Raw genomic sequence first — 136,254 nt, forward strand, 5'->3', positions numbered from 1 at the left:
TTCACTGTGATTGTTGGACAGAAAACACAGACTTGAAGAGAACCATTATGAACACAGTCTTTTTCAAGTGGTCCATTCAAAGCTGTTGGGAAGCTGAGACATGTCAGCTTCGGTTGCCATTTGGCTGCTTTCCATCAGCTGTGCTGCCAGAAAATAAACACATAACACATGCATCAGGGAAGTGGACATAATGTACATTTTGATACTGATGCCAGTTTCTGAAAATCACTCCGATGCACCGGTGCACACATTACTACTTTTACTTTTAAGCTTAAAATGATACTTTCTCTTAACTTGCAGTGTTGGACGTTGACGTGCCAGAACATGAAATCCACTTCAGATAAACTTGATGTAAATGTTTCCTGTGTCACAATACAAATATCACTTCCTGGTCGGAAGTGTATTTTGATCGCAGAGACTTCATAACACACTGTGTGGGAAAAGGGAAAGTGCTCTAACGTTTGGGTGGGTGGGTGAAAACAACATATCCTGCTGGAGGAGAAAAAACGCCGACCGCACTGTCGGTGTATTCAGAGCTGATGCCTCCACAGTCTCAACTGACTCCATCAGCTTCAACACTTACTGTAAAGTAATGAGATCATGTCCCATCAATCTTCAAAACAGCTCCCACTTCAACACCAAATTGTTTTTTAACAGAAGCAGACGAAGTAGATTAAATTCATTGGTGAGCTGTGCAATATTTCATATTTAAGCAGCTGTTTCCATGTTATTACTACGGCAGTGAACGACATCTGCAAGCCGTTCATGTGTGAGAAGGACTGTAAAGTTCCCGGCTCATTAATCAGTTCCCTTTAATTGTGTTTGAGAGTTGAGTAGAGTGACGCAGCGGCAGCAGCTGTATTATTTTTTCTTCATTATATCCCACACGGTAACTCCAACCAAAACCGGTGAAGAAGTCTCTGCTTTGCAAAGAAATATAGCGACACACAAAGCAGTAAGGATAAAATGTTGGCACGTAACGTTTCTGCAAACCGCACGAAAACCAGGTGCTTGGCCTACAAAACCTGGATATTTTTGATCTGAAGTCGGGAAATCTCCAGCATTGTTGGTGGTGCAACCCAGGTGTTTTCTGATGAGACCTCGGGAAAACTTCCAGCTGTGTTTGTTGTGACCAAAACATATATTTTAAGCCAAAACATGATCTTATCCTAAACCTAACCAGAGCATAACATTTAAAGTTGAACCTAAAGAAATGTAAAGTTGCAACATGTTAGTGGTTTTGCAGAAACGCATATTGTCGATATTTATTCTGGCACTGGTAATTATCATGCATAGGTGCCGTTTCAGGACAGCTGAAGATATTTAAGTGACTTCTTGTGACTGTAATGTTAATCCTGGTACAATGACATCATCCTCTGCTGTTTATCACACACGTCCATGTAATCTCAAGTGAAATCTGGAGCAGAACAATTGGATTACATCATTAAAATAAAGGGTAGTTTTGTTTTTGATTTTTCCAATAAGCTCTTTTTTTCCACCATTGTTGTAGTCGTGCCTCTATTATAGAAAAAAGCCAAAGGTAACAGGGTTCAGTGTCACTGACTCAGCGTCGAGGCTATATCGGGTGGATAAGCAATATGATTACCTCGGTCAGCTAATAGCCTCTGTGCACCCGCTGATGTTATTAAGCATCGTGATAAATACAAACAACAGCGGTTCGGTCATCAGCTTTGCTCTGTAACTTCACTTCCTGTTGCACAAGCCAAAATGGACTGAAATTAAAGCAAACGCTAAATCGCTCTGACAGGGAAAATGGAGCTCGAGCATTCTGATATAACACAACCTGTCTCCATTACTGCAGCCGAGGACGTAGGAGGCACGTCTGACCTTTCTGAGGAGGCTGGACGACAGAGCCACAGAGCGTTAAACACTCTTTGTTATGCAGTTTAAACATGTCTGACGATCCCGGCTAACGACCTGCGTCTTCCTCTCCCGTGATCTGTTTGAAACTGGCTTCTCACTGAGAACACACTATGAATTTTTCCTCATCGTCCTCGTTATCATTAGCAGTCACAGCAGCGGGCAGCAGCCCTTTGTTTCGCTCTCTCTTCCTTACTGGCCTCTGACTCCGAGTCTGCTCTGTAATTTTCGCTGTCGGATGGAAAGAGCTCATTAGCTGCACTTCCCAATCAGAGAAACCACTGATTCAAAGATAATACAAAGAGATAAATGCACAATTTAATGTCTTTTGTTTGTAAATCAGCTAATTTATAGATTAGTGTTCGAATCTACACACGCAGCAGTAACGTACACACACGCTGCGCTCAGATTTGTATGATGCCGATCCGCAGCAGGACAGAATTAATCAAGCTGGGAAGTTAATGATATGTTTTTGCTTGCTTGGTTCTGGCCCACGGATGTTCTGGTTTTGCCAGTCACAACACTCACTATCTACTTTATATAACGTCTTGGTGACATCCACCCACTTGGCTTCGGTTCCTGTTTGTGCTGAAGATAACTGTTCTGGCTGGCTGCTGGAGAAGAGAGAGGGGAGGAACGTAGGCTCAGATCCACAGTCAGACCTCGAGAGGAAAAACCTGGCACCCGCTCGCCATCCCACAAACTTTTCCATAATGCGAAACCATCGCTCATTCTCTCAACTGTGCCACCGTTCCAAACCAGAGAGACCAGCACTTTTACCGCCCAGCGAGAAACAGGCAAGCAAATAGGAAGAGAGGCATTTTACTGTCGTCAGGTCAAAACCCGAGAACTGCAGTTTTCGGTTATTTTTCTGTTTGAATGTAATTTCACAGATTTATGACTCCTCTGTTGCACGCATTTGGTATCACGAAGCCCATTTAAGACTCTTGTGGAAAGCGGTGTGGCAGCAGTTTGTGAAGATGTCCCAGGAGCTGTGACAGGTGGTGCTATGACCGAAGCTCTAGCACACTTAGGAAATCGTGCAGAAACGGAGATTAAAAGAGCACCGAGAGGGATTCGTGAATGGAAACCGGTCCAGTCCTGCACCTTAGCTGACATCTCTATGGTTGTTTCTGCCTGTCAAGCCTTCCTGTCTCACACCAGATGGACTAAACAGTATACAATCCCTTATGCAATGGAAATATTTTCACATATATGTTTACATAACACATTAACATTCTCGTTTTTTTCATTATTTGTGTCAATTTAACAGCGTGTGATAATATTTTCACCTTGTAATTACATATTACACTGATATGAAGAGTTGACACAGGCTTACGTTTGAAATAAGTGTCATATACAGATGTATTAATATATGTATTTAATAATGTGCTCGCACTGTGCTATTGAATATCAAATGATGTATTCAATCCTAGTATTCCCATTTATACCATACATTTTCCCCCCAAAAAAAGATTATCTAGCAATATCTGCAATATATACAGTACTTTAAGATGCATATGAGTAGGCTATATTACCAATGTATTATCAAAAACTCCATATATATATTATAATATAATATATATAATATAATATATAATATTCCATATATTCGCATACTTTATTTAAACTTCAGTGCCAGCACTTACAGGCCTGTTTTGCCTCGTTATGGCTGCTTAGCTATAATTGAACAATCAGGCGGTTGGCGGCGGCGGCGGCGCCACTTTTCCCCTCGCCAGCGTCTGACATCATGAGGAATGTTGATGCTCCGGGATTTAAAGGTCCAGTGCGAAGGGATTTACAGGGATTTTGAAGGGATGTAATATAATATTCATAATTATTTTTTCAGTGGTGTATAATCATCTGAAACTAAGAACAAATGTGTTTTTGTGACGTCAGAATAAGTCTAACATCGACAGAGGGAGTGAGTCTTTCAATGAGTCAATTCATCGTTGCATCACCATGTTTTTAGCCCACAACAGACATACTTAATACTTTTTTTCGACACTTTTGATGTTTTGAGACGATGGATATGTTTCATTGGTTGTTCTCTGCAACCTCACCACAAAAACCTACACACTGGACCTTTAAGAGGTCAAACACTTAGACGTGGTGGCCCTGATGATCCTGCAGCTGGTCCAGCGTTACCTTCAGAGGTGCAGAAGGAAGCAAAGATCAGCAATCTTGCCTGAAAACAGCGTCTGTACTGAGCCACTCTGTGTTTGCAGTGAATTTAGACGTCGCAGGCAAACATTGTTCCACTTCAAAATGCAATTACATCACTCTGTATCGGATTCAATTGTTAACAGGTGCATGCCGACGGTGCTGGTATGAATTTATCAAACCAGAGCTGAGGCGAAAAATATAAAATCACATCCTGCTCGTTAGTTTTACAACACCGAGGTGACCGAGGAAGTTTGGAGGCAAATTACTGCCGTCGTGTGTTTCACTTTTAAGGGCCAACGAAAGGTCTGAAGAGGTTAACTTTCTCAGCAGGCTCTATAATTCTTTTAAGATGTGTCGAACTAAATAAAGAAAGGCTTTATTCATTTATAAAAGTCATAAATCATTTATATGACAAGCTTGCAGGTTCAGTTTAGCTTTAAATATAATAAACCTGATCCAGATTTGAGTAGAAGCATTAAAATAAGCACCATAAACTACAAAACCATACAGTGTACAGGACACAGCTCAGAGGGTATTTTGGTGTTGACTCTCCCATTAAGAGGCAAACATCCCGACAGTGTTTACTATTCCAGCAGTGGAACAGAAACCTTGTTAATGCCATGAAATTGAATGCCTGTCCTTCGCATGTTTCTCATCCAACAGCTGTCAGCGACACTCTCTCCCGTCTTGCATTTGCACAGGCCGTGTTTCTCCGTGAGAGAGGAATGCGTTGTGTTTGATAAGACCTTCACAGCGACTGACGGATATTCAGACGACTCAAAGGGAAGTGGCTGGCATGACATAAAGAAAAAAGCCAGAAAGCGAGATTTGTACAACCGATCAGGTAGGAAATCACAGCTGAGGATAATTTCCTCCTTGCGTTGGGAATCAAACATCTGGTACAACTATAACCAGCAGTTTTTTCTGTTGTCATGGCTTTTTTCAAAACACTCACTTCTCAGCTTCGAAACCAGAAAGTTTGACATGTCTTTCTAATTTCTTCCAGAAATGAAGATGGAGCGAGGAAGAAGAAGAAGGGGGAAGATGGTATGCTTCAGTGTGTGTGTGTTTGCGTCATTAACTGCATCCTCAATGGATGTTTTCCAGCTCAGTGGTCGGTCTGTATTCTGTCAGCGATAGAGTGCCTGATAAACTACAAACACGCGTCTGTGGCTTTGCAGAGTGAAGCAGGAGCTACGCTGGAACAGAAGGAGACAGAGCCTGACGTACGGACCTTCACACGCCGCATTATGTGTCATTACCGACCTACTGTATGTCATCATGCTGCTCTTTCAGAGAGCTCCATGACAACCAGGGACGATTACTGTCTCGCCATTAGATGAGTTTTTGCACAGTTTTCCACGGGCTTATGTAACCTATCCATTAGAGCACGGCAGTATAAAGTCCTCCCTATGAATATTCATCTCTTGTTGATACCTGTCACTCAACAGGCACGGTGAGAAAGCGTATCCGTCTCTTTTCTTTACTTTTACATCGCAGAAAGAAGAATCGAAAGTTGAGCTGTCATGAGTTTGACCCCGAAGACAACTATCATCACTCAAACGCCGACATCGATATGAGCAAAAAGTAAACTGTGGGACGTGGAAACATATCAGGTGTCCTTTAAAGTTGAACATGATGGATTGTGCATCTCAGTAAAAAGGTGAAAATAATACCTGGAACAATATGAAATATTAAGAAAGAGCCACAAACCCACATTTACTGCTGCTGAACCAAGACTCACAACCCTTTTCTGAGAATTTCAGAGTCAGAAAAGTATCTTCAGATGGAGCCGAGCCCGCCGGTTTGAAGCGCTGCTGATTGTCTGCATGAAAGCACAGTCGCGTTGTATGAAAGTTTAAACCTGCAAGGTCCTGTTCAAGAGAGAGGGAGACCTGACAGACGCTGAGTAACGAGACAAATCAGCATCGAGGCTCACGAGCAGACAAGAAACGTTTGTTTTAATTAATATAATTAAATCAGTTACAGCATTTTTCCTCGGTGCACGGATCAGAAATGGATTTTAGAAGTGACCAGAGTCATCTGGACAAAGACAGAAAATGTGAAAACGATGCCCTCGAGCACATATTTGAAAACACTTGAAAAAAAAAACCTGTCACTGGCACAGAAATGCTCACATCTGCATGATCACAAACATTATAAATTATAAACACTGTTCAGTGTAACACCCAGAGGGCACAGAAGGTCTAGTGTTAGCAGATTCATCCAGCTCAGGTACCTGTGCACAAATAAAATCACTTCAGACTTTCAAACTGTGTTCAGTGAAGTTCAACCAGGGTGCTGCTGCTGGATTCACACAGGGGTTCACCCAAAGTTTTCACATTTAACAGACGTAACTTATTTAACTTGTGTTACCGAACACACTTATTTCTAACTGGGGCCGGACGATATATCGTCTCAGCATCGACATCACAACGTGCACATGTACAATAGTCAACATCGCAGGAGGTGTGATGTCAGGTAAGGACAATAAACTCAGCTCTTTCACATTTTGGATGTGATTTTTGTTTTCTGGCTGCATTCAAGCTGAATGGTCAGATCTTTGATAAATACCTTCACTCAGTCGTCTTTCTGCCGCACACTGGTTGTAACCATGGTGACTCTCAGCTCCGGTGACATCACACGCGTAGCCCCGACCGAGCTATTCAAGTTATCTGGTGAAAATTCCTGTATTTCTTTATGTCCCAGAAAACCAAAGATCACAATGTTTTTGTTTGTTTGTTGTTTTCCAATCTTGTGAAGCCTGACTTTTAAAAGGGACACTGTGTAGTTTTGGAGAAGAAGTTCAAACTCCGTAACTGAATAAACAAGCTGTCCTCAGAGGAAAGTAAGGTCCCCAGAACACTGTTTGAAGCTAGAAAGGTGGCAGGGTCCGCCAAATATAAACAACGTGAAACAGTATGAAATTGAGTTGTCCTTTAAGGTCAGCTTGTTTATTCAGTCGTGAAAAACAAAGGTTTGATTTCTTTCTGCCCCAAAACTACATAATGCTTTAACTGGAAGCATGGATTCAGTCTAATCCTGAGCAAACTGTGACTGATTACACTGTTAAACAAAGGATGACGACAGAAGTCATGGATCTGCTCTCCATTACACTTAATTGAAAGCATCGTCACATCCCTGGAAGCATAAATTGGACTATTCACTGCTCACATTTGAAAGTGTAAAGTTATTACCAGCCATGACAGCCACTTCATGCCCCTGGCACACATTCCTGGCCGTCGCGATGCCTGTTGTGGGGGGACGTACCACAAGAGCATTTTGAGTACTTTGCCGGTTGTTTATTCGTCTCTCCGTCTGTCTGTCCGTTGACAGATTTTGTCAACACGAGAGCGACACAAGCACGCAAAATGCAGTCATGACTAGGCCGAGTAAGTAGCTGGATGTGGTCTCGTGTTGTAGTGATGATCGCTGAGTACTCGAGGGTCAGTGGAGTCGCGGCTGGGGTGATCCATCACAAGATGGTCTTTAGTTTGTTCAAAGATTAATGAGACTGAGCTTATTCAGTTTAGTTTAGACTAACTTTTACAACCTTTATGTCTGATTTATAGTACAGTACAGTTCACAGGGAGCAGGCCACTAAAGCCATCCGATCATTCAAGTCATCTGTTTGTAATGCTGTGGGAGACACAGTGAATGAACAGGTGTTATGGGTAGTTCTTGGCCGGTTCTTGTTATTAGTGGTGTTTGGTGGACTCCTGCTGAAAATAGCATCAACGAATGAAGCTGTCCAACATGGAAATCCACTGAAGTTGAGGGAAACCTCGAGGAATCACTTCCTTCCTCTCAGCAGACGACCACCGCGCCGAAGTGCTGCCTCAGTTGTTCGAGGAACATGAAGGTGAGGACCGTGTGAGGGATGAGACGGATAGCGGCGGGAACAAGACCCTGTAGACGAATCATATCATTATTTCAGCAGGTTAAAACAGAGCAGCAGTCATGCTTTGGGTGGAAGGAGCAGTGTTAAACATCACGTCTTGAAGGTGACACCTTGTAAAATGCCTTCGGGCCCAGATTTGCAGTTTCCGTTAGACAGTGAAACACACCCTGCAACAAGGACACACAAAACAAAGACATGTCAGACAGTGTGATTCTCCACGGTGCATGAATAAAACATACATGTCCGAGGGACGAGAGGGAGACCGAGGGAGATGCCCAAATCCCAACCATCATGTCCAGCAACATTTAAATCACATGACAACATGTACGACAAACTCACCCCGTACTCCAGTTTTGAATTCATTAGTCTGGTTTTAACAACATCGAGTGGTTGGCACAGGATTGTGGCACAGCCGCCCTGCGGAGAAAAGACGTCTCAAAGATGTTGTTGATCTTATATAAACAACGGCAGAGGTGAGTAACTCACTGCAAACACACTGGCCAGGAAGTGTGTGAGGATGTTGTCAGTCAGGTAACCAGTGGACAGAAACAGCTGCTTGGACTGGTCGTAACAGGAGAGCTGCAGGGTGAAACGCACACAGACTGCAACAACAGCAGAGCGGCATTGTTGTGATGTAACAGTTGTGTAACGCAGAGGTGTCTTTACCTGTCCGATAGAGACCAGCGCACCTCTGGTAGACGCTAGTGTGCCACCAGAGAACAGTTTCTTCACTCCCTCTACAGATTAAACAGCAGAATGGAGAAAATGTGAAGGAGGAAAATGAAAAGTGTCAACAGAGATGTAGATTTTTGCAGACGAGGAGCCTTTTCAGCCTGATTGCCTGAATAAAATCAGCATTTGGACAGTATTTGCCTCCAAAAGGTAGTGAAGTGGAGGTATAAAGTAGCCAAGAATGGAAATACTCCAAGTATAAGTACCTCAACATTATATATTAAGTACAGTACTTTATTCGATCCCCCCAATGTTTGAAAAAATGCCACAAAAGTGCCTTCTTAGATGCCCCCTTGAGGATGTCATTTCAGTGCCATTTCTGCATAAAGGGGCCACACCGACTACAGTTGGTGTCCTTTTTTTGCCCACCCTTTCCCCTCAAACCTCCTGAGTCCGCCACTGGCACCATTTCAACAGTTACATGAGCTGACTTTCATGTTGGGAGGTGGAAGGTGTGGTGGTTTCGTGACCAGTGAATCTTACCCTCCTTCCAAACACGCCATAGTCCGTCTAGCGCATGAGCGTAACTGGTAAAGAGAAACAAATCTCACAATGTGGTTTATTTGAATGCGACTACGCACATAAAAACGATCAGTACACGATGCATTTCCTTTTTCCGATTTTCACTTACTTTCTCCTGAGCTCGACCGGCAGCTTGACATCATTCTGCATTCTGCACAGACGACAGATTAACAATTATAAAAACCAGTTAACAGTCGGGATGAAAACCCTTCACGGTGATTATCTTTGAATACGGTGGAAATTAGCCTGTCAAACTTTGAATAGTGAGAACAAAATGGTGAAGCATTTTTTGGTTGATGACGTTAAATCCAAATCTCACTCGCATCACATCCTGATTTTCAAATCGCAGTACTTGGTTTTTGCTCTACATGATTTAAAAGAGAGGGAATTTCAGCAGTCTTGTTGGTTTAATTATTCTTTTCTGTTTCATCTCTCCGCAGAGTTTTGTGCAGAACAGGTACTGCTTTGAATTCATCTTTCCATAAAACTCACCGAACATTCACCAGGTCTGCTGGAGTCCCAATGAAACCGCCTGCAAACCCTGTTGGGGAACACATATTAAAAAATCTGAGACTGTTCAATGCATGCGTCAAACAAATAAAGGCACAGTTTATCCCCAGAGTGACGACTAACTGCTGCTAATTGTAGCTGTCTTTAGCGCAGTTAGCTGTGCAGCTAGCGGTCGGGACTGGGAGCTCAGAGCACCAGGAGAGTGTTGGTGTTGTTAGCTAGCACAGGAGCTCTGAACCACCGAGAGGAGGAGGCTTTTAGGCCCAAGACGGGCAGGACCCCAAGCAGAGAATACTGGCGAGGAGCTGTGCCAGAACCAGAGCCGAACGAGTGGGCAAGGGAACCGGGTTTACCAGTCTCTCAGTGGACACTGTCGGACTGGGAGTGAACACAACCCCTGAGATTGATGGAGGCCAGTTTGACGACAGGGATACAGTACTGAGGTGATTTAGTCCGGGGACGACTGAGACATGGAGGGTTCTGACAGGGACAGAAGAGGCAGGAAGTGGGAGAGGAGCGAGACGGAGGTCGGGCATCAGTCAATGCCAACATCCGACAGTATGGCCGGTACTATCGGACTATTGCCTCCAGTACAAAGTGGTATTACAAGCCAAGATGGGACAGGGGTAGCTGGTTAGCATGCCAACTATTTATCTCAGCAAAACATAGATGCAGGTATCTTTGACAAAAAGTTCTCAAATATTTCACTGTTAAAAAAACAAACCCAAACGTATGGACAAATATACCAGATACTGTCAGGACACATACCTCCAAAGGTACCCAGCAGGACCTTCTGGTAGAAAGGCATCAGCCCTTTGTTCTCTCTGGTTATCTTGTCTCTGACGGTCTCATAAATGGCAAACCGTGTCAAAGAATATGTCATCTAGAAAGAAAGAAAGAAAGAAAGAAATCCATCTAAATGTGAGCAGCATGGACACGAACAGTGAGCGAATGATTTAATATGTGTGTGTGTGTTTTTCCACCTGCCGACAGAGCGACGCACTGAGGCCACTGTAGAGAGCCAGATAACCTTCTCTCCTCACCACGTTAACAGTCATCCCAATCATCCTCACCCTCACCTCCTGCTGCGTCTGTAAGTGCACCTGGGAATGACCACAGGGGAGCAGCGACGAGGGTCAGTCACACATTTAATGATAGCAGCAACTACCTGCCGAGTGAAGTGAAACTACCTGTACAAGTGTGAAGTGACAGTAGTCAGTCAGCACAACTCATGTCTGATGCTGTCCAAAGTAGTGACATCAAGCCAACAGGATGAATTCTTAAATTAAGGTGATAATCAACTGATTCTGAACATCACAACAAAATATTCAATCAGCGTGTTGAATGACGGAAAATCCATTCAAAAGGAAGATAATAGGTGTTGGAAATGGAATCAGCACGATTCAAAGCATCCAAACAAGCCGATTGATTGTCATAATCAAGGTTATTTAGGAAATTAAGTAAACTGAATTATCACCATGAAACAGCAATCTATTCAGAAAGTAAGTGTTCAGCAGGAAAAGAGAGGAAAATAAACCTTCACAGGATGTAATCTTATTAACATTTCAGCCCAGACAGAACAATGAGGCCTAACTGGATAATTTTCTTAACTTCTTTTAGGAAAGAGACTTGTGCTACAATCAAAAATCAATGCACTTTTTTTTTTTATTTTACCTTAATTAAATCCAGCGGGTGTGTTAAACAGGCAGCTGCGCTGGAGGAGACCCCACCGAAATACCAACGAGACACACGAGTTTCCTGCATGTTGTTGGTGAAACAAAGTCCAAATAGGAAGAAGGCGAGGTGTCGGCTCCTCAGAGGCTGCTGGGACGACTCTGTCCGAGCGTGCTCGCTTCATCCTCTCCTCTCAACGCTGCTGGTGATGTTTGTACGCTGTTCATGTTGAATCCACAATAGATAAACTCAGTGCAAGTGTCCTTCACGCTAATCTCCATTTTGTCCTGAGAAAGAGCCGGTCACTTTGGATCGACATATGGCTGAACTTGTCCTGAGTGTGAGTGCAGAGCCGTCGAACTTACTCCATCTTACCGTGCCAAGAAAAGGGGTGCAGCTGGTTAGTGGGAGGAAGTGTACGTGACTAATGTAAAAATAGTAAGTGGCTTGACTCGCCACTGTAGTTTTGTGAATGTGGTATGGCAACATCCGAGGTCTCAGCTATCACAGATCAAAGGTCCTGAAGTTAAAAAAAATATTTGTCAAGAATAGACGTCGTCATTCCCGTCGTACAATTCAGCCTCAGGGTCACACGAAGGGTCACAAGGTCAAAAATATACAACATGTGTTCCCTCTGCAACACCCTCAGCAACAGTCTCTGCTTCTGTTAATAAGTAATTAGTATGTTTTAATCAGCGTTTCTAAAAGCCGGAGTGTCTGTTTGGGCTCTTAAATGTGACATGATTTTAAATGAGTGTTGCAGCAGTGGTATGAATGGGCAGCCTGGCACCGCTCCGTGTGTGCTGACTCAGAGGGAGGGGGGTTCATGACAGATGACAGAAACAGTAACCGGATACCAACTCCAAGTCAGAGCCAAGGCGAGACGTGCTCGCTCCTGCAGTATGAGAGGCCGTCCAGGCCACAATTTGGCAACAACTTGGCCCTCTTACATGCAGACATACGTTCTTCTTTCACATATTTATATTTTCAATCTCACATTGATTTATTTTTATTTTATATACTAACAGCGTACTGTGAAAACTAAGGGTGAAAAAGCACCATCAGGAGGCTAATCTCAGCGCATCAGGACAGTTTTCTATGACTCACACCAGGATTACAGTCCATATAATTTTCTCACCCCCGGCACATTGAATGATGATGCGTAGCCAGTTGTGTGTTGTGCGTCTTCCTCGTGTTACATCCCTACACATCACTCTGTTCTGTCTCTTCTCTATTGTAATTCAGCGGACATTTTGACACTTCACAGGTCTAAATAATGAAATGAATGATGGCTTTATTCCATTTAGCTGCTTCAGTTTCAGGGTCCTGGACACTGTCATGGTTTACAGGGAGACACACACTTAAAGAGAGACATTGTTCATCTTTTGAGTTAACACTTTTCCTGCTATGACAAGCAAAATGTCTGCCATGGACACACACATGTTGCTCGCTAGTTCACAGCTAAATGTACAGTAAAGTAATCTGGCTCTTTGGGGAAAATACACACTTTAAGTGAGTAATAATGATAATAAACACAAAATAAGTGAAAATTTGCTCACATGAACGAGGACGAGGTGATGTTTTAGTTTTGTTTCCGTTACGTTTAGTCTCATTTGAGGACTTCCCTCCTCAATCTTGGTTTGAATATTGTTGGAAACATCTGGAAAAATGTAAGTCAACAACAAAATTTATAACAAAGGTCTAAATGGTTTTAGAAATTTTAATGCAGAACTCTTCCAGCTTTACTCCTCTGATGTTGATGCCCACACTGTACTTCTCCTCTCAGGCTTCAGGCTAAACGTCCTCATTTACATACATTTGAAATGCCAAAATGCAAAATTGAAGGAAAAAAGCCCCAAAAATGTCACTTTAACTTTAAGATGCTTTAATTTTTCCATTGGTATTTTTAAAAAACCTTTTGATTTTAACATTTGAGGATTCCCATTTGCATTTTTTTGTGATTCACATTTTGCTTTTAACCTTTTGAATTCACACCTTTTCCATCTGCGTTGTCCATTTTCATGAGAGGATATTGTGTTTTCTCTGTCGGTGTTCAGGGAGTCGGCTCATCTGCGGTCATTTTGATATCAGAACTCATTTTATTTTTCCTCTTTCAATGATACATTCGTGCTGCTTACTGCGCCATAGTGTCGAGTTAATGTATGTTCCCTCTTCCATTTTCAACATTATTGCTTTTTGGAGGCAAATCATCCTCCGTGCATGATAACTTTTTGGAAAGGGCACTTCAACAGACTCTGCACTATGGTTTCCAGTGCTTCTGTAAAAGGAAAGTAATTCAACATCATTCTGAAATTTCTCCTGTTTTCAGCCGTCACAGTCTTGAGGGAGTTACGTAAATGAGTGAATCACATATCAACCCCTCGGTCTCTATTCAGCCTGAGAGTTTTTACTGCTTGTTATCTCCTCACTCCTCTCCGCCTGTCGTTCTTTCTCATCTACCCTGCAATAAAGCCTCAGAAAGGTAACAGTTTTACATATAAACAGGATGCAGAAGGCGGTTTGCTGCTTTTTTAAAGTCTCTGAGTCGTCTTCTAACTTTTTCTTTTCCCAGGCACAGAACCTCTAACAAAAAATGAACATTTTAGGATTTACATTTACTGACATCTAAAATACAATGTCAGAATTATCAAAGCACAATAAACAATAATCTAAAGAGAAAACTAAAAAGTATGTAGAATAATCTGATCCCATCATTGTCATATTCTGATTCTCGTGACATGTGGGTTATAGATTAAACCCAAATTCAACCTGCGTCATCTATTATGACATATATATTATCTTCTAAGCTACTTAAAAAATGGGAAATGCAGATTAATACCTCCCTACAGATAAAATAATGCTGCAGCAAAAGCAAAGAAAAAACCCACAAGGCTCTGTGTCTCCATTGACCAATAAATACACCTGAGGTCACAGACTCTTATCACCTGAACTCCCTGAAATCATGTGTTATCTGACAGATTCACACTAGAAATTTGGTCCTGGTTGGAGAACTGCACACTAACATTTTTTTTCACAGTTTATCTACACTCTTTTCTTATTCAAGGCAAATTTTAAACCAAGCACAGCCTTCATACACCACCTGGTGGAAGTCTACTGTCAGTGACATCATAAAGTCAAAAGGTAACTACACAGAGGTCGTCACAATATACCTTAATCACCTGTATGAATTTTAAATTACTTGGAAACATTACCCCTTAGTACAAGTGTTCATGTCTCAATAACTCCGGGGCCTTGCACACCCACAGAGGTGTTTTCATTATCGTATCAGACCCCTGGCTAATTTAAATACACGCACTACTAGAGATGATAAAGGTGAAGTGTCAATCAAGCACACAAAGTCCTGAAATGAGGTCTGATTATTCAAAATATGTGTCATAACTTGCTGAATGTTTTTAAATTACTAATGGGGCTTTCCTCATAAAGGACATTTCTGAGTGGGACCGGTGTAGTAATTCTAACCTGATGACGTCACTGACCACATGGTAAAACATTACTGTAAAGTAAAACTTCTGGAAATTAATCTACAGCCATCCTGTATTAAAAAATATTAACCAAACTGGCTCCAAGTGTATAGTTTTGGGGTTTGAGTCACTGCAAATGTTCTGTACACTTGTCAAACTGTTGGTTTATACCAGTGGACCGCTGTCCTGCATCTGTCTGCTTTCCTTTCTTACAGGAGAGCAATTTGTTTCTGTCCATTTTAAAATTACATTCAGCTTATTTTTTAATCAACAAGGACAAAGTGAGCTTCAAGCATCAACTCTCATCCTGTCTGAGGTCATTAAAAGGGAGCTTCTGACCCCTAGTGGTCAGCAGCAGAAAAGCAGGACACACTTCACTGTAGGTCAAATTATTCTCTTCTTTAAACATTTATAATATAAAATACTGATTTTCAGTCTCACTTCTGCATGTTTAAGGCAACGCAACACATTCATTCTCATCATCCACACCACAAGAACACATGAGAAGGAAACATCTTTGTATTTCGACTTTAATCACATTATCAACGACTCTACGATCAACACGAGGGGCCGAGCCCTGCCATCCCCTGAACCGGATACAGTATCTGTTGTTCTTCAACGTAGGGAGTGGTGACCGTGTCCCTACACCATGATCTTTCCTTCTGTGACAAGTTTAACATACACACACTGAGAAATGATCAACTGACTTACTTGGCACCCAGGCCAGTGTTTGTGTAGCTTATTTTGCTACACAAGTTATCAGACAGAACCATGAGCAGACAAACGGATGAGGAAACAGCGAGGCGGCCATTTGTGCAGGCTATGTGCCTGGAAAGTTCAGTCTGAGTTGGACCGCCCCCACCTGACGCTGTTAAGAGACAGTATGAATGTCAGAAGGCATTTGTTTCCTTTATTCCCAGGGAACTCCTCTTTGTCATGTAAAAAAAAAAAAATCAATAACAGGATGAACGATGAAGTGCACAAGCAGCAAAAAGGTGTAGACGGGCGGACACAGATCTACTCCAGCACCACGGTGCCGCCTGCTGCCTCCAGAGCTGCTTTCAGTTTCTCCGCCTCTTCTTTGGATACATTGGCCCGGATCTCCTGAGGGAGGGACTCCACTAGTTTCTTAGCCTGGTGAAGGAAAGACAGAAAACAAAACAAGATGTGGTGAGGTCACAACATCTGGCACAAGACGATATGCAACACTGGTACGACGTGCAGCTCGTCACTACAACACACTGGAACTGATCAAAGTCTGAGTATGCAAGAACCCCCATATACCAGACGTAGACTTAATTATGAGGACTCGACGCTGATGATGACACTCACCTGCACCAGATTCAGGCCCTGCATGCAGTTCTTCACTTCCTTTATGAGTTTTACTTTTTCAGCCGCCTTTAATTCTGTCAGTTTGACTATGAAGTGAGTCTGCTCCTTCTTCACCGGCGCCTCCTCCACTTCCGCTGCCTGGTTTCACACAGGGAAATAAATAGTGAGTCTACTTATTCAGCCATGCAATACGTAGATAATGTGTCAGAAAAGTGTCAAACTGATGAAGTTTGTGGTGTTGAAGCAGATTAAATTATATTATATATATAAAAATGAGTCACCTGAGCAGCAGGAGCAGCTGCAGCCATCGACATCATCCCAACATCCTGAATGTTCAGAGTTTTCTGCGAAACACAAAAACACAGATGGATCATTTTATCTGACGAGGCAGACTGTGGCTCAGCTTTGATATTTCACAAGTATTTCACAAGTTTTCCACAAACCTTGAGGAGCTCGTTGAGGTCCGACACTTCTAATAAAGTGAGGCTGGCTATGTCGTTGACGAGCTGTTGGATTTTGGGGGAATACTGTTTCGGCGCTCCGTCTAATGGAGGGGTGGCGATGGCATCTGAGTGGGTGGCTGGACTGGTCTTCAGAAGTCTGAGAGCACACAAGGCGGGAGCCTGTCGCGGCAGCTGTTGCCTGGAAAATATCAATGGGTTAGATAAAGGACGTCTGGTCTTCAGAGCTCAAGATACAAGACACTTAGCATCCAGATGTATACAGATTCATTTGAGAGCATCTGCAGCTCACATCTGGCACCAGAAAGCAAATGTAAACATGTTCTGCAAGACTTCAGAGAAGATCCATCTCTGCACACTATCTTGGCCTCTCTTACCATAAATTGTGCATAAACAACAGTTAGGAACATCTTTTTAAAATGGAAACGTGAAATTATCAGTCATTGTGTTTGGTATTGGCTGAAAGAAATCCACATGGTGCATCCCTGATACTTTACTTAACTTTTAGGAGACTGGACTGGTAAAATGATGCAATGATGTCACATTTTTGTATTTTAAAAAGAGGTTCACAACCTGCACTCTTGGGGGTAAGAAAGGCTAAGATGTGGTGAGCAAAGACAGATGATTTAATATCCAAAGCTATTAAAAAGATTTCCCCTCCTCTCAGAAGCCTTGTGGAACATGTTTTGCAAACTGCAGTCATGATATCTTCCTTTGAAACGGTAAACATTAAAAAACAAACCGACTTTCACAACGCAAACAGCCGTAAACTGAATCTGGAGTTTAAAAATGCTGCACCTGTTAAGTCCATAAAAGCCATTTGACTTCATATGATCACCACCAATATATATCACGTGTTCCTCATAAGTTAAAAAAAAAATACAAAGAAAAAACAACATGTCCTCGGATCATTTTTCATGCAAATATGCCAAACATTCCCTTATTCCAGCCCTTCAATTGTGAGGATGTGTTGCTGTTCTGTGTCTCATGTGCACTTTTTGTTTTAGGAAATGAAGGAAATAATCAGCAGCTTACATGATAATAAATGTAATTAATCTTCAGTTGAAGTCCTCCACCTCCACCATGCATGTTCTGCTCTCCTAACCTTGTGACACACAGTCCAGTCTTTATGACTGTGGCTGGGGGTTATCATACACCAGGATGAGGAGCCACTGCTCTGGGATGAATGGTTTGTTGTGCATACAGTCCATTTTGATGGAGCCTGGTGATTTATTAACATATAACCTGCAGTCCATATTACTGGTCTCAGGGGTAATAATTACACTCACACGAGCTACAATTAAGAGATGCAGCTTGCGGTTAGTTGTGCAGCACAAACCCGAGTGTGACCTTGGCTGTCGCAAACACACAAAATGCCGAACAGCTTCCACATGAAGTCATTAAATCCGAGCTGGGAACGAGGACAAAGTGTCTCATGGGAATATATTCAGAGATAATCGAGTCATTGTCAAGTTACAGCCTGTAAAAGGTCCAGTTACTGCTAGCTAAAGGTACCAAAGCTAACAGTGAGCTAACGTCACTGAGCGGCTCTCACACAGCCGTTAGACATTAAACTCTCTCGGACCGCGGCTGAAACTGGACTCACACAACCCACAGAGGCACCAGCAGGTCTGATGACCACCGTGACCCACCAGCAGTCACCGGCTGTCTGCCCTTGAAGAAGCGGGCAGACGGACGCTGCCGCACCGTTAACGCTCTCCCGGTGTTACGTGACTGCCCGGTGCCCGCTCGGCTCACGTTACGTACCGGTGCGTGTTCGCTGCGGCCCGCAGCGCGGTCCGGAGGCAGTGTCTGGTGCAGTACATGGTCACGACGACTGGAGCCGTTTATCCCCGGTGTCCCTCTGGAAAAAAAACTACAAGACGGGTCTGTCACAGCCACGGGAGTCCCTCTGCATCAAAAGCACATGGCGTCCTCTCGGCTTCTGACCTACCCACAATGCACAGCGCGAAGACGTGAACTGTTACGGAAAGCTACGGAAGCCGATAAGCGACATGGAGCAACTACAAATAGATACAGTGGAGAAACACTGATGATGGTTACACAAGTTATACATGTATTAACAAGGATTTTCTTTCATTAAAAATATATCATGTATAATACTGATTAAAAGTGGTGGAATGTAACAAAGTACTGAAAAAGATTGTTTCTTCTGATCCACCAAAAAGTATAAAGTACTTGAAATGATCTCAACCTTGAACTACAGCTGTAAAATGCAACATTCACATTAATGCAGCAGTAATATTAATCTAAAACATCAAATATAATAGTAAACCATGACAGGGACCATTTTAAAGCACAATGAGTAACTTCACTTTCATACTTAAAGTGCATTTTGCTGAGAATATCCTAATACTTTTACTTGCATTGGAATATTTTTAAGTAAATAATCTGAATATTTCTTCCTCCACTGCTGATAAAAACTATCTAATAATTTGAATTGTATGTTTTGTTGCAGTTTTTCACTATGACCTGAAGATGGCAGTACACATCCATGATTATAAACACTTAATTATACAATCCCTACAACATGACACCACACTGTATAATGTTGTAATTATTGTTGATTGTATTATTACTTTTTATGACAGTAATTGCTGTGTAATATTCAGACATATTGCATGAATTGGTTTGAACACCTGCACTTTATCAGTTCTGAACACTTGTGGAGGAACACACAGGGAATCCTCTTAACCGGGTAATCTCTGCACCCATCTGCTGCCACAGTCATCCACCACATCCAGCCTCCAGCAATATGCTACTGAACCAGCACCAGTGAAGGTAAGAGGGCTCCTCTGAGAGAGAAAATCAATGTTTGGACTGTAAATACAAGCTGGCATGTGAACATGTCCTTCTGCTTATCTCCTTCAGACCATGCTGCTGTCTCCTCAAGCGGAGAGGAACTGGGAGGACCTGTGTGTAGTGCTTGAAGATGTGCTGGAGGACCAGTCCCACAGGCAGCTGTTTGCCTTGGAGCTGGGCTCTGGGACTGGGCAGCATGTCATACGCTTTGCCCAGAAGATGCCCTTTGTGACCTGGCAGCCATCAGACATCCAACAAGAGTGTCTGGACAGGTTTGTGTCTCATAGAAAAAGGTCTTTTTATACATTCTTGTTTCTGAGAGTCCGATTCTGAAAGTTACAGGATTAAATGTGTCTACTTATTTCCAGCATTAAGGCGTACGTTGCTGCGACCCATGCAAAGACTGTGCTGCCACCTGTCCACCTGGACGCCAGTGAACCGTGGGAGAAGTGGGCAGATCTTTCTCGCAGCTCTTGTGATGTTATTGTTGCCATTAACCTACTGCAGTACAGCTCCTTTAAAACAGCACAGGTAGGCCTGCTTATCTGAATACAACTGTTTATTTGTGAATCGTTCGAATATATTATAGATATATCAATGATCAAACTATGCCAGAACCTGTTTCATATCATTTCTTTTAAAAAAAATTAATTTCCCCAAGGGTGTTTTCAACGGAGCAGGGCAGATCCTCAGGCAAAATGGCCTTTTGATAACATATGGGGTATGTACCAACAGCTGTTGAGTTTATTATCCACTCATGTGCGTATGAAGTGGCACAACAGACTTTAACAATTTACACCTTACATAATATTAATCACATTGCAGGTGTATGCTATTAACGGCACCATCACACCAAGTTCTAACGAAGACCTGGATGCAGAGATTCGAAAAATGTGAGTATGCGCTTATTTTCTCTGCTAACGTGACAACTTGTGTCTGGTGCAGCTCCTCTCGTAGAGTGGAAATAGACTTATTCAACTATTTTCCACAGGAATCCAGAGTGGGGTCTCCCAGACATCGACGTGTTGAGACAGCTGGCCTACGGGAACGGGATGCGTCTGGAGAGGATGGTGAGTGACGTGCTGCAGCTCGGGATCACTGCTTGTTCATAACTACAGTATACTGCAGCTTTTATACCTGTATTGTTTTTCCATTTCCAGATTGAGATGGAGGAATACTTCAAATGCCTCATCTTCAGGAAACTTTAAAGAAGCCAAAGTGCAAGAAGAAGAAATGACTTTTTTTATATACTCGTAGTTCAGTTGTATGTTAAAAGGTAACTCGTAAGGTAACGTTGTTTTCTCAGACATTTAAAAGCTTCACAGTCGCAATAGTCAGAATACAACTGTTTTCACAGGTCTTATGAGTAACGGAACGTTATGTGTAATATTGGTGAAGTGTCCCTTTAAATCACATTTTATCATATCACTCATCAATGTAATGTCATGGCCTTTACACTTGTACAATAAAGTTGAAACAAATATGACTATAAACACTGTAATTACATAAATAAAGTTGTCGTGCTGTACGTCTCTTTCTTTTGATCCACATGCAGGGTTATAGAAGAAAAAAAACAAGATGAAGCAAGTGGACAATAAGAACCAGATATTTATTAAATATAATTTCAAAATTACTTTTAAAGTCAGACAGATCAGTTCGATGGAATAAAGAAGTTCACAGATAGCAACTGAAGGGTTACAGAAATCACTGATTTGGGTGTGTGATACATACATGCGCCGCGTCATGTTCGCTCTGCAAGCAATTCAACGTTTCCGGAGAGCAAAGTACACTTTAGAAAAGCCCGCTCAGCCGTACTTACAATGTTTTTACCTTTATATGTGACAGTAAGAACCAAAAGCACACAGGGTGTAACGCCTGGAGGCTGCTTGCAGTTGATTATATGTTAAGGTTTTATGCTTCTGTCAGTCTTGTCTTGTGATCGGCAACACAATCATCTTAATAAAAGAAATGCAGGATGCTTTTAGAGTTGTTGTACTGCTTCAGTATGTATGTTTCATGGTTACCAGTTCTGTAATGTCCAATGATTTAAACTATAAAAGTATATTAAGTGAGGATTTAAAAACCACCCTGCTAATTTCTTAACACTCCTCCCACAATGTACAATCCCTGCGATGCGTTTCATCATGTAAGAAACTACATTAAAAGACACGCTATACTCCGAGCAGTGCACAACGAATAAATGCCAAAACAAGACGCCCTAGTTTGTGTGTGCATGAGAGGGGATGGAACTGAAAACTACAGCAGGCCGTGAACCTGACGGAGATGTGAGTTTGGTGGAGTTTATTTCAGGCCTTCGACTACACTTTGTCTCCATTCTTTATCCCCACACCGTTTCTTTAACAGCACCAGCACGTACAGATGATAGGTTGCAATAATTCACTTCCGTTTCAGGAAAATAATTAGAATTTAACATGCAAATTTTGCTTTAGAAAAATAACAGACAAAGGATGGTTATGTCTTGTCCTTTTTTTTTTCTCCTCAATTATTGTATTTTCTTATTCATTTGTAACTTTAATACCACTGACTATTTCTGAGCTTCAGTTATTCATTTAATAAGGAAATACTACATACATATCAGCTGGAAAGAGGGAGAAGGAGGAGAACGAGGAGGTGCAGGAGGAGGAGGAGGAGGAAGGTGTGGGTTATGGTGCTCTCTCTTGCAGCATCCTCCCGTTCTTCAGTGAGGGGAGCGGCAAGGAGAGCAACAGTTCTGCAACATCATCACAATATTTTACATTGCCACAACATCACAGCGAGGTGGGAGGTGTGTGTGTTTGTGTGTGTGTGTTTCCAGAGGGTGTCCTCAGAGTCCAGAGAGTGAGGGGGAGAGACCAAAAAGGAGGAGAGAGAGAGAGAGAGAGGGTGTAGTGTGTCAGACGCTGCAGCGCGTTGGCGTTCAGTCGAAGGAGATGAGCTGTGCCTCTGCGCTGCCGGGCACAACCTGAGGGGCCTGCTGCTGCTGCTGTTGCTGCTGCTGCCCTCCAGGAGGAGCCACCTAACAAGAGAGGAACACGGTTAAAGTAAAAACAGGAAGATAAGGGAGGACTGAAATAGACTGAATGAGGTTAAGATACCAATAAACAAGCAAATGCTTGGCAGCAAAGGAAGAAGGAAGAAGCAGCTGACCTGTTGGTACATGGGCTGCTGGCCTTGCATGTAGGGCTGCTGTGGGGGCATATTGGGGTCCTGTCCTGGCAATGCCGAAATCATATTCTGCATGTTGTACGGCTGGTAGCCCATGTAACCCATACCGTTAGTGGGGGCAGGCTGGGACATGGGGGGCATACTCTGGGCCTGAGAGACCACGTTCTGCACAGAACAAAACAACAGTTAGTGGGATCATTATTTGAAAAGCTGCATTGGTTAAAAAAAAAATGAAGTCCAGCATTATTTGTCTTTAAATAGTTTGCTGGTAGTTCATTAGTTTGTAGGGATTAGAAAATTAAAGTGGGAGTCAGTCAGACCTGGTAGCCCTGTGTGGGTGTAGGCTGATAGTTGGAGTAGGGTGGACTAGTAGTGGGCGGAGCCTGACCAGGAGGCGGAGCAGGCTGCCCATTGGTGCCTGCAGGCTGGTACATGTACGCATTGACCATATTTGGATCTGAAAGAAGAGTGTTTCATGTCAAACATTTCCTGAAAGTTACCCAGAAGTAAAAAACTATTGAATCCTCTCCACGTTTCTTCTTGTTGACCTCCTCACCTGTGGCAGCACCGGGCATGGCCTGGTACTGTGGTGGTGCCGACTGCCCAGGCTGGTTCATATAGATGTTGTGCATAGGCGAACCCTCCACAGAACCAGCAGGGCTGAAGGTGCCCGGGTAGCTGGGTGGAGCTCCAGGCTGGTACACCACCCCTCCTGCCACATTTGGCGGCAAAGACTGCATCTGCATGACGGCACGTACACAAATTAGCCATCCATTTTATTTCAATGGCAAAACACCCACATTTGAATTTGGTAGTTTAGACAGCAGGTGATGGAGTGTGTGTGGTGTACCTGGGCGTAGGGCAGAGAGAAAGCAGGCATTTGGGCTCTCATCTGAATCGTGTGCTTCTGCTGCTCCAGACGCATCTGCCTCTCCTTCTCCTGCTCCTGGAGGCGCTGGATGGCCAGCTGTCTTTGCATCTCCAGGTACTCCTGCAGTTCAAAGACAAAGGCTTGTGAGCACAGTGATAAATTGTGTATCGATATCTACACTTTTTTTCAAAAATGCCTCGTTTTATGACCTGCTTCTTCTGCCTCATGATCTCCAGTTTCTGTGCCAGCTGGATCTGCCTCTGTCTCTCTGCTTCCTCTGCAGCACGACGCAGCTTCTCTCTGTGTTCATCCCGGAGGGCGTTGAGGGCGGCCCGAGCATCGCGGACCTGAGCCAACTTGTCCTGTAGCCCCTCGTAGTACACTGCCGACAACACAAACGACATGATGTGATCAGCCCAGTTGCCAGAATACAATACTGGTGTTGTAACAGCGTTTTAACATTTGTTAGCGACAGACCAAAAAGACATTGGGACATTTTCCAGCCATGTTATCGGCAACAAAACCAGATATTTTTGTCGAGACGTTGGGACAATTTACAGCCTAAAAACCAAGTCCATTTAAGGACATGTCAGTACAATTTCCAGCCACATTTGTGGCGAGTGAACCAGTTATTTTAAGCCAGAACACAATCTCTTCCTAACCCAACATCTATTCTGGTGATTGAATGTGATAGTTTGGAGACTTGACACGCAGAATGAGACTTACATCGCTTCTCATCTAGCTGGTTGAGGATGTCCAACAGCTGTGGATGCATGTTGTTGATGGACTGGAAGAGTGAGAGCACGGCGCTGTCATTGGTGATGCTGCGCCCACGCATGTGGTTGCTCTTCATGCGGTTGAGGAAGGTGGTGACGGCATTCTGCAGAGCCTTCAGGAACTGCTCGTGGTTCTCCTCTGACTCCCCGTTCTGGTACTGCTGCTGGAGGTGGATATGAGAGGGAAGCAAAGCACAGAACGTCATTTGAGGTCTACCCACACTAAAAAAAATACGACTACCAACGTCTTCTCTCAACACTAACTTCAACATACCTCCACTATGTTGACTGGCTGAACCGGGACGTGAGTTTCTACAGGCTGACTGATCGCCGGAAGAGGCTCAGCCAATGGCACTGGAGCAGGGGCTGAGGGGGTGGGACTCTTGCGAGCCTCTTCCTGTTTCTTCTCCCAGTATGTTCTGTTCAGGTAACGAGCCAGCTGGAAGAATATGACATAACAATGAGCATCATAAGTATAATGTCAGATTTCCATTAGTCTGGCTTAATGCTGGTGTAGGAGAGGAGAGGGATGCCACATGTACCTCAGGGTCGACATCTTCAGCTGATGGAGCAGAGGAGTTCTGCAGAGAGTAAAAATAAGGATATTTAATCAACTTGGTATAAAAGAAGCAGACCTTAGGATCTTGTTTTAATCATGTTTAGTTGTGTAAATAATTCAGACTTACCACAGGGGAGGTGTAGAGGGTGCTGACAGGTGGTGCTGAGGAAGTCACCGGAGTGGGATCAGCTTTGGGATACATTGAGTAGGAGTTCTTATGCCTCTGTAAGTAGACACACAGGTACGATGGGTCAGTTTGTCTCTATGAACAGGCAGTTAAGATAAAGATGGAGTAAGATTTCAGCTGTGCGACCCACCATCCTCTCCTTCTCCTCGGCCTCGCTTTGGGAAAGAGCGATGGCCAGCTGAAGCTCCTCCTCCTCTTGAAGTGCTGCCTCGTCTCTCTTTGGGGGCATCTGGTGAGAATGGGTTGGTGAACTATCACCTTTCTTCTTTAAGAAATTTATTTACACTGTGACCAGTTTGCCCCTCAGCTACAGCAAATACATTTCCATTGATAGTTTCTCAATGCTTACCTGAGACTGTTGGGACAGCGGGCTGGTCAGGTACTCAGGAGGCAGCTCGGCGGGGCCCGAAGCAGGGGCTTTACCTTCAGCTTTCCTAAGGGGAGGAGACAGGGAGGGGTGGCTGGTGAGGAAAAGGGATCAGGGAGGACAAACAATCTTTTTAATTAGAGGAGAACATGCTGCTTGAAACAACAAAATCCAAACATGCAGCAGTTAATACATCTGTTTATGGACAAAATCAAACATCACAATATTTTTTTACAAAATACCTCAATAACGATACTGCGACCATAGTGTAGGGATGACTGTCAGACATTTTTGATAAACATTTATCATCAGTATCGTGGATATAATAACTAAGTGGGTAAAGACAAGTGTTAAAACAAGTCTGGTATGTTCAGAAAATGACGTCACTTTACTGTAATGTATCCTTTAAAAACAGGAAAAGACAACACTTATCATAACGTGAAATAAAGATATCCAAAACCTAAGATGATGTATAGTCTCCTGTCACCGTAACGATGTAATAGCTGTGTTGCTCAGCCGTACGTCTGTCAAAGCTGAAATATCTTCTACATTTGTTAATCTAATTATATGAAATGTTATCAAGGGTTTGATCTACATTCAAATTTGGATCTGCATCAAAACAAACATACTCATGCAGAGTTTCATAGTCAGTCAGAGTCAATACGACTGAATAATGGCATCTACATTTTTAATGTAGCATAAAATCACATATAGACCAAATGCAATTCGATTTAGCTGCACTGCTCAGAGTCTATATATGCTTACATCATTTCAAGTGCACAATGTTGTTAAATAAAAGCCATTTTTGACATACAAACTATTGTCAGATTAAAAGTACTGAAAAATAACAAATTCAGGCATCAGTTTTCTCAACTTCCAACCAGATTTCAGTAAACTGTTTTTGCAATAAATAACTAAAGCACAAACTTGGCAAAGAACACACAACATCTGCCAACAAAATCAAGAGCACAAATAAGGGCGAGGGAAGATTCTACACAAGGCATCACATTAAATGTTTGTAAACCTTTTGCCGTAATCCAAAACACAATCGAGGCCGACAGTGATTAAAAACAGATAATAACAATCCCAGAGGTCTACGATTCAAAAATAAAACAATTATCAATGCATCATGAGACACCAACATTTCTGAATTCTGATTCCACTGTGTGATACTTTTTAAACACAGCGTATTTGTAACGATTCATGAAAACAATAAAGCTAAGAATGTACTTCCTGTTATATTTGCTCACACTCGGCCATCCTCACTTAAACTTATGAAGAAGCCAAACATGACACAAACGTTCAGCCATGTTTTACACATTTTTTGCATGAGATCATAATGTAGAGAATTTGGTTTTTAATTTCCAATTATTAACTTTTCTGCATTGAAACATAATCTTTCATGAGACAATAAGCACTGCATACTTAGGTTAGACAACAAACTGTACAGCAGAACTTGAGCAAGAGATTAACTTACAATGCCAGCGTCACATCACAGCTGATAAAGTAGTTCTCTACAATTTATGGAGGCAAATATAGACACACTATCCACAGACACCACACTTCACACTCAATCTGGCGGTTCAGGTCGGGGGGACTCACTTGTTAAGCAGCTCAAAGCACGGCTCGCACACACGCACTTCCTTCTCTATGCCAAACTTGGGAATGGTCGAGTACTTAGACGAACACTTCCCACAGAAAATCTGGCCACAGGCTCGACAATGGTGCTGGAAAAGCAAAGAAGACAAATCGAGGTCAACTTCCGCACATGCGCTGTAAAAACATACACTCCCCCCACACCAACACACACACACACACACTGCTGTAAATGAATGAAGGAAACCATAAAATCTCCAGCTGCCCTAGTTTCAAGAAAGTCCAGCCTACCTTTCTGGTCATCACTCCAAACTGGACTCTGCATCGGTGGCACTCCTCAGCATCAACCCAGTCTGGAGCCTGGACAAAGCAGACAGACATCCCATGTGAATACAGATACGGTGGAGCAACTAAACCACTGGAGCTTACTGAACAGTCATCCTCTCCTCTAAATATAAATCATCCGCTTTATAAAACCTAACTCTGCCTCAGTGAATCAAGCAAAAACAAGATATCTCACTCTCTCAGCTGCAAACATCGCATCACTCTCCTTAAACTCGGGGAACACATGACCTAAAGAGAAAAAGAAAGAAAAACAAACCCATTACACAAACAGTGTGACACCAGCAGCACATTAACAATGAAAGTAAATGTCTGAATAAAGGTCAAAACAAAGTTTGTGTTTTTCTTAAATCTAATTCTAGCTAAGTCAGGGTTACAAAACATTTATCTTGGTTATTAAACTTTCAGAGATTTGAAGGAACAAATTAAAGTAAAATCCAGCTTATGTGTCTTCTTACCTTCCACTTTCATGATCTGATAGGTGTCCTGAACCACCTTATATTTGGGTTCGTTGCGGAAGGCGTGAGCCCAGGCCTGGATCAGGTAAAGGATCTTGTTTCTGACGTTTGGTTCCGTCTGTTTCTGGTGGTAAAGGAACCACAGAGGGTAAAATATCTCTCCTGACAGCTTTAAGTCCTTCTTGTGCTTATACTCTAAACTTCTGTTTGCATGACTGAGCTTTTCAAATACAAACTGAATCAAACCACAGTGTTTGGCCACATGAACTGAGGTGGTAAGTCCCGTTCTTTGGTCTGAAAAAAAAAACCCTCCTGTCACAAGGTTATGACATCATCAGGAAGTGGAAACCAGCATGGGCTGCCGGAGCTTGTGTCACATGACACGGTGAGATCCAATCAAATACTGCTAGCTCATGCAATCAGCTGCCTGACTGCAGTGAGCAGTTATCGTGGTGAGAGAGAGGGTGATAAGACTTTGTGCCAAAATAGTCAGACAAGTCACCTCGTCTGTGTGGAACAGGGTGAAAACACTATGTCCACATTTTTAACTGCTTGTTTACATGATATTTTGATGGAGGCGAGCAGGGGATGAATATAAACCACTTCTACATGATTAGAGGTGAAACAATTATCAAAAAATGCTTCCAGCATCTTGAAAGGGACAGTTCACCCTCAAATCAAAGATAAAACGTTTTCCTCTTTCCTGCAGTGCTATTTATACATCTCGATGTTTTTGTTGTGAGTTGGAGTGAGTTGGACTGAACTACACCTGCCAGCTGTATCACTGCATAGAAGGAAACATGCACCTACTCATGGACAAGAGGTTCCTGCTCCTGACAACAGGGGATGTAAACATTCACATCATCCTCCTCGGCCAAGCTGTAACGTTAGTTAGCACAAGCCTTTCATCCATGAGTATCTGAGGATAACTATCCTTTTAAACAACTTTCTTTTATATCATTGTATATTTGTAACATATGTTTGGGTTGTGGACTGATGGTTGGACAAAACAAGACATCTGAAGATGTTACCCAGGGCTTTCATTGCAGTTCTCACCATTTTTGGATGTGTCATAGGCTAAATATTAAGCAGATTAATTTAAAGAAGACAAACAATTTGATCATAATCATAAACTTGAGCTGCAGCTCTGAACCAAAATCTATAAATGCTGCAACTTCTCCACCTTCGTCCACAAATTCAGCCTCACACTGAAAGGACAGTACTGACTGCAGCTGAGGTCAAAACTCAAGCGACTGCATGTTTGTAACTTATGTTGGGACTTTGAAAGTTGTATTTAGAAATCAAACAGAGCAGGTTTATGGAGTTAAGCATATTAACGGAACAAATTTCACCTTGAGTAAATCCTTCAGCTCCTCCATAGTTTGTTTACTCGCCACCTCATCGTGGACCGTCTGGCCACAGTTCTTCACCACCGACTCCAGGACCTGAAGGATGAGGCCATGTAATGTTACACACGTTTTACCGAAGCAGCCTTCTCCAAAAAAACAAAAACAGGTGACAAAACTGTTTCCAGTTAATTACCTCAAGTGCATAGAGGGCCACATGTGGGTTTTTGTCATTCAGCTTCTTCTTAATGGCCCCGATGGCATATTTAGCTCTGCAAGGACAAAAACAAATGTTGCTCGAAAGGAATAATCGAGTCAGCAAAGCACACACTTAACCTGAGCTATTTTCAACTTCAACAGCTCGGGATATAAATTACATTACATAAATCAGAGGGAAGTGGGCAGAATCACTCACTGAGCGTCTCCTTGTCGGATGAGATCACAGATCTGCAGAATGGATTCCCAGTCGGTCTCCAGCAGCAGCTGACTGGTGGCTTTATCTGCAATTAGTACAGATGTTTAAAGCTTTAACAAATGTATTGTCTGCCTAATGTCTACCACACAATATCTGCTTCATCATAGTACATATGTCAAAACTATAGGCCTGCTCCTCTCCTCGCTACAGTTACAGATCTGCCTTATGGGAAGTATTTATTCCCAAAATATTCTCTTATTTCGTCTTAGGTGTACCTCAAAGGCCTGACTTTGACTGGAAACTGGTTTGTGGTAATAATCTAATTTACTGTATATTCAGGAATATGAACATATGTGCATCGATGTCACAATACCAACTGACATACAGGGCTTACGGTGGGTTTTGCGTTGTGGTCTTGTTGTGTCAACATCTAGTTTTGGGGAACTTTGTTACGTAAGCCGACAGTGTTCTTGTGAATGGTGTCTATTTCTAAATCTCTGTGGTTCAAATTACATCACCACACAACGATCTCACAAAAAGTACTGTAGAGGAGTTTCTCAGCTGGGGTTTAAAGGGTGCAGAGGCTGATTTTTTACTCCCCAAAAAAGGTTAATCTGGCCCTTAATGTCAACTGAAACTCAAGTAAGAGGTTTAATACACAACTGCCTTTTACATTTTCATGACTCATGAAACCAGTTAACCACTAACCACTGAGACTACATGGTAAGAAGAGGTTGCTTTATTTCCTGGGTTAGCTCTTAAGTTAGATAAACTAATTAGCCATCTTGTGTTACCTTTGTCACCTGTGATGCAAAGGTGTCTAATTCAGTGTAACGTTGATCTATTAAAACAATGGATAAGGCAGCTAGTTATAACGTTAGCCGTCTAGCAGCTAACCCTCCTAATCAACCTGTTGTGGCCTTAAAAAAAACTTAAGACATCAATAACAACAACAATAAAACAATAAGACAACAATAAAAGTCATTAGTATCTCACAGCTGACAGTGCTGTGCTTGGTCAGTTAGCTTTTTCAGTTACATTATCAATGTTGACAAGCTAACGTTAATGTATTGTCGTCTGTGAGGCTGATATGAACCTCAAGGCATCAACAACCTGGTTTAGCCTAGCTAATAGCACAGAGATAACACAGGGATAAGCTAACGTAGCGTCGATAAGACAGCGAAGACAGATAAAAGGACGAACAAGACATTATTCGCTGTTTAGTTGCTAAACCTAGTGAGCCTCTCTCTGGGCCTCCGAACAATAGCAGCGAAATTGTTAGCAGGCTAATATTAGCTAGCTGGCCCGAGAGAGCCACAGCCCCAGCGTCTGTCAAAACAATACGCTGGAAAAACATCGCACTTTGACTCACAGTTGGCCGACAAACGACCAACTTCACGAACGAGCCGACAACTCACCCAGCAGCCTCTCAAATGTACCGCCACCTTTCCCCATGTTAGATTGAGCGTCTCGGAGCAGCAGCGGCGGAGTCTTGTTTAGTCAACGCGTCCTGCTATTTTTCACCGCTGAGGTTAGCCTGTTAGCTTCTCTGCTAGCCGCGGAGCACAGCTGTACGGCTCTTCCTACTTCCCACTTCCGCCGTGAAACAACAACAACACACGGATTTTCTCCCTCTAGCGACCGATGACGCGCCGACAGGTAGATTTAACGAGTAATAGCCAGGTAAATGTTATCACAGCTCCGTCAACACAGGCGGAGTGATGTTTACACAGGCTACAGTTACAGCGCTGCACATTTGTGAGGCAAGCTAACGGCTAATGCTACATGAGTATTCATATCTTCCACTACATTTAACTTTTTACTCCATTACATCGCCCTGACAGTTACATCCAGTGTTAGAAGTACATTTACTCAAGTACTTTTGTACTCCATTACATCTACATGACCAAACAGTGGGTGGTGGAATGTAGAAAAGTACATTTACTCAGCTATAGTACAACTTTACTTAAGTATTTCCACATTTCAGAGGGAAATATTGTACTTTTTACTCCATTACTATCTATAAAACAGAGTACGAGTGAAATGTAACAAAGTACATTTACTCAGGCACTGTACTGAAGTACAACTCTGAGGTACTTGAACTTTACTTAAGTATTTCCATTAGTTAGTACTTTATACTTCTAGGTTACTCCACCACATTTTATAGGGAAATATTGTACTTTTTACTCCATTACTATCTATAAAACAGAGTACATTTACTCAGGTACTGTACAAAAATAAAATTTTCAGGTACTTGAACTTAATTTGTGTATTTTCATGTTATTCTACTTGATACCTTTATGTTATTCTACTACATTTCAGAGAAAAACAGCATACGTTTCACTCCATTACATTTACTTAGTTACTAGTTACTTTGCCGATTCAGATTATTTACACAAACACAATAAACTAATACATTCTGATGTATTATTATATATTACTGTAACATACCAGCAATATATATTAATGGGCTACTCTGCATAATGAGTACTTTTACTTTTGATACTTTTAATACAGTTTGATGTTTTAATACCATTCATAGTGTTATTTTTACACTATGGTGATGTGTGGTACTTGTGGTACTTTAAGTCAAATAAAAAGTACTTTATCCACTAGTTAAGGAGCAGATTCAGATTATATAAATCTATAATGACCATTTACATATATATTGATGTATTGTTATACAGTAAATTGAAAGATATATAGACAAAATGAGCCCAATCTTGATCACACGGTAACTTAACTCTCTGGTTTTTCTTGACCTCCACTGGTTTTTATTTCCACACCTTGCTGCAGTGATGTACAGTTGTACTCCAGGACACTGTGACACCACTGTTAGGTGTGGTTACAGGTGTAACCAAGCACACCTCCGTCCACACCCAGTCAGTGTCACCAGAGCTGAAACAGGCTTTCAACCAGAGAGGCCAGCAGGACGCTGTCATGTAGCTTCTTTTTAATAATCTGCTGTTATGTTGGACCCTTTAATAATTCAAGACTTTAACTTTTAAGATCGTGTCTGGTTGTGTAGTTGAACCTGTGAATGATTTCACCACTTAGTCATTAGTACACCTTTAATCTGTATTCTTCATTGTTACCTTGAGAGCCACTTTGAGACACTGCGCTGATTATTTACAACATAAATAGTTCACTTGTGTCACTCTATGTTCTTCCTGTTACAGTTGTACAGTAAAAAAAAGCCTTACTGTACTCACAGCATTGTTACCAACATTGGTATAGGGCTACTTAGGTCATGTATGAGTCACTACCTGGCACTCGGGACACTGGTGCCCATTGTTGTTGTGGTGCTGTAATGCTCTATAAAGTGGCATTGTGCTGCTCCGTCCTCTGCTGCTACGGACAGAAAGAAAAACAAAACTGACGGATCGACACATCCCTTCACCACTGTGACCACATTAATGCTTATGAGCTAAATGCTTTTCACCTAGTTTAAAGACATTTAGCTTGGAAAATTCACTGACAACTTTGTTTTAATTTACTTCAGAGTAAAGGAGCACAGAATCTGAGGGATCCGAACAATGTCTCATGAATAAAGATTTTTTCCTCTGTGGCTTGTTACATCCCACATTACATGCTTACACACAGAGACACTGACAGATAAGGCTGGCAGCGCACATTCAGAGAGCTGATCTGTTTTATTTTTTCATGTAATTATCAGTTTGGACATCCAACACAGCTGATGGGATGGAAAATCTAGTCAGCGTAGGACGTTGTGAGAGATCCTACTTGTTGCTAGTTGAAGGAAATCCAGGATTTTTAGGTTGTAAATAGAAAGATGATGTATTTGTCTTTGTCCCTGGTACCGGTTAGCCGAGACACAGCAGAGGAGATGGAAGATACGAGATGGTAGACCACAAACACACACACACACAAACACACACTCTTCACAACAATATGGCACCACACGCAAATGTACACACAACCCCATTGTTCTATTGTTCTTCTCCACTCGGCAGAGGCCATAGTAGTGTTTACATAAATGAGCAAAACAAAGATTTTCATTTGAAATCTACTGTACACAAACGTGAACACACACCACGTCCCTCAGAAGAGGGTTTTGGATTTGGACGACACTTTATTGTATTTGACACTGACAGACAGAGGAAACAGGTTATTGAAGGAGATCAGGTATGAAATAATGAAATGAGTTCAGTTTTCCCCAAACAGCCTCCTGCGGCTTTTCAGAGGAAAAAAGCAAACTGAAATAACATTAAATATAAAATAATTACAAGAAGCAAAAATCAAAAGGAGAGGACTCGGGTTTGTCATCGTCGGGGGTGTATTTGTGGGACTAGAAGGCTTTCAGACATTTTGGAAACTTAAACATAACCTTTGACTTGTGTGGCGGGTGCCCTGCGAGGACTGCTCTCTCCACTGCTGAAGGTGGGAGAGCCGGGCATGCCCGGGGGACTCGACCCAGCGTAGAGCAGCGATCCCCCGATGAGCAGCAAGGCTGATGCCCCCCAGCCGATGTACAGGGCCGGGCCGAGCTCACGCTTGTGTGGGGCCGCCACATGTGGATCGTAGAAATCCCTGATGATGGAGTGGGCAGTCCAGCAGATGGGCACAAGGTAGAGGAACCCTGCGATGGCAAAAAGGGCGCCGGATATGCGAGCGATGCGGGCCTTCACGCTGTTCACGCCGATGCACTTGGTGCACTTGACTCCGAGGACACCCAGAGCCAGAGCCATGCCACAGATCAGGATGGAGAGCACGGTGAGGCCTCGGGCAGCCTGCATGTCACTGGGCAGAGCCAGCAAGCTGTCGTACACCTTACACTGGATCTGACCCGTGCTCTGCACGATGCAATTCATCCAAAGACCTTCCCAGATGATCTGAGCCGTCACGATGTTGTTACCGATGAAGGCAGTGACTCGCCACAGGGGGATGATACAGACTATCGCCCCGCTCACCCAGCCCACTATGGACATGATCAGGCCCAGCAACTGCATACCCGTGGTTGCCATGGTGACAGGTGTTGTTTGACTCAGATGGATTTGTCTTGGTTTTTATTTCAGTCTCTGTTTGTTGCAGAGGGCCCACTTATAGTCCCACAGAGAAATGTGACCGTCTACAGTACTGGAAGTATTGTTCTCCACTCTACTGGATCTTCAGTCTGTGGGTGATGATGCCGTCGAGTTCAGCTCGGCTCAGACAAGAACAGGTGATCCTGAAATACAGAACACGACCAATTTAAATGTTATTCATCGTACGAGTAGAGCAGCGACAATCACAGATACAGAAACATTGTCTTACTACGTACAGCGTTGAGCATAAGTCCTGATGAAAAGACTAATGGAGAATATTTATCATAAATATTTGGGATCGGGCCGGGAGGCCCATGTTTAGTGGATTCCAGTGAGAAGCGCAGAGAATAGCCGTCTTTGACACAGCTGTGGGTGTCGAGCTACGCCTTGCCGGGTGAGTGGATTATCTCAGAAAAACATGAGGAGATTCTGAACACAAGCATCTTTCATGAAGGCTTGTAGAGTGGGCCAGGAGGACCTATGTCATCTATTATCACAGCTCTCAGTATCCACATATTAATACTTCTGTGAATCACAGACTCTCCCTGAACAGCTGATCCAGGGGTTCCTCCAGAGGGTTTACCTTTTAGTCAAACATGTAGCCAGTCGACCCATCTGAGAGGATTATTATTATATTTGATGAGATGAGTCTGTTTTGTAAGTGGGCAGCTAACTATGCATCATATACACCCTGCAGCCACTCACTACTTTTATTTTACGTACTTTTCTTGTTGTACAGTTATACTATTTTTATGTTTTTATACTGACTGTGTGTACTGTTTAATCTTTAATCTGTGAAAGGGAACCAAAATAATCGTCTGACAGGTCGATATTCCCCCGGCGTTACAGAATATTGTGCCTGGATTTATAGAAATAAATAGTCGTCCCTGAAAGTCCCTGAAGGCCTCCGGACTCCAATTCAAGAATCTGTGTCTCATCATTTTGGTACAAATCATGATTCTGCCTGCTGCTTAATGAGACGAGAGCAATTTAAAGCACCTGCTTCTGACGCTGAGACGACTTTTATCACATTAAAATGATCACATTTCACACAAATGTGTCAGTTTTTCAAATAACTTTTCACTGATGATATTATTGAGGATATTTACCTCAGACGGATGCTCTCACTGCTCCCCTCAGTCCACAGGTTGCTCCTCTGCTCGCGTAGCTCAGCTGGGATGGAGCCTGGAGTCGACAACGTCGGGCCTGAGAATTCGGTTCGGTCCGCAGGACGGCTGGAGAACAGGTGGAGGCTCTATCTTCGCGGGTCAGGTCAACTGAAGCAGAGAGCGTCGATCAGGCTCGACACCCAGGACTGGACTGGAGATGGGGCTGCCCTCCGAGATGCCAGCGCGAGTCTGTGCGGCAGTGGGCAGAAGCATGCGCTTGTGTGCACGGCCGTGTCAGTGTGTGAATGAGTGAATGTGTTCGAGTGTGTCTCCCAGTGCCTGGTGTACGAGCACAATGCCCTGCTGTTTTCGCTGTGCCCTCCCTCCCTGCTCCTCGTCAACCTCTGTCCCAACCCTGCAGCCCCTTGCGTCCATCCAACTCAGCAACCTATTTTTCTTTTTTCTTCTTCTCCAGCTCACTTGTTCATTTATGAGAGCCTTCTCTTTTCTTCTGCCCTCCTCTTTCCCTTTCAATCTGTTTATGGGTTTCATTGAAGTTGTTCGAGTGTAGGGAGTCAGTCCTTAGGCCACCTCTTGTTCACTGTTCTGACAGGGGAAAGTGTGGTTCATTGTAGTTTTTCATACGGATTTGTAACTAAATAAATATATTTGACACTAACGAAAAGGTGTTTATAGTGGAGATGTAGAAATTGTGTAGTAAATGACGATAAATGATTCAGATGCTGCAGAAACTGGAAGAGATGAGCAGGGGAGCAGCATTTTTGCCGCCATGCAGACGACCAGGACTGACGAATGGATTGAGCCTGTCAGTGAACGTGTCTGTGAAGGTGTAAATGTGGACTCCAGATTCTGCGCAGTAGAAGGACGCACGGCCCTCGGTGTAGTCCACAAACACGCCCACCCTCCTGGGCCTCTGCTCCAGAGCCAACAGCGTGACAGGAGAGGTGTTGGCAATGAACTGTCCTCCAGCCTTCAGGCTCAAAGTCCAGAAACCGTTTGCAGGGCAGACGGTAAACCTGCCCTTCCTGTTTATGGACTGTCTGACAACACCCAGGCTCCACTCGATCTTCTCCCCGACCTCCACCTCCCAGTAGCACCTCCCGCTGCTGAAGCTCTCCTTGCCCAGTACGTTCGCCACGCGGTCGAACCGCTTCGGGTGATCTGGGACCTCCTGGAGCTTGTCCGTGTGTCTCACCTGTTTTCTGTCATCTGAGACGGACAGGTAGGGGTGGGCTGTCTTAGCGCTCAGGTTGACATCCACTAAGAGAGAGGGAGGAGAAAGGATCAAGAGTGGGTCGAACAGCGGGGAGATCATTAGATCATTAGATCACTGGATACTTTTTGGGCGAGAGACCACTGTTAGAGACAGTGTTTCAACCTTAGTGAGCGTGAAACCACTGGATGTTTTTATTAACATTCACCAGACCAAAAGTGAAAAAGCAAATCAAAAGAAAACGATGATAAAACCTTACCTGTGTACTTCTCGATCCTCTTTAGTTCTGTCAAAGAGTCACAGGGAGAAGAAACGTGACTGTCCCTGAATTTCTTGTCGAATGCTGATTTAAAACATTTTAAAAAGATGCTTTACTCACCAGACTTGGAGAGCCTGTTGACTTCCACCTTTATCTTTTCCATCATGTCTGACAGCGCTCGCCTGGCGACCCCGACACAGGGGTCGGTTTCTACGGTGATCTTGGACCAGTCCTTCATCTCAGAGGGACACATCGTGGAGACAATGCTCTGCGTGACATAAAGACATTTTACTGATGGTAGCCAGTCAGCGCCATCATCGTTATATTACCTGCAGTAGAAATAAAGGTGCTTACCACGGTGACTTGCTTCATTTCGTCACTCTGATCACTGTTCACATGAATCTGAGGATCAGACTCAGTCGTCTCCTTCCTCAGCGCCTGGATCTCCTGTTCCAGCTCCTCCATCAGTGTCTCCACTCTCCTCTCCTCCTCTCTCTGTCTCTCCTCTATCGCTGCAACAACCGCTTTGTGACTCTTCTCCATGGCGTTTACGAGGGTGGAGAAAACCTTCTGGCTCTCTCGCACCTCCCTGAGGTAGGAGCTCTGTTTGGACATCGTCACGTGTCATCATTCGACCCTAAAGACGCAAAGATCTTAACGATATGTAAAAGTTTTACTCACCTTTTGGAGCTCAAGGGAATATTTCAACCTTTCTTTCTTCTGCAGCCTTTCCTGAATCATTTGTTCGACATCTATAATCTGCAACGGAGACACAAGCATACAGAAAAATGTAAAATGTATTGTCAGATCAGAACGCCTATGATGAGATAAGAGATGATAAAGTACCATTTCTTCATCAGGTGGTTTCTGCGGTCGAGTCTTCCTGTAGTTGTCTGAAACGTCTGCCAGGATACGGTTGACACTGAGGTCAGGCCTGTCAGAAAACACTCTCTTACAGTGGGGGCAGTATTTGGACTGGTGTCGTCCCCAGTAGCGGCAGAGACAGGACAAGCAGAAGCTGTGTCCACACGGTATGGTCACCGGGCTGGTGAAGATGTCTCTACACAGAGAGCACAAGAAGTGCTTCTCTGGGAGGAGGCTGATCGTGGAGGCCATACTCTGAGAACAACAATGTCGACAAAGTATGTTTTTATTTCATTCAAAGACGAAGCTTTTACTTGGTGACAGACGGAAAGAAAACTTGATTTGAGATGTGCCCATTAGAAATCATTTGACAAACAAAAGGAGGACATCTTTGTATTTTATGCAACGAGTTTCTAAAGTGGATTCCTGTTTTTTTTAGGAAATTCGGTCGGAGCTTTAATTTCAGTAAAGCTCCGACCTCATTCCTCTATAACGGATTTAAATTGTATGTGTCCAGCTATATCTTCAATTACAAAGGCCTTTATTCATTCTAGCAGCTGGCTAGGCTAGCTGACAAGCTAACCTGGCTAGTTAAAAACACCTACATGATCATCTAAATTATCAAAAATGATAAAAACTGTAAACTATTCACAATATACACAAATCAAACTGTGAAAAGTATGGCAACATTTACAGATAAAGAAAAAAAGCACTGAGATAACTAGTTGAACTGATGACTGATGTATTTATTATTATTATTATTATTATTATTATTATTATTATTATTATTATTATTATTGTATTTGAGTAAATAGCATTTTCTTGTTGGCGCTGGTCAGGATGGAGCTCGTTTCATCTTCTTTAAATATAGTTTAGTAGTTTAGTCCAGTCGTCACAACCTTTGACTGACTAATTGGAGGAGATGGTTAATTAGTTTATTAGTTTATCACCATCAGCTAACGCCATGACATCAGAGCACGATGATTAATGTAGTGATTTTAGAGGAAACTGCCAACAACTCCTACTGTTGGTAACTTCACAAGGGTCATCAGTCGTTTTTAATCTGGGAATTAAAGCCAAATGGTTGTAAACCACGTGTTTTATCTTTAACAACACGTAGTATTTTATAATTGAGGCAGTTTTTTTAATCTATATTTGCCTCTGAAATGTAGAAGAGAACGATAAAATGTAAAATTCTTAAGGAAAGTTCAAATCCAAGTACAGCACATGTGTCTTATCGAGCTACAAGTTCTCAGTTGTTGAGTTGTTTTTTCTTATTGTTTCATAAAATCAAATGAAATATTTAAAACTGAAACTGCCTCGGACCAGTTAAAGCTTTACACTGGGTGTGGGACCACACACATATTTGAAGGTCAGCCGTGCTGCGTTCAGGATCTCAGGAACGTCATGTTCTTCAGAGGTAGAAACATTCCTCTCATATTATGTAATGATACACAAAGGAGCGGATATGCACATATATCTTTAATCCCCTGTAGCAGCATTCATTTCAAACAGTGAAGCCCAGCCCCTCGGGGTTATTTCACACTCTTCACTGTCATTGTCACAGACGTTTGCCTTAAAAAGAGTTTCTTTGTGATCGAGGACAGATAATGCTGAGGACAGAGGCGGCCATGTAGACGATGTGATGTGAAGTATGCAGTCAAACAGGTAGCAGCCAAACAATTAGTTACATCACCCGGCAGCTGAAGCACAATACAAGCCAACACATAACAGCAGCTACTGAAGCCCTGATGTTAGTTTTCATGTGATTCCTGAGTTTTATCTTTCTGACAGTCACGTAGGAAACACACTCAGGTTATATCACAGGATCATAAATGATTCACAGGTCTGATTTCTGTCTATAAGCAGCTTTTTGAACGGTGAAACAGAAGGTAACTGAGCCCAGCGTGGTCTTACCTGTTGGAGGATCTTGTCCAGAAAACCAAAGCAGTCGGTCGGCACAGCTTCTGTTCACAGTTTCAGGTGTTAATACATAGATACTGCAGTCGGTGTACACTCAACAGGTGCACTTACTGTAGGTGAGTGTGTGTTATCTAGGAAAGAGGCAGTGCTTCACACAAAGGCACTCTCAGTCCAGACTCCACCCTGAATGTTATCTGAGCTACACTTTAACTAAACCTACAGCAAGACACCAGGAAGTGTAGGACAAGTGTGTTTATTCAAAAGATTTACAGTTCAAACCGGCCATGAGATTTATGAACATCCTGTGACACGACAGCATCAAAGTAGAGAACAAGTCAAGTTTGTGTTTCAGCACATTGAATGTAGAAAATATGAACAGATTCTCAGACTGTGTGAAGCCAGTAGACAATATTCACAGGACATTTTCTTCTTACGTCACGCTCGGGGTGGGAAGCTCAAATGCTGTTAAAGAGGGTTTAATGTCGTACTGCTGTGCTCCTGGTTGCAATTAAGTCATATAAACATAATGCATCTGACCAATCATTGTCTTTTCACAGCCTCCTGGTTGATCAGCAGCTGACAAGACAACAGATAGTGACATCCAGAGGAACATCAGGCCGCATGTCAACACAAAACTACATATTTTTTGACAAGACAATGAAAAATACCAGTTGAGTTAGTTGGAAAGATGATGAGACAATTTCCAGCCATGTTAGTGGAAAGAAAACCAAATATTTTGACGAAACATTGGGACACTTTCCAGCCATGTTTGTGGCGACAGAACCAGGTAAACGTGATCGTTTCCTAACCCTAACCGGGTGATTTTTGTGCCTACACCTAACCAAACTAGCACAAATGACCTGAACCTAAAGAGATGTGAAGTTTCAACATATCTGTGGTTTGCAGAAATGTACGTCGCCAACATTTATTTTGGTAGTCAGCTTGTTGTATTCCTGAAAAACAGGTCACGGGTCAATACGTCGCTGTCACTGACGCGGACCTGCAAAGAAGCGATTGATGAAGATCGAGTTAAAGTTGAGTCTGGCTGGAGGAGCCACTCTGTCCTCCATGTGCTTTATCGCCACCTGGGCTGTTCCTCCTGCTGATCCACCTACAGCACCGCCTATGATCCCATACAGAACCATCCCACCTGGACCCTCTATAGCCCCAAACAGTGCACCCACGACAGCTCCCACAACAAACCCCGTCCCCAGTCCTCTGGCCAGGGAAGTCCTGACCCATCCATTGTCCATCTCCGCCTTGGCTCTGATCTCTGCTCCGACGCTGGTGGTGTAGGCGTCCTGCTGCTGATACAACTCCTCCGCTATGTACTGCTTCTCCATCTCAGTCCAGGCCTTCTTTATCTCTGCTGCCCTCTGCTTCCTCAGCCTCTTCTCCTCCTTCTTCACGCAGTCCTCGGCCTTCTGGAAAGTTCTGCTGGAGAAGAAGCCCCCTCCTAAGGAGGCTGTCATCCTCTCTATCTTCTGCAGCAGCTCTCGGTCCCGGCTGCGATCTCTCCAGTTCTTGCTGAAAACGTGGAAGCGCCCGCCGTACTTCTCGATCAGTTCTCTCAGGTGCCAGTCGGTCTTCTGCACCCTGTTTTCCAGCGTCGCTGCCTCCACGTTTCCTTCGTAGGCCAGGAGGATGATGCAGTGCCTCAGACAGTGTCTTCCAAAGCGTTCCCTCATCAGTTTCGGGGCTCTCATTTCATTCGGGGAGATGGTCTCCATGTCGAAGGCAATAAGGAAGGCGTGGGGACCAGGAATGCATAAGCACTTCTGCCTCCTCAGCTCCATCTTCCTCTTGGGCCGAGAAATATCCTTGTCGTAGATGTTCGGGCCGTTGATCACAGCCACTCGTCTGCCAGCCAGCTCTCCGGTGTTCTTCCTGCTGTCAGAGATGCTGCTGATGTCTTTAGAAAACACCTCCCTCCCCAGTATGGCATTTGTTAGGAGGAACTGAGTAGGTCCACTGCTGCCGACCACCATGAGCCTTAATTCTGTGGGAGATCCTGTGAAACAAGGAGGTGCAGTTGATTTTGAGAAAGAAAGCAACACCATGTAAATCTGAAGAGACAGAAGGAATTTCAATTAATCAATTTAAACAGGACAATACAAGTAAACACTTAATCTGATCCGTTCTCTCTGGTAGGAACACACTTTTTTTCCCTGCACATGTTTGCCTCAGGTGGGAGTAACAGTAAGTCACGTGAACACGGCATTGGTCGTCAGGTTTTATTCAAATTTTTTCTTAATATTTCAAATCATTTGGGGTTTTTTTCTGACAACGCACTTTTTGTATAAGAAAAAAAGTTATTTGCTTTTATTTTAATTAGCATTTTCTCTTGTAGCTTCACCAAGACTACAAGCACAACAGCACTGTGACTCTGCTAAATGCTAATGTTTGCATGCTAACGTGCTCACAGTGAAAATGTTAAGCAGGTATAGTTTAGCATGCCAACCTTAAAAGCACACAACTCAAAGTTCAGCTGAGGCTGATGGGACGGCCACTAGTTTTGCAGCTTTTCGGTGAGGAGTTCAGTGATGACTGAATAGATTATGTTACATGGACATTTTACTCAAAGACACAAATATTAAGATCATGATGGTGATAAAGAGAATTAACGAGGTCAGCAGGGTTTACAAATCAGTTATCATCTGTGCACCCTGTGGTGGTGCACTGACAAAACAATTGATCCAGAGTAAAAGTACATTTAAAGCAGTTGTTTCTATGTCATGTCTTCATATACTGTAGATACAGTGTGAAATCAGCGCTCTTACCTTTCTTCCTCTTCTCCATCAGGCAGATCTACAGCTCAGATTCCCTGTTTTGTTTCGGATGATCACAAACTTCTCCGGCTTCACCCTCAACTGAACTCATCACCATAACTGCTGTGTGTGTTCAATGACAACACATGGCCATCCCCTCTTCTCTCTCTATGTCTCACCCACCCGCTCGCTCTGACTGCTGATTAGATAATTGGTTAGCAGGTTTAATATTAAGTGGAAAATGTCCTCAGGGCTGGAAGCTGGCAGCGAGCACAGTCACATTTATTGACATTTACAGTGAAATACCTTAATTACTTCATAAACGACTGTGTTTTGTATGTTCATTTCTGTGTTCACACATAGAAACACATCATGTTATACAACAGTCACCATCACAACAACCTCTCCAGTCTTATTCAGTGCTGGTCAGAGGTTATTACATGAATATGACAACATTAACTGGAGTGTTGTTTGTCTGCTAACAGAGCCGAAATGGTTCTTACATCAAAACGAGAAAGAGGTTTAATGAACAGTGACCCTGAAGAGTAAATGCTTTAATAAACAAACAGTGATGTGTTTCAGTTCCTCTGTTTTAAAGGTGATGACCCGACAAGGTTATGTCACAGCCAGCTCACCAGACTGTTTATTTCCCCGTGATGCGGGAAATCAATAGCTCATTAAATTAGTTTGATCGTGTGTGGGTGGAGCACAAAATTATCATCCAAATACAGACTGATGTCTTCATGTGCTGTCACTGCAACAACAAATGACGGTGTTTACAAGGACCTGCCGATAATTTATCAGCCTGTAGTCTTCTCATTAAGCACCGAACAAAACAAATACTGTCCGCTTGGATTTATAATACAGTTGGTCCGACAAACATTAGGAGTTCAACACAGCAGCAGACACAAAAAAGCCAGAACTCTTATCACGGTCTTATCATACAGTGTACATTTGGTTATCTATGGTATTTAATTCTACTGTATAAGTGTTATTTGTTTAATCAAGTTAAAACCAAGTTTCATTTCTGTCAGGACAGAATATTTTTTTAAAATAAAGCATTTGTTTACTCAAAAAATATTTATTATTACTTATAAATTACTTTTGATACTTAAGTACACTTAATATTAGACTTTATTTTAACTCAGTATCTTTACTTTTATTCAACTATGACCTTTGGGTAAGTTTTCAACACTTATTTCCATTGTGGTCATTTGGGTCAGAAGTGTTTATTTAAATCATGGGAATTAATAAAGACGACAGTTTATGTTTATGCATTTAATGATACAAGTGTCTTCGTGAATTTAAGCCATTGACCATGATCCTGTGATGTTTACATCAGAAGTTATAAAGGATTATGTCATATCGTATATCCATTATTATTATTATTATTATTATTATTATTATTGATAAAGATATCTTATAAAATATAAAATTACACAAAGTGAACTGATGAAGAAAAGACCTTTACAGACTGGTGAAACAGCGCCCCTCTGCGGTCAAACCTGGCAACACACGCAACCGACGTCACATTTATGGATTTCCTGTTTCGCGTGACGTCACAGCAACCAGGAAGCGACCTACATCGATGTAAACAGACAGAAAAAGGCCTTATTATTGACTTTTTACTTTATTATTTCGCCTTCATACACTCATGCTTTGCATTAATGTGTAGGTATGTTGCCATGGAAACAATGACACGGTTTATTTTATGTTTATAACGCAGTCGGGCGCGCGTGGCTGCTCTGACGGGACCGTGTGTCCCAGTGAAGGTCGGTCCAGGACTCAGACTCGCAGTTAAAACCTGTCACAGCGTCGAGAGATGATCACACACACGCTGCACGCGCTCAGACGGGCCCTGTCTCCCGGCCTGCACCGCTTCTCTCACGTTTCCGGCGCAGGACTGATCGAAGATGGACCATCTGACTCTGCTCAGCTCACCGAGCACGCGTCCCTCTACGTGCACGTGAGCAGGCTTTGGTCAATTGTACTGATTGGGATATGTCCATGCAGAGATGGACGCGTGCACACTGTTAGATGCAAATGCTGTGTCATGCACAAATTCTGTCAAAGTGACCTTCCTCCTCCTCCTCCTCCTCCTCCTCCTCCTCTAGTGGCCCTACTGTCTCAGAAGATGCTCCTACTGCAACTTCAACAAGTACATATCCAGAGAGGACAATGACGTCATCATGACTGAGTGCCTCCAGAGGGAGACGGACACCCTGCTGCAGCTCAGTCAGGTGTCCTGGTAGGCTGATCTGTTCAAACCTCCTACATGAAGTCCTCCGTCCTCTCACCCACCTTCACTTCTGACTTCTCCACACAGTGTAATCCAAGTCTGTGTCTTTAAATCATCGCTTTAAACTTTCTTACTATTATTACAGTGTTACATCAGTGTTTTTCGGTGGAGGGACTCCGAGCCTGGCTCACCCTTCGACCATCGTTGCCGTCCTGGAGACTGTTGCCAGGCGGGCGAGTCTCTCGGATGAGGCCGAGGTCACGCTGGAGGTCAACCCCACTCCTGTGGGAAAGTCCAGGTTAGAGGAGTTCTGCCGTGCCGGGGTGAACCGTTTCTCCATCGGGGTCCAGGTGAATGTAAAATCTACTCAACTGTTGATAAATGTAGTGTTTTTTTAACTTTCATTTTTGGATAATTTCGCTGTATTAATGCATATTACAGACAGACAGCTCCAACTGTTGCACATATTATGAACCATTAAAACCCATTACACTATTTTTTTTTTCACCCAACTGTCATTACAGCATGAAATCATTCATCCCGTGTTATCAGACTTTCATTCTGTGGTCCTGGATGAGTTTTTGTCATTTTCTACTTGTATTTTTGGCTCATAGGCCAAATACATGCTATTTCCCTTGTGTCCTATTGGGGGCTTTGCCTCATAATAAAACTTAACCCTCATGTAACTGATAAAAGACCACATTTAGTGCCCAAAACTGCCATAAAAATACCATAAATTAAATTAAAAACAGGTGCATCCTGTAAACAAACTGGTATTTAAAGGGTTAAAATCCTGAAAATGAATGAATATTTGGTATTTATTATCAGGACTGATGATGGTTGAAAAATGAAACCTAGTGAAAGTTTAAATTGATATAAATATATCATATTTTATGGCAGATTTTGACATGTAATTTTTTTCTTTCATCCTTCAGTCTTTGCTGGACGAGGACTTAAAGCTCCTGGGCAGAGACCACAGCTCCCATCAGGCGCTGCAGACCATCGAAGAGGCCAGGAGGCTGTGCCCCGGGAGGGTGTCGGTGGACGTGATGTTCGGACGTCCCAAACAGAGCGTTGAATCCTGGGAGAACGAGCTGTCCGAGCTGCTGAAGGTGTGCGACGACCACGTGTCTCTGTACCAGCTGACGCTGGAGCGAGGCACGCAGCTGTTCAAACAGGTTCAGGGAGGAGAAGTGACCGTGCCGGCTGAAGACGTGACAGCAGAGATGTACCAGTGTGTCAGGAGGACGCTCCACCAGAACCACTTCCTGCAGTACGAGGTGTCCAACTTTGCAAGACATGTGAGTCTTTTTTCTTCAGGAGCCACTTTTCTATCATTGAGTTAACTGACGACACCTGATTAAATTACATATTTTAGTAACTTTTTATTCAAATCTCTGTCTTTTTATTTGTATATTTAAAACTTTTAACAATCGAACATACTTCATAGGTTTCTCTTATGACCCGGTAAGTATTTTGCTGCTAATCTCTGTGGATGTTCCCTTGTCGATGCTCCTGAAGTTCACAAATCTCTCGCTATTTAAAGATATTCGCTACTTGCGCAGCAGTAAATCTCTCAGTTACTGTTGTTGGGTGTACAGGAAGCTGCTGGGCCTCGTCTCTAATAAATAAATGATGTGGTATTGGATCAGCGCATCGACTCGTGTACTCACTGATACCTGATCCAGCATTTTTTAAGAGAATCATTTCCGACGCTGGTTTTGTTTTCGGAACAAGCAAATTACAGAGCGACCGTTTCGAGAGAGATTGCAAAAAGATTGTTTCAGCTGTTTGTGATTCTGCGACATCTGACCGTTACTCAGCTTTCCTGTTGTTTGTTTTCGATGAAATGTCTTCACAAACAGTCCATCAACGAGGCAGATGTCTGCTCTGTTTGGCCCCGTATGGCCTTCATGACACTTCAGTTAGAAAACAGTCACGACGACACAATAATGCTCCTCTTTGTTTTGCAGAACGCGGTGAGTCATCACAATATGAGCTACTGGAGGGGACGACAGTACATCGGCGTCGGCCCAGGTGACCTATTATCTAGATTGCGAGCGGTGATTGATGAATTATAACATATTGCGGAGAGAAGCTGAACATTTCTATGTGTGGCAGGAGCACATGGTCGGTTTGTCCCTCTGGGGGAGGGAGGTGTCGCTCGGGAGGCCAGGACCCAGACTCTGGAGCCTGACGTGTGGATCCGTGAAGTCCAGCAGAGGGGACATGGGACACGGAGGCGGATTCGGCTCGGCCATCTTGAACTGTGAGAGGCTGCACTCACAGGGTTGATAATGAGTGTAAATATAGAGATGACACAAGGGGGCAGCTGCCTTTACCACATTTTCTGAGCCCATGTGAGATGTATCAGTGAGAAACACAGTGTTAGAGGTCGCTGCTCGTTCTTTCAGACATTCTGTCCTTGTGAATCTATTATTAACTCGCTCCATCACGTCCTTGTCAGCATCAAACTCTCAGAATTGTGTAATAAAAGATGTTTGTCGGCAGATTGGAGGAGGTGTTGGTGATGGGGATGAGAATGACCGAGGGCATTAATCACAAGGTGAGCGCTTTGTACCCACCATAATGGAAAACATTCTGCTCAGCACACTTGTGTAATCTTCAGGTGATGCTCAGTAGAAATGAGATAACGTTTGTTTGTGGGTGTGTATTCTGCAGCACTGGCAGATGTTCAGCCCTCAGCTGGGCCTCCGCGAAGTGTTCGGTACGTCCAACGAGGTCCGAGAGTTTCTACAGAGCGGACGTCTCGTTCTGGATGACAGGTGACTCATGTGACGATCGTTTGACGGTGTCTGAATGCAGAAGTTTGACATTTTCACTGCCGAGAAAGAGATTATTCACGTGTCAGGAAACAAAAGGCAAAGATTCATGAACAACTGACTGCAGAAAGTTGACGTGGAGCACCAAAATAAGATGTGAACAATCATAAATACATCTCCTCTCTATGTATAGAGAACAATCGACAGAAAATGGGGGGAAAATGCCTGTTTTAACTTCACAGAGACCAAAGTGATGTTTTCAAATAGCTTGTTTCACCTGAACATTCAGTTATTGTTAAGAGAAGCATCAGATTCTCACATTAGAGAAGCAGGAACCAGGAAATGTTTGTTATTTTTGCTTCAAATATCGATTAATCTATCAGAATAATTGCAGATTAAGTTTCTTAATCTCTGGTCTGTTGTTTTTTTCTTCTTCTTATCATCAGAGGTCTGCGCTGCTCCTGGGATGGACTGGCCGTACTGGACAGCATGCTGCCGGCTCTACTGGTGGAGCTGGAGAGAGAAATCAGTCAGAGGCTCCAGAGGGACGAACAGACTGATGGACACATGAAGAAGAGCTCCAACCCACAATGACAGGAAGGTGAACGGAGATGATAACGTCAGAGGAAGTTTGTATGTGGCGAACAGGACGTTAAACACAAAGAGACCACAAACAGTCTCTTCTCTTGTCCCAGTCACAGGGACATGAAACAGACTCTGTATGACACTGTGAGAAGTGTCATCAGTCTGGTCTGGATGAGACATTAGATGTTAATATATTTTTAAAAGCCTCCAGGTGCCGTCATGTAATTACTGCTGAATCATTTCTCATTAAAGAGTCACTGCAGTTTTTCCTCCTGCTTCCTATTTCTACATAATGTAGTTTCTATGTGACTGAAAACTTTCAACCTTCAGCGACCAGGTTAGTTTGGATTGGAGATGCACGATGTGGATTTTTTCAGCTGATACAATGACCGATTATTATCTGACTCTCGTTTCCGATACCGATAATAGAAACCAACATTTTAATGCTTTTGTTCTGCTCACCTGAGTGCAAGAAAGGCTACGATGTCGTGAGCAAAGATGGGTTACTTGATATTTCATAGCTGTCATAAGATTTAATGGTTAAACTTGAAGACTTTTGTGTTTTGTTGTTCTTCTTCTCTGTGTTTATTGGCTGCTCACAAAACAACTTTAAAGGTGCATACCACCACTTCTGCACAACTCGTGTAGATGCTGCACAGTTCAGTCAACAAAAGCAGCTATAATTTACATTATCTGCCGATAACTGATAATGTATATTTTCCATTGCTGGGCCAATAATATATCGTGCATCCCTAGTTTGGATCCCAACTTGTTAAAATAAAACAAACTAACCGATTGAGGCACAACAGATCAGTGACTCCTGTGTTCAGCGGGGTAAAATGACTGTTTTTGTGAGTGGAGTCTGGTGACTTTGAACAGAGCGATTTAACACCTTTTCCTGGTTAAACGTAATTATTCTCTCCCAGTTTGCAGGAAATTGTTGTGAATGCCTTCTCAGTGTGTGTGTGTGTGTGTATTAAGAAAACATGGGGATTTTTCTGCTCTTGTACATGAAATGAATGTAACTCCATGTTTAAACAGACGCCATTTCAGCAAGACAAGCAGACAGCAGTTATTAAAATCTCAGACTTAATTAAATGTGACCCTCTGCAGTAGCTGTGTGACCTTTTCATTATCTCTCTTATTATTCTGATAAGAAGGTTCAACTTTATTTAATAGTTTCACATTTATAGAGAAAACAACTCTGGCAGCGCTTTGTTTTACACGTCTTAACTACTAATTATTTCTTATGATGCAGTGCTAATTACAGAGAAAATAGAGACAATACTCAGCTGAGACTTTTACTCATTAAACACCGTAATAATGCAACTTAACATGTATGAAGAATATATGTAGAAAAGTCTTGTCTCTCGAGGGACAGACGAGAGTTTCACACCAATTTTCCCTCCCTCACTGTCAGTATGTGGCAGTTTACTGTCATAAAGAGATTCACTGACTCATTCAACGACAGTGCAGGTAAACACACTCCACACACCAGAGTAATGGATCTCACAGGGCAGGTTGTGATAAACATTTGCACGTACGTCCTGTCTGCTGAGGACTGTTACGTCTGACTGACCGATGCCGTCAAATCAGAAATGCACATATGAATGAGGCATCGCTCTGGAGTATTTACTAGTGACAGAACAGGTGGTCCCTGTCTCATTATGGACAAACAGATGAATGAACCGATGGTCCGTTCAGATCGCTGCCCAATTCCCCGTCGTCATGGATACGGGAGGTGTGAAGTGTGAGCTCTAATTAACTGCCTTCGTTCTCTTCTCTCAGGATACAGTAATTCATTTGTTCGGTCTGCTTCTTTCACTGCGTGCGTTCACATAAGCACCGCACAGTGTTTCCCACACGCCTACACAGCTTTTACATTTAGGATTTTACTGATGTGGCCGCTGTGTGAACATTACCAGCATACACAACCCCCCCATTTATATTACAGCAGCGATCACGATGTACTCGTCACAGTAAAGCTGGAGAAACGGCTCACTCCGATGAGTTGCCTGCTGCACCGTATGCGTCAGCACCTGCGATCTGATTTCATTTCCCTCTCTGTAAAGACATCGGCAGACTATTTTGATAATCAACAGTGTTTAAGTACTTGAGATCAGTGTTGTTTCATCTCGGACAAAAAGGACTGCAGGGATATCACTGTGTTACATTATTGTTTGATACCTTCTGTACTTAACGACGGTTTCTATGAGACAAGAGTCACGTAGAGAAACCTGAAGCTTGTACCGAAAACTGTACTGTGTAAGGAGGATGGTCTAAAAGTACACATATACAGTACATGTACACAATGCCGATACGCAGAAATATCAGAAAACATAAACAGATATCAAAGCGGACATATCTGTGACAGGCCAAAATCAGGCTCTGATGTAAACAGCAATAAAAGAAGTGGCTGATGATGGATTGTCTTTGTTTCTCTGGGTGTTTCCACGTGTGTGTGGATCTTTCATGTGAGTTTATGTTTTGTAGGTTTTTATTATGTGTCATGCTGTTGTGGGAGTCGCTCTGGTCTTGGTCATGACTCGGTCTCGCTTTAGGAGTTCTTCACTACAACACTGATAATCAGGAGAAACCCATGTTGAGTCATTTTTTACTGATTCCAGCTTCTGGGGGTTGTGGACAAATCAAAACATTCGAGGACGTGAGTGAACAACTCTAACTTACTTTTTTGAGTTTGGGAAATCTACAATGTTGAGTCGGCATCACTCCAACTTTAACGTTTTACTAAATAAGAAAGGTAAATTATCAGAACACAATTTAATTAGATGGCAAAACTGTTTCAAAGCATCATTTTGAGTTCGTATCTAACTCAACTCTAACCTTCAAAGAAGAAAATGAAATTATGTGAACAAAAGTTATTTAGTTGGGGTCAAAGCTCAAAGATTTATTGCAGTAAGTTGCCTTGAGTTTTCTCAACTTTTTCATTTTTACAGTGTGAAACATCACAAAATGAGCATAAATCACTTCTTTATGGGGAAGAACAGTCGTGTAGAAGAACCCAAAAGTCAAACTTGAGTAAAAGTGAGTCTTTCATGTAAATAAAAGTATTACAGAGTATTTTAATAAATATAAACATAGAATATAGATATTAAATTTACTTAAGTACCTAAAGTAATTTTCTGGCAATAAGTATACGACATTTCTACGTATATTTAAACATAATCAGTGTTTTTTTTTATCTGATTCATTTAAAAATAAACCACTTTGGCTGTAGGAGTATAAATCAGCAGAAAATTGAAATGTTCAATTAGAAATACAAGTACTTCAGCACAGTACTCGAGTACATGTACATGATTACGTTCACCTGCATCAGTAAAATCTGATGTTATAAGAGTGAAGGTTGCGCTTCTGAAAGCTGAAAGAAATAACTTGAATCAGCTGGAACAGACTGAATAACTGTCCTCCATCGACCCAAGGCCACCCTGCAGGGACAGCTCACACCTTCCTGGAGACCTGAGTGGGCTGGAGAGAGTTTATATACAGAGGATATAAATAGATCTTCTTCTCAGCAGCAGCAGAGCTGAGTGTCCAAAGTGGACTCTCTCCATGGTGCTGATTTCATTCAGTTCAATATCTCCTCTCTCCTCCTCTCCTCCGCCTCTTTTGTTTCCTCTCAATGCCCTGATGACACATGAGTGTAGACTGTCGCTGCTGCTGATGAAGCAGCCTCTTGTCACACCTCGGGCCCTCCGAGCCCTTCACTCCTCGCCGTGGGAGGACCGGAGATGTGAACAATCTCAACAAGTGTCTGACAACATGAGGAGACGTTTAAGGTCTCTGACTGACTCATCTCTTCCCACGTCATCACGTTTTGCATCACAATGAACTGACATGAATCTGTTTCTTATGAATACATTGAAAAGAGCAGATGAAGACGTGAGAATTATAAATATATTTTTTATTAGAGGCATGATATAATAATAATACAGGTACATACAAAAAAAAGCAGAGTGTGAACGCACTGGTCCAGCCAGGTGCTTACATGAGAGTATAACTCCTTACATAATACGACATTGCAGCATACTACTACAATTGGTTTGTGAGAAGGCTCGCGATTCATTGAATCTGACACCTCTCGGGTTTGTGTTGCTTGCTGGATCTCAGCACCAGCTGCAGGTCGCTGGTGAAGCTCGGCCGGCGCGCCAGAGGGTCCGTGGCGGCGCAGGGCGCGCCGAGCCCCCGCGTCCGCCTCGCTCCCCTGCCCCGCTGGCCGATGCACATGGACTGGTAGGTGAGGATGGAGACGAGCTGGTGCCGGGACGGGCTGGTCTCAACAGGCAGTCCCCCAAGAGTGGCGAGGGCCCTGAACGCAGCTTCCAGCCCGGTGCCGTCTTTGGCCGAGGTTTCGAAGTAGGAGACGTCCTCACCGAGGGTCTCCGTCACCTCCGCGCGGCTCACGGCTCCCGGCGCCTCCAGGTCCGCTTTATTCCCGCAGATCACAGCCGGTACTCTCGCGGGATGTTTCAGTTTGAGTAGCTGAGCTTTGGCAGCTCTGATCTCGTTGAGCAGCGCGCAGACTTCATCCAAAGAGTTTCTGTCATCCAGACTGAAGACGAGCAGGAAGGTGTCACCTGAAGGAAAGAAAACGTGAACATTTAATATAAAAGTCGATTTTAAAGACATAACTCTCATAATCTAGAGGTGATTAAACACATTTATGTCCAGACTCGCACAGTGTGTCTCACCTGTCAGGATGGATAACCTCCGTTTCGCGGGGAAGTTCCTCTCACTCGCTGCGTCCAGCAGATCCACCTGATAAGCTTCTCCTCCTATGTGGAACAGCTTCCTGTGAAAGTCCTCAGCTGTGGGCTCGTAGTTCTCTTCAAATTCGTCCCCCAAGAACCTCCTCAGGATGTTGGTTTTACCCACTTGGGGAGCACCGAGCACAACCACTCTGTGACAGTTCTTGGGCTTGGCCAGTCCCAGCTCCAGCAGGTCCACGGACCGCTTCGGGAGCCGATCAGTCGACCGCTGCCTGTTCCCAGAACTCGAGGATCTACTCGCAGCCGCTCTCTTCTCGTGCTGCCTCCAGCTCTCCCTCACTGTCTTGATGATGCCCATGCCCGTCTTGGATATGCTTGAGACTTTGGGGTGCTGTGTGGCTGGAGAGCTCTGGAGAGCTGGGTGCGTAATGCGTGACTGCCCGGTGAGAGAGTTGAACATGTCCAGGATGCCATCAACGGGAAGGTAGAACTTCTCAGTTGTGTTCATCTCCGTGGTCTGTCCAGAGACACCGAGAGGCGATCAGAAATCTTACCAACCCAGCTGCTTCTCCATGTGTGCGCCGAACCAGAGCCGAGCGCGCTCTCTTATACACCCACAGCGCCTGCGTCACCGGCTCAACTCGTCTCAGCCAGAGAAGACACTCCTTTTATAGACGCATAAAGCAAAACCCAAAAAAAGCACACAACAATCTCCGGTTTGAAGCCGTTGCCCTGTGCAGAAAGATGAGCTCTGGAGAGGAGTTTGCAGCTTTACGAACCAAAATGATCCAAATCAGACTGAAGATTCAGAACATCCTGATGTGTTGCAGCTTAATAAATGTTCTGGTCTATTTTTAGCGCCTCACAAACAGGTGTTTCTGTCTCATTATGGATAAATGGATGAATGGACTGACACATAATTGCACACATCCCTGTAGTCATGGACACTGGAGGTCTGAGCACTAATTAACTGTGTTCATCCTCTTCTCTCAGCGCTGCTCGGTGCATTTCAGCATTTTATCTATTTTTATGTTTTCATAACCTCCACGCGGTGTTTTCCTGCGCGCCTGCACAAGTCTGACATAACTGTGCATTTGGGAATTTTAGCTGTTCATCAGCAGCAGGACTCTGAACGCAACCCCCGTTGCTTTCTGCAGCTGATCACGATGTGTTGGTCAGAGTAGAAGCTGCAGAGACAGCTCACTCTCTGCTGACGAGTCGTCAGCATCTGCACTGGTTTTATTAAAGACATCAATATCAGGGTGCACATTATTTTCTTGCATTCGTTCAAATCTTAGTTGAGAGTGAAGGTTTGGAAGGAGAACGGAGTGAAAGCTGAAGGACAGGAGGGAAATATCCTGTCTTCAACTGAACACTTCCATCAGTAATCTGTCAGTACATGCAGGAGTCAAGTCACGTTGAATAACTGCAGCTTCTTTTTCATCCAATCATCCTTTTCACAAACCAAGGGCGCGTCTGAATGGAGAGCCCACATAACACATTTTCTTCCCGGAGACCTGAAGAATGGGTTGGTTCTGTATAAAAAAGGAGAGACTTGATTGCCACCGAGCGTTTAACCTCATTCCAACGAGTGTAGTTCAGTGAGGACCGTCAGAAAAACCATGTTTTGATGGAAACCATAATGGAGGTACATTTTCTTTGTACTGAAATGTGTGCTGTTCTGATGGAAGACCTTCATTGTTGACCTGGTTTTCACACAACCCACTTGAATAACTGTTGGCAAAGTAAGTTTCTGCAAAGCACAGGTGTGTTGAAACTTTTCATTTCTTTATGAAATAAACGCCGTGCTTATGGTCTGCTTAGGTTTAGGCACAAAAACACTTGATTAGGAAAAGATGGTGTTGTGGCCACAAACACAGCAGGGAAATGTCCTGAAGACACGTCAACAAATACCCTTTTATCAGCTGAAAATGGTCCCGACATCTCGTCAAAAATACCCGGTTTTCAACTGCGAGCGAGGCCACATGAGGCTGCACAACCTATATTCACAAAAAACAAAAAATCAGGTTGTGTATACAGAACCATCATCCTGAGAGAGCGGCTCATACAAGCTTCATACACAGATTTTAAGGAACTCTATTACAGCTCTGAATAACATGTAACAAACTGCAAATCTGTTGTTACTATACATTCACAAAGTAATGTGATGTTCTGACTAAATAAAAATGATAAAACTTTGAAATGAGTCTTTTTGCCATTAAATGCAGCTCAAGTCTGTTAGTTTGTTTTCTCCTTGTAGTTTCTCATGACCATTTCAAAAATCTAAAAATAACATTTCTTGTGCATCTTTAGTGCAGCTTTTACTGTTTTTAATGTGCACAGTTAACTTATCTTACCTTTTATTTACTGAAATCATTGTAATGTTCAAACTGATGATAAAACCAAAAAGGGAATTTCAATTTTTTTAATGCGTCAGTATTTATGGTCCTCGCTGAGTAAAAGTGGCGGATTTAAGAAATTTGGGGCCCAAGGCAAAGGCAGGCATGGGGCCCTCTGAAATGAGAAGACAACACACAAAACAACAGGTCAATTATACAGACACATACGTTTTAACAGAATACACATGTATTATTTGTTTTACCTGTTGTCCCTCTCTTCCTGTCCCTTTTTCACGTTGTCTCTCTCCCTCACTCTGAAAACAAACACACACAAAACACAGTATAAGGCTCTTACCCAGTGGTGAAGTGTAAGTATATTTACTCAAGTGCTGACGTAGACATTTTAGGATTTCATGCAACTTCAATTTTGTCTGGTCCGCTGTATCTCAGAGGCAAATACTGCACTTTCTACTCCACTACTGTACATCATTTACGTTGCTGGTTACATATTTCAAACCCTTCCTGCCCAGTGTAAACCATGTACCCTCAAAATGATGATTTAATGCTAATATTTGTGATAAACTGAAAGAGTCTTCCTTTGTGGGGTGACTTCTTAAGCCAAAACTCTTTAAAAAATCGTCTTGCTTGCATGCTAATATTTACATATAACAATCAATAAAAAATAATAAAAATTAATAAAAAATATGAAAAGATGTAAAATGTAAAAACAAGAGACGTATCTCATGCAGCCAGTGTAGTTACATGATCCCAACATGATTTTGAGTCGATTGATCACATGACCTGGAAGCTGTTGAGCTAACATGCTAATATGTACATACAAAAAATAATAAAAAATATTTAGAGATGCAAAATGTAAAAACAAGAGGTGTATCTCATGGGGCCCTCAGGAACGTGGGGCCCTAGGCAACCGCCTAGTTTTGCCTAATGGTAAGTCCGCCCCTGCTGAGTGCCGCCATCTTGTCGCAGCTGCGTGTCTGGTGGAGGTTTGTTGTGTATTGCGGTCGCAGTGGGGCAGAGCTACACACAGTGCAGTGAGAGATGTTCCCAAATCGAAGAGGAAAGTTGACTTCTACAAGAGGAAGAGGAGGCCAGGATCTCTGCTCTGGGGGATGATGAGGAGCAGAAGAGTCTGAGTAAAGACATAGCAGCTCTTTTAGACACAGTCAGAGCCACAGGGGAGGAGCTGAGGGCTGAAGACGTCTCATTCACTCAGAGTCCAGCAGCGCCCCCTGCTGGAGGATCTACAGCTGCCCTCAGGAGCTCTGATGGACGTGGCCAAACACACGGGCAACCTGACCCTTCAACATCTGGAACAAGAAGAAGGACATGGTGTCCTACACGCCTGTGATTCTGGATCCGAACTCTGCTCATCCAGAACTCCTCCTGTCTGAAGATCTGACCAGCGTGAGCCACGGAGAGAGGTAGAAGCTTCCGGATAATCCAGAGAGGTTCGACTGCCGTCGTTTTGTCCTCGGCTCTGAGGCTTTGACTCAGGAACTCACAGCTGGGATGTCGAGGTCGGAGACGGTCCAGTCTGGGTTGTCGGTGTGGCAGCAGAGTCTGCTGAGAGAAAGGGAGATATAGGCTTACAGTCCAGATTATGGGGACTAGGGCTTTATCAAGGTGAATGCACAACATGCTCTGTCATTCTCTGATCCTGATAATACATACACATCATCACACACACCTTCACTGAGAAGTTGTTTCTGGTCATTAGCACAGGAAACAACCTCCCCCTGAAGATCTTACCGTTTGTCTGTGATGATAATTGTGGTGAAATTCTTGATTTACGTTTCCATGTATAAGCAATGTGTTTAAACTCCCACTGAAGATATCATCAGTTAATGTCTCTGCAATGGTGAAACAAGCAAGTTAAAGTTCAACCAAAAAGGAAAATTCAGTCTTTATCTACTCACCCCCATGCTGATTGAAAGTCAGGTGAAGTTTCGTAGTCCACAAAACATTTCTGGAGCTTCAAAGTAAGACAGTGTTGCATTCTCCTAAAAAACTGAAGTAAAAAAACCCAATAGATAATAATGTAAGCCTCCAGAAGCCCAGAGATACAAAATTGATTTGAAAAGAAGTGCACGAGAGTGATTGACACCTGGTTCACACTCTCCTTGGCTCCGATTGGTTGTTTTCACGCGGGAGCGGTAGATTCTTGCCAATCAAAGCCAAATTACAGCCACTGGGTGGGCCCAAAGTGGATTTTTTCACAGCTGACCTGTACCATCTTAATCAACTGTCAAATCGTGACAATTTTAGCAAATATAAGCAAAAAAAGTTAGACTATAGCTTTAAGTTGGGTTTTGCATGCCAAAACTTTAGCTTGTAGCGGAGTTTGTTCACACTGTGTGGTATAAGTACTTTCACTCAATCAAAGAATGTGAATCAATATTTAGTATAATTTACCATTCTGACAGTTTTAATACTCACTAGTTGTTGTTCGTCATGTAGAGTGAACGCGGCAGTGTTAGCATCTCCAGTCCATCCATCCTGCTAACGGTAGCTGGGCTGACGCTGTTAGCGCGGCTAATGCTAACACAAGCAGCGCCTGCTTCTTACCGCTGTTCAGGAATGTTGTCATCATAAGTGGCCGCCATGAAAAAGTTATTCATCTTCGGTGGTTTTGCCACAAACTTTCCATTTCCATCCCGCTTCCTCCGTCTTCCTGCACCTCTTACTTCATTTTCGCGAGGTTTGTTTTGCTAGTTTTATCGAATCATGTCTGCACATGCGCAGTAAGATGGGCTAGTCCAATGTGGTGGAGACTGAAGGGGGGATCCTGATATTATGATGTAATTCTAGCGCGGATTTAAAAAAACAAAACGTAATTCAGTCAGTTTATGAGACGAAGGCAATGAACTTTGCCTAATAGTCAAAATTATATATTTATTATGTCTTAATGTTGTCAATAATCAGTAAGCTATGGCTGCTAGGTAACAGTCACTCAGGTGCTGTCGTAAAATAAGCCCCGCCCACAGGCTCAGGCGGTTCGCGCCAAAATTCCAATCTCAATCAATTTCAGGGTATACGCAGACAATTTGGCGCCAAAAACGTAAACATATAATGGTCGCTGACCGGACAGATCCAGCAACGCCTGTCTGAGGACCCGAGGTGAGTAAACGTTGCTGTGTTAATGTGTTTTATTTGTACAATTATCTGCTCAGGAAAGTTAAATGTATTTCTGTGTGGGAGTTGAAGTGATTCTGGAGGATAGTTGATTGAGTCTCGTTCACAGGTTGTTGAATACTGACAGTTCTGGTTGGCAGACTCTGCTACAGTGTCACTGTTGAGACAGCCGGACCGATACAGTAGTTTATGTTAGGCAAGATGAGACAATTTTTATTTGTGTAGCACATTTCATACATACAAAGGCAATTCCGTGTCTTTTACAGCGGTGTTTCCCAAACTATTTTAAAAATGACAACCCATCACATAATCCTGACGAGAAAGAATTTGTGCATAAATTAATGTTCTCGACCATTTTTAGTAATTTCTGCATCAAATTATATTATCTTGAATTGGTAAACCAGCCATTCCAAAGAGATCGTATCATAAATCACGTATTTTTGTAAACATATACCGATCAGTGTATTGTTATATTGTTAGAGTACATTAAAGCCACTAACAGGTGAAGTGAGCATTGATCGTTTTGTTGCAATCAAATGTTCTGCTGGGAAACCTTGAGTCCTGGCTTTTATGTGGATGCCTCTTTGACAAGCACCGCCCACCCAAACACTGTTGCAGACCAAGTACACCCATTCATGGCAGTGACACGCCCCGATGGCAGTATTTTCATTTATTGCTGCTAATGTCAACAAAACTCACTTTGATGAAGGTCTCAGTCTCTCCTCTTAGTCACAGTGACAGCATCACACAGAGCTAACGGCTGTCATTCACTGATTCATTCTCTGCTGACATGACTAAATATAGAAATCGCTTTCACTTAACTATCTTACAGTTTGATTTATATTTACGGGAATGATCGGAGCACATCATCGGCCCATTGACTCACACGCTGCAGCGTCATCTTAGATATCACATGATTGCAGACATAAGGGCGCCACCTGTTTGAGCTCAGGGTTACGTCACTTCATTGCAGTTTGAATTAGAGCTTAAGAAATAAAAATCAGTCATATCGTACCCTTAAATGCTGCTTTATGTTACTACTTTACTGTTGGTTCATAAAGCACTGAGTGGTTTGAGGCCAAAATAACATTTCTGATCTGTTCTGAAACATCCATATCATCTGAGGCCGGTCTGCTTCCTGTCCCCAGTCTAAACTTAACATGGACTGAAGTGTTTCAGTTTTTATGCACCACATATCTTAAGCAAACTTTCCTGTTTGCCGCTGCTTTCTACTTTACGAAACTGGGATTATCTTTATATCATTTTTGCACTGTGATGTAACTTCAATGTCATTTTTATTCCCCTGTTTAATATGCCTCTACTTTAGCTCATCTTCTCTCATATTTTATTTTGTTTCTTTTCTAAATGCCTCGTTTATCTTGTACAAAGCTCCTTAAAATAAAACATATTTTTTTCGGGTTGTGTCCGCTGAAGATATCTTTGTTGATAAACACATACAGACATAACAGACCTAAAACATCACACTGTCAGCAGAGGAGTGTGAGAACTGGAGATTTTAAATGGCTGATAATCCTCCTCCAGCAGACCCTGGGGCAAAAATGTGTCACTGGATCTCTCTGATGATACATGGCGCTGTTATCTTTTCACCCTGGCACAGAGAAACCTGTTAAAATTGATTAATCAACAAATGAACTGGCACCGATTTTGATAATTGACATTGAAGAATTGGTGACACTCAAATGTGAATAATCAGCAGTTTTATGATAATAAACTTAGTCAGAGAAAACAAGACATTAGGAAAAATGTCAAACCTTAATTGTAAGGTGTCGTTCTCTTCCCATAAATGTAACATTTTCTATGTGTTAATTACCGCATACACTGACAAACTGAAGGAAATTGATTAAACACTACAACACTACATAAACGTAATAATTAAGGTCTTGACTACTATATAACTAGATACTGACGAGACGAAGATGGAGGACTCGTTAATACTTTAAGCGCTGCGCTTGGAACAAGATTGTGGTGAATCAAAATATGTAGTAGCAACTGATAAGTGGGCTTTTGTGGGCTTTTCTGGACCTCCAGCCTTGATAATGGATAACTTTACATCACAGAGATTCCTCACACATCCACTAGAGGGCAGCAGAGAGAGAGACACACATGAAGTTTGACCGTGAAGTTTTTAAAAAAACAAGCGGACAGAAACGTGATCAGTGATCTCACACACGTTCAACTTGTTTTACATTGACTTTAAATGTGACACACACACACCCACACACACACACACAGTGTTGTGACGTCACTGCTGTGGTGTTATTTATCAGCCTCTCCCTCTCTCTCTCCGTCTCCTCCCCCTCGGCCGCCCTCATGTCCCCCCTACACTGACCTCATCAGGCCTTTGTTGGGAAACAAAGAATGTTCAGGCATCTGTTTTCAGGAGAAATAAAGACAGAGAGGAGGAGGAGGAGGAGGGCCCGGCCAGCAGGAGGCACATATATATTTATATATATAGATATATATCAAGTCTGACATGACATTAAACAGGGAGTTGCAACAAGTTGACTGGAAGAGAAAAAGCTCTGTGAAATAGCTCCACTGTGCATGTTGTACTTGTGCGATTTCTGCACACTTTTTCCCCTTTATCGTCTCCTGCAGGAGTCGTGCCTTTGTTGTTTCAAGGTGGAGCTGGTATTTCCTGTATATCCTGCTCAGTCAACCAGCCGCAAGACCCACAGCTTTCTCCGGCGTCTCCTTTCAGTTAGCTAATCATTTTTCAACCCTGTGTCATGACACGATCCCCTCTGCCCGTTCAGACACAAGACCTGTAGCTGAACAATTGATTGAATCCGAGCCAACATAAATACAGAACCAGAGGAGATTTTTTGGGGGGGGCCTTGTAGATAATGCATAAGGATGTGATTCAGACAACAGCCCATTAGTGCTGATAAATAAGTAAGGAGCAGAGATGCAGTGATGAAGCTGCTGAAGAGGAAGTGCAGCTCGTTGTTGAATCCCTGAGGGAGAACACAGTCACTCACGCTGCCAGGAAGTGTTACAGCGCGGCTCTATGGGAAATAGAAAGGATCACTTTACGTTCGTACGTGCCTTATTTTTACCTTTCTCACTGCAATATCTCTTTATATCTCTGCCTGTAGGCTGTGTGTAGTGTCTCTAATAAAACTTTATGACAACCATCATTAATAAACAGTAAATTTATAGTTCATTAAGCTTTAGTTCAGTTATTTCACTGTTAACAATGAAATTAAGCAATTGTTTGCAACTTCAGATGTTGTTAAACTATAAATCTAAATATATATAGTGTATTGAGATATAGCCTAAAAATATTGTGATATTATTTTGAGCCCATTTCTGCCAGTTAACCAAAAAAGAGATGAGAACTAAGCTCGAGAAAAAAATGACTGTGGTAAGTTATAATTATGAGACAAAAAAGTCAAATTATGAAATAAAAAGTTTTTTAACTCATAATTCTGACTTTTTATTTCATAATATTGACTTTCTATCCTAAAATTTGTACTTTATATCCCATAATTTTGTCTATTAACTCATAATTTTGACTTTCTGTCCCATAATTTTGACTTTTTACTCACAATTATACCTTTTATCACAACATTTTTGGCTTCAAAAGTTCAACTTTCTGTCCTATAACTATGACTTTTTCTCATACGTTTGGCTTTTTATCTAATAACTTTGACTTTTTATTTCATATTTGAATTATTTTCCTCATAATTTCAACTCTCCATGTGAATAATTTATTAATGAATTGGTCTTTTATACCTGTACAAGTATAATGTGATGGTTCAGTCTCACCTGCTTCACAGCTGCTCTCCAGCAGCAGCAGCAGCAGTTAAAGGGTTAATAAAGTCTGACTCTGCATGCACCGAGCAGCCCTCCCTCCCTCTCCATCCATTTTTACTGTGTGTGAGTGTGAGTGTGTGTGTGTGTGAGTGTGTGTGTGAGTCTTTTTAGGGGGGCCTGTGCCATCTGCAAGCCCAGAGGATTTGTGATCTGCACACACACCAGTAAAGTTTCATAACCGATCCCAGCGCTGCGCTTTCAGTTTGGGACTCGCTGTGCGCGCACACGGCTCCGCGCTGGATGCTTCCTGCCGAGCTTCAAACATCTTTTTCCGGACTCTTTTTCTCTCGGAGAGCCGTGCGGGATATGTCGAGAGGCGGAGGCGTTTCTTCCTCCACCCGAAGCCTCCCGGAGTTGGGACCCCGCTGACGCGCTATGACATGACGGTAAGAGAGGGGAGGCGGACGCGGCGGATCGTTTCGGGATCCAGCGTTTTGGAGCTTTAATCTGTCGAGGTTTTCCAACTTTTTCCTGGTTAAAGTCGAGGAAACATAGCTGAGTCACGGTCTCTCACTTCACCTCCCCGACCGTCCCGTTTGACGCAACGTGTATGGTAATGGCCCCTGCTCGTCCTGCGCCGGGACGAAACAAAAAAAGGGCCAGTTAAGTTGGAAGTGGGACGTTGTTTCATCCAGCTGTTGTGTGTTTCTCCACACATCTGTGAGGGCATAATAAAAACACACCTGGGAAATCAGTGTGTAGCCTTCATTAGGCCTGATCTGGGAGCAGCTTAGACTTTGCTTCCTACATAGATAAGAGGAGGGAGGACACTTTACACCAGATAATCAGATGAATTGAGGAAATATGAGTGAATGAAAAGGACTTCGGCTCAACATGTCAAGGTCATGAGTTTTATTCAAGCTGTGTGAGAAATCTGACAGAAAGTGTGTGTGTGTGTGTGTGTGTGTCATGGTGCTGCTGCCTCCCCACACTCAGTCTGACTGTGAGACTGATTTGTTTCTCACAATATCAATTAATTTTCTTTATGAGTGTGAGTGCAGCAGTAATGGAGTAATTGGATTATAACTATATGATCTGTAATCTGTCATTGAAAACCATCTCCACTACTTTTCCTCCACAGGAGGAGCAGGAAGGAACAGGTTTTATGGGAATGAATGTTGTGGTCACCTGACCCACAAACATTTTGTCTCTTACCACCACTTAACAATCTATTTACAGCACAGGAAGCTTCTCATATATGACATTATGACATCGCAGGCCAAGTTAGTGGCGTCACCTTTTATTCATAGTGTGAGATGGTCAGATTTGGGAGCCCCCCTATAATTACTTTATTAGTAGGTGTATATTTTAGTTAATCCAGTTATGGTAAGTCTTTTAAGAAAAGTATAGCTAACGTTGTGTATATTTAAAAAGAAATGAATCTATAAACATTCAAATCAAGTTCTAGACCGGATATTATTATAGGTTTTTGTATTTTAATGTTTAATATGTATGTGAACCAGTACATTTAACATTGCTTAAAGTAGGCAGCGCTCTCCTCTTCTGTCCGGGCCCCCTAGTGGTGATAATTCCCCCGAGGCAAGAGCCGAGAATGTCAGCGCCCGGTGTTGCAAAAAAAAACATTGACGATAACCGTGATATTTAAAAATGAAACACTGATATTGTGATAATAATACAAGTTAACTTGCCAATTTGTAATTGAGTTTCTATGGTTTGTCCAAGAATATCATTAAAAATAATATTTTTTTGTCGAGTCTCATTCCCAGGTTGTCTAGTACTGGAGAGCTGGGTTGGTACGGTGGCCCTTAGGGTCAAAACACAACAACTTTTCAGATAAAACACAATATTTCATGAGGGGAAAGAGTAGGCCACCGTAGTCCACCAACCCAAGACATTGGTAAAGCTAACAATAAGCGAACTTTAAACTCTGCTCGTTCTCATTATAAAAGATCTCAGTGTTGCGACAGTAACTAACGATCTGTGTCTCAAACTATGTGTTGCTGGGTCCTTGAATTAGGGGGAACTGGGCCTGGAAAGGTCTTGAAGCTGATGTTTAAGAAGGTGTGGGAACCCAGGTTTAAACTAAAATGTTCCTGTCAAAAAACTGAAATATTAAACAAATCGCAATGTGAATTTTTCATCAATTATGAAGCTGTAGACATACCAACCCTTTGAAAGCTCTCATCTCAAGCCTCTTTTTTAATATTTTGGATTTGCTTACTCGTGACAGCACTTGACTCTTGATCGTTCGTGCTTATGCATCTCAGTTCTTAGTTAAATAGGTAACAGGCAGACTGTAAAGTTATCACTGAGTCACTGCTCTGACAGTGAGGACACACAGACTAACGTTCAGGACAAAGTGATAGCCTAGATACTGTACGATGAAACTGTCTTGAATATTAAAAGTGAAATGTAACAGCAAGCTATTAGTGATTCAGCTGGACTGCGGTGTGTGTGTGTCGGTGCCGGAGTTTGGCTGTTTTGTGGGTCTTCGAATGCTTTGAAGGCCCGCTGCTGCTGCGGTGATGTAATCAGGTCAGAAAAACAGGAGAGGTGGAGCCCCTCCCTGCTGTCTGATAACTCCGCGAGGTAAAACACAGATTGTACTGCCTGGGTCTGGAGGTTACATTTGCTATTAAATTATTAATACCAAACTGAATTTAGGAAGTATAGTTATAAAGCTGCTCATTGTTTACTTAAGAAGGATCTCTTCAAGTTGTCTCAGGGAAAACTGAGCCCAGGTGTTGTGTTTCACATCACGATGCGGGGCATCGAGAGGTGCCGAGTTGTTGCTTGTTTCATCCGAACACAATTCACCAAGGAAAAATGTGGGAGCTGCAGTGGTGGAAGAAGTAGGCCCTGCATCCTGTAATCACTGATGGATTAATAAAAGTAAAAGTGGGGCTTGTTCCTTACTTTATATTCTGCAGGGTAGCCTGTGAGTTTATTCCAAAACTGAAATGTCACAAGTTTTAAGTCTTGAAATAAACGTAGTGGAATAAAAAGAACAATATCCCTTTACAACCCTATTGCAAGTATAAATGTTGGGAATGTACTGTGTGTTTCTGCAAACCACAGCAAGTCCATGTTAAAGTTTTTTTGAGGCTCAATTTTCATTTTTTTGTTTTGACAACACTGTGCTTATTGTCTGGTTAGGTTGAGGCAAAAGAACCACTTGGTAAGAGTTAAGAAAAGATCATGTCTCATCGAAAATATCCAGTTTGGTGCCTAAAAAATGGCTGGAAAATGTCCCGGTGTCTTGTCAGAAATATCTGGTTTCATCACCACAAACATGGCTGGAAATGTCACGACGTCTTGTTACCAAAAAAGGCAGTTTTGTTGGTGGAAATGTGGTTGGAAATGTCCCGACATCTTGTCAAAAATATCCAGTTTTGTTGCCACAAACATGGCTAAAAATGTCATGACGTCTTGTTAAATACACACAGTTTTGTTGGCAGAAATACGGCTGGAAATGTCCTGACGTCTTCGAGAACTATGCAGACGAATCACACTTACAAATGTGGAAACGCAGTCTCAAACAGTGGTCACCGGCTTGGCAGTGTCAACCTCCTGACACGAAAGTCGGCTCATATACACGTGATGTAACGTGGATTGTACAAATGTCGATGTGGTATGTATCCGTGGTTTCCAGAAACGTGTTGCCAACATCTTATGCTGACGACTGGGTTAACCTCTTAATGGTGGTAGAGTAGAAGCAGAAAGCTGCAGAAGTCCTCAATGTCTTCAAAACTACTCAAGGACAGAGCTTGAGTTAATGCATTTGATGCTGTTAGTATTGAATTATCGTGGGAAAAGTTCTCTTCATTAATATTTAACGTAAGAATTGATAAAAATGAACTCTAAATGATCTTTCTTTCCATCTAATTTGTGCTTTCCTTCCCAGCAGGAACAAACTTCTGGACGTCACTGAAGTTGCCAGCTGAACTGACCTCTAACCATCCACCTTGCCTGAGGCGACGCAGTGGGCTGGCCTGCTGTTAGACTTTAGCCTTTTGCGCCACCTGTGAAACACAACTGCCATCATGCAGACGTCATCGCTCCGCCGGCAGATGAAAAACATGGTCAACAACTACACGGAGGCCGAGATCAAGGTCCGAGAGGCCACCTCCAACGACCCCTGGGGTCCTCCCAGCTCGCTCATGTCAGAAATCGCAGACCTGACCTTCAACGTAGTGGCCTTCACCGAGGTCATGGGGATGATCTGGAAGCGGCTCAACGACCACGGTAAAAACTGGCGACATGTTTATAAAGCTCTGACCCTGATGGACTACCTGATCAAAACGGGCTCTGAGCGCGTGGCCCAGGAGTGCCGGGAGAACATTTACAGCGTCCAGACACTGAGAGACTTCCAATACATAGACCGAGACGGGCGCGACCAGGGCGTGAACGTCCGGGAGAAGGCCAAGCACCTGGTGGCTCTGCTGAGGGATGAGGAGAAGCTGAAGAAGGAGAGGAGCCAGGCTCTGAAGACCAAGACGCGCATGGCGGGGGTCACCAGCGGCTTAGGCTCTGGATCCATGCCTCCTCCATACCCGGGTCGTCGCAGCAGCCAGCCCAGCCGAGGCAACGTAGATGAGTACGGTGTCTGCAGAGGCTCACCCTCTTCCCATTTCTGTGAGTAGCACGTTCCTCAGAGTACACAACGTAATTAAATACATTAACTCAAGAACTACTTTTTTACTTGACACTTCCACTCTACTGCATTTTGGAGACAAATATTTTAGTTTTTGACCGATACATTTATGTGACGAGTGCGGTGCATCAGTACTTTCCAGACAGTTTCAGCAGGCGAATCTCTTAATTTTGTTTACCTCTCCGTCCCCATGAGAACGGGTCATGTGTCTAAATTGCATCAAATTCAACACTGCACTTCCTCTGGTCCTCAGCAACAAACCTGCCAAGTGTGAAGTAGATCAGATAAACAGTTCTGCAGATATGCGAGCCGCAGACAGACAGACAGACATTCTTGCTTTATAGTTAGATTGATAAATTCAATTTCATCTGCAATTGGATAAAAAAAAACATTGATTGTATTTGTGACTTTCACTTTTACCAGAGTGATATCTCAACATGATAATCTCTAAGTATGACTTCTGGGTACTTTTTACAACAATGCTCACCTGAATGACACCTGAATATTTTACTTGCCATGTGACATGTCATCTGTCAGGAATGTACACCTGACAGGTCACGAGGTCACTTTTTGTCATGAGTTCAATTGAGATGTGATCTTTAAGTAACAGAATAACCACATTCCTTAACTTGTCAGTTTATCCATCAACCTCAGATTTTCCATTTGATGACAGAAAAGAGAAAAAGAGGCTTTCCGTTAAATGTCTCTACACTCTGCTCAAGATTTCAAGACATCAGTCACTTCTTATCTGTGATTTATCATTGAAGCTGAAGCTATTTTAACACCAAAAGCACATTTCCAACATTTAAAAACCCTTGTAAGAATCAATAAATCGCTCGGGCCTTTTTGGTCCTCTGCTGTTTCAGTAGAAAGTGTTTCAGTTTTGCTCTCCGCTGACGGTCGGACATCTGCATTCCTTTCATTCTGCTGTTGACAGTCACGTCAGCTAAACTGGATTTACAAAAGAGAGGAGGCCCTGTTTGCGCTTGTCTCAATCTAACGTGAAACCACAGCTGGTTGCCATGTTTACTTGTGGTGGTACGATGTGTTACGCTCCCGCAGAGATGTTGGTTTGGTGGCCAGATGATATAATACCCCAGTGATCCCTCTGTGAGTGTGGAGGGGTTAGGAACTGTGATGTCAGCTCAAAGCATCAAGTAGATGTATGTGGTGCAACTACAGCTGCTGTGTACCATATACTTTGGTATTTATGTGGTCCGTGTGGTGTTTATTTAAAGGTATTAGTCAGTAGCAGCGCTGTGGCTTCTTCAAGGCTCCAGCCACTCTGCTATACTTTGATGTCTGAGGTCTGTTTATCATGGCGTTAACAGAGACAAGCCCTCAGGTGGTATCTGACTGTTTTACTACCACTCTGTCCACAAAAGGCCGTTTTTCTCCAATAAATTTTCCACTTGATTCTCTTCCCTTGCATACTTCTCTGGGCCGGAGCGTGTGCCAGTGGAAACGTGGCAGAAAGAGATGCTACAGTGGGAGCATGGTTTGTAATACGCAGGCAAGAGATATACATCCGATAACACCGCAGATTATTAAAGTTTAAAGCTGCAGCCCGAGGCGCTGATGCTGGATAACAATTTCACACTCTGAATATCAGCAAGTAATTAAAATCACTTGGTGGTTATGGAGAAAACCCTAGATGACAAAAGAAGTGTGCTGCAGCTTTAAAATACTTGAAATATGTGGTTAACTGCAGTAAATGCATTTGTTTTTGCAACACTGCACAACAGCAGACTGTCTCCGTCTGCCCAGGGTGGTTTTTAAAGTCCCCCTCCAGTCAAAAATGTGTTTTGTCTTTGTTCCTACAAAGCAGAGTCCAACACAAGTTTGGAAGACAAGTCCCAGTCCAATATTCAACTTACACAAGTATGATGTGGACACTTGATGCCTAACCCCAACCCTAACCCTCCATACAGCTTGTCTGTCTTTTGAAAACCCCTGAGATCCCAAATTGATTTGAAAAGACGTTATTTAACCGACTTTTTAAGCAGAAGACGCCTTACTGTGGCTGTTCAGTTAAAGCGATAGCGCACATCCTATCTGAAGTTGGTCCTGAGCTTGACTGTGTGTCAAGAGTTTAATAATAATAATCTAAATAAATCACTTAGGATGGAGCCATACGATTGTTTTCGTTTGTTTATTTGGTTGTTTTATTTCCGTTTATATCATCCATTGGCATAGATTGGCAAGATAATTTAACAAAATCAGACCAAAGAGTGTTTTACATTCTTCCAACATGTCTGGAGGAGATCTTGGTGGTCTCTCTGAGATTTCAGGACACCGGCACATGGTTGGTGTGTTTTGGAGAAGGCGTGGGTGGGGGTCAGGAGGTTGGCAGCAGCTAATTGCCGGCAAACATTCCAGCTCAGGCGGGGCATATTGAGAGGCAGCACAGTGGAAATGATCGGTTTCTGAGACCTGACATCGCCAACGTGTGGCCTGCTGCCCTCTTTTAGCCCCGTGACCGACAGCCTGGCACCCAGACTGGTAGACCGCCAGCTCCCTCCCATCCCCATCCCCCTCCCTCAAACCTGGACCTGAGTCCTGGAACCCACCCAGACGATTCGGGGTAATAAGGTGGGCCCCTCTCCAGCCCGTCCATTCCTCTACCCCTCCACCACCCTAACTCTCCACACAGGCGCACCATTGTTCTCACTGCAGGCAGAATTAGGCAGACCGTGGCAAGCGATGCCAGCAAAGGCCCGAAACAACGGGCCATGGAAAAAAATTTACATGCACAAACAGTGCCAGCTTGTTTCTGACCTTAAATATCAGTGTTTCTTTCTTTGTTTTCCATCTTATTCCCATCTGTTAATGGTTCTGTTTTAACACCCAATCCCCCTTTCTTCTTCCTTCCCTGTAGCCTCCTCTTCCTCTCCTCGAGTCGCTCCAGACCTGGAGCAAGCTCGGCCCACAACCAGTGGAGAAGAGGAGCTGCAGCTGCAGCTGGCCTTGGCTATGAGCCGAGAGGAAAGTGAAAAGGTACGTCTCATTGAGATAACACACACACACACACATGCACACACTGAGCACACACAAGCCTCTCATCTTACAGCACATACTCCTGACAGAAAGAGGCTTCTTAGCGGCGCTGCTGCTGACATGTTATGTTTGTAACGCTGTCGTAAAACATTTAACGGCTCCCACACACTGGATGGTGGTGAAGCACTCCCACTGTCCGTCTCTACTGGGCCACCATTTCCCAGAACCTTTAGCTGAAAGCGATAGCATCAACTCTGTCTGTGATGTGGTCAGTAATGGCACTTTGACCAATCAGTGTCAACGAGGAGCTTTCTCACTGACGAGCGAGTGAAAGAGTGAGAAGCCAGACAGGATGTGCACATTGATCCGCTCCTGAGCATCGCACAGCCCGCCCCCAGTCTCCATGGCAAGGGCAGCTGTTGCCCTCTGTGACTCCTGTCAGCTACTGTGGGAATATATTAATGCACAGCAGTTCCACTTGTGTAATGAAACCCATCAGCTGTGATGTTAATGATCAACCTGAGATCCAAATATTAGATGTCCTCTCTCCTAAATCATCTTAAATCGTTATATTTCACAAATCAAGCGTGCTTTTACCTCCTAATCCTTCCTGCTTGACCCTAGCCACCTCCTACAGTGGACATTGATGAACAGACCCAGCTCCAGATCGCTATGACTCTCAGCAAGGAGGAGGCCATGAAGGTACAAGTATGCTGGGACCAGGGATGAGCCTTCCTTTGCATTCCTTCGCCCTATAACACCTCTCTTCACTGAAACCAACCTCACGGCTCAGTCTGGAAACAGCTGCATGCACTGTACTACTCACTCTCCTCACCCCTGAACGGCAAAAGGACATGCAACTTTCTCCAGTGACTAATCCAACGAGGCTTCATCCTTCTGTTCCACTAACAACCAGATCTCTCCTCTTAGTCCTGCAGAATGAGATGTCACACTCGGACCTCTTCTGGTGTTGTGTCAGGGAAGAGTGTGACCCCTTCACTCTGCCTGGGGGAACCTGTAGAGTTGCATGCACTGTACTGTGACGATGTCCAAACACTATTTCCACCTCTGTTGACCAAATACTGACCGCATTTTCCTCCCCTGTCAACACCATCACAGCCAGCCCAACCTGCACCTCCTGCAGTGGAATTGGATGAAGAAAGCCAGCTGCAGTTGGCCTTGAGCCTAAGCAAGGAGGAGCACCAACAGGTAGGCACATTTTGTAACTTTTGCTCTGCGTTATTATTGATCCCGCTGCTTTCCTTGCAAGATCGGCCCTACTCCACCTCTGATGCCTTTTTGGTTGCATTATCTACGCTCGAATCAAACTGTTCACTCATCATGTCTGTTTTTGTTGCCGTTCTGAAATGGCGGCTTAAGAGTTGTTGTTTCCCTGGTAAACACAATGACCTCTATGGCCTCTTGCCTGGTCTGCCGCTGCTCCCCAACCTCCTGAGCCATTCTTCACTCAGTGTCTCTGGGCTAGACAGAGCTGGCAGGCTGGGTGTCTACATGGCTGGCAGCCACTGGTATGCCCTGTGGACACCTGGCCTGTCTGCTCTGCCTAACTAGCCCAGAGACACTGCAGTTGGAACAGCTGAATAGGTTGGTGTGTTTACCTGGGGAACTACAGCATCTCCGTCGCTGGCTGCTTGTTTTCCAAACCAACTGCAAGAAAAAAACAGACACAACCCATTAACACCAGACGGCCATTTAACATGGTATACCCTGTGGACACCTGGACTGTCTGCTCTGCCTAACTAGCCCAGAGACACTACCTGTTTCTTCTTCGTGTGAATTTAAAAAAAGAAAAACAGCTTCTGTGGCATGCCAGCGATCATGTTTCTATCGATCCATTAAGAAATTAACTTCCTTGCATTTAAATACCAAGGCCGTACGCCTGTAATTAACAGACACCAAACAAAACTGTGTGGAAACGAGGCATCATTCCTATCACCTTGTTGCATTATCTCTGGCAACCTTTTTACCCCACCTCTCTCTTCCTGTCTCGCTCTGTCTCTTTGTCTTTTTCTATGTCATGGCACCATTAACACTGTAGCACAATAGAGGTGCTCTGTTAGAGACCGCAGTGATGCTCTGCTCTCTCCTCTCTTTGACCAGAGAATTTTCTGGTTCGTATCCATTGCTCAGATCTATGTTGGCCTAGGAAAGAAAAAAAAAACACAAGCAGGCTTTTGTGCTTGTGTGCGGTCGCTGAGTCATAAATATTGAATGATGTGACAATATGTGAAATTTGCCGGAAGCTGTCATGCCCAAAAGGCGTCCATGTGTCTGTATCCGTTAACAGGAGCAGCTCAGCCGCCAAGGAGACGAGTCGATGCTCCAGAAAGCTCTGGAGGAGAGCAAACGTGAGATGGAGACTAAAGGCGGGGTATGAAATATTGGGGTATGGAATATCTCAATGGGGGGGTGATGAAATATAACCGTACATTGTTGTTTACATGCTTTGAGAACATGACTGAACAAAAATCATCCATAAAGCCTTCTGATAATGATGAATGTAGGATTATTGAACTGACACAGATTTTTGCCCGTTTATGTGGTCAGACCGCCTTCATGGACCTGGTAGATGTTTTCGCGGTGCCCTCAGATCAGCCTCCTAGTGACCCCCGATGGAATAATGCCCCACAGGCAGCTGCTCGCCTGGGGGGCACAGACCCCTGGGACTCCCTGGGTGAGCCTTGAGTTAGCTTAGCATGACCAAAGCAGGAGTGTTGTAGAAAATTCCAGTCATAAAAGCATCATGCTGCGATAAACTTACAGCCTCTTTCTCTAAATTAACTCTCTGTTACTAAAGAAGGCAGCACCGCTTCGGGAGCAGATCCTGCCTGGATGGCACCGCCGACTTCGAACAGCCCCCCTCCACCATGGGAGCCCCCATCGGACCCCTGGGATGGTCCACAGAACAACATCTCAAGCCTCAACGCCACAGGCCGAGAATGGGCCTTCCCTGCCAACACAGGTGAGTCTGTGTGCATACATGCACTCGTATAGCTCAGCCGAAGGTAGTTAATTTCTTTGTTCTTTCTTTCTTTCTTTCTTTCTTTCTTTCTTTCACTAACTGGTTGAATAAGCACTTGATTATAGTTTAAAAAAATGTTTTATGTCCTGTCAGACATGTAACTTGATATAAACTTTTAATATCTTTTTTTTTTTGGTAGAATTCAATACCTTAGATAAGGAAATGTACACCGTATGATAGCAGTCATCAATCAAACCATTGTATACCTTGAAAATGATATACCACTGCAACCCTATATGCATGTATATCAAAGTGTTCATAAAGAAGACCATAATTAATTCAAGGCAATTAGTAACGTTGGTGAAATTGAGAATTAAAAAGCATTTGAGTTACAGTGATAGGTCGAGCAGACAGCATGTCCAGGCCCCAAAAACTGTATTAAAATATTAAATTAAATTGTGTTCTGGCGTGTTTACAGCCGCCTCGGGAGTTGATCCGTTCTCAGTCCCATCAGAAAGAACAGCACCCAAGGCACCTTCTCCTCGAGCTGGAAGCCCCTCAGGTAAACAACACATTGTTTTCACTGTCCTCACTGTAGTTCTGTGAGTCCCACACACTTGAAACGTCAGAGTTTGCTGTTTTCCCACTGTTAGATGGGGATCTGTTTGACGAGGCCATGGATGGAGGTCAGGTGAATTTAAATGGGCGAGCGGAGGGCAGCCCTGAGATGTTTGACCTGTCACGTCTCGGAGAAAGCCTGGCTGCCCCCAGCCCCCGTAAATGCAGGACACCTGAGACCTTCCTGGACCCCACAGCGGCTTCGCTGGTAAACCTGGACACCCTGATCCCAGTGAATCCTCAAGCCAAGACCACCAACCCCTTTCTATCAGGTATTAACTGTATTTTATGGCTCTTCATGCAACAACCTTTTTCCTTTTACATGGAAAGACCAGGAAAATGTTAAATGACTGTACAGCAGTATACTTATGGCACTGCAGCCCGTTTTGCTGGTCAGCCAGCCTTTAAATCTCTGTTTTGGCATTCTTGAAAGCACCAGTGGGGACTAAATGTTCACAGTTATTGATATATTAGCTGCCTATTAATTTATTAGGTGCTCAGCTCTGTTTTAAATATCCCGCTATAGCAAGCCTAATTGTTTTTCTGTGTCTTTCTGTTCAGTCCTGAGTGCTCCTTCAGCCACCAATCCATTCCAAACCGAGACGCCCAAACTAACTCTGAACCAACTAGGCGCCACCTCTTCGGCCTCCCACGCCACGTCTCTTCCATACAGTGCCTCCTTGCCCCTGCCTATGAGCCACCAGCCTGCCAGCCTCCCTTCATCGCTCACTCACCCCACCCAGCCCGGGCTGGACCTGCCAGGGAACCTCCCCGAGCCCTTGTTGCCCTTCTCTTCTGTCAGCGCTGACGGATCGCAGGCTGCACAGAGCAGTCAGAACCCTTTCTTATGAGGACCAACAGAAACTGGAGAAAATATCTTAGAATAAAGGAGAATGCCTTTAGGTTATGGCTCTTGAAATATAACTCTAACCGCAGACTGGACTGCAGCCCAAAGGACCTGTATGAAACCCTATTCTTAGTTGTTTTTATATTGTGGTATAATACAGTAACCCTTAGATTGATGCAAGCTGGTTCTGCTCTTCACTTCGACTATCTCTCCTGCTCCTCTCGCCACGAAAGCAGTAACACCTTTATATCAGCAACTATTACTGTCATGTTAAACTTCTCCAAGGCCACAGCTTATTGCAACGTGACTTCAGCTCATACAAACGCACACAAAAGCACAGTTTGATAATATTTTTGTCACTTCTTCTCTATAATTACCAGGCAAAACGTATTACAGCTTTTCAAGTAGTCAACAAGTCTCCTGCTCACTCAGCTGTTTTGTCCGATTGGCTCAGTGAGCTCTGCTGCTGTCATAAACTCTGGCTCCAGAAAATATGGATTTCTTATGAGGAGCTGGAGGCCTGTCAAGTTCTGGAAAAAGTTGCTGCATCAACATGGTTGTGGGGTTTCTGTTGGACCGGACCTGATGACCAACATCGCTGTACACATGATTTTACTGTAGTGAAATTAATTCCTGGGGTTAACTGAATGAAATCATAGTTTGGGATGACTGTACAGTAAGTGCTTCTGGATTTACTATAAGCAAAGCAACATTAGAACATGTATGACTCATGAGTTTTATTCATTGCTTGTGAACCACTGACTCTCATCAAATATAAGGGTATAATAATTACAACACTGCTTCATTCTTCACTTGGGTTTGTTCTTCTGTATTTCCTCCTTTCCAAATACATTTAATATGAAATCATCACAACTCAGGCACACACCCAGTTACAGTTACACGGTTTGTTGTGCACTTTATGCCCCCTTCTGGTAATAATTAGTTATTACTATGCAGCATCACTTCTATTAATCACTGTGACAGGCCAATCTCTTCCTACCATGGCTGCAACTAATTAGCAATTAATCTGCAGATTATTTTCTACATTAATCAGTTAATCATTTCAATCTATAAAATGTCAGAAAATAGTGAAAATGTATCTCAAAGTCCAAGGTAATATCTTAAAATGTCTTTTTTGTCATTCTGCAACCCAAAGACATTCAGTTTAATATCATATAAAGCAGGAAACCTCCATATTTAAGTGGCTCTCTTTATCAGCCAGTGTTGTCAAAAATCTCAAAATATTGAACCATATCGATTCTGAATAGTTTAAACGATGTCAATACTCATTTTTTTTCAGTAGCAGCTACGTTTCTTCGCTCTCCTCCGCTGTGGTGCCCACATCGCCCGACCTCTTCCAGAAGAAAATTAACTTATCTTTTAATAAAAATCAAAACTTTTATGCTCTCAGATGTGTCAATTTTTCTCCCTGGTATCGAGAATTGATATTCTTTCAAGGTATTATGTCGAAGTTAGAAATTCCAGCATTATGACAACACTTATCAACTACTACATCTACTTCTTACAGTTAACTGGTTAGTAAAACTGAAGTGCAAGAGCTTATTTTATTTCAGAATAATCCGTCTGAAAGAGTAAAAATGAACAGGATAAAATAATTGTTAACTGCAGGTAATACATATTGTAGTGTTGATTTAACCCTGCCATGATACATATATCTCTTTTCCCAGTCGCCCTTATGAACAGTCACCGTATTTATACGATACCAAAGACACAGCATTGACATTTTTATCTTGGCACGTTTTGCCGTTTTCTCAGCGAGTCCAACAGTAAACACGTCATCAAATCCTCTTTATGTTGTATAAACAGTCTTCACACACGGAGGATACTGACATCTGTTGTCTCAAGGCTTCAAGTCATCATTTGAAGTCCTATGAGAGCAGCAACACTTCATAAAGAAGTATAGATAGTTCACTTGACTGTGATGGACTCCAGCCAGCTCAGCACCTCCTGAAGTCCCTCTCCAGAGTGGGCGCTGAGTTCCAGCGTTGTGATTGGCTGAGTCGCAGATGCAATGATGTCATCCATTCTGAACAGCGACTTTATCTCTATAAGACTCATAGTGCAAGGCATGTCCCTGGAGAAGAGCGACAAGAAAAGCTAAAATTAGAAAATGCACAATGACGTGAATACATTTTGTGTTCAACCTGCTGATACCGACTCATGAAGGGTTTAATATGCACGTTAAAGAGTGTCACCTCTTGTTGAAGAGAATAAGCACGGAGACGCTGTGCAGAGGCTCAGCAGAGAGTACTGACAGCAGCTGGATACAGGAGGAAGACACCTGAGCAATGTTGGCTGAGTCCACCATAAACTGTGAAACAACACAGAAAGAAACATTCAGTCAAATAATTCCAATTTATTTATCTCAGTCAAATGTTAAATACGTGCTGTATGCACACAAAGAACATACAATGACAGAAGAGCAGTCTTTGAAGTATTTCGGCCATATAGGGCCCATGCAGCCTCCCAGCTCTCTTAATGTCAACTTCTTCCTCCTCTTCAACGTCAGGTCTGTCAGGTTGGTTCCTACCTGTGGAGGTTTAAAGAGATCGGAGGCGTTACATAGATTACACTTCTGTCTCAACGGAAATGAGTCTGCAAACTTATCACCTTTCAAGATTACTCACTGTAGGAAGAGTAGAAGGAGGTGGCCCCAGTTCACCTGACCCATGCAAATTGAGCTGTAAATGAAATCTATTAGGGAAAATATCCACATGAACCAGTGCTGAAGCATTTATCCGTTTCAAAGGCTAAATGTGAGTTTCAAGACACACATTTGATAAGATTTTGCCCCAGGAATCCCCATCTGGTAATTTAGATGTTTCATTACAGAAAGTGTATGCAACCCATGAACAAAATACTCACACAGTCTGTTATTGAATGGAATTATTGTAAAGTTAACTAGTCCCCATTTTGTTGGGGACCCCACTGGAGCCCTCTCTGGGACCCCTGAGGGTCCCCACTATGGTAACCACTGATTAAACTGTTGATACAGTGCCTGAAAAAAGTACGTCATTTAAAATTAATTTAAAACATAATGTGAAATAGCATTTAAGTTTCTTTTACTTGACTTATTTTAGTATGTCAATTAGCTACCTCACACGTCAACAAATATTGTTTTGCAATTGCATTTGTACTCAAACTGCTGCAAAATTACGTGAACATATCGACCAATATCGGTTGTGAAAGGCCATATGTAACACTAACTAAGCTAGGCAATATATATATATATCAGAGGTGTACCTTACTCAGGTGGAAGTAACTTTAACGTTACTGTTACTGCATTGTACTCAAATACTTGAGTAAAAATGACAGTACAGAGTAACTTACTCTGAATAAAAGTTACTTTTCGTCCCGTTCATTTTGATAATCAATACATTTTGCCAAGGCTACATATGTATTACCTAAACTAACGGTTACCACCAGCTTAGTACACGTTATTGGGCTAAATTAGCCAGCTAGCTGTCAGTTTACAGCAGTGTAACGTTACTTTTTTCAAGTTCTAGTTTAAATTATCCCGCTGTGCATGAAAAGGATATTTTGTAGACGTTTCAGCAGCAACGTTTTTCCGACGCCGGTCGCTCCAAGAAGCAAACAAACGTCATTGCTGCTCATTTCGGGTTTGCAGCAGCAGCAGCAGCATTGCGAAGCCAGTCGTAGCATGTAAGCTAGCTAAAGTGGAGTCACTTGGCACCATGGTGACGCTCACGTGACTGCGTTCCATCGCTGTGATAGGACGAAGTAGACATCAATCATTTGAGTCTTGATTCTGATTGGTTGCCACTCCACTCGGATGCATATACCGGAAGAAAACAAGCTCGCCATCCCCCGAGCGAGAGTCCTCATTGGTTCAGACCACGGAAACGGTCAGAAACGCCCCCCTGTACTCCTGACACTGCAGTTGCATTGACTGCGTTGTTCTTGTTATCGTCCATGTAACTGTGCCAGAACTAGTTTTTGGGATATAAACATGGAAGCCAAGCTGAAGAAAGAGTTGGGGACAGCGATGCTGAAGCCAACTGGTCACTCGGGAGGTGGATGCATCAGCGAGGGACAAAGTTATGACACTGACAGTGGGAGAGTGTTTGTGAAGATAAACCACAAGAGCGAGGTATTTAATTATCATTATTGTGTATATTATTGTATGCAAATATCTTATATAAGAACACATATTGTTATGACGTGCTAATAGTCAAGTCATTGTACAGGATTTGATCAAGCTGCTGCAGCCAAACAGCCACTGTGAACTTTGTGCATGCAAACTAGTGTGGCTCTGTGCTACTGCAAACTCTAATCCTTTGTTGTGTTGGCTTTATTCAGGCCAAATTGATGTTTGATGGGGAGATGGCCAGCTTGGAAGCCATTTTAAAGACAGAAACTGTGAAAGTCCCCAAACCTGTGAAGGTGATAGAGCTGGACAGAGGAGGATGTGTGTTTGTGATGGAGCATCTGGACATGAGAGGTCTCAGCAAGTAAGAGCTGTCTCGTACAAGTTATCAGCATCAGTACCACTGTATGCAGGTTAGAATAGAAGGCAGCAAAAACATAATTGATTCTTTGTTTTTTAATGATTTTTCTAATGTTTAGGTACTCGAAGCACCTTGGAGAGCAGCTGGCAGATCTGCATCTGCACAACAAGAGACAAATGGAGAAGTTGAATAAAGAGCAGCAGACAGTCGGTAATAACAAAACATCTTCCGATACTACACTGAATAGCAGTTACATCTCAATAATATCTGGTTAGTTGAGATTTACTAACTTATTGGACTGAACGCAGGAAAAGGAGCCGGGCAGTCTGAGGTGCCTGTTGTTGAAAAATTTGGCTTCAGTGTAACTACATGCTGTGGATATCTACCACAGGTAAAAAGAAAAAAATAATCCATAAAATGTAGTACATTTGTAGCATGTGTCTTTGCAATGTTATAGTAATCCTGCAAGATATCGCTGTTGTTCTCGTTTTCTTTATTTATCTTCTCAGGACAATCAGTGGCAGGATGACTGGGTGGCATTTTACTCCCAGCAGAGGCTGCAGCACCAGCTCAACATGGTGGAGAAATCTCACGGAGACAGGGAGGCCAGAGAGCTGTGGGCCAAGCTACAGGTGCACCCTCCCTTCGTCCCCATCAGAAACAAAATGTGACACACATCTGTATGATTGTCTGGCTGTGCAACCTTTGTGTCTGTCATTTACAGCTCAAGATCCCTCAGTTTTTCACAGATGTGGAGGTCGTCCCAGCTCTCCTCCACGGAGACTTATGGGGAGGAAACGTAGCAGAGTGTGCAGAAGGCCCAGTCATCTTCGACCCAGCCTCTTTCTTTGGCCATTCAGAGTACGAGCTGGGTATTGCAGGGATGTTCGGTGGCTTCAGCAGCTCTTTTTACTCCTCCTACCATGAAAAGATTCCCAAAGCGCCCGGCTTTGCAAAGAGAAACCAGCTCTACCAACTTTTTCACTATCTGAATCACTGGAACCACTTTGGTGGCAGCTACAGAGGCTCTTCAATAAGGATCATGAAGGACCTGCTGAAATAACTGAAGTCACATACATTCGTAGAAAAGCTCCACAGTCTTAAACTCATGCAAAGTATTATGTATATATTGACTGATGCTAGTTGGACCAAATACAGTTTGGCTAGCTGTTGAAGAGACTAAAATAACGACATAATAAGCTAGTTCTGCCCTGCCTGCTCCACCTAAACCAGTTTGTAGTAACTACATTGTGTGTAGGTTGCCTACAACTAAACATAAACTAGACCAAAATAACTCAGCTCCGCACCTTCTTGGTTTTTATTTAAACATTTCCTGCAATTGGAAGAGGATATTATAAGTATTCTTCACCAGGCACGCTTGACAGTAAGAAGAAGTTTTTAGTTGGTCCAAAACTGAGTTTTTTGCGATGCTGCACACCTGTTTTTAGTTTAAATCTGTTTTCATCGGCCACTTTTGACCGCCAGCTGACTGAATTATATTGCCGTGCTGTGATTTCAGTGAATTCCAGTGATAGCAGAACTGTTTACTTTATCTACATCATAATAGCCGAGCTGTTGATGTGATGTACCTTCTAACACACTAATGCACCTTCAAAAATGTTGTTGCACAGGAATGACTGATTATTGTGGATACTTTCAGTTCACTGCTTAACCAACAATAAAACATCTTGTGGTGATGCAAAGTGTTTGTCCCAACCTGCTGAATTTGTTGTCTGTCTGTCTGGTATGAAAACAGAAGTGAATCAGAATGTAAAACCTCCATCATCATAAAGCACTAATGACCCCTCTTACTGACTGTTTGACAACCTGCCACCAGTTATTAGACTGATGCCATTCAGCACTCTTATGGAACTTAGTAACATAAACATACATATATAAACCTAGTTGTCTTTAATTCATATTTTTTGCTATTATGCTTTATCTTTAAGCTGTAATGATTTCTCTGAAATTTTGTCAGTTTTTATTGTCTGGTCCACAGGGATGGGATGTTTCTAAGTATATTTACATAAGTACTGTACTTAAGTAGAATTTGGAGGTACTAAGACTTACATACATGTATGTTTAATTTACGTTTACTTGTATTTTTGATACTTAAGTACATTTAATATCATTATATTTAAGTCCTGTTGATGTGAGTGACTTTCACTTAGTTTCACCAAAGTAATATTTTAACACTTTAATCAAGTGTGACTTCTGGGTACTTTTTACAAACTGCTTTATTTTCATCTGTTTATTTTCATACCTAAAATAAAATCTTATATGAGCTTATATTATTAAACTATTAGTATTAAACCAGTAATTCACAGCATGAATGCCTTCATTGTTCAAATCAAAGGGAACAGATTAGTAGCTTCGCTTCTTGGGTGACTTGCAATACGCGTGAACCTTCTCGCTCGCCGTAGCAGGGCGGGTCGTTAGCTCAGGAGCTAAACAAACTTGTGCGGGAGCATCACAACAGAGACAGTTAGCCCCGGTTTCGTTTAATTGCAATTAATTTCAGCTCGTGAACTGTCACTGTTTACACTTTCAAGCCTAAATCCGTGTCGTAGCTGTAACTTTAATATACCCTCGAGCTAATTTCCACCCACAGCCGCTCCTTTTTTTCATGGCATAAATGCTAATTTCTAGCTAGCTGAGTTGTCCATAATTTCTATCAACGCACGCTAACGTTAGCGTCCGCAGCAGAGACACTCCTGGTGGGCGAGAGTGTGGAAGAATGGCGCTAATGGAGACGGAGAGTGGGTGCTCCGGGGGTGAGGGAGGAGAGCCGGACGCTGTCGTTAAAGCTTGTGTGTTGGGGGGCTTCAGTGAGGCAGCTGAGACCCGAGCGCTCCTCTCCAGCCTGCCGGAGATCCACGGGGACATGATGGCGAGCGAGTCCACCACAGAGAGGTTCCTGGGTGAGACAGACGTCCACAGAGGACACGAATACTGAAATAAACAGTTTTTAATCAGTGCTTTGGATGGATGGGTGGTTTCAGGTTGTTCCTTTTACTCCCACAGTGATCATGAACAGATATCAAGAGCAGCCTCACCTGCTGGACCCACACTTAGGTACATTATAAATACTCATTTTGTATTATTATTGTGATTAAAACACCCCACTGACCAGTTTTTCAACGTTGTCTTAGAATGGATGTTGAACGTGATACTGGAGTTTGTGAGGAGTGAGAAGTCTCCACCTTCACTGGTTCATTTGAGCTTCAAGTTCCTCTACATCATCTGTAAGGTCAGTCAACAACAGGACTCTGGTTTTATACTGGATGTCTGCAAAAAGTCACTGAAAACCAGCCAGCCAGTGTCATAGCACAGAGTAAAACTTGAGTCATTTTACTGACGCAGCAAAGTTATCCAGCCAATTCACTAATGCGGATTTGTGATGAGTCCACAGTGTGTTAACATTGATTTGATTTTTTTCCCTGCACAGGTCAGAGGTTATAAAATCTTCATGCAGCTTTTCCCCCATGAGGTGGCAGACGTCCAGCCGGTTCTGGACCTGCTGACGAGGCAGGATCCCAAAGACTCGGAGGTGCGACTGGTAGCACTTTCAAGGGGAAAAAAATCATTCTTGTCAGCTTCATCGAACATTTAATAATAGTGTGTTTTCCCATCTCCTCATTTCAGACTTGGGAAACTCGCTACATGCTGTTGTTGTGGCTGTCCATGACCTGCCTCATACCCTTCGACCTTTACCGCCTGGATGGCCATTTGGAGTCGGACAGCGGCCAGGCCAGAGAGCCCATCATGGACCGTATTCTAGCCATTGCAAAGGTAAGTTAAACAGGAACTTTGCCGATTATAAACCCACTTTGTCACTGAAAATAATGAAATAATGGCAGCTTATGCAAATCATTTTGCCTGCATCTACAGACCCCCAGTCTTTGGTTGGCAATAATCCTCCAAATCACATAAAAGCCGTCTTTGGAGTGATTTTAGCGCTCTTGTATCAACTACAGATTGTTCGTTCCTGCATCTTTGTATGTTTTCATCCATGGACACAGAGATTATAGACAAATTAAAATTCACTTAATCCACGGGAGAGACAGAGGGGCGTCTCACTAGTGCTGATAAACTATAAACCAAAATCCTCTTACTTCACTGCCCAAGATGTTTTCAGAAACACATTTTAGCATTCTGTTCAGCTACAGCAGAGAAAGATTGTGATCCTGAATTTGCCGCCACATTGTGTCATGTAGCACCAATTTCAAACATCTTTGTGTCTTTATCCTGCATAGACAGCCCAGTTTTATGCAAGTACCATCTTTCCAGCAGTGAAGTACGTCTTTAAGTTTATGATGTAATCTTGTACATCTACGTCTTGCTCCCCATAAGGGCTCGGCTCGTTTATTAGGATTTGTGGATCTTCAGACAAACTCTAAACAAACTCTCTAAATGTTTGGCAGCCGTGATTCTGTGACAGTTACGACACAGAGTTGCTTAAAATAAAGCACACTCTGCTGTTTTAGAGTCAGTGATAAAACCATTACAAGAAAAAAATCAACCATCAAATCATCAGTATGTCTCCCTATCCAAGCCAAGTGTACATCTGAAATGAATTTATTTAGCAGTCATTTTATACACAGTATGAGTGACATTTTTCCTTTTTTTAAATCTTTCCAGTCTTACCTACTTGTCAGCGATTGTTCCAGGGATGCTGCATCTGTACTCGTATCAAAGTAAGTGTACAAACACCATGCAAGTACTTACATTGTGTTTTAATTCTGTGGTTGTCTCCAAAAATATCACAGTTAGAAACAGTTACTTTTGTTGTTACTTTTGGTGACGTAAATGTCATCAAAACATCAGTGGCAGCTCATTTCTCACATACAATAATTGCGGATATGATGGAACATAACCTGGTTATTAATATCTCTGTATGATTATGATATAAACATAATCCAGGTTACTCATTAGTGCACTAATGTGTTTGACGCCTCCACATTAAACGATCTCTGTTAATTCTGTACTGAAGTGCAGCTATTTTCAGTGTGAGTGTTTCACGACAGTGGATGTCCTGACCATGTTTCATGATCGATTATTTATTTCAGTTCTATTTTTGACATTTTCTATTTTTTCCTTCGTTATACAACCTGCAGCCCACATTTTAGACCTGCAGTAAAATTTGTCAAACAATTTAGTTATGTTTTAGAGTCATAAAATAGATTGCTTCCTACAACATTTTGGATCGTGTCCAGGAAGAAGTCTGTGTTTAAGTGCTGCAGGAAGGTCTGGACGGGATATAGACAGACTCTCTTCAACCTCAGCATGGAAACACAAGTTTCAACCAACAGTAGCACTGGAGAGACGTGGTTCACTTGCAAAAATATGACTGAAATAGGAACAGAACAACCACTCTGCTCACATGGAAGATGCTCGATTTCATATGTAATATCAGTTTATCAGATTACATGCAGCTTCCTCTGGAGCCACAAAAGGCTTATATGACTTTTTTTCACATGTGCAGTAGTATTCCCCAAGACCTGAAGACACACTTTAATGTGTAAATTTGTGGAGTTAAGCTTCTATGCTCCGGGCCTCATTCTAGGCAAGGTCATTAAAGTTATTACTCTCAGGGAGTTGTTGGCATGTCCGAAGTCCATAGGCGTAGTCGGCGTATAGCAACAAAGTGCTCCACGTGCTCAACTGGGTTTGGAGGAACACTCAGTGTTTTGCAAGCAGAGCTACTCGATTATAACATTTCAGAAAGGCTCCTTAAAGACTACGTCACATTTTCTGATCCTGATTTTTTTAAAACTCAGGTCAGTATTTACCCATCAGTATTTATTTTTCTGCACATTGTTGTTGTCAAAATTAGGGATTAAATTAAAAGCTACCAAAAGTAGTTATGTGTGGTTTTGTCTTTTGACAGCTGAAAGGTTTTGGTTCATATAATCGTAACAGTTCATTGCATTAAAGATTTTGACATTGAAAACTGTTCATATTAATATTGTGATTGATTTAAAACATAATCAGACCCGAATCTGGTGTGAAAAGGGTGTTAAATGTTCTTTGTTGAGGTCATTAAAAGGTTTTAAAAAAGCATTAAATCCAAATAAATCAACATTATTCTCTGTGTATTTCAGTTAATAGCAAAGCTTGTTACAAGGCCAAATGTCTACTGTATATCTTTTATGTGAAGCTTGTGTCAATCATGGACTCAAAAATCAAAGACTGAAAGTAATCTACATAAATATGGCAGTTTACTGTAAACACAGAACACGGTCTAGATTAAGTAATTAACTGCAATTAATTTTCCAGCCAACAGAGGGCACCGCTCCTCTTGGATTGCATTACTGGTGTCTGCATTTGTTTATCCTCCCGGCACTTTGTATTACTCACTTGTCTTATTGTACATGTACGTGCAGGTTCATGACGCGCCCCGACGTGAAGCAGAAGCGCCTCGGCGACTTCCTGGACTGGAACCTCACCACCATATCTCAGACCAGTGACCAGTCAATGAGAGACATTATGGTGCTGGACGGTGCTCTGCAGTCTCTGGTAAACAAACACATGCTCCTGATCACGCTCAAGCCTGTGGTGTTGCACGCACGTCTGTGTGCACTGCTGTATTAAAACCAGCAGAGGGGTTGTTTATAAGAGCTGACATGTCTGGTATGTCTCACACAATACCCGATGTGGTTTTGGCAGGTGTGTAACCTGCTGCAGGTGTGCACCTGCTGCATGTTTGGGATCTGCTACGTCAAGTGACTAATGTCAGTTTAATCCACCGCTTTAAGCTAAACGGTTGTTCGGCAAATGAGAACAGCGCTGAGGGTACTTAGTTTCAATAAAATCCTCTTTTTCACCCTGATGCTTCTCACAGTACACCTGTTCTCACTGCAAATCTTTATAAATGAAGGAGGGTATTTTCAAATCGCTTCCTGTCAGCTAAGGTAATGTAATTCAGCCCTCGAGCAAGAACATTACAGTCATATCACTGGCACATAAACTTGCATAACATGTTTAGAAGGCATCCCTTTGTACTTAATATGTGTGTGAAGTGAACGTGGTGCTTAGGGCGTTCAAAACTGGCTCTGTTTGTTCAGTCAACAAGCCTACAGGACCCATACTTGCATGTTTTCTGTGTTTGGATTAAGCGTAACGTGCTGCAAAGACTCAATATTTGACAACTAAAAGAAATAGCCGCTAGTATGAATATGGTTTTTGAGAGTATTGTGTCTTGTTTGTAGTTCGTTAGTGACATTTTTTTATTTGTATATATGTGTGTACCTGCTCTCATGTGTCCTCTTTAGTGTGTCAGACTGATCTAATCATGTTACTTATGTCCCTTAGGCAAAGCTTTTCAAACATGGAAAACGAGATGACCTCCTGCAGTATGGTGGGTTGTATTTGTCTACAGTTAGGCTTTACTCTTTAATCCTTACATGGAGGTCAAATTAAAAATTTCCTGAACAGGAGTTAATGGAGCGTGCGATTGTCACATTCGTAGTCTTTTGCATGTGGCAACTGAATCATTTGTATTAGCAAATTTTTATCTAAATGTCCAGTGCCAGAGGGGAGATATTTGAATCCAGACCTCAGGAGATGTTTCCCTCCCAGTATATACACTATTTAAATAGCTGAGTCTTCAAGGTGTCGACATATTGAGAAACCCAGAGGCATGGAAAAATATTTTTCTTAGCCTCTAGCCTGATACCTCGAAAACTGTGTATCCCTGTATGTGTTCATCAATCTATTCCTTATAACAGTATAACAACAGATAATAATATTAATGTTTCTTATTTGTTCACCAGCTCCTACAATTCTGCAGTGTCTGGAGAAGAAACAATTGTCAGAGAGCAGCCAGGCCATGCTGAGGAAACTCGGTGTCAAACTCATCCAGAGGCTTGGCCTCACCTTCCTGAAGCCACGTTTGGCTGCTTGGAGGTCAGTTTAAAAAAAATCACTGAGTTCAACATTTCTGGTTGACAACATAATTAATTTTTTAATCATATGCAGTGCATATTTTCAAAATGGCTGCCACCAATGTCCACAGTAAACAAATTTGCAGCATGTCTCAGCAATTAATGGGTCAATTTTGATGATTTTGATATCAAACTATACACTTTCTGGGGTCACTGAAGGGGTTAGAGGACATGTTAACATAGACAAGGTTATTTTAAGCCAACATTTAAAAAAAAAAAAATCTATAGGTGTATGGGGGCACTAAGATTAAAGTGACAATGTCAATATCGAAGTCAGTTTAATTTCATTATCCAGCCTCATCTTCTGCTAATGTTGTGAAAACTACGTAGGTCTCCAACCTACAACCTTGATTTCTAAAAAGTTGGGATGCTCGGTAAAACATAAATAAAGCAAAATGTGGTAATCTGCTATTCAATTTTGACATGTACTTGATTGAAAACAGTAAAAGGACAATATATTTAATGTTTAATCTCATCAGCTTCATTGATTTTTGTAAATATATGCTCATTTTGAATTTCAAACAAGTCTGGACAGAAACAAACGACTGTGAACGTTGCGGGATGCTCCAAAAACACCTGTTCAGAAACATTCCCCATGTGAACAGGTTCACTGGTAACAGGTGTTAGTGTCATGAGTGGATATGAAAGAGGCATCTTGAAAGGCTCAGTCGTTCACAAGCAAGGATGGGGCGAGGCAACAAACCCATAACTCATTAAAGCTCCCCGTTCAGATGGGGTCACTTCTCTTTCCAGCATAGTGAGATGTGTCATGTCACGACACATTTTATGTCGTGTGTATGTGCCTGGATCAAACACAGAGCTCGAGTGCCTTTAAGCTTATGTTGATGTTTTTCAGGTATCAGAGAGGCAGCCGCTCCCTGGCAGCGAACCTCTCCATGTCCCAGTCAGCTATAGTCGCTGCCGCTGTGACGCCTGAGGCGGAGACACAAAAACAGGAGGAGGACTATGACATTCCTGAGGAGGTGGAGACTGTTATCGGTCAGTTTACGCCTCAAATCGGTTTAAAAAAGTTTGTTATTGCGATATGTCTGCTCAGGGAATCGATTTTGTTATTTTACAGAGCAACTGCTGGTGGGACTGAAAGATAAAGAAACCATTGTGCGCTGGTCTGCAGCAAAAGGGTAACAATCTGTTCGTCTGTCCCCAAGCAAACCTCAACTGTTGATAACATCCCTGTTGCTACTTGTCTTTGGTATTCTTCATGTCAAAGACAGCGTCTCTGAGATAGTTGATGTGTTACAATAATTTAATTTTATTTAACCCTTCAGCATTGGGAGAGTGACTGGGAGGCTTCCCAAGGAGCTGGCAGATGAGGTGGTCGGATCAGTGCTGGAATGCTTCAGGTAGTTTCATGCTGGGGACATGTTTGCTTTCTGCCTGTCACTATTTTTTTAAGCGGTGCCATATTTCATTGACATGTGTTTTAACCTGTGTTGTGTGTGTTTATATTCAAGCTTCCAGGAAACAGACAATGCTTGGCATGGAGGCTGCCTGGCTCTGGCTGAACTCGGTAGGAGAGGCCTGCTGCTGCCTTCCAGATTAACAGATGGTATGTGCCAACAGATTCACTTTGAAAAGTAGGGATGCCAGATTTATTCAACACGCCCAACCATCCTCACACTGTCCACTTTTAAGCTATGTTGGTAGACAATAGACATGTGGTAGAGTGGGATTGGTGTTGCAGTTGGTGTGATCCCATCACCAATAGGCGTGTGAGATGATATGAACATTTCATTTAAAGATTTTTCTGGCCAAAAGTGATTCCCAATATTCTCCCGATAACATTCAAGCCTTCAGCCATGATGACGGGCTTAGGATTTTGTAATGACTGGACAGATGCAGGCTCCCCTTTGTACGTTATCAAACTTTTTTGCATAAAGTGGGGGGCCAATGGGGACCTTCCCTAATTCCTAGCCCCCTCTTTCTGGTGCCTTTTCTCAGACCACAACCATTTTTGAACTTGGCTTTCGTTTTTAGCTCACCTACACCCCTGTAAAGTTTCCTGACTGTATCTTTAACAGTTGCACAAGTTGACAAAATGTGTCGACTGACTGACAGACAGATATATAAACAACGAGCAAAGTACTCAAAACTGCTTCTGGGGTAGTTCCTGCTACACACACACACACACGCACACACACACACATACTCTCATACTCACATGGTGAAAACATTACCTGCCCGTCCAACTGTTGCTGCTAGTAACAAGCACACCATCTACACACTCCATAGTAGGTTGTGTTGTGCACATTTAAAGTCAGTTTCAGACCAATTAACAAAGAGACAAACCCGTCTATTTATTGTTATTTCTGTCTGCTAAAAAAAAATCCATATAAAAAACTATTTTAGAGGCTGTGTTATTAAGAAATACAGGGACTATTGCACCTGAGTCAGTTTTGTTATTTATTTATTCAACATATTTACATTCAGTGATACATCGTCAGTGTTTTACATGACAAAACAAGTCCAGATTTAAATATACAGAACCCTTATAAAAACGCCTTTCACCTTTCAAATCAAGTGTGAGAACAAGACATAATGTACACATACCTGTGACGACAGCCTTTGCATCAACATCTTTAGTGCTATAGACATGTCACATCTGCTCCTGCTATCAACTCTTTCAGTGCTTTATTAACATTTGAACATTAATGTTGAATAAGTTGATCTTTTCATGTCGAGGCTTGCAGTGGTGAAGATTTTCTGTCCTTATTAACAAATGTAACAGTTTTTAGCAGCAGCGAGCCCTCCTCCTCAGAGCCCGGCCCGGTGCTTTTGCTCTCTTGCTTGGTTTATGGCAGCTGTTTTCAGCCGGGCCACTGTTTGCTCTTTTCATGCCTGCTGTCTTTGCCTTGATTGTGTGCTTGGTCTTCTTTTGGTTGCCAGCACTTCTTGCCTCTGTGCAACTCTCAGAGGAGCCGACTGCAGTGCTGAAGTCACATGGAGAGGCCGCAGAGTTCGCACTGGCGAGCTGACAGAGTGCCAGCGCTGCATTCTGCCTCTGGTCACACGGTTCCTCATCCAGCTCAGCGTCCAGCCTCTCCTGTAGATCCTCTGAAGTGCTCAGGACAGGGCTGTGTACAGATGGTCGCAGGCTCAGGTTCAGAGGCAACTCGTCTTGCGTTGAGTTCTCTGAGTCCGAGCAGCTCAGTCTGTGTTCAGATGAATGGTTCCTTGTTGAGAGGTTGAGCGGGGCCAGATCTTCTCTGGTGTCCTCACCATCTTGTTCTGATGCAATTTCAGGACACGACTCAGAAAGGGACGAGGACGAGTATCTGCTGCTTTCAGCTGATCTGAAAGAGACAAAATAACGAGTTAACGGACTGACATACAAACATACTGTGATGCAGCTTAATTAAACCAAGAAAGAAAAGTACATTTCTGAGTTCTTACTCACCCTCCATCCGCATGCTGGGCTCTTAACTGTAGCAAGCCCTCTGCAGACTCCTCTTGTCTTGTGTGTCCTGGTTGGGTGGTTGTTTGTGGCTCGGCCATGTTGGTGTTGTGCGGGGCCTCTGAGTCTCTGAGGATGATGTTTGCATGACTTGGTCTGTCAGGCGACCCCAAGGCTGAACAGCCCTCTTTAGGGCTCAGCCTGGTTTCCTTGTCTCCACTCTGCCCATGGTTGCTCTCCTCTTGTGTGGATTTGTTGAGGCTGCTGAGGCTGGGATGTGAATGCATGTATAAGTCGTAGTCCTTGGGCCCGAATGTCGGGCCATACAAGTCCAAAGGAAGATACCTGGGTCCTGCAATTGGCATGGAGAGCTCATGGGGCCTGTATAGAGTGTAATGCAGAGGGGGGACTGGGTGAAGGGGGTGGCAGTATCTGTATGGGTAGGGGGGGAAGAGGGAGGTGTGGGGTGGGGCGATGGGTTGTGGTACCACCGGCCTCTGGGGATCCAGAAACTCTGGCCGGAAAGAAGGAGTGTTTGGCTCGTTCACATGGTTTCGTGAGAAATAGTATGGTGGATATAGAGACCGATCTGTCAGGTGATAAGGAGAGTATTCAGGAATCATGGGAGGGGGGTATGGTTTTAAGGGAATGGAAGGTGGGATTGTGCCCCATGGGAAGCCTGGAGGGTTGAAGGAGGGAACAGGAGCTTGCGAGTCCTCCGGCTGCTGCACAGGTGACTGAAGTGCTTCTGCTCCGTCACTTTTGGGTGTGACAGGAGAGAAAGCAGAAGGGTGCGGCAGAGACGTGTCTTCATCGCTCTCCCTGTTCTCACTCTCTGTTACTGTATTTGATTTTGTCGCACTCTGGCTGTCCTTGTTGATCGGACTGTCACACCCAACGTCGACTTCTTCCATGTCATCTACGCTCTCGTCTTTATTCTCCTCAGTTTCCTGTTTCTCGGGACCGTTCTGACCCGCAGGCAGTGGGCTCGGACAATCCTTAGGTTTGACAGCGACTCCCTTTGCCGCAGCCTTGAACTGTCGGGCCGTTTGCCCGTTTTTCTGTGACACCAGGGAGATGGAGTTTTTACACAAGTTGTATTTCATGTGGTTGAAGAGATGGGACTTTTCATTGCAGGTGAAAGGACACTGGAAACACTGGTATTTGAAGGGCTTGCCTGGCGGTCGGGGAATGTAGTGAGGCCTTTTTGGCTTGCGTTCCTGAACCGTCTCCATCTTGCTTTGAATCCACGCTTTCTGAAAGAAGAATACAGCACATTGCAATTAGGTTTTCTTGGGGAATGCGACTCTAAAGCACACAAGAGAGACGCATGAATCATTGCAGACTCTCACTGAGGTGACTGTCGAGTAATGTGGCTCATAGAGTGGTTTGACTGGTTCTGGTGGAGACTATCTCTCATTGGGTGGTTTTTCTCTCTTCAACTGCTCAGGCAGACAAATCTCAAGCTGCACAAAACACTGCACCCTCGGGCTAATGTATTTCTCCAACTGTTGGTTGGACACCAAACAGAGAAATTATTAATATGTAAAACTTTCCACTGTATGCAAAAACGTACCCACTCTTGCACAGGTGCATTCGAGTCCTAGTGTGGTTTCGGTTGATTGACAGCTGCCCTCAAATGCCTCGACTGGGCCGGCCTCCTTACCTGTCGATCCGTTCTGATATCGCTCCATAAATAAAGTTAGAGAAGGCTCTCGGTTGGCAGGTGTCGGGCAGACTAGGCACTTACTAACACAGACCTCGAGGGCATGCAGAGACTTGCTTTCCCCTCTCAACCTTAATAAACTCTATGCTGTTGGCGTGGGAACTACCAGCCACCTGCTTCCCATGACTACACCTGCGGGATGCACTCAGCTCTCAAACCTCCTCGTTCTGATCATTTGATGAACTCACCAGCTCGCATGAGAAGTCATTTTCTTAAATCATTTTCCATGCCGTGTTCCAGCTAGAATGTTTTGCAATAGTTCAAGCTAGCTGTTTTTTGTTAAAGTCGTCGAGCATGTGGCATCTGAAACACTTCAGGTTCGCCTTTGAAATGAAACATCACCTTAAGCTGTGAGTTAAGTGTTGCTGGGCGCCGCACGGAGGAACCTGCTTGTCGTGCGCTGTCGCAAGAAGTTGTCACTCAAGTTTCTGTCCAACTGCGGTAGCACGCAAAGCCACTCCCTTCTAAAGGACTGAAATCCATGAGAAAATCCCTTCTTGAACAGCATATCTCTTCACTGTGATTATAATTCAGTCAAAACCTTTTGTTTTTGATTTTATCCGTCATTAAAAAAGATTTGGTTCACATGGGCTCAGTTGTTGAGAATGTTCTTTTAAAATGTACCCATCAGCCTGAATATTTACAGAAAATAGTTTAGGAAACTTTAGGAAATATGTAATCTAACTAATCTCGAACTTTTTTTGAGGATTTTCTGCAGAGTATGTGAACTTCTTGCGTTACCTGTGCTTCATATGGCAGTGAAGGCAGGGACTAATTGAAGTCCTTGGGTAACAGGTGCATATGTAGCACATACCTTCCCTAAATAGTCATTACAGACTAATCAACAGTACTTTCACAAACCGCTGTCTTTTCAAATAACACAGGAAGGTTTTGGCAGAGTTTTGGTAATAACTAGTGTAACTTAATACCGCTTCCTTGTTAGTAAAAGAAGAATAAAGAAAAGTGAAATAAATACCTTCTCTGGTTGTAGTAACAGCGTCTCCTCCTGAGCTGCTCCACAGTCCACAGCCAGCGTTAGTATCTGGTCGGGACGTCCGCTCCGATGAAGTTCAGAGTGCGTTTGTGAACGTGTGTGATGGTGCATGTGTGAGCTGTACTAGGTGATGTTAGTTGTGTGGTGAGTTTGCTCTCTCTCAGGTGTTGTCTCACTAGTGGGTGGGGCTTCAGCCCAAACAGCAGGGCCCTCAGGCAACATTGATGTACCTGATATTAGTCAGGCCTGAAGCGATGATTTACATGATGAGGTGGGGTGGGGGCTCTAACTCCTTCCTCACCCGTTTCTCTCGAATCAACCACACTGTTGTAATTCTGCAGTTGCTGTATGTGACGTGTCGCTTCATGTGTCAAGTTTCAAGTGAAATTCAGTTGCACGGTGGCAAGATCGCGCATAGATTTGCATACTCGCAGGTAAAATTGGTGCTGATCTTGTTTAGTGTTATATAACTTTTTACGGGAGCAGTGTTGGCATGAAAGATTTATGACCTCCTCAAATTTAAGCAAATGAGCTGAATTTTTGGCAACACTTCATAATAACCATTATTAATAAATGGTAAAATTGTAATCATAATAAAAGGTTAATAGTTATTACAGTATTAAACTATGAAATGCTTTATAAACCATTTATCGTTGTTTATAATATTTTATAAGTGGTTAATAAATACTGTGTAGTTCATCTATAAACATTATCAGGATGGCCATCGCAGTCACTGTGCTGCACGCTCAAAAAGGACGTTTTTTATGCCTCTGCGCCGGCGGTTCCCCCGGGCCGAATGCTGTGTTTTCAGCTTGTCTGTCGGTACCATTATTTTTGATGCAATATCTGATTAACTGGCACAAAGGTTCGCTCAAAGATGAGCGCCTTGGTAGCTCAGTTGGTTCGTTGAGTGACCCATGTCCAGTCCTCGGGACACGTCATCCCCTCTCTGTCTCATCCTGTTTCCTTTCATCTCTCTTACCTATCAAATCTAATAAAGCCAAGAAAACAATTATAAATAAACACGTTTTTGGCATTATTCAGCGTCATTATTACAACGTCGGTACTACTCTGTAACAGAAGGACAGACTTGGAAAACTTCAGGCTTGAACATGTTTGTGAAGCATCCATGTTGTAGAATTTGTAGCTTCTTTGCAGCAACATCCATATTTGAGGTTTACTAGAATCATACAGTGATAACTTCCAAGTATTTACCACAGTCATAGATAAACTATGCAACTTCCAACCATCCAACCGCAAGGCAGTGAATCAATTTTTGTTTTTGTTGTCGTTCTTGAGATAACACCGCTAATTAATTTCTGCCGTCTTCTTGCAGTTGTGCCACTCATCATTAAATCCCTGACCTACGAGGAGAAGAGGGGAGCCTGCAGCGTCGGATCCAATGTGCGTGACGCTGCCTGCTACGTATGCTGGTCTTTCGCCAGAGCTTATGAACCCAAAGAGCTCAAACCTTTTGTCACTCAGATTGCCAGGTAACCTTCCCCTTCTGTTGTTTGCCTAAACACCTACATGGACCGCTTATAAACACATTTTGTGCCAATGAGTGGTGATAAATGATGACTCATAATTTCCCTGTAATAATACTTCCCCACAGGGAAATTCAAAAATCGGGTCGGCTACAAAAACATCAGCTGTGCCAGTGTTTTCATGTGCTCCCATTTTAATTTGCTCTCGCTGCTGTTTGTCGGTAATGCCAACTCAACACGACCACAGTAACGGTTTGCCATAATTACCACCCTGTACAACATAACCACCTCTCATTCATGACAAAAAACGGAAACGCAGGTCGAATAGAGCTGCAACCGACAAACACCTCTTTGCTTTTCACATAAGATAAGATAAAATCACCTAATGAAAAACTGCTTCAATCAAGAGATGAAAACTCAGTCAGATTTCTTTAGGCTGCACCTTGTTGTGGATCTCATCTCTTTGTAATTTGCATAGCTGCTGCATGGTTTGCCTCAAAGCAGTAATTTACTGCCTCAAACCAGTTTTTCTGTGCCACTTCAATCTTTCGTGTCCCCACATAACCAGCAGATACACCTGTGTGCTGCTTGTGTACTTGAATGTTGAAGTGGGCTGCAGAACATGTATAGAGCGCATGACGTTTATCAGATTACACTTCAGAAGTTGATCTCCGCAAAGGTGATTAAATATTGGCAGCTAAATGATAGCAGTTCGTTTGGATGTATTTCCTAGTTCGTTCTCTCACTCCATGAAACTGCTACTTCTGCCAAATAGTACACGCTGTTATTCTTTTGCGGTTCGGTGACAGCTGTTCTTTTGTTTACATAAATACTTGTTCCTGCCCCCGTTTGTCAAAAGTTGTTAAATGTTCCCTTCTGTTGTGAAACAAGTAAAGTTTAGAAACATCACCAGCAGGGATCCAGTGAGCCCTTGAAAGTCCTGAAACTTTGTGACTTTAATCGGAAATAATCAGTCTTGAAGGTTTTGGAAAATGATGTGATGATCTGATATGGGTCATCAAAAGAGCTTGAATTGATATATTTTGTGCAAGAAAAAGAAATGTAGGTTCACTGTAACACAGCAGAGAGGTGTTCACTCATTCAAGCTTCTCTCTGTTGTCTCTGAGCTTCTTTAAAGTCAATTTTGTGGCAGTAAACTACTGTATGTCATGCTAGCTCCTTGAATCTGGACCTTGAAAGTCCTTGAACAGTCTTTGAATAAAGAAGTTGTGGGAACCATGACTTTTTACTTTCCCTCTGACATTTTATTGACCAAAAACAACTAATTAAATAAGCGACAGATTAACTTACAATGAAAATACCCCTTTTTTAAACATGCAATATGTAACATCGATGACTTCATCTGTGTTTCAAACAATACGCTGACGTTCCTTTCAGCTTTGTGAGATTTGCATAAGTTATATCATTTAACATAATTAGAAAGCTGACTCTGACAGAAAGTGCATGTTTGGTCTAAATCGTTAAGAAAGCCTTGTTTGAGGATTGAGAGCCGGAGCCTTAAAGTAATGAGAGACATTTTTAAACTCGGTCACCCGCGTAGAGAAACAAGGCTGCATATCATCCACTGACGTGTGTTCAGTCTTTGGCAATAGTAACGGTTTGATCTGTCTTCTCTCGGTGTGCAAGTACGGACCTGTGGCCTCTGACTGTGCAGACCAGCTCTGCAGTGTCAGTTTGAACCCCTGCGACTTGCATTATCATCAGCAGTCGCGACAACACCCTCTCTTTCCCTAGCCTACAGGATTGCCAGGTTTCGCCTGTTGCTGTAGGTTTCGGTCGCTGTTTGGCAGTGGAGCTCAGACAAGCTGGTTCCTGCTCTATTCATCAGAGCATGATGACATTTACTGAAAACTCACTTTTGTTAATGTGGGACTAAGTGACTTGAGGGCACACACGCATACGCACACACAGCTGTATCTCTGCAAGTTACAGTTACACTGTACTTGTTAATTGCAGCAGCCACAGATTTTTGTTGTTCTGTTTTTGTTTCCAAGCCCTCAAGGCAGGGCCAGTTAGCAAAGCCAGACTGGGGCAGTTAGCAAAGACCTGGATCTTGCAGTTTGGAGGCAGGGAACAAGGAGAGGTGAGCAAACAAGACCAGCAGCAGTTGGTCTCAGGCTGTCACTGTGATGTATAAATACGTTGGCCCCCCGCCTTCAACAACTGACATTCACACGCCCACTACTCATGGGACTTATGGAGGGATTTTGAGGTCTGACAGAATCAGAGACAACTTCCAGTATTGCACAGGAGTCTTTGTTAATCATATTGTTGCTGTTTTATCCCTTTGTGGTGGGAATCTGCACACCGCGGCCAAAACCGTTCGATGGCGATGATGCAATCGACGCTTCATTCTGAGTCATTGATCCTCAACAAGATATTAAGATGATGATGTACTGTTGCACCGTAATGGGACAGAGGTTTACGTGGTTAGTATGTCAGCAGAGGGGAATTTTGCAAAGACAGAGACGATGAGCGTAAAAATGTTGCAATTTTTTTTAAAACTGCAAATAGATTTGTTAAACAAAGAGGATAACAAAGCAAGAAAAACAGACGCAAGTGTTAATCAGAGAAACAGGCCTGGAATCAAGTTATTTTTAGTGCTATGCCACTTTGGCCTTCGATAAATACCAATTTAGTGGGGCTTTGCAGCTGAAATGTAGGGCACCAAGGGCCAAAAACAAATGGTGCAATAACAATAAGTCATAATTACATCAGTAAATGTTATTACAGAGGCAATCCAGGCACTCCAAAAAAGAAAATACCAAAAAATATAAAAAAAACAAGTATGGAAATAAAAGTGTTTTATTGCAGTGGCTGAATCATTAACTAATAAAGGCTTTTTCACTACAATAAAGGCTTTTTAACACCCTTTTCTCTGTTTTCCCAGAGCATCCGACACAATTTTTGCCTGCATAGTGTTAAATAGAGCAATCAGTCATCTTCTCTTTCTCTGCAAATGTTAATGTTTAACTTCTAAATGGGAAGCTTAAATAAAATCAGAGAAAATGGTCACAAAAGGTAAGAATGCTGAGCTTTCAAGTTTTCTGGAGTCATTAACAACATCATCAAGTGCTCCATGTTTAGGGAAAGTAGTTGAAAACACAAAGGGGAACCATTTCCTGCAGACTGCTGGCAGAAACTGAGGACAATTAGCTGATAATGAGCCTGATCAGCCAGCATCAGTAATCAGTAAAAACCATTACTAAACGTAAACCACAGACTACTAACAAAGCTGATGAACGTCAGAAAGCCTCGTCATACTTCAGCTGTTACAACATGTTTTTGAGGTGATGACAAAATGTTTAATAATAAATGCATACAGTGTTTGAATAAGACGGAATCTCACTGCACTGAAAATCTTACACCAAACTCCCTTTAAGAAGTATGACATTTTAACAATTCCTCACATGCCCGCAAAAACACATTGCTCTGGAAACACAAGATGAAAAGCATCATGTGGTGACAGCGTTCTTGTCGATTCGGCATCAAAATAATTCATAAAATGTATTTCCATAAAAAACTTCTGATGTTTGTCGCCTCACGTCCTGACCAGCATTTATTAGTAAGCTGTGCTGCTTAAGTGTGAGAAGACTGCGGGAATAAGACACAAGTTGTCCACACATTCAACTGTGATTTTCATGTATTCTGTGAAGTGTGTTACTGTTACTTGTCTTCTATCAGATCATTTACACTCCACACTTTGTGTTTCTCCGTGCAGCGCTCTGCTGATCACAACCGTGTTTGACCGAGATGTCAACTGCCGCAGAGCCGCTTCTGTAAGTTCTCCGGTCAACATCCTTCCACTGCTTAATAAAGTTATATCCAGTTACATGACAAGTTACATGAGAAGTTAATTTTTGTCTCATTTTGTCCCAGGCTGCCTTCCAGGAGAATGTCGGCAGACAGGTTTGTGACCACAGCTTTCCCTACATGTGTATTATGACTAACAGAATCGCTGTGATTTGAAGTTTATTTGCTGCCAAATAATCAGCTCTTGCTCGAACTTGTTTGTGAAAGCGTTTGAAGCAAAGAGATAGCCTTCCAGTACGGCTCCGGGGCATCGGCAAAGCATTTGATTTGCCAACAGCCCTTACGAAGAAATAAATCTCTCCGAAAATCTTTTTTACACAATGTGCTGAAAACGTCTCTTTGTTGCTTGTTTGCGCCTCAATAGGGCACATTTCCTCATGGTATTGACATCTTAACTGCAGCAGACTACTTTGCTGTTGGGAATCTCACCAACTGCTATCTGAATATCAGGTGAGAAACTGTATATTCACACACACTATTCCAGTGAAGCTGCACTTAGGACAGAAGACTTGTTACAGCAGCCTGAACAATAAAGCGAGGTGGCAATAAATAGTGTCCCCTTCTTCCTCTTTGACACAGCAAAGATTGTGATCATGTGGTAAGAAATGACTCTGCACAAAGGAAATGACGAGTCCAGAATATTATATCCCCTTTCTGCCGTCCCACCGGTGGATAAGAAAAATACCCTTAGGACAAAAGAGTGAAGTGTGCAGACATCATTACAAAAGTACCCAAAAATATTGGAATTACTGTGGCCCTGAAGCAAAACCTGGTGTTTATTTTATTCCACGTTATGCAGCTGTACATATGCATTGCTTATATTAGCATGAGTTTAAAAGCCTAACCAAGGACGGCGGCTGCAAATTCACCGCCACGAAAACTGTACGGTCAAAAGTCAGTGGGTGCTTGAACATCACACCTATATGAGCTTATTGGATGTCCTTTTGTAAAACCAAGGGTGTTCATATGGAGTTGGACTGTTTCTTTGTGGCCATAACAGCGAGAAGGCTTTCCACAAGGGGTTTTTTCTGTGGGAGTTTGTGCCCTTTCAGCCATTTGTGTTGGCTGGCAGCCAGATGAACTGCGTGCTTTCATGTGCTGATGTTGCTTCCTCAGGCAGTTTGGAGCTCTGTAGTGACTATTGCAACAGATGATGGACGGTTTTTAAGCGATACATGCTTCAGCACCCGTGGGCCCCATGGCTGAGCTGTTGTTGCTCCTAGGTGCTTCTTCTTCACAGTAACAGCACTTACAGCTGACTGAAGCCGATCTCGTAGGGCCACTGACTTGTGGCATGAGCTCTTTACAACCCACCCTCAATTTTGAATGTTTGTCAATGGATATTTCAAGGCTTTGTGCTGCGTGCTATCAAAGTCCTTCTAAGCAAGTCGTCCTTCATCATCAGTCAAATTTGATTTTAAAAAACGCTTCAGCCCCACCCCACCGGAGCACTTGAACAAATGTGAGAGGTCAATCCCTGAAGAGTAACCTCACCTTCTTTGGTAATCCTGTGCATTAGCATGATATCCTCCTATTCATTACTTATTCAAGGTCCATCTGCTCCCACAATGAATCAGTTAAAACTCGTCTCAACTTTGCTCACATCAGTGCAGCAACAAGATTGTTTGATATGTTTCCCAGTTTGCCTGTTAGAAAGCAGGCAGTTTTCTTTTGGGGGGAAGGAGCAGGATACGTCTCAAACAACCTCCATCTCTGGTGTTACTGACTTTTCTATTCGAAATGCTTTCAGTGGTTGGTCTCTTCTCTTATAACATCTCTGGTTTTATGCACCTGTTAGTCATGGGTGTGGCTGACACACCTGAACTCAATCTAAAGTGGCGTCCACTGACTTTTGGCTATACAGCTAAGACACCCTGTCGCATTACTTCTCCCCATGAAACGATCTGTACACAAACAAATAACATACACGTGGTTAGCTTGTGACGAACGTGTTTTTCACTTCGGCCACCTTTCCGAACATCTGGCACGTGAGGAATGAAATGTTTTCATCCGAGCCGACATAGAAAAACTCCAGCCCTCTCAGGACTTGTCACCTCTGGCAGAAATGTGTCGCCGCCAACACAACAAACATTCAAGCGATGAAAAAGAAGGAAGGTGCTCGCCTCAGGGTACGACTTGACTGCACATAACAAGGAAAAAAGAATAAAGATGTAGAAAATGATGGCTGAGATTGATCTCTGGAGAAACCTGTGTGAAGCTGCCACTCATTTTCTGTTGATATTATCAGCTAAAGATTTCCTTTTTTGTTCCCCAAGTGTCTACATAGCTGGCTTCACAGAATACACCAAGGCCATGATAGATCACTTGGTAGCCATGAAGATAAACCACTGGGATGGGTAAGAACTTATGTTGCTCTGCCCGCAGAAATGCCACTAAATTTAAAGGTGTAGTAGATCCGAACTTCATTCTTCTTCATGTGTTTGCAGCGTGATCCGAGAGCTCGCCACTAAAGCGCTCCACAACCTGACTCCTAAAGCACCTGATTATATGGCGACAACAGGTAAAAAAATGTCACCGTACCTGTTCCCCAGGCAACAGCGAAAGTTGCTGACTAAAAACGGCTTTTAGAAAATGATTCTGAACCCTATAATTATTGTTCATGAGAAGATAACTGCTCTTTCTTCCTCGTCGGTTCCAGTTCTGCCGCAGCTGTTGCCCGTGGCGGTGGGTATTGACCTCCACAGTCGTCATGGCGCCATTCTGGCGTGTGCAGAGATCACACACGCTCTGTACAAACTGGGCCTGCAGACCAACAGGTAGATTGACATTTTGGATATTTGCTTCCACGCGACGTGTTCGCTCAGACTAGTGGAAAGAAAACATCCAAAATACTCACGTGGGTATTTTAGTTCAGGGGCCCGTCGCATCAAAATACACCCAGTCTTTGACCTACATTCTGGAAATGTATACAGATCAGTGAATATTTAATAAGACAGCCTCAACATTTTTGCCCCTCATAATTTTCTCACACTAGTAGCACTTACATGATCTTAATCTTTCCAGTTTTATTCCCATCTACTGTATATTCAGAAGTTTTTTACAGAGGGATTAGTTTTTACATAATTCAAAGCCTGTTCTATTCCTAAAAACATGGTGAAAATCATGTTTTTTTTATGGCTGATGCTGAAAGAGAGATAGAGAGATAAACAAAATCACGTCTGTAAAAACCTTTGACTGTTGTCTCCTTGTATTTGTCCGACAGGACTGTGGTGGAAATCATTTCTTCAGAACGTGTGGACGCATTAAAAAACATCCACCAGAAGGTAGGCGGACATGTTGTCTCGACTTGGATGAACTGTGGTGAAAGTTTTCTCTGTCGCTGATGTTTTTTTTTGTTGACTCACTTTCAGCTACATGACAGAAAACAGTACAGGTAGGCAGGAACAATCTGATTGGTTTTCATCAGTAGTAGTATGGTTAAAAATCTAATTATTGTTTATGCTTCATATCTAAATTATGCTTTTTTTGTAGGGGTTTTGGTGGAGAGCTGATGAGGCCGGCAAGTGAGTCCAAATTAGGAAAATCTCTTTCGTGATTTGTTGCAAGAAACATGATAGAAGACATAACAGACAATGTTATCTTCTCATTATGGTTTTAATGTTTTCTACAGTGTGCAGCCTGATTGAAAAGCTGTCCCTGTCCAAAATGCCTTTCAAGGACGATCCTGTAATCAGTAAGTTAATTTAAACGCACCTTTTTAAATGTTTTGCATTTCATTCAGCATCTTCGCTGAGAGACTCTGATGTTGTGTGTCTGTGTTTCAGCTGGCTGGCAGGAACTTATCGATGACACCATAAAGACTATTCATCTCTTTTCTAGCGGTTTGAAGGATAGCATTATGGTAAGCTTGGTTTATCTTTATGAATATGATAGTTTCCTTTTTAACTGCGTGTTTATAAAATGCTGCTCTTAATCGTTGATCCTCGTTCTCCTTCGTCTGCAGGCTGCAGTGGTATCGGCCTTGTCCGCCTTATGTGAGGAGTACTACCAGGCCGAGACAGGCCAGGCTGACTCACAGATGCAGCGTGGGTTGAATATTATTCCCTTGCTACACTTGTTGTACCGTATGTCTGAATGTCAAAGTAATCTCTGCCTGGTTTGGTGTGTGTGTTTGTCTGTAGAGGCCCTGGTGTCTCAGTACACTGAAGGTCTGAAGAGTCCTCAGATGCTGACGCGTTGTGGATCTGCCCTCGCCCTCGGCTCTCTGCCTACCTTCATGATTCATGGCAAAGTGAAGCAGGTGTGTTTGTAGGATGTGTTAGAGACAGCCCACAATTAAAAGTAATTGCACCAGAGTTAGTGCGCAGCTAATTTGCATTTGTAAACAGCAGGTAAAGAAACAAAAACTACAAAAACACAGAACAGTAAGTCTGCTTTCTGCTTCTCTAATGTTTGTAGGTCCGGAGTTAATCTTAAATGATCAAGTCGTTAGTTGCCAACTATTTTTAATAATCGATTAATTGTTTCAGACACGTTTTAAAGCAAAATATCAAACATTTGCTGGTTCTTGTTTTGGACTTCGGGCGATGATGTGATGAGCAGTCTTCGCAATTTTTTTTTAACTCTTTATAGACTAAGAGATTAATTGATTAATAGGCAGATGATTTCGATAGTGACAAGAATTATTAAGTGGTTTGTGTGTGTTTGTGTTTGTGTTAGATCCTTGAAGGCCTCCAGCAGATGTGCGCCGTCAGCCAGAAGGAGGGGAGTTTCACAGAAGCGAGAAGAGATGCAGTCAGAGCAGTTTCTCAGTGAGTATAAAGATATATTCTTATTTTATGTAGCTGTTCTGCTTCGGGCTTTTGTCAAGAGAGCCCATCGGTCTTCATCATTTCTTTGTGCTGCCTGTCTGCCAGTTTCACCGTGCAGTAATGCTAAAATAAACATTTACCTGACTATACCTGCAGGACCTGCAGGACGTGTCCATCCGTTTGTTTTTGCCCTCAAAATGTAAACTTTTCCTCACTTCATCACGTACTGTTTGTCCTCTGGTGGCCATTTTATTTTAATCTGTACCTCTGTTTCGTCGTCCATCAGGGTGTGTGTGAAGGCGGGTGTTTGCGCTCAGGGCTCCCCAGACTCCAGCCTGTGCTCGGAGAACGTAGCGGAGGTGTACGCCGTTCTGCTCGACAGCATGAACGACTACACGACGGACAGCAGAGGGGACGTCGGGGCCTGGTGAGTGAACTTCCTTGTTAACGCTCGCAGCTCCACACACATGCTGTTTTAATTTGCCTCAGGGATGAGGAATGCACCACTGCCTGAAGCCTGTGGTGTTTTGCTGTCCCTCCACTTAAGGGCCTGTCTCAGTAGTAGCCTCGAGCCATGCTTACCACCAGGAATGTCACCAGTCTTGTCACTTGCCCTCACAACATGGGATGGGCTGCTTCTCTCACACTGTCTTCGAGATATTTCCTTCATTCTTTCTCTTAAATCTGATTTCCTTCTTGTTTGCAAGTCTTTACCTCTCCTGTTCTTCCTTTCTCTTTGTGTCCGCACCCACACAGAGGCAGATTTATCTCTCCGTTTCATCTGTTGCGACATAAATGTACTTAAACTTGTCTTCGCCTAAAAGGCCTGCAATCGGGCGTTCCACCTGTTCCCTGGGCACCTGTTCCGACGTGTGACTTCAGGATTTTGTGGGGGGAAAAAACCCGCTGCAATAAACAAATTGTGCCCCGCAGCCGTGACGCTAATTTGACTATAAAACTGTCAAATCCAGTGAAGCTGAAAGAAAATGTTCAAATGATGGTGTTTGTCCTCTTGCCAGCTTATGTTTGTGCATGTTGCATGTGTGCAACATTTGTCAGACGTGTGATAATTGATAAATTGACAAAGTTGTTGTTTTAAGAGATGGTTGAGATCATAATGAAGCCGGATTCCAAATGTGTCGGGACGCTTTGTAAAACCAGTCTTTTGTTGCTCCTGTCACAGCTTGTTTGAAATGTGACGCTGGCATCAGATTCAGCAGAAGCATTAGTAAGCATGAGCAAGTGTCCACAAAGGATTAGCAATTGATCACATTACACTTAATTTATGTTTTTAGACGGGTGTCCTGACTTCTTTGGTATCGGGGTTGTATCTGGAAGCATAACTCTTTCCTCTTTCCGTCATGTGCTCAGGGTGAGAGAGGCCGCCATGTCCAGTCTGATGGAGGTGACTCTGCAGGTGGCCGGCGTTGCTCCAGAGATCCTCTCAGCAGACCTGTGAGTCATCAATCTCACCACACAGACAGAAAAAACTAGTGTCACGTCACCAGCAGGGGACCACAGATGTTGTCATGTCAGCCCATCTCAGACTTCTTTGTTCTTTTGTTTGAGTAATCTTAAGTGTCGCTTCGATGTCTGAAGGTGTGGCCACAGTCCATGAGCCTAAGTCAACCCCAACTTGGATTATGTTGGTTTTAGGAGCAGGATCGAAAAAATTACGCAATATTTACTCAGACTGTTGACGGACACCTGTTGATATCTAAAAAAATAAATAGAGGTAGAATTAATATCCAGAAGAGTCGAGGCTGCAATGAATGACTAATCAATTAGTTGTCTACTCTTCATAATTGATTTTGTTTGATCATTACTAAGAAGAAAAAGTCAAATTCTCTCTTCAGCGTCCATTAATCTGTCGATTATTCCCTCAATTAATCAGTTAGTGTTTCCCAAAGCCCAAGATCCTCAAATGTAGACGTAAAAATCACAAGAAAAACTCTTTTAAACTATTTTAATGGCTTTTTTTTGTCACATCATGGTCACGTTAGACCTTTTAAACACACTCCAACACATCTCGGCATCAAGCTTTTTTCTGGGAGTCAAGGAAGTGCTCCTAACCTTACATTTTATGACGTCCTCAAATGTCAAAGATATTCAGTTTACTGCTGCAGAGCAGGAAATAAACCAGAAAATATTCACATTTAAGAAGCTGGAATCGTTGATACATTAGTGAGGTGACATCCTGCATGTATTTCTGATTATGTGGAATAAAATGGCCGCCCTTCTCGTCTTTACTTCGTACTCCTCTGTACGCAGGGTGAAGTGCATGATGTGCTGCTTGGCCCAGCAGGCAGCAGAGAAGATTGACCGCTACAGAGCTCACGCTGGCAGCATCTTCCTGCGTCTCCTGCACAGCACAGAGCCTGCAGTACCTCACATCCCCCACAGAGAGGAGCTGTTGAACATCTTTCCTTTGTGAGTCGACCCGACCTTTACCTCACAGCTCGTTCAGCAGCACTACAAGCTCTAACTTTGGCACATATACACACAATCTGAATGTTTGCAGTGCAACAACTTGTTATATCCCTCGATCTGTGACTCCACTTGTTTGTTGTGTCTTGCAGGGAGACCACAACCAGTCTGAACTGGAACGCCCCATCTCAAGCTTTCCAGTATATCACACAGCTGCTGGGACTGCCTCAGTATCAGCGCCACACCCTGCTGGGCATCACCGTGTCTGTGGGAGGGATCACCCAGTCCACAGTAGGTCAAATGTCAAATCAGAGCAGAATGACGTGCAGACGGGTGACAAGTTTAAAGAAACATACAAACAGGACACGAGGGTCACTGACTATTATTTATCTGCCCCGGCTCATGCAGCAGACAGTTTTTTGGATGCTTTAAATCACCATCGTCCAAAAACCAAATGTGTTGTGAAAGAAAGGTTTTCCATCCCTCCTGCAGCTTTCCACACCTTGTACTAGTTCTCCTGGCGTCTCCTGTTGGAGCCACACCTTTTCTAAGACGCTTAATTATGTTTTATCCTTTAATTCATCACTCATCTGTATTTCATAAAACTCCTCCTTCACCCTATGATATTAGTTTCTTAGAGGTGTCTATAATAACTCTTTCACACTGGACAGAAAAAGGGTAAGACCCGCTGACATCTGGCTTTTGTATTCAATGGGAAAGTGTAAAATTCTCATCACAGAATAAGGCCTGATTTTCTGTTGTTCATGTGCGGCTCCTTTTTATCTTTAACCTGCTGTAGTTAATGACTTGGCAACGTCAGCTGTGGGCCGGAGGAGTTCAGGCCAACAGGGGGAGCCATGTGTCTAATGTAGTCTACTCAGTCCTCTGCACTGTAACTCTTCACTCTCTCGAAAACACCTTGCTCTCAATCAATACTTTGAACCACAGGTATCAGGCTGCGGGACCTTTTCTTTTTTCTTTCTTCTTCTGGCAACCACCTGAGCTCAAAGTGTTGTGACGAGTCCCTCATGGTCCTGACGAGCTTGTGTTTCCTGACCCCTTTGCACACCGTCACTCAGGGGCCGTGAACTGGTGTTGATCTATTCCTCCCGTCTCCTCCTGAGTGACAATAACCTGTTAAAACCAGTCATTCAGAAAGTTCCCGGCCACAATATTTTGCAAAGATTATTTTTATCTCGAACTGTTTGTGGATCTAATAAAAGAAAAATAAGTTTAAAGCCTGTAATAGCAGCAGCGAGGTCAGTAAAGTTGAACTCATCTGCCGATGGAGGCTGTAAACATATTCCCTCAGAGACGATCCGGCTCTTTTCTTTCACCTCCTCCGGCTTTTTATTTTGCCACAGATACATCCTCAGAGACGAGAACCAATGATATGTTTGTACAGGGTTGCACGCAGGAAACTGAGCCAATGCTGCATTGCTACACCAGCCAAGATTGCCATTCTCACACCACAGGCACATATTCACACAGGCCAGAGAGAGACGGAGCGTCCACTGACTTTCCAGGAATCGCCTTGGAGGCCAGTTTGATGTAGAGAGATCATAAGGCAAAACAAAAGACCCGAGACTGAGACAGAAGGAGACTTTTTCAATACCACATGTTTAAAACGGCACGAAGTCTGCATGTCATAGTATTAAAGCTTTAAAACACTGACCTAAATACCAACAGGACACAAGTTTCACAGTATTTATTTGATGATATGACTTTAAATGCTTGAAATAATCTGTAGAAGTGCAGAAGAGGAACTTGCACAAAATGCTGACAGTGTTTCCTTGTAACTGTGTTTATCCATCTCATATTTTGTTGCTATGTCGCAACTGTCAAGGTTTGACACTTTCTTTCCTGCCGGCTGTTGAGATCATCAATGTCACTGTTTTTCTTTCCGAGGCCCCCTCGGGCTCACGAGACAGGTCTTTATTAAAGCAAATCTCCGTTTCTCTGCAGCTAAAATCCTCGTGTTGTATCTCTTTAAGACAGTGACGGATTAAGGGAACAAAATCATGTTGTTACTACAGAGTACTGATTCATGTTAAATCAACATGGGAGCCAGTTTTGTTACCTGAGAGGACATCTTTAGAGTTTAGAGAGATGGGGAGATAGTGAGACTACGTCACGTCTGTAACAAGTCACAGTGTGTCAGGGCAACACTTTTGCAATGTTTGTGACGGGAAATGCAAAGTTGGCAACATTTCTTCCCTGAAGAAACACCTGGTCGAAACCAAAACACATCTAAAAGCTGATGAATTAACCATTTATGATATCATGAAAGTCGGCTGACAAACACTTTCATCGTTGTCGTTAGTTTGTTGATTATTTTCTCAATGAATCTTAGTTGTCTAGTTGAAAAATGTTAATCCCAGTTTCAAGACGACGAAGTGTCTTGTTTCTTCAAACCAAAGATGTTCAGTTCATTGTCACTAAAGGCTGCTGCTCGCCACTTCTCCCATCCAGGTGCAGTTTTCGTCCCAGTCGTTGTTTGACTACCTGAGGGGGATCCAGGAGGACAGTGCTGCCATGACACAGTTTGGAGACACGTTGTTGATCATCTTCAGAGACAACCTCCGCAATGACAGGTATGACAGTTACAACGTTGACCTAGATTTATTACTTCAGACCCTTTTCCATGATCTGTCTGCCTCGTCTACAACTTGTTTGTCAAGGAAGAACAGCTTAAATACTCCACAATTCATCAAAATGTGTTCATTTTGACAGACTAGTGATATTATACTTGTAGTAGTATTATGCAGTATATCGTCTCTTAAGTGACAATGTTTTCTTTTCATCCAGGGTGTCCATCCCTTTCCTTAAGATGCTCAATCAGATGCTCGCTAACGGCTGCTTTGAAATCTTCACCACACAAGAGAAGTGAGTGCTGTGACGGCTTTGTTTTAAAATAAAAAACACTGTGTCTGATGTCTGTGAGAGCTGAAGTTGTTCTGTCTTTGTTTTTCTAAGTCATCGGTTCTGTGTGGAACTTTTAAATCTCTGCAAAGAGTTCAAGAAGACCAAAGATATTTCTAAGCTGCGTGCCTGCACAGCCGTGTAAGTCTCCATCTCATTGACAAACGTACACGTTATAGACTGAAAGGCAGAGAACAGCATCCATGTTGACTGTCTGCTGTCTGTTTTCCAGCTTCTGTGGGCTGGTCCAGTTTCAGGGGGAGGTGAGGAAGAAAGTGTTGTCCCAGCTGCTGATGCTGCTCTGCCACCACTTCCCTGTGGTAAGTTCACAAGACAGGAACCACTCACCTGTCCTCCAAGGTCCAGTGTGTAGGATTTAGCAGCATCTAGTGGTGAGGGTCCAGATTGCAAACAGCTGAATACCCCTTGTCTCAACGTCCCCTGTAGAGGTCGCTTAAAACTCAAACCTCTCCAGAGCCGGTGTTTGGTTTGTCCGCTCTAGGCTACTGTAGAAACATGGTGGACTCTGAGGAAGAGGACTCCTGTAGATATAAAGGCTCATTCTGCACATCCTGTTATGGTACAAAATGAAAACATTGTTTTGCGTAACAACAGAATAAACTGTTCCTCTCTGACATCTGCAGATCAGGAAGACGGCGGCCAGCCAGATGTACGAGATGATGCTGACCTACGATGATGTCATAGACCCAGAAGTGTTGGATGATGTCATGACCGTGCTGAGTGACACTAACTGGTGAGTGGTCTCAGCCGACAGTATCTCGTCTTATTGTTAAATGCTTTTGATTTGAATGTGACATGTTGTCGTGTTTCAGGGAGGAGGACCTCGCCACAGTGCGGACCCACAGGAACCAGCTCTGTGATTGGTTGGGAGTCCCCAAACCGCAGGTCATTGCCAAGGTAACTAACTGACGAGTGAGGCTTGATGTAGGCAGAAACAAACACTGAACTTTCTCTGCTTTATCTCCTTGTTAACTCCGATCACTCTCTTTGATCCACAGAATCCCGGCCAGGCTTCCTGATGACCCGTGGCTGCAGAAACCAGCTGCACATCATGTCTGTGCACATCAGACTGTAAGAATTAAGACTGGACTTTACTGAAGCTTTCCTGCTCTGTGTGTCTGCCCGTCTGCCATAAAACAATACATGAAATGAATCACAATCTTGACAGTTTTACGTGATAATAAATGGATGAAAACATCAGTTATTTCTTATTATTACTACAATGTTAAAACCAAATCACGTCTGTGTAAAGATTTAATTTTAGTTTTAGGTGCATGACACAGACGTCACACCAATGGAGAAGGAGGTAGGATGTAACTGTAGACTACAGTGTTTGTATGAGGCTGATGAATGGACTGTTGGATGTTTTTCAAGTATAAAAGTGCCGTTAAATAAAATGTACAATGACGTCTGTTACCTTGTGTTGTTTTCCCTCCTCTATTTGTTTGTATGCAAGAAAGGCTGCACTGCTGAGGGTTCACCCGAGTGCAAAAGAGACAAAGAGACATCATTTTGTCAAGGACGGCCGAGGTTTTTGTCTGAAAAAGTCTGAAATCCTATCATCTCAATTTCAGCCCTTTAAAAATCTTCAAATGTCTTACCAGATCCTCCAGAAGTGAACTAACAAGTTAAAATAGTTTCTGTTAATGTTACTTTTAAGTGCACGTTCACCAACATCTGGCTCGTGGCTCATTTTAAACCCTGCTGCACGATTAAGCTCAAATGAGGGTGCAAAGACGAACAAAAAGCTGCAGTAAAAATCCACCAGACAACAACGGGAGCGTCACCAGCGTGATCCATGCTACACTAACAACGTTAACGCCTGGTTAGGGTTGATTTATGGGGCGTTCTGGGTGTGAAATGGTTGTGAAAAGTCATTTAACATGTTGAAACCTGCAGAAACCCTGAGAACACCTTCCTTCCTTTTGTCACAGTCGAGTGAGACTTGTTGTTTCCAGTCGAGCTGTTTACTTGTAACCTGTACCTGGAACAACACAGAGGGGTGAAACTGAAACCGCAGCGTACGTGCACTCCGGGGAAATCGTTGCCATTTAGCCGTTTTGGCACCAGCTAAGGAATGTCACTGGGGCCCTTCTTCCCCTTGGGTCCCGCGCAGACCTACTTTTTCTGCATCAGTGGAGGTGCCAGGGCCTGGAGGAGTCCCAGGCCTGATAGCGGAGCCTCCCTGGTCGCCTGTGGAACAGAGCCTGTTGTGTCACCGTCGGTCCAGGCTTTCTCATTACAGCCTGATAGTGGACACATTGTCTCAACCAGCTTCCCCGGTCTCACTCTGAGCACGATACAATCGCAGCATTATTTCAGGATGAGGTGGTTTTCTGATTGTTTATCGCAGTAACGCCCTCGGCCAGTAATCATGACATTTAATTACATTTTTCCCCTAATATGATTAATTTAACAAGGTTTATTCTTTCCCATGGAAACTGACGTGTAGTCTCAAAGAAACTGGGAAGAAAAATGGCCGTTTTGTATCCCATCTGTTTGGCTCGTCTGTCCTTCAGCAGTTACTTTAATTGTGTGCGTGCTGCCAGATCATCAGTAACATCTGGCCATTATTGTCTGGTTACTCTTTTACAGTCGATAATCATGAAGCCATTGGCTTTTTTTCCCCCCCGAACTGAAAATCTTAAAACGGATTTTTTTTCTTCAAGTTTTAAAGTTCATCCCTTCATTTGATTACTATCAGTGTGTGAACTCTGCCGTCATTAACCACCAATTAAGTCTTGACATGATGTTGTAATTGTACTTTAACTAACTAACCCAGAAACCTCACTATCACCGTATAGTTCTGTCTGCTACCGGGCACACGGCCTCATTGAATAACTCACTTTCTGTCTTGTGTTGTTGTTATTTACGACTCTGATGGAAACAAAAACGATCCAGTTGTCTTTGCCAAAGCAGCGCCAAAGATAATACCACGTGGAAACACTTGTGGGGGAGTTATCACACAACAAAAGCAATTATATAACTAGTCAGTGTTGTACAAAGTACCCAAAAGTCAAAATTGGGTTTGAGTAAATATATTGTGCTCAAAAATAGCTTAAAAGTGAAAACCACTCATACAAACTGAGGGAAAGTATCGAATATTGAACGTACTTCAATAAGTAAATGTACATATGTCTACATGTTTGTGTGCGCTGTATATTACGGGTTGAACAATTATCAATTATCGATTATCAGATCCAATATTCAGCATTTTTCCGTGTTTTTAAAAAAAATATCTGATTGCAGATAAAATAAATTAATCCAAAAATGCAATCTGCAAAGTAACCAACCGGTAAACTAGTCAGTAAAGTTATCACATACATGGAGGAGAGTAAAAAGTAAAATTTTTGCCTCCAAGATGTATTAGTATATAAGTATATGGTAGCAGAAAATGGAAATACTTCAGTCAAATACCTCATAATTATACTTTTAATAATAATTAAACTTTTCACCTGTCCCCCCTCCTCTCAGTCCTCTTTGGTTTTACTGTCGGCGCCACATAAACATGGCTATCGCTAGCAACTGCTGACCTAAAACCCTGATCTCAGCACTGTGAGAAGGCGGTAAAACGCCTGGTTGTAATAAGTCGGCAGGATCGAGTAGAAAGTGCCGGTTTTGAACCGTCTCGTGTCCTGGTGGTAAGAGGAAACACACATCAGCAGGGAAACAGACTTTGACACAACACCAGAGCGCTCTCCATTGAGTGAAAGCCGTCCGTTCACTCTCGAACGATAAGTTAAAATGTAAAGGTCGTCTACAGTACTTAGTTACATGCACTTTGCCATATCTTAGCCGTTTAATTACTCTGACATGAATGACCTCTGCCTTAGACAGAGTACAGACATGACTGAACTTCAGTTGTGTCCATCAATGACCACATTGTTACCCGTCTTATCGCTGTCTTGCCTGATATCAGCTGAGTTAGCGTCCCTGACGAGCGGCTTCGCTCGGCCTCATTAACAAGGCCACATTCGCTCCTGACCCTCCTCCGCGGGTGTTGTTGAATTTGTCTGGCTCGTCCGATATTGCCGCAGCCCCATAATTCAACTTTAATTAATTCCCAGCCTGATGGAAATTCCTGCAGCTTCTGATGAAAGAAACGGTGTGTTTCTCTCGAGGCGGATTGATGGTAAAGCGAGCGGCTTTGCTACAGTGCTCGGGGTAGAGAGGAATGCTAATAATTCTTACAGGCTTACAGTTCGTCGGCAGTAGCCATGGCGATTCTTCACATACAATGGTGGCCTTTTAGAGGAGCGGAGCGGGGAGGAGGGGGGCTGCTCCCTCATTGACTCAGTTTGGTGTGATATTAGGAAAGACCTCTTTGCACTTTCCACTGTTCTGCTTGTTATGAGATTAAGTGGTACCCACAGCAGTTTGCCCAAGTTAACGACGGGGGAGAGGAGAGGGCAGCGGAGTCACATCTGTCCATGTGGAGCGAGGTCAGGCCGTCGACAGCAGTGGTGCTGTTCATACTGCGGTAATGTAGTTTTAGAAATGCCTTTAATGCACACATCGACAGTGCTGTTACTCACAATTGACTATTGTGTTCCCGAGGTTTGTGTAAAAATCATACAACACCCCTTTGTTAGGTGTTAGACATTACAGCAACATATCATATCGCTTCCTCGTGCGACATATTATCAACACGCCGGCACCAAGTATCGACATTTTTATTAAAACATGCTCTAAATTGATTCTGCTGATAATTTGACCAGAGTTTGGCGATGACGACCAAATTGGTATATGACGATCGCCCCTCTCTGCAACACGTGTCCGTAATTTAACTGTTCAGCCTCATAAGGTCAAAGCTGTACTAAGGAAGCTAAGCTAAAATGCAAATAACAATGGCTCAAGTTAAAGAGAATGGGCTGCAGGAAAGAAAAATCACTGCTCTGGTGGTAATCGAGTGTCATGGTTTTGTCCAACTTAGCTGGTTTATGTTCAACGGGACACGGAGACGTAACGTTCTTTTCTTTTTCTGCTCCTGCAAAACGAGTTAGCATCCGTCGAACCCTAACCCTATTTCTGTTGCGGGGATTCAACTGTTTTCATGCCAGGGCTCGACTTCCAACGTTCCCCCTCAACACTATTTTGCAGGCAGGGTACTTTCGCTGAATGATGGCATGTTAGTATTGTAACCATTACTGCGGGGTCCAAAACACCCCGAAGCCTTGTACTGGCAGGGAAAACGCTAAACTGTAAACTTGGATAATCCCCCGAAATCATTGCAGCATTTCCTTCGACATACAGCAGATGATTGAAGTTGGAGAGCTTGTGATTTTGATTATGTTTCATCCGTGTTTCGTGCAACATGTCACTTGAGGACAGCGCGAGCGCTTTCTGAAGTCAGGCCTCTGTGAGACGAGAAAAACAGTGTGTTTCTAATTTTCCCTCATGATCCGCTGATTAGTATCGACATCACATAAGCGTGTATAATCAAAATCACTTCCCCTTTCGCAATCAATGGTTCGACTGTGGTGGACACGGAGGCCAGCGATACACGAGCTGCCCTCAGGATGACCCTCGTGTTCATGGAGGACGATCTGACATGTTCACCACAGAGAAGCACTTCTGAGAGGCTGCCGGCTATATTTGGAAGATGTGGATAAAAATCTGATGTCATGGAGGAATGTATGTGACAAATCACAGTAAATCAACACATTAGGGTCCAAATCCAACAATGTCATGACGCTCTCCTGCTTACCGACTTCCTGACACGAGAGCTGGCGCTGGAACTGATTAATCCTGCAGAAAATTTGGATTTACGCAGCTGAAAACTTACATTATTAAAGGTCTGTTGTCCACAATGAGTTAAGAAGCACGTATGAGCATTTAAAATGAACAAACACCATCAACAGGATGTGATGAAACGTGAACATTATGTCGATGGTGTCTGTGTCCTGTGTTGCAGAGATTACCACCAAAGGTAGCATGCTAACAAGCTAGCGTAGGCCCATCATGTTCACCCTCACATCAGGCTGCCAAATCCAGTCGAGCTCGGCGCTGTCCCCCCTCCTGTGATCCGGGGCCCCTTAAACTTGAGGGCCACTGAGCTAATTAGCTAACATAGCTAGCAGAGCGAAGCAGCTGTCGGACTCTGTGTTTTTGGACCTTTAAGCTTCACTGTGCTCTATATACACATTTCTGTTGTGCCCCCGCCCTGAGATGGAGCTGTTGTCTTTATTATTCCCAGGTGTTGCTCCTGCTGGGACTTCCTGTTTATGGCCTGAACACCTGGTGGAGGAGCTCCAGCCCTCCTCCAGCCCGTTACCCAGGTTCATTAGCAGAGCTCAGGCCTAATTGCCTTAAATTTATGGGTGTGGAGGAGCAGCTGTTACAACTAGCTTTGAGTTCAGGACTCCTGACTGCCCTCCAGATGAAGTTTAAACATGTTATTATAAGCTCTTTTTAAGGTTCACTCGTCGTCATTTTTTGAGTGAAAGTGGTTTTTATTTGCTCGTGAAGGAGGCGAGGCGAAGAGGAAGCCGTGTGTGTTCGGTGGAAGCTGTAATGTTTATGTAAAGACGGCGACACACGTGCTCGGACACGTCTGTCCTCCACAATCAAAGTCTGTAGCGACTTAGTCGAGCGCTCAGAGCTGAGGTGGAAAAGCAAAGCAGCTTACGGGATATCACAGACGTCATGGACCTGAAGCTGTAAAGAAAACGGCAGGGAACAAATTTTAGGCAGAAATGACTGAATATGATAATTACACGACTGATAGAAATAGCAGATACGATAATTATATGATTGATAGAAATAGCAGAAATGCTATAATTATGAATATGACAGCTGATGCGGTCTCCCTCCAGGAAACCGCAGTCTTTATAAGTTACCAAGAAGCCATAATCAGCAGCACACCAGGCATGCGCTCTCTGCCGGGGAAATTACCACGTTGTTTGGGATTATAGTCATTTGGAAACGAAGGCAGCTGGATAAGTTTGGGAATGTGGGTTAATTGCTAAGCCTGGGTCCTTTTTACAGACCACAGGTTAATGGGCAGTGTGTTTTTATATCAACAGCACACACAGATGTTTAGAGATCATTTGGCTAATTGAATGGAAAAGGTCGTATTGTGCTGCCGACCTCCTGCCGCTTTTGCTTTTCCTCCTCGCTCCCTGTGGGACAGAAGGCCACTGTGCACCTCGCTGTTTATTGGACGAGCCTGACAATGTGTCACGGACATTTTGTTTATTTTATTTGAACAATGGGCTCTTATACGCTCCGACAGGTCTTGTATGTGATTGAGACGTATTGTTTCTGAGCGCTGCAGCCTCCAATTAAACTTCCTTCCTTATTGCTGTTGTCCTGAACAGTGACGGCACATTACGAGCTGCAGCAGCTCCCAGATTTAGATGTGCATGCTTTCACTGTGTGCACATGAAGAGCAATATATAGGCAATATATCCATATTTTATTGTTATCATGACTGTATATTGTCTTAGATTTTGGATGTCGTTACATCCTGATCAGTGTTTTAAAGGCTGCGTTACAGTAAAGTGATGCCATTTTCTACCTGTATACTCGCCTTTACACTGTAATTACACACTTATTTTTATTTTTATATCTTATTATTACACCAAAAGTTAATGGGGGTCTGTTCTGGGCTGAGACTCATCCTCCATCCAAGTATTGTGGAAATCCAGCCAGTAGTTTTTGTGTAATCCTGCTGACAAACCAACAAAACAGCTGAAATATATGTAGCTTAATATTTATTTCAATACATATAAAGACACTTCAAACATAAGCCTTCGTCAACTCTTCCTCAGTGTAATATGTAATTTACAAGGTGAAAATGCCGTCATAACACAGTTTAATTGACTTTTAATTGTATTTTAATATATAATATCGACATATATGGAGAATATATATTTCCGTATCTGTCTGACCTGTGACCAGCGAGCGGCAGATTGCGTTATCGGAGCGGGAGTGAAGGTTGTCGGCCGGCTGGTCCGTCGGGGTTGAAATGATACGGAGAGACATGCCGAGAGTTCCTCGCGGCCTTCTGGGAAACGTCTTCCTTTGTACTGTGTGTTTGATGAGAGAAGCTGAGGGCTGCTTACTTAACATCACTGAGGGCTGTGAAGGCCTCTGTGTCAGATAAGACTTGTTATTTTTTCACAGTAGTCTGGTTATAGCTAAAGATAAGACTAATTTTAGCCTTGAAGACATGCTGCTGCCTTCTTGACCTCTCTGCAGTTTCGGGCCCTTTTTTCCGTTGCCAATCCATCCTGAGCGCCGCCGCTGTCCCTGTACTTTCTCTGGACCTGGAGCGAGCAGTCGGTCTCAGTCCAGTTGAGATGTACCTCCCCTCCCTGTCATCACTCTGGCCTCGGTTGAACCTCAGAGAGTCTCTACGCTTTGTTTTTGCGGAGACTGTGTGCTGCTGCTCTGCAGAGTGACTTCACGGAGACAGCTCAGACGTCAGGGGGTTCTGGCTCGCCTCTCGCTTGGACGCCGTCCAGAATGAGCTCATCCACGACGGCGCGTCCGGCTGCTCGGTCGTAGGAGTGCCGTTCTTTTCTCGACCTCTGCACCCGTGCCCTGAACCCAGAAGCCGGCTGGTGTGAGGACGAGGCGGGGGGCCGGGGGGGGGTTAGTGCGAGTGTGACACCGTTCCCAGAAGCTCCGGCAGGGACTGACCACTGGCAGCCTGCCGCCCCCTCGGCGCCTGCTAAGCAGCACGGCCTCAGGCCTCCTCTGTTCCCTACGGAGAGAGGCCCAGTTTGTTCTGGACACACGCCAGCACTGAGCGGTAGGGGGCATGGCCAGGTCAGCTCTCAGGGGTGGTCCTGTAGTCCGAGTGTGTGTGTGTGTGTGTGTGTGTGTGTGTGTGTGTGTGTGTGTGTGTGACGTGTTTGGAGCCATGATGATTAGCTTGTGTTTTTTTTGTGTGTGTGATTCTGTTATTTTTGCCTCGGCGTTAAGCCTTCGGGCTGTAAGATGTCTTCGCCGAGCTCCCAGCGTGTCCTGGGAATAGAGAGGAGGACGGCACATAAAAGATTATGGTTCTAGCTCATTCAACTTTTTCCCTGAAGATAAATGCTGACGGGCTTCTGGGTCCGGAGGGACGCTCGCTGCTGCAGCCTCACGCTACATCACCGGTCTGAGAGGAGCGGTGCCGCTCTATCAGCAGATATCCGCATGAGTGAAAGATCTCTGGAGCACAGAAGGTATCAACAGGCCCGGAGAGAGGGAGCTCCACCGGGCCACGTCTGACTCTGTTAGGGAGATTATTCTGTCACTCAGTCGTCTCCTGAGCTAACGCAATCAATCTGTGGTGAAGCACACGAGCACGAGGGCAGCCAAAGGTCAGAACCTGAGAAGGAGTCATATCTTTGCTCTCCCTCCTCCTCCTCCTCCTCCTCCTCCTCCTCCTCCTCCTCTCTTTGTGGCCACCTCCTACAGCTCTGCAACCCGCTCCCTGCCCGAGCTCGCCATTTGGAATCCATTATCCGACCCAGCTCGGAGTTTTCTGATAATTAAAAGGAGACGTTCTCCAACGCTCTGCCTCAGATTAACGGCTGTTCCCTGGGATAGGTACACAGCGGAGAGCCAGGTCTATGAGTCGGACTAGTTAAAGTCTTAAAGGGACAGTTCACCACAAAAAAATCTAAAATACATATTTATCCTCTTAGATGGAAAAATATATGTTTTAAAAACTTGTATCTTTTCAGAAATCATGACCCGGTTACTGAAGATAATCCACAGAACTTGTTGCGAGGCTAACCCAAACCATCTTCACTTTATGGGCTCGGCACACCTCTCCTCCATGATTAGATCAGATCAATCCCCCAGGAAGAGCGCCAGGGTTTGAAGCCCTCATAAGGAGGTAGATCCAGGTATTTTCATACCCAGGAAGTCAAGTTCTTTAGGCTTCCTGCAGGAAACTGCTCACAATAAGGTCTGTTGATTATTTTGGGTAATCGGGTCACGATTTTTGGAAAGAGCCGCTGCTGTCGAGTTTCTTAAATGTGTTTTGTTGCTGCTCTGAGCACCACAAACCATCTTGTTTCATTATATGTGAGAGAAGGCAGACATCTTCAAAACTCTGCAACTCACAGCCAACCAATCCAGATGGAGAAATAGCCCAAAAATATGAATGTTTAATATTGGGCTGAACTGCACCTTTAAGTTTGCTTGTTTGGAGCTCCTCGGGATCCAGTGAGGAGGAGAGGTGATCTTCTGGGGTTACGACCTGGAATAAAGCTGCGGTTTGCAAAAAAAATTAAAGCGATCGAAAACATCTGTCACAAAGTTCAGATCCTATTCTGGGCCTGTGGGTCAACTGTGGACCCAGATGGATCCGCTTGCAGGACTTGGCTTCTCGACACCGGAGTCAGAAACTCTGTGATTGCAGCTCACTGCTACAACATCATCAAACCATGATCCCACCTCAAGTGCACTTGGTCAGAGCGAGTTCATCCCACGTCTCTGAAATTATGTTTGACAGCGCCGACTTATTTTATTCTTCGGTCTTTGGCTTTAACGTGTATTTGCGTTCCATTCCTCATTTCCCAGATGATGGAAATTTTCCCCCCGTTATTCCACCGTCCACGATACACGAGAATAAAAATCAGCAGCTCTGACAGCAGCCAGAATTAACATGAAACCGCTGTCCGAATACATTCAGTCAGTTCGGTGAATTCATAAATAATGCCAGATGAAGTTAAAGTGAGAAAAGGGCCGAGGTGGAGAGGAATCGGTTTGATGCAACGCGAGAGATAAACTAAAATAGTGATGACTGTTTGTCTGTGAGTCAGAAAAGCAGATGAGTCACATCAGATAACTCGTTTCGCAGGAACCGCTTGACTCAGATTGCTGCTTTCAGCGTGTGGAGAAACACAAGCGTTTGCACTAATTTTCCTGGCAAATTTCAATGTTTCCAAATTAGCAGCGTGAACTGGGTCACAGGCAGTCAGTAGTTTGCGGTCGGAGCATGTGATAAGGCCGCGGCTCAGAGAGTCGATCTCTCCGGGGGGGGGTTTATCAACCGTGGCGGGTCTTGAACTTGTGACGTGCAAACAGACGGACGCTCGACACCTGCGGGGCCTGAAGATCATCACAAGACTCTCAAATCAGATGATACGGTGGCTGTTAAAGTCCTTTTGTTTGGTGTTGACAGCTTCTATATTCTCCTCATCATGTGATACACGAGTGTGCAGCCGTCTTTCTGCAGGGCTGTAATTTTTCAATATGTGCTTTATTTCGTCCGCGTCTGCGTCCTGTGATCTTTGTACGCAAGATGTTATGGTGTGTTAGTTTTCAGGGCCTTTGGAGCTGTTGGAGGTCAAATCGAGGAGTCTTGATGAAATATTTTTGGAAATATGGTGAATTGATGTTCGCGGACCTCGAGGACAGACCCAAGCCACTTCACACACAAACTGCTTCTGTGGTTTGGTGCATCTGATCTGCAGTTACGACTTGAGGGAACATCAAAAATCTAATCTGTTCGACCGAGGAGATTTTTGCTTTCAACACCTCTCCTCTGTTCAATAATCCCATTTGTTTGTAGGTCTAACAAGGAGTTTAACATCTGAAATGTGGTTGCGGCCGCTGTTTCTCGTCTGGTTAACCTCAGCGAGACAAATCACTGACTTGTTTTCAAAAGCTGACTGTCTCTTTGTTCACAAAGACAGCCAGAGCTTTAAAACAGAAAAACAAACCAAAAGAAGTGCCAGTTCTTTATTTATTTTTTAAAGGAAATTTTCACCCCAGAATCAAAAATACATATTATTCCTTTTACCTGTCGAGCTATTGATCCATCTGGACAGTTTCGGTGTGAGCTGCTGACATTTGAAGATATCAGACTTGGAAAAGCTCTACAGCGATGACTCCTTACTTGGCTATTTAGCTCAATTAGCCATTCATATAGTGGCCCAAACAGGGTGCACCGAGCAGCAGTGGAGTGTTTACACTGCTAGCACAGGAGCTTTGGACTGGGAGGCTAACTGGTTAGAATGCTAACTTCAGTAGACATCCCTGCAACGCATCATAACTTTAAAACTGTGAATTTTAGTTAATTCTCAAATGTTTTCAATTAAACTTCTTACATATTTCACCTTTTAAGATAATCTACAAACCTTGTTGTGTGAGCAGTTTTACGTAGGACCTATTTTCTTTCCGGATGCCTGCATCGACTCATGGATGAGAGGCCGGCTAAGTAAGCTAATCAGCACTACACCTCAGACGAGGAGGACGCTGATAACGTTTACGTCCTTTGGTACAACCACTCACCTATGAGTAGTTGCACTTCTGCATGGCTGTAGTTCGGTGGAAAGGTCTGTGGACTATTTTGGGTAAAGGGGTTGTCTAGATGGATGAATAACGCTACAAGTAAAAGGAAAACACTGTCCCTTTAAGACTGTTTCTTCTGTTGTTGTACCGAGCGCCTTGTCTTTTAGCAGCGGGTCCAAATTACAGGGCTGGAAGCTGTGACTTTCAGGTGGTTGGAGTGAACATACTCTGCTAACCTCCTGCTTCCCCTGAAATCTTTCAGCTCTTCATGCCTCATTTCCCTCCCGGCCTCCAGTGAGCACAATGACCAGAGCGGTTACACTGTGCCAGACGTGTGTGGGTTATTAACATGATAGATATCACACGTAGCTACAGTGCTGCCATTCACTCGAACACATGTTTCATATAAACCGAGCGCTATGAGGGAAAAAGAGGGTTTAGAGATGCTGAAAACAAGACTCAAAGACGCTACCTCCTCTGAATCCACTCCTGATCTGGGTCATGTGAGTGTGTGTGTTTACATTCATGTAAAGAAACTGTTTGAAATAAAAGGAATGAGAAAGTTAAAGTTGGCAGAGCGGCAGGAGAGGAGAGAGAGGGCCTCTGAGTGAGCGATGCCATGCCGCTCTCCCCCACATGGCAGGCCTGCCGCTGTGGTCATGGGTCGACATCAGCCTAATAACAAATTACTGCTCTGCTCCAATCAGAAGGAATTCAGACATCCGCCCTGGCCAGCCGCCCTCCTCTCTATCCCCTCTATTTTTAAGAGCCAGACCGAGGGGGGTGGAATTACACTCCAATATACTTAATCATTTCCATCAGTGATGTGGGATACAGAGCGGGGACTCAGCCCCTCTGCAGCTCTGGGGGTTGTTTCCATGAGGCACGTTCTCTATCCACATTAATGGTCTCGGATGGTTTCGCTGGAGATCGCCGCACAACTACTGCTTGAAGTTTAAAAAAGCCTTTTTGAAAACTTTCAATGATTTGCGTCACTCATGCTTTGACCCAGCAGGAGTAGGGAGGCGGACTAATTCTAGAGGAGATCTGTGGATGAGTAGACGGGAGGAAGAGAAAAAAGGACGGTGGATGCGGCTGCGGCGGTCAACCAGCAGCTGTCATCCTAAATGAGTGACTCAACTCGAGGAAGTGGCTCTTGACATGCAGTCGAGAGTAAAAGGAAGTGTGCACGCTGCTCTGACTGAACTGTTTATCAGCTTGTCTCATCTCATTCTCCACATGAAACTGTCATAGTAGCAGTGTTGTCAGCGCGTTACTCCCATTAATGTTATCATATGTTTCTGAGATAAAAATTGCAGGATGTGGGATTCCCCCCCCACGAGGCGATCATCCCTCTTCTCTCTCATCTATGTGGTTACGAGGGGGGCGGGCAGAGGAAGGAAGGAGCGCGTGCAGGGGCACCGGCGAGCTCGCACGCCTGTTGGGAAGATCACAAAGACTCTGGCGGGAGGCCGGCTGTGATGTGGCGGCACAATGACACACATGGTCACCACTCTGTCCCTGGGTGGCTGCAGTGGAGTGCTGCTCACCGGAAAACCCCCACCGTCTGCTGCATGACACAAACAGTACTTTAAAAAGACAGAGGTGGACGCGTCTGCTCTCCACTTCAGAGTCACCGCGGGCCTACAACTGGAGGTGACGTAAGACAGTCTCAGCCACTTTAATCTCTGCGCTGGCGACAGCCGTGACCAAAGGCATTATGTTTTCTGGTTGTCCGTCTGTCCACGTATCTGTGAACGTAATATCTCAGGAACATCTTGAGTGAATTTCTCCAAATTTGGCACAAACGTCCACTTGGATTCAGGGACGAGCTGATTTGAGTTTGGTGGTCTTGTGTTTAAGCCTTCAAAACACGCTGGCATTGTGTAGTTCATAGAGCACCTCCTCTTTTTGCATCATTCAGATGGGATGGAAATAAAGTTGATTGAGCACGTCCATCGAAGATCCCTCAGTGTTAAGAAGGGATGAGTCTCCTCCTCCTCCTTGCGGTCAGATTTTTTGAGAGATTTCCCAAAATGCCCGCGGGTTCTCCAACCTTGGAAAGATCGCACTCATCATGACGTACATGTTCAGAGCAGTAAAAACATTGTCCTGCTTAAAGATATCTTCACTAACTTCGATCAGATGTTTGGTCTTGAAGAAGTCATCCTGATCTACCACACAGCAGCAGGGCGAGGGTGGTTTCCCTCCATTGGTTGCGCCACAGATGCCGATGATGTACTTGTACTCATGTTTTCAAATCTTCACGTTTTTGGCCATAACTCAAAAATTCATACGCTAAATATGACAAAGTTTTTAAGTCGAATGAAATGAAATGATAACGTGACATGATGACATTTTGAATCCAAAAGGTCAGAGGTCAGCTTCACTTCATCAACACTTTTCTGTCGATTAATGAGATTACGACCATATTTTACAGTTGTTCTGATGCTACATTGGTGACACTGATAGTGCCAGCTTGACAGATGAAGATGCAAATGAGGAATCCATGTTTAATAATTGGTAACATCAATATTTGAGGCATTGTGTGCCGTCATGGTGAAACTTTGTGTTCTTCTCTAAGGCTGAGCCAAACTACCCCACGGAGGAAACTGGTCGCTTGTATCCGTAATTTCATCTTTTCGGTCATTACCCAAAGCTCATCTCGTAGTAGATCAGCCGGTAAAACAAAAGTTTTTCCTTCTGGCTCAGCTCCCTCTTCACCACGACAGTCTAGCACAGCCCAAAGAAATCGGCACCATAACGTGGTGGAGGGGTTTGTGTGTCTCTGAGACCCTGGGAGTTGTGCTGCTGGGACCAATAGCTCCTGTTAGGGTCTCCAAAGACAAATTGGTCTCATGAGGGGGGCCAGACTTTGAGCAATTCGAAAGACCCCATGTGAATCACCTGAAAAAGAGAGTACCTCGCCCAGTATGGGTGAAACAGGGGCCCCCTTCTGGAGCCAGACCTGGGAGGAGCCGGGGTTGGGTGCAATGTTTGCTGGGTGGCAGGCAAAGGCGGGACTCTTGGCGCCCTGACTGGTTCTAGCCACATGAAACAACTTTGTTTTGTGTTTCTCTCAATTTAATGACGCACTAAGCTAAGACATACAGCAGTAGTCCACCGCAAGCTCAAAAATCCACTATATTAGCAACGGGACCTTTAAATTCCCTCAAAGTCATTACTACATTCATGAGTCTGTACAACTTGACTGGTCAGCAGAGGCGTAACCGAAGTGGGACGGTAATTCTAGTTAATTATTTTTGCTCACACTGGTTTTGGCAAGTCATAAATCAGGTATATAACAAGTTGTGGCATAACCACAAATTAAACTGCATTGTTAGATTGCTCAACAAGTCTAATAAGCCAGCGCTGTCATACAGGTGCAGTCGGCTCATCACATGTTGTCGTGGCGCTCGTCCAGGTGAATCAGTCCTTCATGCCTGATTACTGGCTGTCAGCTCAAACCCTCCTACCAGCGCTGACATACGCTGTAGTGAAAAGGCAAGTTTCTGCATGTGGACTGAACAATAGCAAAGTGTCTGGCACGATGGCAAGAAAATCCATGAAGTTCAACGTAATGCATCGTCCAACAGCGCTGTAATAAACAGTCAGTCATGTATGGTTTGCTGAAAAGTCTTGTTCTGCTGTGTGGTCTGATATTTTTTCCTGTTTTATACTTTCTTTCTTGCACGTATTGCTGACAGTATCTTGAAGAAACTGACACTCAGGTCCACCAACTGACATCCTGACAGCGGTTTGAGTTCACGGTGGGTTCATTTCACTCATTTCACTCACTCATAAAATGGCATTTAGATAGTATTAAATGTTGCTGATCGGAAAAAAAAAACACCAACTGATTCTGAAAGTGAGTAAGTGTGAAAAAATAAACTGCTATATGAAACAGGAGGGAGTTTTTTTTTGTGCTCTGACGTGAAACTAAATCAAGAGTGATAAAGTTGTTTCCTGTTTTCGATATTTTGTACATTTTAAAGGCACGTTTCGGAGCAGAAACAAACAAAATAGTTTCAGTTTCATTGTAGCTGCTTGATGTCAACATTTACCTCGGGGTAGGCTACACTCTGTATAAATAAAATGTAGAATGGTCTCATTCAGCTACTGTAAAATATATGAACTGCATCCCCACATTTATGTCAACAAGGAAAATGATTACATATCAGTATGATGCTGATCTTCAGCGGCTGCGATGAGCTGGCTGCACAGTGGGCCCACGCCCCCACAATCTTGATTCAGTTTAACACCTGTGCACCACGTTGCATTTGAAAGTGTGAAACCCAGCAAGTGAGCTGAGAAGGAAAAATTGTTTGCTAAAAAGGATTTTAGGCTATAAAACCTTGAAACTGTAAGCTAAAAGTCACTTAAAATAGCTTTAAAGTAAAGCTTAATTTGAGCCTTGAGTTTCGTAACGATTACTACTTTTATATGAGTCGGCCTCGTAGCCTAGCGTTGGATAACATCTACCTTAAAGGAGCATTATGTAGTTTTTATGTAGACATTTTAATCAGACGAGAAAGATCTTCACTGACTGACTTTTGATGCCTAAATAAACAAAACTCTCTTTGTTTTTATGACTGAATAAACAAACTGACCTTAAAGGACAACACAGTTTTACTTTGTTTATGCGTGGCGGACCCTGCCACCTGTCTAGCTTCAAACAGGGGACCTTATTTCCCTCTGAGAACAGCTTGTTTATTCAGTTTTACTTCCTGCTCCAAAACCACACAGAGCCTCTTTAAAATCGATTCAAATGAAGATATTTAAACTTGACGGACTGACGAGTTCAGCTCATCTGATCTGTTGGGAGTAACTGTGCGTCTTTAAACGTTTAAAAAAACCCACTGGTGTCTCTTGTGTGGTCTGAGTTTCGAGGAAATCAAACACAACTTTAAACCCTTTAGAGCTCATTTACTATTTGAACTGCTTTCTCTTCAAATCTCACGGCTGTGGCGTTGAGCGGCACTTAATCAAGTGAAGCTATCTGAAGTGAGTCATTCCACAGGAACAATGGTGTTTAGATAGTCGGCAGCGTTTCAGTTTGAATGGGTGAGTCATTAACAAGGAGTTATGAGCAAGAGTCCAGGTTCTGGATTCCCTGAAGAGCAGTAGCCATATTATGGCTGCTCAGCTCTGCTGTTTACAGTCTGCGATGGCCTTTGACTCCCCCCCCCCTCCTCCTCCGCTGCCTCCCTCCATCAAATCCTGTATTTATTAAACAGCCCCACCACCTGTCTGTGCAGGAGGAATGTGTGCATTGTCAGGGCCTCAAGAAAAAAACCCACCGCTGCCAGTTTCTGCCTTCCATTTTGGAGGAGACAGGAGGAGGGAGAGGCAGCGAAAGGTTAACCGCTGGACTGCTGTGGTCAGGGCCTGCCTTACCGGACCATGCAGCCTGCTGGTTCTCTCATTAGCTGCCTCGTTTTCCTTCCAGAACTTTTCTTTCCCCCTCATTCCTCTGCGATGTGCCAGTGGGTTTTTGCCTGGAATACTGAAATAGCCTGTGTCTTGTTTTATTTGTCAGGCATTCAGTGAGAATTCCCCCTCCAACCCACAGCTGGCTCAGGAATGTCCTGCGACTCCCCTCTCAAGTCTCCACTCACTTCATCACCTCCCTATCCCCTGCTCCTTCTTTATTTTTCCTCTTCTACCCTCACTTTCCCTCCTATCCCCTACATTTTATCTCTTCCCCTCATCGCGTCCCCTTTTTCCCTGTCTTTTTTTTTTTTCCTTTCCAGGGATGGCAGTTAGGGAAGGGGGCGAGCACGGGGAGAAGAGTCGGCCGGTGCCAAAGCTCACAAACTGCTCGCTGCAAACACAAAAGAGTTGCTGTGGAGATAGGATCACATATGGCTAAATTGGATTTGTCTCCTCGGCTCGTTTTTTATTATTTCTCTCTCTGTCCGAGCCTCTTGTTCTTCTCAGTGTTGCTTTTTCCACTGTGCAAAAAAAAAAGGTGGACACCTTTCATAAGATGGGTTACAAACACCTGCAGTGTGTTACCAAAGTTTATCACGCGTCCAGTCATCCAGTGCAACGTTTAATGAGATTAAGCTGCGTTTGAGGGGCAACAAAGAAAGTATTCATATCTAAAGATGTAAACACTGCGGAGGAATCTGCCCCGAGCACTATTTGTCATCAATAACTCATCGGCTGGAATGTATCAAGAGACGCATAGAAACAAGATTTGCTGTGAATCATCTGAATTTCTGTCATTCAGTGGAGTTACATGGAATTGGAGGCAGAAGACGAATACATTTCCATCCAAGGCAACACTGACTGTTGTGAGGCCTAAATGGCTGTTTTATCACGGAGGCAGTGGATGAAAATAACACGTTCAGGTACAATCTCGCCCATCAAACTGAGTTTGAGTACCACACTCTGCAACGGGATATTGGACTTCCTCACAAACAGAACCCAGACAGTTTGGATTGGCGCGACGTTAGTGCTCAACACCGGAGCCCCTCAAGGCGGTGTGCTCAGCCCCCTCCTGTTCACACTGTACTCCCAGACACCACCATCGTCGGCTGCGTTATTAACAACGATGAGAGTTCATGTCGGGAGGAAATCATTAATCTTGCAGAGTGGTGCTCGACGTCAGCAAAATCAAGGCATGGAAACGGGCATGGTTCCTGCACGGCCCAGGACAGGAAGGCTCGACAGTGTGTGATTAAAATGCCCGAGAACATCACTAGTACCCATCTACAGAGCGTCAGCTACAGTCTGGTCACCCTGCTGCCATCTGACAAAAGATACAGAAGTATCTGCCGCCAACCCACCAGACTAGAGCTGCTTCTTTCCTCAGGCTGTCCCACTGAGCAAAAACATACCAAAACATGTGAATCTAGTGTTTTTGACGATCATACATTAGTCTACCAGATGAAGGAACTTTACAAGGTACTTGGCCTGTAAGGATGTCACTTGGAAATTAATAGTGAACGCTGAAACCCTGTCGTCACGTAAACTTTAATTCTGGCCATGCAGATGGGTGATGAGTACGTATGTTATTTCCTCTTATGAGAAGGGCTTGCACTATTAAAACAACTGCAATAGCTATTTTTGGATGACTGATAGCGGAAAAAAACAGTGATATCACCTTTAAAGTTGATATTGTTAGCACGTTGACTCATCCGGCAAATACAGCAGCAGCATTAGCATTTATCTGGAGACTTGTTTCTGTCTACTTTTTTTTCTGTTTTTGGGCTCCACCATTTTCTAAGGGAAATGTACAATGTTTTGCTTTTCAGCTGCTAGTTGCTCCTGTGGTCCATCAGTCAAGGAAAAAACATGTTAACATCGTCTTGTGATCAATTTGTTGATCTCTAACCAGTGTGTAAAGCTGGAGGACAGTTAAGGATTTTTAAAAAAGATTGGTTGAATGTGAATCTGAAGGCAACAAAGAACCTATTTTTAAGATGTAAAGCAAACATTTCCCCCTGAAAGTAGTGCCCCGAGCACAATTTGTCATCATCCTCCCCTCCAGTGGAATGTATCAGGAGATGAACGGCAGCTCAGTCCGCTCTGAATCCTCCACCGAGAGCTATTTCATATGTATTCAAATAAATACCTCTGACGTGACACAGGAGCGTGCGCCGTGCTCCCTGCCAAAGCTACCTGCCTTCAGCAGCCGGACCAGAGGAGATCATTCACGGGGGCTGATACTCAGTAGGCGTAGCTGTTATAAACTACAACCGAAAACCTGTGACCTCGGTCTGTTTCAGATGATTTACAGCATTGGATCGCGGTCTCCCTTCGTTTTTTTCCACTCCTCACACAGGGGAACAAAGAGAGCATTGTTCTGGGGCCATGGAGAGCGTAGTAGAAGCAGGTCCACGGACGGGGTTAGGTCAATGTTAAGGTGGTTTCGGTGAATGTGTGCCTTTCTTCTGAACATGCACGACGCCTGGATAAGGTTTGTCAGCATGAGTCCCAGATCCGTTTTTTCTTTTCTAATGTTGAAAGATGATTATCCAACACGTCTCGGCCTCTGGAGGGAGTTTGAGTTTTGTTCTCCATCTCGTGGTTTCCCATAAAAAGCTTTATCACGCTCGAGTATCTTCCAGCATGCACAACTTCATCCTCTGAGTCATCTCTCTGAGTCCCCCGCGCTTGCAAAACATTTTTCCGATGTAAAAGAAATTCCTCTGAATGATTAACAAGAGTTCCTCCACAGAAAATCACTTAATACAATTATGAATGGACCTCTCCTGTGAATGCTAGTGGGCTTTTGTAGGTAGTCTAATCCTCCATCACTATGCCATGAATCTATTGTTCGGCTCTCTGTCTCCGAAACAAAACAGCAGCGGCGAGCAGCATGAATAATACGGCGTCTAATGCCTCATGAAATATACATCGGCTGCTGTGCTTTTCCCAGTGATCTGCACGGCTTTGTAGCACATCGTCCTCCATGATTCATACGTGTTGTGTATGTGTGTGTGTCGGAGAGAGAGAAGTGAAGATGTGGAAGCACTTGTTGATGCTGAAGTTAAAGTGAACCAGATGTAGTAGATGGGATACGCCGCGGTGCTCTGCGCTGAGGTCATCTTTGGCCTCGACCGTTTATAATTTGGTGTACGAAGACAAACAAGGAAGTGTTTCTGTGCAGGTGTGAGAGAAGTTTCCTGTCAGTGTGTTGAGCAATCGCCCAAAAATAGAAAACAACGTGCATAGTGAAAGATGATATGAAAATGAGCACGTAGTCATGGTTACTATAAATAGTCTTTTGGCAGAGGCGGTGGCACTTTTGAGAGGGAGATGCAAAAAAACAGGTCTGGGTTTCATATCCTGGGGAATAATTCACGGTGAGAGTGAATACAGTTGCTTCAATGGAGCCTCTGTCAGTCACATCACTGCCCGTTTCCTAAATGTGAGGGGAATATAGACGGCCTATTTACAAATTATATGTTTGAGATGTCAAAGAACACCGTGTCAGTCAAGCATAAAAAATGGTTATTACATAACGATGATAGATTGCAGAGTGGGAGCCTCTGGTGCGAGGGCTCGTGTGATTATGGTTGAGAGTTTCTTTCTTTCTCTGCTCCAGTTTTTCCGTCTTTCTTTCCCCCTTTTCCTATCCAGTAGTCTGGAATATGGACTCTCACTAGATTTCTGTAGTAAGTGTTAGTTAATAAGTAATAAGGCCCCAATGAGTCCTATAAGATGCTTCTTAAAATGAAGAAAGACTTTATTTTAAGCGTTAATAATAGCAAAATACAAAGGTTTATTGTTAGTTTATGTACAGTCTATACATGACAAGTTTCTAAGCACTTTTAACCCTTTATAGATGTTTGTAATCATTATTACAAACACATTTATTAAGTTTAACTATCTTACTTATTATGTCAAAAATGTTAAAGATATAATATGTGAGATTTCTGCGTTAAAATCTCTTTTGTTGAGTTTGGCACTCAGATTAAATTGATCCAAATGTTTCCGACAGTTTTCAAACCCAGAGAAATCCTGTTGCTGTAACATTCAGGACAACAGAGTGAGGGAGGAAGTCCGCAAATGCCCCCAAAACCAGGTACCTTTACTCTATGTTAGCTGTAAGCTAGGTAGCAATGACACACACACAAAGGTTGTGTGTTTGAATTCAACTCTCATTAAACTCAGCAGAATCCGATGCGACTTGGTTTTGATTGTTTAATTGAAACTAAATGTTCCTTTTCTAAACTTTTTTTGTCGCTTTATTAGGAATAAAACAAACTTTTATTAGCATTTATTAGCAGTTAACTATACTTACTGTATACCGCTACCAGATCCAAGCGAGAACAATGCCTTACAATCTTACAATAATCATGTTTAATTTTCCATTATACTGACACATATAGTCTCACTAATGTTAATAAGCAACTCTGAGGGCTGTGATACCTGTTATCTACGCTTATTACAAGGATATTCATATCAAGCGTTACCTTGATTTCTTATATTTTAGTCTAAACGATTGTTTTTCTTGGCGAATACATTGTACAAGAGTCTCAAGGCCTCATCAGAAGACAATGATAAAGATAAACTCTTGGACGTCCTGTGCACCCAAATGGTCCCAGACACAGATAGGACCTGGTGAGTGTCATTTCGTCATACTCTCAAGAGATACGCAAGACCTTGAGTCCAGAACGAGACATCCAGCAGGGTTGGAGCTGCTCTGACTTGCCTCTGACACACAAATCAGCAAATGTAAACAAGCACACGCACAGAAACACAGACTGGAATGTCAAGATAACAAACAGCACGTCTGGCTTGCGACTCCAGGTTCCTCCTCCTCTGCATGCAAATACTGTTTGAGGTGAGCTTTGCATACACATTACATTTAAAGATTTAGGGCTGCAGGTCAGACGCGGGTCGCTGTGGTGGTTTTCGTACCACCAGTGTGTCATAACCAAAAACACATTGCCCTAAAAAAAACCCCAACAACATCATGAATAAAAGCCTCGGAGCACAAAACAAGGACGCGTCTGTGAAACATGAGCTGTCACAAAGTGAAAATGAAAATATTTGCATTGTACGGCTGCACGGTCCTCGTCCATGATGCAAATCAGCTTCAGAGACAACCTGCCAAACACTTACACAGTGGTTGTTAGAGTAAATAGTTGTGTAGAGAGGACGGGACTGTATGAAAATGACTGGAGTGTGCAACACTTGACCTCAGATCTCAAAATACATCAAGTAAAAGATAAGCGTATAACTTTTACTTTGATGAATTATAATTTAAACCTTTATACAGGAATGAAGGCAAATACAAACCAACTTTACATGACACACTCAACCTTTTTGCACCTTCTGTTATGATACAAACTTACGTGAAGCAGGAAACGAAACAGGTAGCCACCTGCTAACGGTGAAAAGCTAGCAGGAAAGCTCTGACGTCATCGCTTGATAAGGGATTTAAGGATTTAAATCACAAATCAGGGAGAAGGGTGACTAATGTGTATATGCAGAGCTTTCTAGGAAGCCAGCTCTGCTAGCTGACAGGCTAACCTCGCTACTTTCTGGTCTCATCCTTAATAATTTGTGCAAAGTCCCTAAAAAGTTTGGATCTTTGTTTAAACCTTTTTACATGAAGCCTCTTCTTGCAGCCTAACAAGAAGACATTGCGTCTCGTTGGTGGCGCAGTCCTGCATCTACGAGTGAGTCGGACTGGGAAACGGGCTGAACCTCAAGCTACTGGGCAGAAAAACAACATCTGTCAACCTGCAGTCACAGAACACAACACCTTCTCTCATCCCATCTTTCACATGTCCACCTCCCCATGAACAACATGCAGGTCCCTTTCCTAGGTACACACAGAAGTTGCAAATGGGGCCCCTGCTGTCCCAGCCCATTGTCAGGGGCCCCGCAGGCATGCTTGGACACATCAGCCGAGGATCAGATTGCTTTTGTTGGGCCCGTCCCAGGGTCCGCGCTGCTCGCCACCACTTCAAAGGGCCACGTCAGTGCGCGTTAGGCGAGATGAGAAGCGGTACGAGCGCAAGTCAGCGGAGTGTGATCGGCGGGGGCCACGGTGCGCCCTCAGGACGACACCGTGTTGTCTTAGCAAGGCGAGGGGAGTCACGCATCACTGAGAAAACACGCCGAAGAGCCAGGCCGGCGAAGGTGGACGGGACAGAAGAGCAGCAGGACAAACAGGTAGAAAACGCTGAAGGAGAGGAAGCTCACAGGATAGATTCTGTACATGTGGGGTCAAACGACTCGCAAAAACAATCATGAGAACAGAGACGGAGCCTGTGTTATCTCCTGTACGGGCCACCGGACCGAATGTATGTACAACATTCAGCTTTTTGATAAGAGCTACAATAGGACAGAGGTGAAGCAGGTTGGGGAGAGGATGGTGGAGGTCAGGAGTCACCACACAGGAGGCAAAACATCCTCCACAATACTCCCAAAAATCACATCCCCTGGTGTCGTCGCAGCCAGACCTGAACATCCTCTCCCCGGTCCAAACACAGCAGCACACACACACACACACACACACACCTAGCTCATCACACAGAGACTCAGCTGTGAAAATGTTCGGCTTGTAATGTCTGAGAGGGACGTCTGTTATCTTTCAGGGTGTTTACACCCTGCGTACATGAAAACGAGACGTTCGGGTCGATATTTTTACATGTTTGTTGTGGTGCGAAAACCACTCAGTGATTTTCGTGCTTTAACTACAAAAGAAAGATTACATGTTCCTGTTTTTTGTGCCTGAATGTGCTCAAAAATACAGCAGAAAACAGGGCCGTTTTTCTTGTTTCCTGATGTTTTTCACCACGTGGTGACGCGGCAGACACTGATGGATGTTTTTCATCCGTCAGTGTCTCATAATTCTCTGCAGTCTTGACGAGGAAAGGCTCGACATTCTTGCGTGCAGACTGCAGGTATTGCCGGTCGGTGTGTGTGCTTTGAGTTGACTCGTGCGCAGAGAAAGAGGCGTCTCATCGACAGGTGTGACTCTTGACCCCGCCGCTGTCAACACATCGGCGCTGATGCCTCGGCTCGGGCATGGAGAGACACGCCTGCGCCACCATGGGGCTTTGTCTGCTCACCTGCTCGCGGGGATACAATATCCACCCTTTTGAAACAGCAACAGTGCACACTTGTAACCGATTCAGCCTCTTTTTAAAAAGCCGTACACAAAGCGTGCATTCTGTTTTCCTTCTCCGTGCTGCAGATTGTGCGGTGGGCCGCTCCTTCCATGACTCACGAGGAGGGGACTGATCGTAAACTCCTTGTTGATGTTCGGCAGGAATTTGCTCGCTGGGGATGATGTCAAAGCCCAAACATCTACTGGCAAATCACCAGTGAGCTTCCTTGATTTATTTTCTGGACAGCGAGGTTAATCTTTACACAATGATAACATTCCTGGCAAACGCTCCTGGAGGACACACACACATATACATACGCGTGCGCGCTTTCATTCAACCGGCAGATGATTCCAGATGTTTCCTAAACGGATGAAAGGCAGGGAAGCTACTCACAGACCTGCATTAGACTCAACTAAAGAGCTGGAAGCGGACCAGCTGGATCCACCCGAGCCTCCATACTGTTTCCTCCTCGCCCGGGCCCCTCCCAGACGAAAGGCCCATATTTGTGATTTATCTCCCCAGGATGTGTCAGGCGCGTGGGGAAGACGAGAGGCCCGACGTCCCTATTGTGACATGCAAAGCCTCATGATAAGAGGCACACAGGGAGAGGATAAAATGAATATTTAAAATTGAATATTGATGTACACTTTTCAGCGCAGTGTCGTTACTCTGGCCGCCTTTTCCCCGCAGCGTCAGCCAAGTGGAAAAATTATTTCTCATTGGAGGTTTCAAACTGGCAGCGAGGAGTTATTAAGCTTCTCCAGTGGACCGTTTCTCTCATCGCTGATCAATGATCCGCCTCGTGGAAATATCAAGATGTTATTAAATCTGTCACTCCAGCTCCACAGAGCCTTGTGGTCAGGACCTCGGCTCACGCCCGTGACAAACACAAACAGGAGCTTCTTTCAGGCCCCGGCCACGACCTCAGGTGTGCGCGAGCCACCCACGTTTCTCCTCATTATATCTGCGACAACACCGAGAAGCCACAAAACCTCTCAAAATGTCACCGGGAGTCAAAGGTGGGTGTGTTTTTTTTCCACCTGAATGGGAAGATTGTAACAATTATGGTGTTACCTCACCGGCGACAATGGGCCCATTGTGCGGCGTACAACTCCCCAGGCTGCTGGTGGATCTGAGGCTTGGCGAGGAGAGAGCGGGACAGGGTGGAGGTGCAGAGCGAGCCCAGCGCTGAATCGCCGGCTTTGTTTGCAGACGTATCTTCGGATTTTGATCATACGGGTGAAATGGCCGGGGCTCAAAGCTGCTTAGCTGTGGTTGTAGTCCGGCATCAGACATGTGGAGGCACGTTTAATCTTCCTCTGAATATTGTGGATCTTTACAGTCTCATAAATCATCTGGATTCAGTTCAAGGCACAGAAAATGTATTTAAACATCGGAGCCATTTGATTTTGTGACTGTAGTGACTCTGTACTGGACACAGGTGATCAGCTGTACACTCCTTTGTGAGGGAGTATCCGTGTGTGCGGTTGTTTCACCTGCTGCAGCTCTTTCAGCCGCCTGTGATTCACCTGCACGGACGCATGTCTCATCATGACTTCTGCGTTTTCAACAGGTGTCAGGCAGCACAATAACATGAACTCCTACACACGGAGGCACGTTCAGCGCAGGTATTCAGCAGCGAGCGCCTTCAAAAGATCACATTAAACTCCAGATTACAGTTTGAGTAATCTCTATACAGTTCAGGCTAACTTGAACACATTATACAGCTATTTTTCGATTTGTAAACACTGTCTTCTGAACTAACAATTGAACTGCAGTATCCCCAGACTCCCTTAACAAAGTGCACAATTTTGAGAGTTGTTGAGTGAAGAGAAACTAAACAAACTTTGCAAAATTCAGAGTTATTCATGCCCTCTTGTAAATTCGGCATTAAATACATTACATGAAGTTGTTGTCTACTTCACTGTGCGTCCGACCTGCCAACATTTTGCAGCTGTTTTAACACAGTCGATCATTTACACTAAATGAATGAAGGAGGACAACATTTTATTGACAGTAAACACATCACATTTTTACAAACACTGTAAACAGTGGCCAATAAAGGCTTCTTATTTGACACCTGTGTGGAAAGTCCCCAGACTCCATTCAAAAATCGGTCAATTTTGTGAGTTGTTGAGTTAGAAGAAACTTTATAAACATTGTGAAACTCTATTTATGACAAGTTCTAGTTAATTTTTGGCTTCTTGTAATTTCGGCATTGAATGCAATACATTAAGTTGTTTATTTCCTTGTATAAAAAAATTGTCAGCTGTCTTGAAAGAAGACATTTTATTGATGGTAAACATGTCAAATTTTTACAAATATAACAACCAGTAACCCATAGAGGAAACTTCTTGATTGCCTGTGGAGAAAGTCCCCAGACTCCCTTAAAAAAACACTCGATTTTGTGCATTGTGGAGTTTTTATACATTTTATTAACTTTGTGAAATGCTGTCTTCTGTGAATTCATATATATTTGGGCCTTCTTGATAATTCGGCAAACATTATGAATGAATACTAAGTGGAGAAGTGAGATTCGATCTTACGGGTGTGGAGATGTGTGGTGATGACAGGTGTGAACTGATAACTGAACGTAAAGCTGTACCTTCATGATCGGATCAGGACTGACGTAAACAGCCCGTTAACATCGGCCACGCAGCTGTAAAATGCTTGTCGGGCGGTTTTGTCATTAGTTCTGATTCATATGACCCAGGGAGTGTGTGTGGAGTGTGCCTGGAGCTTGCATGATAAATCTTCCAGACAGTGTGCGTGTGTCATAGACTCAAACCAGCCAAACAACTTGCTGATTCAGCCCTGCAGTGCTAAAGGTGTGTCAGACACTGAGCTAATCATGCGGTCTCAGCCAGCCGGGCCGGGCAGGCGGGCAGCGGAGCAAGAGTGCCGA

General features: G+C 43.4%; 14 protein-coding genes across 29 annotated transcripts; 5 read left to right on the plus strand and 9 right to left on the minus strand.

Annotated features, from left to right (window-relative positions):
• Window positions 1-5,991: 5,991 nt before the first annotated feature.
• On the minus strand, window positions 5,992-12,031 carry slc25a10a (solute carrier family 25 member 10a). Its single transcript, XM_084370656.1, has 11 exons — window positions 11,387-12,031; window positions 10,696-10,815; window positions 10,481-10,595; window positions 9,695-9,743; window positions 9,312-9,353; window positions 9,164-9,207; window positions 8,615-8,685; window positions 8,435-8,527; window positions 8,288-8,365; window positions 8,059-8,115; window positions 5,992-7,956 (listed from the first exon to the last, which is right to left on the minus strand). The coding sequence occupies exons 1-11, from the start codon at window positions 11,474-11,476 to the stop codon at window positions 7,855-7,857; spliced, it is 861 nt and encodes a 286-aa protein (XP_084226782.1). The 5' UTR covers window positions 11,477-12,031; the 3' UTR covers window positions 5,992-7,854.
• A 3,349-nt stretch (window positions 12,032-15,380) lies between these two features.
• On the minus strand, window positions 15,381-18,614 carry mrpl12 (mitochondrial ribosomal protein L12). The gene is made up of 5 exons (XM_084370660.1): window positions 18,429-18,614; window positions 16,644-16,842; window positions 16,482-16,544; window positions 16,201-16,338; window positions 15,381-16,002 (listed from the first exon to the last, which is right to left on the minus strand). Exons 1-5 carry the CDS (start codon window positions 18,485-18,487, stop codon window positions 15,886-15,888), a joined length of 576 nt encoding a protein of 191 aa, XP_084226786.1. The 5' UTR covers window positions 18,488-18,614; the 3' UTR covers window positions 15,381-15,885.
• LOC311267546 (methyltransferase-like 26 B) lies at window positions 18,589-20,972 on the plus strand (the record flags this gene model as incomplete). Its single annotated transcript, XM_084370657.1, has 8 exons — window positions 18,589-18,720; window positions 19,410-19,463; window positions 19,554-19,756; window positions 19,853-20,015; window positions 20,146-20,205; window positions 20,310-20,377; window positions 20,476-20,554; window positions 20,645-20,972. 8 exons carry the CDS (start codon window positions 18,589-18,591, stop codon window positions 20,690-20,692), a joined length of 807 nt encoding a protein of 268 aa, XP_084226783.1. The 3' UTR covers window positions 20,693-20,972.
• A 102-nt stretch (window positions 20,973-21,074) lies between these two features.
• hgs (hepatocyte growth factor-regulated tyrosine kinase substrate) lies at window positions 21,075-31,321 on the minus strand. 7 transcript variants are annotated; one of them, XM_084370636.1, is made up of 20 exons: window positions 30,985-31,321; window positions 29,567-29,651; window positions 29,348-29,423; window positions 29,158-29,250; window positions 27,806-27,929; window positions 27,526-27,578; window positions 27,297-27,365; window positions 27,012-27,136; window positions 25,392-25,476; window positions 25,173-25,271; window positions 24,983-25,078; window positions 24,839-24,877; window positions 24,571-24,735; window positions 24,247-24,457; window positions 23,730-23,902; window positions 23,500-23,640; window positions 23,206-23,389; window positions 22,970-23,106; window positions 22,632-22,814; window positions 21,075-22,500 (listed from the first exon to the last, which is right to left on the minus strand). In XM_084370636.1, the coding sequence occupies exons 1-20, from the start codon at window positions 31,019-31,021 to the stop codon at window positions 22,402-22,404; spliced, it is 2,274 nt and encodes a 757-aa protein (XP_084226762.1). In that variant the 5' UTR covers window positions 31,022-31,321; the 3' UTR covers window positions 21,075-22,401. The 7 variants fall into 7 exon arrangements, with proteins under 7 accessions (XP_084226762.1, XP_084226759.1, XP_084226763.1 ...); XM_084370633.1 differs by having other exon boundaries at window positions 25,173-25,307; window positions 25,392-25,503; XM_084370637.1 differs by having other exon boundaries at window positions 24,247-24,460; window positions 25,173-25,307; window positions 25,392-25,503; window positions 27,806-27,923; window positions 30,985-31,320.
• Window positions 31,322-33,903: 2,582 nt separating this feature from the next.
• cldnk (claudin k) lies at window positions 33,904-34,551 on the minus strand (the record flags this gene model as incomplete). The annotated part of the gene is made up of 1 exon (XM_084372192.1): window positions 33,904-34,551. The coding sequence occupies one exon, from the start codon at window positions 34,549-34,551 to the stop codon at window positions 33,904-33,906; it is 648 nt and encodes a 215-aa protein (XP_084228318.1).
• A 1-nt stretch (window position 34,552) lies between these two features.
• Window positions 34,553-38,329, minus strand: btr02 (bloodthirsty-related gene family, member 2; the record flags this gene model as incomplete). Its single annotated transcript, XM_084370644.1, has 7 exons — window positions 34,553-34,754; window positions 35,721-37,001; window positions 37,214-37,240; window positions 37,334-37,481; window positions 37,568-37,816; window positions 37,895-37,972; window positions 38,060-38,329. The coding sequence occupies 6 exons, from the start codon at window positions 38,327-38,329 to the stop codon at window positions 36,457-36,459; spliced, it is 1,317 nt and encodes a 438-aa protein (XP_084226770.1). The 3' UTR covers window positions 34,553-34,754; window positions 35,721-36,456.
• A 1,928-nt stretch (window positions 38,330-40,257) lies between these two features.
• Window positions 40,258-44,499, minus strand: LOC311267541 (GTPase IMAP family member 9). 2 transcript variants are annotated; one of them, XM_084370651.1, is made up of 2 exons: window positions 44,244-44,499; window positions 40,258-42,011 (listed from the first exon to the last, which is right to left on the minus strand). In XM_084370651.1, exon 2 carries the CDS (start codon window positions 41,986-41,988, stop codon window positions 40,987-40,989), a length of 1,002 nt encoding a protein of 333 aa, XP_084226777.1. In that variant the 5' UTR covers window positions 41,989-42,011; window positions 44,244-44,499; the 3' UTR covers window positions 40,258-40,986. The 2 variants fall into 2 exon arrangements, with proteins under 2 accessions (XP_084226777.1, XP_084226776.1); XM_084370650.1 differs by lacking the exon at window positions 44,244-44,499 and adding an exon at window positions 42,781-42,880.
• rsad1 (radical S-adenosyl methionine domain containing 1) lies at window positions 44,326-48,642 on the plus strand. The gene is made up of 10 exons (XM_084370642.1): window positions 44,326-44,358; window positions 44,495-44,734; window positions 44,883-45,016; window positions 45,153-45,357; window positions 45,943-46,308; window positions 46,981-47,044; window positions 47,129-47,276; window positions 47,519-47,573; window positions 47,690-47,793; window positions 48,237-48,642. Exons 2-10 carry the CDS (start codon window positions 44,591-44,593, stop codon window positions 48,382-48,384), a joined length of 1,368 nt encoding a protein of 455 aa, XP_084226768.1. The 5' UTR covers window positions 44,326-44,358; window positions 44,495-44,590; the 3' UTR covers window positions 48,385-48,642.
• Window positions 48,643-52,315: 3,673 nt separating this feature from the next.
• On the minus strand, window positions 52,316-58,346 carry rasd2a (RASD family member 2a). 6 transcript variants are annotated; one of them, XM_084370790.1, is made up of 6 exons: window positions 57,899-58,346; window positions 57,379-57,470; window positions 56,488-57,022; window positions 55,705-55,755; window positions 53,085-55,616; window positions 52,316-52,970 (listed from the first exon to the last, which is right to left on the minus strand). In XM_084370790.1, the coding sequence occupies exons 5-6, from the start codon at window positions 53,608-53,610 to the stop codon at window positions 52,456-52,458; spliced, it is 1,041 nt and encodes a 346-aa protein (XP_084226916.1). In that variant the 5' UTR covers window positions 53,611-55,616; window positions 55,705-55,755; window positions 56,488-57,022; window positions 57,379-57,470; window positions 57,899-58,346; the 3' UTR covers window positions 52,316-52,455. The 6 variants fall into 6 exon arrangements, with proteins under 6 accessions (XP_084226916.1, XP_084226918.1, XP_084226920.1 ...); XM_084370792.1 differs by having other exon boundaries at window positions 53,085-55,755; window positions 58,028-58,346; XM_084370794.1 differs by lacking the exon at window positions 55,705-55,755.
• A 4,197-nt stretch (window positions 58,347-62,543) lies between these two features.
• epn3a (epsin 3a) lies at window positions 62,544-75,894 on the plus strand. Of its 4 annotated transcripts, none has more exons than XM_084371385.1 (11): window positions 62,544-62,820; window positions 66,300-67,030; window positions 69,928-70,046; window positions 70,671-70,748; window positions 71,166-71,255; window positions 72,355-72,438; window positions 72,615-72,741; window positions 72,865-73,029; window positions 73,508-73,591; window positions 73,683-73,919; window positions 74,209-75,894. In XM_084371385.1, the coding sequence occupies exons 2-11, from the start codon at window positions 66,439-66,441 to the stop codon at window positions 74,496-74,498; spliced, it is 1,866 nt and encodes a 621-aa protein (XP_084227511.1). In that variant the 5' UTR covers window positions 62,544-62,820; window positions 66,300-66,438; the 3' UTR covers window positions 74,499-75,894. The 4 variants fall into 4 exon arrangements, with proteins under 4 accessions (XP_084227511.1, XP_084227513.1, XP_084227512.1 ...); XM_084371387.1 differs by having other exon boundaries at window positions 72,868-73,029; XM_084371386.1 differs by having other exon boundaries at window positions 66,303-67,030.
• Window positions 75,895-76,286: 392 nt separating this feature from the next.
• On the minus strand, window positions 76,287-78,192 carry arl16 (ADP-ribosylation factor-like 16). The gene is made up of 5 exons (XM_084371389.1): window positions 78,053-78,192; window positions 77,143-77,196; window positions 76,926-77,045; window positions 76,711-76,826; window positions 76,287-76,589 (listed from the first exon to the last, which is right to left on the minus strand). Exons 1-5 carry the CDS (start codon window positions 78,176-78,178, stop codon window positions 76,424-76,426), a joined length of 582 nt encoding a protein of 193 aa, XP_084227515.1. The 5' UTR covers window positions 78,179-78,192; the 3' UTR covers window positions 76,287-76,423.
• A 179-nt stretch (window positions 78,193-78,371) lies between these two features.
• fn3krp (fructosamine 3 kinase related protein) lies at window positions 78,372-80,681 on the plus strand. Its single transcript, XM_084370595.1, has 6 exons — window positions 78,372-78,626; window positions 78,836-78,987; window positions 79,103-79,194; window positions 79,293-79,375; window positions 79,494-79,616; window positions 79,709-80,681. Exons 1-6 carry the CDS (start codon window positions 78,486-78,488, stop codon window positions 80,045-80,047), a joined length of 930 nt encoding a protein of 309 aa, XP_084226721.1. The 5' UTR covers window positions 78,372-78,485; the 3' UTR covers window positions 80,048-80,681.
• Window positions 80,682-81,417: 736 nt separating this feature from the next.
• tbcd (tubulin folding cofactor D) lies at window positions 81,418-109,944 on the plus strand. Its single transcript, XM_084370376.1, has 39 exons — window positions 81,418-81,905; window positions 82,009-82,059; window positions 82,137-82,234; window positions 82,433-82,534; window positions 82,630-82,776; window positions 83,626-83,681; window positions 85,371-85,503; window positions 86,299-86,344; window positions 86,760-86,892; window positions 87,787-87,929; window positions 88,012-88,072; window positions 88,220-88,294; window positions 88,406-88,500; window positions 94,402-94,558; window positions 98,295-98,352; window positions 98,453-98,482; window positions 98,751-98,836; window positions 100,663-100,743; window positions 100,834-100,907; window positions 101,046-101,163; window positions 101,610-101,670; window positions 101,758-101,780; window positions 101,879-101,910; window positions 102,018-102,080; window positions 102,172-102,248; window positions 102,351-102,432; window positions 102,529-102,647; window positions 103,067-103,158; window positions 103,445-103,585; window positions 104,530-104,613; window positions 105,430-105,588; window positions 105,738-105,876; window positions 108,058-108,179; window positions 108,394-108,471; window positions 108,562-108,648; window positions 108,740-108,827; window positions 109,152-109,261; window positions 109,341-109,425; window positions 109,527-109,944. The coding sequence occupies exons 1-39, from the start codon at window positions 81,722-81,724 to the stop codon at window positions 109,545-109,547; spliced, it is 3,591 nt and encodes a 1,196-aa protein (XP_084226502.1). The 5' UTR covers window positions 81,418-81,721; the 3' UTR covers window positions 109,548-109,944.
• On the minus strand, window positions 89,410-93,175 carry znf750 (zinc finger protein 750). Its single transcript, XM_084371229.1, has 3 exons — window positions 93,048-93,175; window positions 90,349-91,601; window positions 89,410-90,244 (listed from the first exon to the last, which is right to left on the minus strand). The coding sequence occupies exons 2-3, from the start codon at window positions 91,578-91,580 to the stop codon at window positions 89,683-89,685; spliced, it is 1,794 nt and encodes a 597-aa protein (XP_084227355.1). The 5' UTR covers window positions 91,581-91,601; window positions 93,048-93,175; the 3' UTR covers window positions 89,410-89,682.
• Window positions 109,945-136,254: the final 26,310 nt, after the last annotated feature.

This window comes from Pagrus pagrus, assembly GCF_965226575.1.
Source record: "Pagrus pagrus genome assembly, chromosome: 13".
In the NCBI taxonomy this organism is placed as follows: domain Eukaryota; kingdom Metazoa; phylum Chordata; class Actinopteri; order Spariformes; family Sparidae; genus Pagrus; species Pagrus pagrus.

Coding starts and splice junctions, on each gene's coding strand:
- slc25a10a (XM_084370656.1), bottom strand. CDS start 11,476: ATGCAGGAAACTCGTGTGTCTCGTTGGTATTTCGGTGGGGTCTCCTCC. Junction 10,596..10,695: donor GTGCGTCGCTCTGTCGGCAG/GTGGAAAAACAC, acceptor CTTTCTTTCTAG/ATGACATATTCTTTGACACG. Junction 8,116..8,287: donor ATTCAAAACTGGAGTACGGG/GTGAGTTTGTCG, acceptor TCCTTGTTGCAG/GGTGTGTTTCACTGTCTAAC.
- mrpl12 (XM_084370660.1), bottom strand. CDS start 18,487: ATGTACTGCACCAGACACTGCCTCCGGACCGCGCTGCGGGCCGCAGCG. Junction 16,339..16,481: donor CAGCTGCTCCTGCTGCTCAG/GTGACTCATTTT, acceptor GTGTGAAACCAG/GCAGCGGAAGTGGAGGAGGC. Junction 16,003..16,200: donor AGGGCCTGAATCTGGTGCAG/GTGAGTGTCATC, acceptor TTCCTTCACCAG/GCTAAGAAACTAGTGGAGTC.
- hgs (XM_084370631.1), bottom strand. CDS start 31,021: ATGGGGAAAGGTGGCGGTACATTTGAGAGGCTGCTGG. Junction 24,878..24,982: donor CCCTCTACACCTCCCCTGTG/GTAAGTCTGAAT, acceptor TACTCTCTGCAG/AACTCCTCTGCTCCATCAGC. Junction 23,390..23,499: donor TCTCTCTGCCCTACGCCCAG/GTACACCACACA, acceptor GCCGTCATGCAG/ATGCAGTCTTTGCCGCCAAA.
- rsad1 (XM_084370642.1), top strand. CDS start 44,591: ATGATCACACACACGCTGCACGCGCTCAGACGGGCCCTGTCTCCCGGC. Junction 47,045..47,128: donor GTACATCGGCGTCGGCCCAG/GTGACCTATTAT, acceptor TATGTGTGGCAG/GAGCACATGGTCGGTTTGTC. Junction 47,794..48,236: donor CGTCTCGTTCTGGATGACAG/GTGACTCATGTG, acceptor TCTTATCATCAG/AGGTCTGCGCTGCTCCTGGG.
- rasd2a (XM_084370789.1), bottom strand. CDS start 53,610: ATGAACACAACTGAGAAGTTCTACCTTCCCGTTGATGGCATCCTGGAC. Junction 52,971..53,084: donor GAGGTTATCCATCCTGACAG/GTGAGACACACT, acceptor TCTTTCCTTCAG/GTGACACCTTCCTGCTCGTC.
- epn3a (XM_084371385.1), top strand. CDS start 66,439: ATGCAGACGTCATCGCTCCGCCGGCAGATGAAAAACATGGTCAACAAC. Junction 72,742..72,864: donor AGACCCCTGGGACTCCCTGG/GTGAGCCTTGAG, acceptor CTGTTACTAAAG/AAGGCAGCACCGCTTCGGGA. Junction 73,030..73,507: donor GGCCTTCCCTGCCAACACAG/GTGAGTCTGTGT, acceptor GCGTGTTTACAG/CCGCCTCGGGAGTTGATCCG.
- arl16 (XM_084371389.1), bottom strand. CDS start 78,178: ATGCTACGACTGGCTTCGCAATGCTGCTGCTGCTGCTGCAAACCCGAA. Junction 76,827..76,925: donor AAGACTGCTCTTCTGTCATT/GTATGTTCTTTG, acceptor GTTGTTTCACAG/TTTATGGTGGACTCAGCCAA. Junction 76,590..76,710: donor CTTATTCTCTTCAACAAGAG/GTGACACTCTTT, acceptor GCTCTTCTCCAG/GGACATGCCTTGCACTATGA.
- fn3krp (XM_084370595.1), top strand. CDS start 78,486: ATGGAAGCCAAGCTGAAGAAAGAGTTGGGGACAGCGATGCTGAAGCCA. Junction 78,627..78,835: donor AGATAAACCACAAGAGCGAG/GTATTTAATTAT, acceptor GGCTTTATTCAG/GCCAAATTGATGTTTGATGG. Junction 79,195..79,292: donor TAAAGAGCAGCAGACAGTCG/GTAATAACAAAA, acceptor GACTGAACGCAG/GAAAAGGAGCCGGGCAGTCT.
- tbcd (XM_084370376.1), top strand. CDS start 81,722: ATGGCGCTAATGGAGACGGAGAGTGGGTGCTCCGGGGGTGAGGGAGGA. Junction 102,081..102,171: donor CAAGGACGATCCTGTAATCA/GTAAGTTAATTT, acceptor TCTGTGTTTCAG/CTGGCTGGCAGGAACTTATC. Junction 105,877..108,057: donor GAGGGATCACCCAGTCCACA/GTAGGTCAAATG, acceptor TCTCCCATCCAG/GTGCAGTTTTCGTCCCAGTC.
- znf750 (XM_084371229.1), bottom strand. CDS start 91,580: ATGGAGACGGTTCAGGAACGCAAGCCAAAAAGGCCTCACTACATTCCC. Junction 90,245..90,348: donor GCCCAGCATGCGGATGGAGG/GTGAGTAAGAAC, acceptor TGTCTCTTTCAG/ATCAGCTGAAAGCAGCAGAT.